This window comes from Zonotrichia leucophrys, chromosome 3, assembly GCF_028769735.1.
Source record: "Zonotrichia leucophrys gambelii isolate GWCS_2022_RI chromosome 3, RI_Zleu_2.0, whole genome shotgun sequence".
Classification (NCBI taxonomy): domain Eukaryota; kingdom Metazoa; phylum Chordata; class Aves; order Passeriformes; family Passerellidae; genus Zonotrichia; species Zonotrichia leucophrys.
The window spans coordinates 33,577,247-33,701,570 of record NC_088172.1 but is presented as its reverse complement, the minus strand read 5'-3'; the positions used below and the strand labels follow the sequence as shown (position 1 = coordinate 33,701,570).

The following is a 124,324-nucleotide window of genomic DNA, read 5'->3' as shown; positions in this document are numbered from 1 at the left end:
TTTCCATGCTCAGCAGGAAACCACAGCATTTCCCAGCAGTTTTAGCCCAACACAAGCATGAGCTGGGCTGGCATTTATGATGTATCTGCCCCCTTAACGTGTATCCTGGGGTTTTGATGGAACTACAAACACTGCCATTGATACAATCATGACAAAAAACTCCTGTTAAGGCTGGAAGCAAAGCCATGGCAGCCCCTCAGCCTCCAAGGTGCTCTGCTCCTTTTCCCTGGATGCAGCCCTTGGCACCTGCATTCCCAGGACTCCCAAGGGATGCCCCAGCCTCTCCTGTCCCCTCCCTGCCAGCAGCAGGGTGTGTGTGTGTGTGCTGCTCCATGGGGGTCAGCACAGGTGACTCTCCCCAAATACCACTTTAGTGCCTGCGGGATAAGGGCTTAAACTGCAAAAGGAGCTGCTGGTTTTGCAAGGGGAGTGTGATGGATAAATCGCTGCCCAGTGAAAGCTGTGCAGCCAAGGGCTGGGTTAAAATCCATGGGTTAAAACCCATGCAGCCAAGGGCTGGGTTAAAAACCAACACACTCAGGAGCCACTGGCACTCAAACTTGAGCAGAAGGTTCAAGGCTTGGGGTTTGCTTTTAACCAGAACTGGATTTTGCCCTTGCAGCCTTTTCCTCGGGTATGCCAACCATCAGCCAACTGGCAAAGAGGATGTGGCTCCATCTGCCAGTGCTGATCAGGAGTGAGGCCACTGGGATCAATGCAGCTGTGCCAGGATGAAGCTACATCAAGCCCTTTTCCATATGAATCCTCTTTGCCAGAGGATACTGATTTCCCTCCTATCATTGGATTTGAAGCATGATGTAAAAGAAAAAAAAGGGGGGCGACACATGGTTAGAAAAGCCTCCTATTTTAAGAGAATTAAAAATAAAATTTTCCTTAAAAAAAAAAAAATCTGTGATTCTTGGGAAGTATTTCTAGGCCAGAAGCACCCCTGGTGACCAGGGTTAAACAGGGCATAAAGCAATTTTGCTTCTGACTGTTCCTGAAGGCAATGGCTTGAGCACAAACTCAAAGAACCCCCAGATAAGGCACACACACCAGTCAGTCCCTGTCCCAACTGGGCAAGTTCCCCAGATCCCAGCCCCAGTGCTTCTAATTCAAATGAGATCACTCTGCAAGTTTCCCTACTGCTGTGCAATTACATTCCCATGTCAGAGAGGAGAGAGCCAGTTAAGCATGGATACACAGTCCTTTTCAAATGCTTAATATTTCTAGTTTCACTGTAATTATATGCTGCAGATAAAAATGGTGCTCAAGGTCAAACAAATCCTCCAGGAGAATATGCACTGCATGGAAACTGTTTGGGGTTTTTTTTTTAACTGGAAAGGTTGTATAAATACTGCAGATTGAGAACCTATAATTATCCATTAAAATCACTCTGAGACTGCTGAATTAATATTTGTCCATGTTCAACCTCTAGTCTCATAATTATAAAGTTTACATGTGTCCAAAAATCAGCTCAGGCAGGAGGCAACTGATCAGAAATACATTTTTCTGGGCCTTTCCTTTGGCATTAGAGTGTGATGTTCTTTGGAGAAGCAGCGCCAGGGATGGGGGCTGGGCCACCCCTATCCTGCAGCCAGTGCCCCATCAACCTCTCCAAAGGCAGGATTCACTGCTCCATGGCCTCTACTCACACATCCCTGTGTTGCCCCAACAGTGCAGGGCTGCAACAACTCAGCTGAGAGAGCCTGGGAAAGGCTTTCACACCCACCACTCCCATTCAGAATCATGCAATCATTAACGCTGGAGAAGACCATGTCCCTACCATCAACCCCACTTCATCAGCAAATTCACCATTAAACTGTCTCCTCAAGTGCCATATCCACACACTTTTTGAACACTTCCAGGGATGGTGACTACAATTCCCTGGGCAGAACTTTACAACTCTTTCTGTGACTTTTTTCCCTGAATATTTAACCTAAATCTCTACACACTTGAAATGGCTCTGATGGTTGCTGCCAAAGACTGATCCCACTGTTTGGTGCAACCTCCAAATGTGCCTGGGGATGGAGAGGCAGCCCTTGCAGTCATCATGCAGGGATTCATAAAGGGGACGGTGGTGGCTTTTGCTCCGGAAATTCTCCCCTGGGAGGAAGGAGCAATGTGAGAGCCAAGCCCTGCAGCTCGCTGGGGGGAGCAGCACAGTTCCCCACCCAAGCCCCCAGCTCCACTCTCCTCCAGCCCTGCCCTGCTCATTCCCATCCCTCTGGAGCAGCCCCAGGCAGGGAGCTGCCGCCCCTGGCTCCTTAGAGAAGCAGAAAGAGGAGCCAACTCCATCCTTTGCCCTCCCTTGTCCTCCAGAGGTTGTTTGCCCGGGAAGGAACAGGAGGCACTTGGCACACATGGCACAGGCCCAGCACCTCTGGGCTCCTCTCGGGGGATGAGCTTTGCTCCCCCATCAAACACTCCTGTCCAGGGGTGCCCCAGCCAGGAGAGCCAGGCTGGGTTCCCAATGGGTGAAACCATGGACAGCATCACTGCCAGCAGCAGCAACATCTGTGCTTCCCCCAGATCTTCCCCTCTCATTTATCCTTGTGCTCCAGGCCACGGAACTGCAGCAACTGAGTCACTGCTTTTGTCCCCAGCATCAGCAAAGCCATCACTGGGCTCAGGACAAAAGCCCCAGCAGTGGGCACAGCCCCAGAACTGGGGCTGGGGTGAAGAGCTGCAAGACCCACCCTGTCACCCTGCTCTCCATCAGCCACCTCCAGACCTGAGGTGGGTGACATCTGTCTGTTCCCTGCAACTCTGGATGAAAAATACCCACAAGAACTGGGAGCCACTGGCATTACCACCCCTGGGACACAGTGCCACAGCAGCAGGCCTGCACCTTTTTGGTGAAGGCTCACAAGAGCCAGCAGGGGCTGCCAGGAGCTACATATATCTTCCTTGGATGTGAACTGCCCATGAACCCTCACCACAAATATTTGGAGGAAGGGGAGGGGGTAAAGGAAACAAAAACATTTTAAAAAAATTGTCTCAGCAGTGAGAAAAACTATCAAACAACCAAAGGCAATTTAAAAATTAGGTACTTCCAAAGCTTGGTAACTTTATAACTGATGTGGAATCTGGCAGCTCGAGCACTGCTGTGCCAACCTCCTTCCCCAGCCAGCTGTGCTGAAGCCAAAGGGAGGAGGAAATCCACAAACCCTCGTGCTGACCCCTCCTCACCCACTCAGGGACCTCCCCAAATGCTGACAGGCAGAAAACGCACGGCATGGACCTGATCCTTCCTCTTCCTCCCCATCTCCATCTCTCAGCATGCCCCTGGGCCCCTGGAGGGAGGTACATCATTAGCGTATATTTACATGCATGCTGAGGTAGGGACATGGGTTTTCCTCTTGGATGCATGGATGTAAGGCCAGAGGAGCTCTGCAGGTGTCAAGGGGGTACATGAAACTTATGGGCCCCACACTTTCTCCCCTGAGCTGCCACCAGCCCCAGCCTGAGGATGCAGAGCAGGCTCTGTGGGCAGGGATGGAGGGAGGCTGGGGGTTATCCCAGTGGATCTGTCACTGTTTTCCATGGACACATTCACCTCCTACTGATGCACTTGGGGGGAAGGGGCTGTTGAACCTCACCAAGGCTTTTCTGATCTTTGAAATCAATTGGATCTCAGCAGAGTTCTTTGAGGTGACCCCCTCTCTGCCCTGGCCAGGCTCAGCCCTCCCAGCAGAACACCCCTGCCATGGAGGACAACTGGATTTATGTAGGAAAAGCCCCATGCTTCCAGCAGGGATTTACCTCCTCCAAAGGCAAACTCCCATCACTAATAAGCGCTGATGCTTACACACCAACACCCTGGCCACAAGAAAAAAACAAACCATCAAACACAAAATCTGTGCAAACACATCTCTGGTCTAAGCCAAGCCACAGTTTGGTACCAAAACCCACTGAGGTGCAGCAGAAAAGCCTCCCAGCATCCAAAGCACACCCTGGCATGGATGAAGAGGTTCTCTGGTTTAAAGGTCATTTATTAACTCAGCTCCTGAGTTACTGAAACCCTTTCAGCACATGTCAAAGCAGCCCACTTAGCATAGCAGTCCCTGAGGGTAGCACTCAGCCCTCGGCATGGGAAAGGTCTGCTCCTGGAGGATCCAGCTCCCTTAATGGAGCAGGGAGCAGCCAGCACTCCAGGGAGTGACACAGCTCCCTGGGAAATCGATGTCAAAGGAAGACAGGGTGGAGCTTAGTGCTTTTATAGAGATTATTTGGAAAGAGAAGAACCCGAGCAAAATGGCTCTTCCCTAGGGAACCTGGGACCTTAGTTTCTCTCCAGACAGGCTCAGGATGGCTGTGTAACTTGCAGGACTGATGCTGGGCTCCCAGGATGCCTTGGAAACACAGTTTTGTGCAAGAAAGGGAGGGGACTCACCCACCAGTACCTCCTGCAAGACACAGACAGCAAAGCCAGCGCTTCCGACCATGTGGAGTGGAGGCACCCCCAGCTAACGCCTCCCAGGGCCACTCCCATCTTTGTAAGAGCACAAGCTCTGCTTCACTCCTGACTCTTTTAGCCTCTGGTTCTCCCTCTTTCCTGTCTCTGCCAGCAGACTCACAAGCCTCTCCCCACTGCAAACAGGCCTGCACCAAGTGATTACAGCCCATGACAGCCACAGGTTCTCCACCCCCTGCCTTCCCCCAGGGATCTCTTATTTTTCCATCAGGAAACTCAGGGCAGCAATTTGAAGACTGCCAGAAAAACTCATTTGACTCAAAGCAAAGAGCATTCCTATCTCACCTCCATCCCACTGCCACAGCCAGAGGGTGATGCTGACCTGATCCCTCTGCTGCAGACACCACTCCACCTCCCCCCACCCCAGGTCATCATTCTGGCCAAGACAATTTTGGCTAGACATTTTCCAAAACATTTGGGAAAGAAGTTGTCAGCTCCACGTAGGCAGACCAAGTGTATCAGGCAGAGCTCAGAGGCGGGGAACCATTCCCAAGGCACAGAGATGGTGGCAGCCTCAGTCTCAGAGGGACACCCCCATCCCTCCTGGGGTCATGGCCAGGGTGGCCCAGGGAAGACAGGGGACACCTGCTCTGAGCTTGGCTTTTGGAAAGGCACACACCAAAATGTGTACGTGTGTATATATCTATATATATATATTTTATATATATATATTTATATTTATATATATATATAAAATGGGCAGGGCTGCTGAGCAAGGCCAGGAGGGATAGGGAGAGCTGCAGAAATTGCTACCTGCAGCCACACGTCTCCACGACCATGTCCTCGTACTGTTTGTAAACCACGTTGTTCCCAGAGTCAATGTAGAGGATGCTGATGGGGCTGAGCTTGGAGGGCACGCAGCAGCTCGGGGGGGTGGACTCGGGGTCCATGGAGTTCATCAGGGTCTGGATGATGGCGTGGTTGGTGGGCTCCAGGTGGGAGCGCAGCGGGAAGTCGCAGACCCCCTCGCAGTGGTAGGCCTCGTAATCCAGGGGGGCGATGATCCAGTCATCCCAGCCCAGCTCCTTGAAGTTCACGTGCAGGGGCTTCCTGCTGCAGCGCGTCTTGGCCTTCTTGCCGTGGCCTCTGCCCCCGGAGCGGGCCGCAATGGTGGTCCTCCTCTTCCTGCGCCTCAGGAACGCCTCCTGCCCGGGATCGGGGGGCTCCAGGAAGGGGGGGCTGCCCAGGGCCTTGATCTTATCCCGGATCTCCTTGAAGAGGTTCTCCTTCCTCTGCGTGCGGGAGAAGGCCACGAGCAGGGCCCGCTCGTGGGGCTGCGGCCGGGGCTTGCCGAAGCCCAGCTGCCGGGGGGGCAGCGCCTGCCCCGAGCCGTCCGACACCACCCGCAGCTGGAAGCACAGCAGCTGCCCCGAGGCCGAGCTCTCCCTCCGGGCCCGCAAGACCTCCCGGACATCAAACACCTCCCATCGGGAGGAGCCCGCGTCCAGAAGGTCCGCGGCGCGGGAGTCCAGCAGCCGGGGCTCCTCGCCGTCCCGGGCGGGGCAGGCGGTGAGCAGGAGGCGGTGGAAGGAGCCCTCGGCGGACAGCGCCAGGCTCCGGTTCTCGGGCACCGAGCGCAGGATTCGCAGCTCCGCGCCCGTCACCTCCTCTGCCTCAGGCAGGCTGGAGATGTCAAAGAGGTACCGCTGCTCCGAGGCCGACGGGGAGGCATCTGGAAGAGATAACACAGAGAGAAAAAAAAAAAAAAAAAAAAAAGGAAAAAAATATTTCAATATCAGCAAGCCAAAGCCAAGCTCTCATTAGGGAGGTGCAAGGGACGCAGAGGTAATGGGGGAGATGTCGCTGTGCAGCACGGCTTCCTGAGCATCCCAGCGGAACACAGGCTGTGTGTCCTGCATTCAGGAGCGTCACTCTGCCTGGGGGCACCGAAAACAAATGGGAAGGAGAAGGTGCAGAGGGAGAGAGGAATCAATTCAAACAATTGGCTTCTCATCAGCACTCTTCTCCACATCCTGAGGAGGCTTCTCTGCTTCCTCCCAGGTGTTCCAGTGACCCCAGATGCACCACTATTCTGTTTTGGCACGGAAGCCACACCTGAACCTGTGCAGCACATTACCACCCCCAATTGGCAGTTTGTCACCTATTTCTTCTGCCCCAAATGTCACTCACATACACATGCTGTTAGAAATTCCACTTTCCCCTCGCAGACAGGCACAGGCACACAGGTCTGACAGAGGCACCCACAGCGGCTGAAAGCGAGCCCAGCCTCAGTTCGGCGCTACTTTTAGTGCATTCAAAGACCTGACACAGACTTGTGCAGTTTCTAGCAATGAATAAACATACTCAATGTGAATTAAAAAATAAGCACCAAAGGAGGTGGTGCTGGGAAGAAGAGGTGAATTGAGTCCTGGGAGGGTTGGTTTTTTTGTTTTCTCCCTCGTTAACGAGAAACCTGACCTGGGCATGCTGCACACATCTCAGCTGTGACCGGAGCGCCCCGATCCGCTGCGGCAGGGCCTGCCCGATCCCCCGCCCCGCAGCGCCGCTGGGCACAGCCTGCACCGCCCGCCGGGGGAAAGAAACTGCTTCTCCCTGTCATTGGCTGCTGCTGCTGCTATTATTATCATTAACGGTACTATTATTATTGTTATTCATTATGGTTCTTAAAATTACTATTTGAAAAGCAGATCTAAAATTCCTATGAGAAGCAGATAAGAGCAGATAAGGAGATCCCTTTGAAGAGTTCATCTGGTTTCGTTTTGCGCTGAAACTTCCCAGGACCTGTGCTCAGCTTTCGCCCAGCACTCACAAGCCGAGCACTGCCCACCCTCCCACCGGAGCATCCTCCTCCCGGTCCCGCCTCGCTCCCCCGACGTTTCCCCATCAGCTTCCAGTAAACCTTCTCCCGCAAAGGATACGGCCCCTTCTGGGTGTGGGAATGGGGCTGGGGGGTGCGGGAATGGGACTGGAGGGGCTCTCCCGCCAGCGACAGGGACGGGGGGCGGCTGGCGCTGCTTTTCAGTTTGCCTTTTCATTTTATTCGATCAGGAATGTATTATTTTTTACCCCTCAGCCGTGCGCACTTGGCCGGCAGGGCGCGAAGTACATACATACATGTGTTTGTTAAAAGTTTATTATTAGGTGCGTATGTGCATTTGATTATTATTATTAGATTTGCGGGTATGAAGAGGGCAAAAGAGGGCGAAGAGAGGGAAGGGGACCGCGATGCCGAGCTCAGCCGGCGGCGTTAGCGGAGTCGCTCCCTGCAGAAATTGCTAACCCAGTCGCTCCGGAGCGCCGCGGCCGCTCGGGACCGAGCACCCCCCGGGACACTGCGGCTGCGCTCCCTCCCTGGCCCGGCCCGGCCCGTCGCGGTGCCCCGCGGAGTTTTTCGGGCTGCAAAGGCTCTGGCAGGACGGGGGATGCGGCGCGGAGAAGCTGCTCTCAAAGTGCGCCGCACGGCCCGGCCCCGCATCAGGTGGCGGCAGGTCCCGAGAGCCCCGCACCGCCGCTCGCCCCGTCCCGAACCGCATCCCCAGCACCAAGCGCCACCCTCGACACCGACTGCGTGTGCAACCCCATCGCCACCCCAGAGCCCCGCTCTGCGCCACGCTCATCTCCACCAATCCCTTCACCGGTGCCAGGCACAAACCTTTTGCTGTCCTCATCGTCAGCCCTCCTCATCGTATGCTCACGCACAATCCCACTCCCAGCCCTGTCCTCGCCCCCAGTGCCACGCTGAGATTCGCGCACGGCTTCGTTCCCGTTAAACAACCGGGATGCCCCTATCCCGTGAAGCTCCATCCCCTGCAACCACCCCGTGCGGAAACCAGCGCACAATCCCACACCATTCCCCAACCAACGCACAATCCTATCCCGGGAACAGCCCCGTGCTCGGACCAACATGCGAGCATCCTCTCCATGTGCCACCACGTCCCCAAACTCACGCTCAGAGTGATGCACAACCCCGTGTATCCATCCCCACAGGCACACAGGAGTACGATTCCCACACCCGTGCACCGTCTCCATCTCCGAGCAGCATCCCCATTCCCAAGCGCATTCCGAAGCCCAAGCATCGACTTCTCTCCCGCCCGACGGCGGAGTCCCGGAGGGGCGGTCGTTCCGCGTTCGCCGGCCCGGCCGCGGCTGCCCGGCACTCACCGCTGCGCGCCCGCTCCGCGAAGCCCGTCACGGTGTCGGCGCGGCGGCCGGGGGCGCGGCGGGCGGCCAGGCGCTGGTACAGGGCCACCATGTAATGATGCGGCACCACCGTGCCGTTACGGAGAGCCCCGTCCCTCCGCGGCGGGGAGGAGAAGGGGGAGGCGGCGGCGGCGGAGGAGGAGGAGGCGGAGGAAGGCGCGGCTGCCGAGGGTCGCTGGGGAGCGGCCGCCGACGGGCCGCGCACGGCGGCGGCCTCCAGCCCGCGGCGAAGGCGGCAGGCGCCCAGCAGGCAGAGGCAGAGGGCGGCGGCGGCGGCGCGGAGGCGCATGGCGGCGGCCCGGGGCTCGGCGCGGAGCTGCTGCCGCCGCCGCTCCCCGCCCGCTTTTGAACATCGTCTTCGCCGCCGCCGCCGCCGCCGCCGCCACCGCCGGGGCCGCGGCCGCCCGCCGCCCGGGGGCGCCCCCTGCCGGCCGCTCGCCCCTCCCCGTCCCAGCGCCGCCCGCGCCCGCCCCGCCCGCCCCGGCAGGTGAGAGACCCCCGGAACCCCTCTGGACCTCGCCCCGCCTCCTCCGCCAGGTGAGGAACCCCCGGACCCTCCATCGGATCCCGCCCCGTGTCCCCCGGCAGGTGAGAGATCCCTCTAGGCCCCGGGCCCGCCCCCGGTGGGGGCACCCGCACCCCTCGTTTGGCGGGGGGAGCCGCGTCCCACAGCCCCGTGCCAAGGCGTCACCCCAGCCTGGCTGTGGCGTGGAATGGGGCTGTGTTTGACTGTGGAAGGTGACCCCTGTTCGGATGGCGGGAGGTTGGGGGGCACCACCACTTCTGTTTGCAGGGGTCAAATTTCGAAACGGGGACTGACCGGGAGACCACCGAAGACTGGACCGGGAAATTTCTCCCCGTATTGGAGCGGGTCCCTCAGCGCCCCGTACTGAGGCGGGGGTCCCGGTCCTACACTGGAGATGGGGCTGTCCCGGCTCTGTTTCGAACGGAGGAACCGCACCCCATGTTTCGGGCAGACCCCTTTCCCCGACACTGGCCCGCGGGGGTGATGCCGGCGGCGGGGCCGGACAGCGGCCGGGGGAGCCGGAGCGACCCGCTGTGGGGCAGCCCCGTGGCCCGGGCTCCCCCCGCACCGCTCCGAGATGCCCCGGGCTGGCCCGAGCCTCCATCGGCCCCGGTAATTCCGCCTCGGGAGTCCGACACCGGAGCAAAACAAAGACCCAGCCGGGCTGCGGGCTGATGTTTTCCCTCGCGCTGAGGGTTTCCTTGGTAAAATTCAGATGTTTCCTTGGGTCTCGATTAAAATAACAAAGTGGGGTATTTGCTAGGATGTTATTTCAAGTCTCTTAAGTCCCTGGTTATGTCTGTTGCGATTTCTCCGCAAATACAAAAACAAGCGCTGCGATGATTTATTTGAAGGAATGTAGGTGTTTCGCCAAAACAAACACGGCTTTTTTTTCTTCTTCTCCCCCCCTGAAACAATCGCTTCTCACGAGCATTTGTCTCTGCAGCCTCTTGGATTTCTTTCTGCTGTAATTTTACAGGTGTCCTGTCACCGCATTGTGAGCAGGTTTCTAATGCCAACCAGCGGCTTTGCTCGGTATGTACACACACACTGTGCAGAGGCACGGACGGCACTCCCAGGACACCATCCCAAGAAAACCCCACCCCAACAAATTCTTGTCCCATGCACGCTGGATGGCCAGGCCTGAAGCCATTTGCACACCTTGCACAGCACTTGTGGAGTTTGCACAGCCTTTGCACAGGGCTTGCACAGCCTGCCCATGGGGTTGGCATGGCTTGCATGACATTTGCACACCTAGTGTGTTCACACGGGGCCTTGCACACACCACCCCCCTCCCCAGCAGCTAGTGACCCCCGGGAGCCTAACCCAGCTAGGGCAGGAGGCAGGGGAAGGGCTCGCAGAGGAAGCTTCATTAACTGTTATTCTTCTGTCAGCCTCTTTTTAAATCCAGCCTGATGTTGTTCAGATACTAAAGGTCATTTTTAAAAACCATCTGACAAGACCTCCCAGCCCTGAGGCTTCTCTCCCCCCTGGCCAGGGTGCTGAGGCTCCACTCAGGAGCCCTCCCAGAACGAGAACATGGCAGCAGGGCTCAAGGCATCTCTTCCCAAAGATGGGAATGCTGAAAAGCACTGTCTGGTCCTGTCCCACTTAATCCCACCTCAAAGAGCAGCCCCAGGCTCCAAATTGTGCTCCTGATTCTCCCACTACAGGGCAGGGCAGCACTGAGTGCTGCCCAAGGAAGGGACCAAAAGGGTCAGCAAAAGGGTGGAAGGATGGTGGGATAAGAAGGACTGTTCAATAGGCAGACAAGTCTATCCATAAAACCTCCAGGTTTCTTGCAATGGTTTCTGGAGCATCCTGCCTGGAACCATTTCACACAGTCAGTTTTATGGGAAATAGTGAAAGGGACAAAAATGGTGAGTGTGGGCCCCAGTCCTACAACGCTTCAGCCTCAAGCTCCAAAGTCTGCACATCCTCCTGCAGGTTGGGATGCATGTTCCCGCCCCACAACTGTGGAACCCCAAGCTCCACCAAAGTCCCTGGGACTGGAACTGTCACTGTCATTGCATTTTTGATCTGTATGTTTCAAAAATTAAAGTTACATTGATGCAACAGACAGCTGTGCCTCCTGATTGTTCTTCCCCCACAACTTTTTTTGCCCACAGACCAGTCCTTTTCTCAGCCCCCAGTGTGGGCACCAGAGCCAAATCCCTGCCTGCTGCGAGCTGGCAGAGCTGAGCAAGGGGTTCCTGTGCATCAATTTGCACCACACCATCCTTGTCCCTGTGTGCAGCTGTCCCCATGACAGAGCCTTGTGCTGCTGGGTGACAAGGGGCAGATCCCTGTGCTCATTGTCTGTATGGAGACCTAGACACAGGCACACAGACCCCCACACAACCCCAGTGACATGGACACGTGCCTGTGAGCACCAGAAGGCACATGAACACACACACACACACACACACACACATGCACACACACACACACAGGTACCCCAACCCAAGCAGCAAATCCTGCCCAGCTGAGCCAGAGGGAAGATGTGAAACCCCACGGCTCATCCTCCCAACCACACAGCGTCTATCGAGACGCACAGGCACTGACTTTCCCATCTGTTCTCCATTGCAGCCTCATTTAAACCCTTTTGGGCTTTCTTGAATTTCCATCAGCCCAGCCCAGACCAGCTGCAGGACCTTCCCAAGCCTCCTGAGCCCTGCACAGCAGCACAGCAGCTCCTGCCCCCAGTCCTTCCCTGTGCTGGGGATGGGCTCCCTTCTCTCCCACTGAAAAACTTTTGTGCATAATTTCACCCTGGCAAAAAGCCACTTTCTACCAGCCCCCTTCCAAACCCAAATTAGCACGCTGCTGCAGCAGCAGAAATTGGAGAGGAAAGGCTGCAGTTTTATTTTACAACTCAATTAGCAAGTTTATACAGAAAAAAACACCCACATAACTGAGGGAGATTTTCTGTCCGTTCAGCTTCACCAGTAAATAGGCTGGTTCCTCCTGAGGGCACTCCCCACTGCTGTGGGCACAGCAATGTGCTCCTGCCCGTGGGGCCCCTCAACCAACGTGCTGATCCTGGCTCCAGCCCTGCTCACTTGCTCCATCTCTCTTTGCTCTTACACTTAAAAATCCTCTGAGTATCTCCATCATGGGCTGAAAACACAGTTTTGAGACTGTCCTGACACCCTGTTCACAGAGTATTAAATCAGAAGTGTGCCAAAACCTAAGATGACGATAAAGGGCCACATTTGCCTCTATTTTTTCCCTAAGAACCAGTCCCAAGGAACATGAAGCCAATGGCTGTATGCCCAGGAGGGATCCTGACTCCTGAGACAGCTTGCACCAGGTCCCATTACAGTCTCTCCCTTCCTTGACCAATAGACCCTTTTGGTCAGGTTTCTGGAAGGCAGGGGACAGTCTTCTCACTAAGCCAGTTTTATTACTGGGAACATTTTTTGCATGGTGATTGCTTCAGGGTCAGGTAGGAATCATTCCTGCCTGGCTGACATTTGGGCTTTTCCCCTCTGTTGCAGTCTCCCTTCCTGAGCTCCCTATTTTCGTGCCCAGCACTGCCCTTGTCCTTCTGCATTGTCCATGGCAGCTGGGTACCTTTGTGTGTGAAGCACTGGATCATCTCCATGCTCAGGGGTTGAGTCCTGGTCATGGTGAATCACCCTGCCATGCTACCTCCTCTTGAACAGCTATGGGCAAGAGCCCAGCCTGGCAGAAGGGCTGCCCTACTGATGCTCTTCATCACAGGCGTGAATTTGATTTAACAAGAACCCTACCAGGCATGGAAGACCACTTCCCAAAGTAGGAAACTGAGGCAGAAGTGAAATCCTCAAGGAATAACCATGTGCCTCATGTCTCAGCTACATTCCCAGAGCTGTGCACCTTCCCTGTTAGCAGCCCTTTCTGATGGAATAGAAATAAGCTGCAGTGACAAACCCCCTCCATACCTCAAAAGTGGAGGTGTTTGCAGCTGTTAGCTGAGTTTGCAGCTGTTAGCTGAGCCAGTGGGGCTCCACCAGATTTTCAAGTTTTGAGCAAGTTCAGTGATCAAACCATTGATGCCAGTGGCTATTTGGAAGAGTGTGTTTTCATGTAGTGACCACACAAGAAGCCTCTTGGGGCTTCACTTAACAAATGTCTTCTAGCGAGATGGCTGCAAGTGACGGCAGGGCCAGCTCAGCAAGTAGCTAAGCAACAGCAGCATTTTCTTTCCAAATCTTCAAGCAACTCCTTCCAAAACTTACTTAAACTGAGGCCAAGCTGAATTCTTTCTGATTGTCTGCTCAGGGATAGCCAGGGAAGATAAGACAAATCAAGGTACAAACTCCATGCATGAAACATCAGATGGATTCAAGGACCCCGTAGGCTGCTCTGCTTCAGGCCCAGAGACCTGACGTCAGCTCAGTCTGGCTGCCTAAAGCTGAGCTTGTCTCGCTTCACTTTCTATTTGAGCAGTTTGAGCACTGAGCTCTAGCTAGGGGACAGGAAATGCTTTGTGGAGAGTTCAATCCTTCTGGAAACAAAAAAGCTTCTTGAAAAAGGCTTTCCAATATCCCCTCAGGGAAAATTGTCCTATTCAGCATCTGGTTGACAGAATCTGGCATAAGCCACCTGAAAATAGTGAGTCAAAACACAACTGAGCACTCAGTCAATTAAAACAAATTTTAAAAGCTGACTCTGCTTTTTGAAAAGTGCAGAGTCAGCAAGTAATTTGTCAATGCACTAGTCACAGATGCTGGATCATGGTGATGACTCACCACAAGTGTCCTCATGGTGGTAGTCTAGGCCAGCATCTGGTTGGAAGGGGTGGGATTCACTTCCCTTCATTTTGGGTTCCTTTTCAGTCTAACTAATCACCTTCTTCCCATTACTAGTTCCTGGAGGGAGACCAGTACCTCCAGAAAGCAGTTCCTGCAGCATGAACACAGAGCCCAGCTGAGACAGCTGCCACAGAGGTCAAGAAAGCTGTCAGCTGTCTCCTCCCAGCCCTGGATGAACATGCTGCAAGGGGAACATGCTACTGTCCTACAGCTGTCCTCAAGCTCTGCTCCATGATTCCTTATTCTTCTACAGCTGTCCTCAAGCTCTGCTCCATGATTCCTTATTCTTATGTATTAAATCCTTTGATCTCCACTCAGTCTTTTTTTCTCTCATCAGTTTCCCACATCACATCCTCCCCAGCTTCTTGTCCTCCAGCTCCCAGTCCCTTTGTCAAGGCTTCTGAGATCTGGGGGCATCAGGGAGGAGAAGGGGACACCTGGCTGGGAGAGTATTTGCCAGTAGATACCCAAGGGAACACCAGGAAAGGAACAGAGTACCTCACCCTGATCTTTCCAGCTCCCAACTCTTCCTAGGAGATTCCTTCTCTGCCCTCTCCCCATCCCTTCCAGCCAGTGCTGCTCATGACTGCTGTGTCAGGCTCACTTCTCTGCCACTTGAGACAGAATTCCTCCATACAAAACCAAGTCCTTTGCTTCCCATTGCAATGCAAAGTCTTACCACCAACTCCAGTTATGGGTCATAACTCCAATAATAACTCCAATTACCTCACTCATAACTTTCTGGGTGCAGCTGTTCACCACTATGAACATAGAAGGAAGGTGTCTGGGTTTTTTTTCCCCCCTTTAAGTTATCTTCTTATGCTTTGGTATTGTTGTTACCTTTTTTCTCTCATTCACTTCAGTGTTCTAATCCCATGCTTTTATTTTCTGCCACAGGCCTGACAAATGGAACTAAATTCTGGCAAATCTGGTTTCCTGGACAGTTACTGGGGACACCACCAAGCCCTGGGTGTTGGCTGAGGTGTGCAGATGGCCAGAGAAGACCTGCCACCCTCAGTCCAACCCCAGCACTCCTCTGTGCCTGCTGCTGCGCTGGGCTGTGAGGAGGAGGAGGAATGGAGGAAGGTGGGTGTGTGGGTGGGGGGGAAAGATGTGGTGAAAAGTTGTGTTCGATTGCAGCTTTGCATGGTCTGCATCACTCCCATCAAAGCTTGTCCCTGACCTCCCTGCCAGGGCAGCATGTCCTTCCATGACACACATGGGGTGTTTGGCCCCACAGGAGAGATGGATCTCACCCGAGAGGCCCCACAGACACCAGCACACACCATGGGGCAAACTGAGCAGCTCACAAACCAAATCTTACCACTGATACTTCCTGGTCTCCTACCCAGTTCTGCATTTTAACCCCACCATTTCTGCTTTCCTTTTCCATCTTGCCTTTTCCAACTTTTTCTAAACAAAAATTCATGCTGTGTGCCTCCTTCTCCTTCAGCTGCCGAGCAGCATGAGAAGCTCGGAAGAGAACGCATCCCACGGAGCCATGGCCCCGTCCCAGCTCAGCAGACGGGCCGGGGCCGCGCTGGGATCGAGCATCCTCTGGAAGCGTGCATTCCTGGGAAGGGCTCTCCCAGGGCAGGAGCACCATCTCCTGGAGAAGGGATTTATAGCAATTCGGCTCCGCGAAAGGCGTTTTCCAAGGCGCGGGTGGGATGTGGAAGGCACTCGCAGTTCGGAAGGCACCCACTCGTTTCTCTCCGCGCAGGCTGTGAAATACTCATAAAGCAACCCAGCACAAGTGTGTCCTGTGTAAAAAGGAGGGAGATGGAAAACTGGCTGCAAATGGGAACACATTTTGTGGGCACACCCCTTTTCCTCTCTGCTCTGCATTAGACAGACGAGTGTGAGTTGCAGGATCAGGTGTTAAAGTTTTTACCATAGGTGTGTCAGGTGAAGTTGCATTTTATTTCACATTTGAGACTGTCTCAAACAGTCACCAAGTTCATACAAAGAGAAAATCACATCTTGCTTAAGGAAGGATCCTTTGCAAAGTTTTGAGGTGTAACTTAGAACAAGCTTTCTGCCTATGTATCTTTCCATTGGTAAATGCAATAAAAGGAGATATATGCATTGTATTACATCCTGCAGCCCCTGCAGATTTATTTAGTTCTCTCACTAAAGTTAAAGGCATGCCTCTGGACAGGGACAGCTGCATGGATGGAGCCAGTGACACACATCAGTGTGGAATGTCAAGTGCCCTGTTGGGCATGACCTTGATTGTGTGTTCACAACTGCCTATCTCAGCTCTCTGCAGACAAGCTGGTGTAGGCTGACATCAGTATTTGGGTAGCATCTGTTTGTGCCTCAACAAGAAAGGCACAGACCTGTTATTTATAGTAGGACACAAAGATGATCCTAGGGGTGGAGCACCTCTCCTATGCAGGCTGGCTGAGAGAGCTGGGGCTGTCCAGGCTGGAGAAGGCTCTGGGGGGACCTCACTGCAGCCTTACAGTACCTACGGGGGGCTTACAGAAAAGAAACAGAGCCATTTTTTATACGTGCAGACAGGGCAAGGGGGAATAGTTTTAAACTAAAAGACAAGAGATTTAGATTTGATGATAGGAATAAATTCTTTACTGTGACGGTGGTGAGGCACAGCCACAGGTTGCCCAGAGAAGCTGTGGATGTCCTGTCCCTGGAAGTGTTCAAGGTCAGGTTGGATGGGACCCTGAGTAACCTGACCTGGTGGAAGGTGTCCCTGTCCATGACAGTAGCAGGAGAGAACAAGATCATATTTAAGGTCCCTTCCAATCCAGGCCTTTTTATGATTCTATGATTTATATTTAATGCAGGCAACACACTTGCTTTGCCTTGCCCACTTGTCTGTCCTTACCGACCAGAACACTTATGCACAGGTTCAGGCACCTGAGACAATAGCAGATTCTTTAATGTGAATATATGGTGCTACCTGAGACATCCAGACCTCCAGCTGCTGCCTCAGAAAAGTGGGGGGGCTTCTAACCTTCTGCCTCATTTACGATGTGTACAGATGTAGCACGATGTCTACAGACCTTTTCCAAACTAAATGATTCCGTGAGTCCTGAGCATCCTGCAGAGAAACCCCGGGTACTTATTTTAGCACCTGAGCACGTGACCTTTTGAAAAGATCATCAGAATTTAGTAGGAAAAAATAAAATAAAATGGACTTTCTGACACTGAAGAAATCCTTGAAGAGCAGAGCACTGTGTGTGGGTCACTTCAGCAGTGTACAGGGAGGTCTGCTTATTTCTGTGGTTCACACATTGATCTCAAGGTTAGTAAGTCAAAATATGCCATTCTGGGCTCCTTCATCTGTGTCCAGAAGAAAAGTACAGCTCAAAATACTTAATATGACTGAGTCCTGTATGAAATGAAATGAAATGAAATGAAATGAAATGAAATGAAATGAAATGAAATGAAATGAAATTATTGTTGGGATGGCAGCTGCTGATTTGCTAACCAGCACTTCACACTTGGAACAAGGAGATGTTAAATTCTGCCTCTGTCCTTTCTGTAGGGCCTCACCCCACCCTGCATGTGGATTCAGTCTTGGCTGACAGTTTTTATAAGAGTCAAAGGCACAAGGACAGTTAAAGGTTATTCTGGGCCTTGATGAATTACCAATGTGGAAACTGCAAATGAACCCAGATCTGAATCTTCTCTGCAGCTTTTTCCTCTCAATCTTCTCCACAGTTTTTCCTTCTGCACAGTACTGGCTTGTGGATGCAATATTTATAAGAGAGGTTATGAATATAAAAGCTCATGAGCTCTTCAGGCAGACATAATTGTGCAAGTAGAGGTAGCCACTTGGGCCACATCTATACATGTACACGAAATGTTGGTAGGAACACTCATTGGTACCAGGGTCACGTGCTGTGGATCAGCCTATGTCCACATGGATAAACTCCCATCATCTCCAAGGCTGATGGTGATGTACAAGCTGTCAGCTGAGAAAGGTCCCCAGCCTCTGTAAACAACTGAACTGCCCCAGGAACTCTTCATCAGGGTCTGAATCCAAAAACACACCAGAGACCCTCATAACTCTGTGACAATGCTGAGCTGGCTCCCTGGCATTATTTAATTTTATTGTATAAATGAAAGACTGGAGACCCTGGAGATCAGGGCGGGGTACCTGACAGGCTTGTGTATAGAAAACCTAGGTCATTGTCAGGATTGTCTGTGGCCCTGCCTTCATTCCTTCAAAAGCTTATTCCAGCATGGCTGGGCTGCACCTTAGCCAGCGAAGAAACAGTGGCTTTGCTTGTTGGAAGAAAGGTCTGGGTCCATGGTATTTGGTGGGGAGCTGAGAAGCTGGCAGCAAGAGCACTGAAGAACACAGCCTTGGGAAGGGCTGTGGAGATCCTGGGACAGCCACACTCCTTCCCACCTTCGTTTTTCTCTCTCTTCTGCAACAAGTCCCTGATTGCTCTTGTGGGCAGCTTGGGAAAAGAACTGAGGAAATACTAAAGTTGTATTTACAACCTTGCACAGGATTGGAATGGATGTTCCTGGTGGAGTGTCAGGAAGGAAGAGCACCTTCCATGCAAACAGCCTTTTTTTTTCAATTCCTGCATTTCCCAGTAAAAATACTTGCCAGTTCAGCACTGCCCAGACCACTTCCCCAGAGTGTGCAATGCTCAGGTAGCAATTACCATTCTGGTTTTGTAATTGTAGCTTTGAATGCCCCAGTGACTGATTCCAGCTTAGGCTCCATCGTATGAACAAGGAATAAAAACAACTGGTTGTAGGACCAGCTTGAACAATGTGCTCTCCCAAGGAGACTTCATTTCCATTCTCCTCAGGATGATTGTTTCTCTCACCAGGTGGTGGTTGCTTCTTGCACTAGAGAAAACTGAAAACTTGACTCATGAGAAAAATATCCAAAATGTTTGCTACACCACTGTACCCTAAAAGGCTACAGCTCTTTCTGGGGACATTTTACCCTCTGTCATTCTGAAGCACAATCACCCACTTCTCTAACATCTCCAACACCCATGGAGGGCCACTTTAGTGTTCACTGTTTTGGAGGAATGTGATAAAGTATTTAGGATAGATTCATTTCACTTGATCTACAACATGAGATTTGTTAGACACACATCAGCTGTGCCATTCCTTGGATCAGAAGTTTTCCTTTTGTCTATTGACTAAAAAACCAGTCTACCAGATCAGCACAGAGCAAGATGCTGTGCAGGTCAAAATCTAATTTAAAGCAAGAATAATCTCCCTGTGTAACACTAGATAAGCAAGTAGTTACTGATTCATAATACCTTTACAATTGCAGCCACAAATATCTTAATTAAAAACCCATGAATGTAAATACCATGTCCATATTACCCAGAATCTGTTCGCCACTTTCTAGGTAAGCATCAGAGCATCTGACTCAAAATGCTTGTTGTAAAGTATCTGTGGGCTAAACTCAGCTCCTGAAAGAAACAGCAATGCCCTGGAAAGATGCTCGCCTTCCTACTCCAGCTGTGTATGAATGGCTGGTTGATGAGATGGGTTGTATTGATGGTGCTTTGAGACAGAGGCATCTTGCAGATCTCCTTGGACAACTGGGCCACTCTATCCTGGCTTGCTGTCACCTAGAAAAGGTTGGGCCATTGAAATGGCCCTCATGGCATCTGCCAAATTAGTTATCTTGAAAAAAATGCAGCAGAAGCAATGTGACTCAGTTTACCAAAAAGCCTGCATTGTACTTGCATTTTATTTCCATCACATTGGAGGTATATGAGAAGTGGCTGGTGAGCCAAATCAAACAGGTATCTGCTGAGTTTATGCCTCAGTTTTTCCCTTAGAGGGACACAAATCCTGGCCTCTCACCTACTGAGCTGCCAGGTTTTTACAGTGGTTGGAGGAGCTGAAATTTGTCCAGCCATTCCCTCCTGTGTTGTGCTTGGTTAAAATGGTTCATTGAGTCACTGCAGTGTTTTTCAGTGGGGAGCAGCCACAGAGACTGGCAGATACAGGGAGCAACAGACAGAGTAATGGCACACACCTTTTTAGGAAGAGGTGCTGAAGAATAACATACTAACACCCCTTCACCTCCCAGCCCTTTTTGTTTTGCTTGCTAATTCCGAAAGTTGAAATTTTTCCTTTTGGGAGAATTTCAGTTAGGTCCAGAATCACTCATAAAAAATGGAGGAATTGTCTCAACAATGACCCTGAAATGTTTCCTAATTTTAGAACGAAATCCAGGAACAAAACCTGGCCAGCTCTGACCAGGATGGCTCACACTGTGCCCTGGTGGGCAGTTCAGCAGAGAAGCCTGGGTCTCCATCACTCTCAGTCAGCCTTTACACTTCCTTACACAGTCAGGAATCTGCATACAGGGAGTCACTTCCACACTTTCACACGGTAATGACCAACCAGGAGCCAACACCAAAACCAAGCAGGCCTTGGGCTCTTGCTCATTTCCAACTAAATAACTTAGCACAAACATAAACGCCTCCAGAGCTTATTTGGTGGGAGTGAGGGAAGTGATGGTAAAATCCTTGGGCTTCGGTCAGGTGTGTGGTGAAGACAGACTTGAAAATCTTGGCAACATATTTAGGTGGAAACTTGTGCAGTTATTGACGGTTCCTTCACTTTTCCTGGACTGGGGAAATACTTTCCATTGCTGCTATGTAAAGACTTAACTACCCAAAACCTATGGTTTCTTTGGGGGAAAAAAAATTAAAATCACTGTATTTCTCTACTGTAGATGTGGTTTTTGAATAATAGAGACAACTTTCTGCATTTTAGGGTTTGGTTTTATTAAACTGAGGGAAACCAGGAAATCTCATCTTTTCTTCCTCACTGGCTACCATGAAACTGATCCATGATTTACCTAGTACACCCAAATTCAAGAGAGGTGGAATTTTAATTCCAGGGCTGCGGCAGGTCAAGAGCCAGGCTTATCTTTCAGTAGGGATTACCTATGGTTTATACTAGATTATTCCTGACATGTGGCTCATCATATTACAGGTTAAATGTTTAAAGCAGGGAGGAAAGCATGAGACATAATGAATAACAGCTCTATAACTCCGCTCCTTTCTCTCCAGAATAAATCTATACTGAGTTTAGGAGGTGTGTAGATTAAAAGATTGTCATGACAGGCTATCAACAACCTTACCACATCATATAACAAGAGTGAACTTTAAATCTACCATTTTGGCTACCTTTGAAACTCACTGAGAAGCCCAGTCCTAATATAAAATCTCCTAGTTGTTCACATCTGGGTTTTGTAATTGTCATCTGAAAACAAATAGTGTTAGGAGTGATAAGTGAGTGATCATCTCACTGGACTCTTAGCACAGCCTTTTTCAGTAATGAAATTATATTGCATCTCTCCCAGATCAAGGCTGGAAAAAAATTCCATGTTCAGCTTTTAAATTGTGTTTCCACAGCTGATTTATTTTGTTTTTAAATATGTTCATTTGCCCTTGCTTTTTCCCCCACATTTTATTTACTATACCCTAAGCAGGGCTCTGATTTCCCCTCATCCTGCCATGATTACAGCTAGAGTCCTCTGCCAGGGATTCAAAACTTGGTGGACAATTTCCTCTGGGCTTATAAACCCACTGTTGTTCTCCTGCTGCTTTGAGGAGATGAAAAGCAAATCCATGAGCTGCCAAGAATCACAGCCAGGCAGGGATGCAGTGCTGCAGGAGCCGGTCCCTGCTCAGTGTACAGGAGACAGACATGACCCTGGGATGAGTTCATGGGGTCACACCTTGACCCTGATGGAGACCCTTCATCTCCCCGTGCCCCTGTGAAGAACAGAGAGGGATTAAACTGTAGGACTGCAGTCCGTTTGCATTGAACAGCATGAACAGACCCCAGCCACAAATCACTCAATATTCTAACAGGCTCTGAGAGGTTTTTCTTCCTTGCTTTAACCCTTTATGGGACCTCAGTGCCTGCTGGAGATGGCTGGTGAGCAGTCCTCGAGCACAGGTGGCAATTCTTCCCCTTTTTCATACCACTAGATCCCCCTGCTTCCATGCTGAGGAAAGCGGCTGAGACAACCCCTCTAGGCTGTGAGTCAGTGAAAGTTAACAATTGGGAGTAAATTGTGTATCAAAAGTAAGTACAGACATCAGTCCTAAGTGCAAACACATCACTGACTGACTTTAGTTCTGTAGAAAATCCCAGTGTAACTGGTTGTGAGCATGAGCTGAGGGTTACCCTGGAGCTGGGATTGTGTGTGAATGAATGGTGCCAAACAGGGGTGGGCAGTGGGCTCCCAAAGGGGGAGTGCCACGGTTTAGCAGATGCTATGAAGAAAATTAACTCTGCTGCATGCAAAAGCAGCCCGATGAGACACAGCTGGGGCCTGCAGTCAGCACCAGTGCCCATCCCGTGTCCATAGGTGGTATTTGAGTGCTCTCTAGTGGACAGAAAACAGATCAGAGGCGAACAAAACTGATGTGCTGCTGTCCCTGAGCCTAAACACTTTCAGCTGAGTGTCTGAGCATTATGTCTGTAATACCCACACACCATGGGCCTGTGCCAAGCGTCTGGGAGCAGGATTTGGGAGGGGGCCCAAAGCCAGATCTCCCTGATCTGTGACACTTCAGGGCAGAGGTTTGATGAGAGAGCAGTGCAGGGTGGCAGGGGATGCCCACCTCACCTGGAAAGAGCTTCACAAGAACCACCTCTCCCCCTTTACACTCTTTTTCAGTGCTTTTCCTTGTGTTGAAGGAAACACCTGCAGTTCCTGCTCTTGTGTGTAGTCAGAGGTTAGAAGAGCAGAGGTACTGTGGAAGGAGAGTAGAAATATTGGTCATGGAAGGGAAGAGAGAAGTGGGGGAAAATTATATAAACTCATTTCCCAGTTGCTGCTGAGCCTCAGGAGCCCTTTGCTCTGAGAGCCCTACCAGTGCTGGACATTGTAGCTCTGAGGGAAAATATTCTTGTTTCATAGCCCAAAGTGATAAGCAACTGGGTAAAGTGGAGACCTAGACTATGTCAGTGTGAAAAACCAAGATTATCAAGAAGTCAGATCAGGACACAAGGCATAAAATAGTTATGTAGTAGGGATTCCCAGACCAGCAGAACCATACTGCTGAACCCAAATGTTCAAAAGGTGTCCCAAAATCATTACATTTATAAGGATATTGTAGTGCAGTTGGGATTTACTTGTAGTAGGTATCTGAGTTTTTAGTTCTAAGAATAACTAATTTTCCTTTTGATTCTGTGAAATGACAGCTAAAAGATTTTTTATGGTGGTGGTAGTAAAACCAGAAACAGACACTTGACTCATGAAACAGCAACACCTCTAGTTAAAGAGGTTACGTGCATCTTCCCATAAACGCTTTGTTTAAAACCTGGCTTCTCCATCACCTCTGTGTTGGCAGAGATATCTTAGCCTTCCTGGACAATACCATTTTCAGCATGAGTTCCTCTTACATGGACACTTCCCAATGCTCAGACATCTTGAAGACAACCAAAACTTCCTTCAACCTCCTATTGAGCTTAATTATTTATCTCCCACTCATTCTTTTCCTTCACTTTCTAGAAGCTTTTGACAGAAATCAGACTTACCTTTTCCTGGAGTATCTTCTCTCACTTGGAGCAGTCATCTTTGGCCTTGCCTCATTTATGCAGAAACCACAGAGGGTCTAGTACAGTACCACACATACCTGCAGTAAAAGAACGTGCATTTCTATTTAGGCAGTCATTCTATGCAAATTAATTAATAGTTTTGCTACAGAGGCTATGCATAAATTAGGCTAGTAAACACAGACTGCATGAATATGCTGATTGAGTTTGTTGAGGGTATGGAAAGAAAGGGAAAATGAAACAGAAAAAGAATGGATAAAAATAAGACAAGCAACATACCATACCCGTCAGTACTGCAGAGTCAAGAGGCAGGGAAAAAAAGCCACAAATCTCAAAGAAAATAGTCCTGAAAATTCAGAGAGTTTCTTTGTCTTTCCTTTGCTCACAAAGAATTTAACTGAGGCAGAAGGGACCACGAAAGAGAGAAATAGCTGAGGGTAACCCAAGTAGTAGGTAAGAAAATGTAAGTTTACAAGTGATGATTATTATTGGCATTGGTCCTCAGATTCTTTGGACATACTTGTAGGGGGATAGAATATAGTAAATAAAGTATAGAATGTAATCTTACCCCCTAAAGACTTGCAGCTGAGCCAATTACTAAGGATTAGGAGCAGGCCTGATGTTAACAGGCCGCAGCTGCAGCCAATCAGCAGAGTGTTATAAAAGAGTGGATTGGTTGGCTGAGGGAATTGGAGTCAGGTGGCTGCTGTGAGGGCAAGGAAGAGGCGGTGCCTGGAGGAGCTGCCTATGAGAAACATCAAGGAGGTATGAAACTCTGGCAATGTGGAATCCTTGCCATGTAATAGCAATAGAACTCTTGCAATATAATGACAACAAATGGTGACCCTGGCATGATTTGGGAAAAAGGGCTCAACTACTAAACTATATAACCCTGTGGATTTGGGCAGAAGGACTTGAATACTAAACTATTGGTAAAATATATCAATTACAGCTATTAACATTCATTAAATATGAGTATAAAAGGTTTTGAAGATAAGTACTTAGCAAACTGAGAAAAGCTGCAAAACTGATCTAATGTTTTGAAATAGATGTATTTGTACTATAATATGTTGTTTGAACATTTGTGTAACTCTTAGTTCTAAATGAAATATATGAATGTGTGATAATGGTAATTTATTTGAGTACGTCCTTCTAGAAATGCTGCAACTCTGTAATTAAAAGAAAAAGGGGAAATTGTCAGAGGATAGAATATAAGTAAATAAAGGAAGTATAGAATGTAATTTTACCCCCTAAAGAGTTGCAGCCGGGTTAATTACTGAGGATTAGGAGCAGGCCTGATGTTAACAGGCCGCAGCTGCAGCCAATCAGCAGAGTGTTATAAAAGAGTGGGTTGGTTGGCTGAGGGAACTGGAGTCAGTTGGCTGCTGTGAGGACAAGGAAGAGTCAGGGCCTGCAGGAGCTGCCTGCAAGAAACATCAAGGAGGTATGAAACTCTGGCAATATGGAGCCTTTGTAATGTAATGATAATAGAACCCTTGTAATATAATGACAACACATTCTCCCATAGGCTTTCCCCTGCGGGTTTCCAGTGGCTAATTGAGTAAAAAAATTGGTTAAGTGGAAAAAATTTTCTGTGTAGCATCCAAAGCAACATGGGAATCAAACTTCAAGTATTCTGGGAGCTTGCCTTTCAAAGAGGAAAATTGATGCCTAGCTCCTGCAGGTAGCTCTATTGGCATGTTAGTTTTCTACTGACAGGTTTGATCTGTGTCCACCTTTGATGCAGAGGTTCACTCTTCACAGTCACCATCTGAACAGACCTTGCCCTAACCTATATGGGAAAATCAGCTGATTATTTCCACAACTTCAGAGGTTAGCACCACTGGGGGACTTGTTTTTTATTCATATGTTATGATGGTATGGGCTGTGGAGTTATAAAAAATGCCCTGTATGACAAGACTTGTTAGGAAATCAGGTAAATAGGCAGTGCTCAGACTTCTCCGTGAGTGCACAGACACAGCATACACAGAGTGGCAGCTCACTAGGGCCAAGCAGACATTTCTGTTTGGGGAGAAAACCCCCAGCTTTTGCAGCCCCTTCACTGGCACGGAAGGACACTGCTCAGTGGGCATGACAAGCTTCAGTGGGAGCTCATGGGCTCAGGTCCTGCTCTATTTTTGTTGTCTCAGATAGCAAACTGCCAGCTGCTTCCTCCTTGTTACTATCTGAATAAATTGCATTATCCAGGAAGTCAAATGGGAATAAAAATGCCATTAGAGAAGCAATTTGTTTAGCCATAAAACTATTCATTATAAGCTTTCAGGAACTCAACCCCAGGGTTTTTTAACCCTTCAGAGGCCACATGAGAACAATTAATGTTCCAAAAGCACTTTCTGGTGGCTTGCAGCATTTCTGGAAACCGCAACTCCTGTACCAGAAAGGCTGCAGCTGGGTGGTGGTGTTTACGCTCTGCTTAGCAAAAGGTTTGTAGTGGCAGAGAGAGAAAACAATGGGGATTTAGAAAGGAACACCACCTATGAAGTCTCCCTTTTGTTTTGACTCGTAGGTTTCATGTTCCAGATTTCTTGTTTCACCACAAGCATCAAAAGATTTTTCTGTGTCTGCCACTTTGGATCGCTCTTGATTTTGACATTTCCAACACTCCCAAACTCCTCCAGGGTGAAAAATCTCAATCTACTCACTAGGTCCTCTTTCAAGGGCTGCTCCTCTCTGGGGACACTGCTGCACACCCAGTTGAGGTGCTGAGCCTGTTTGGAGGCCAGCTGCACTGATGCAGTATCAGCATCTGTTTTTTATCACTTTTATAATATTCCCTGGCTGTGGTTTCTGTCTCTGCAGAGAAGGACAGCAGAGCTGGTGAGAAGGGTCTGGAGCACAAATGTGTTGAGGAGCAGCTGAGGGAGCTGGTGGCGTTTAACCTGGAGAAAAGGAGGCTCGGGGGAACCTCATCACTCTCTACAACCACCTGAAAGGAGGATGCAGCCAGGCGGGGGTCTCTTCTCCCAAGTAACAAGTGATAGATGAAGACAGAGCCTCGTGTTGCACCTAAAGAGATTTAAATTGGATATTAGGAGAAAAAATTCTACACTGAAAGGGTGATCAGGCATTGGGACAGGCTGTTCAGGGAAGTTGTGGAGTTGCTGTCTGAGTGTCTCAAATAAATATGTGGCTGTAGCACTTAGGGTTATGGTTTAGTGGTGAACATAGTGGATGGGTAAACGATTGGATCCCATGATTTTAGGTCTTTTGCAACCACAGCGACTTTGTAATTCCGTGATTCCACGAAGCTGTGCCCAGTGCAAAGCTTTTTTTTTTTTTTTCCACAAGCTTTTCTCCCTGCAGGAGCCGTGCCCGGCAGCGCAGAGAGGCCGCGGGATAACCAAGGGCCCAGGTACGCCCAGCAGCCCGCAAACAAACCAGGGCAGCCCAGGCGAGCCGCGGGTGCCCCAGGGGCAGCACAAGGACCGGCTGCTTCCCTCTTCTTTCCCAAAATGAACTTCGGAACACGCAGCCGCTCCGAGGCGTGTGGCGGGGCTGCGGGGATGGTCGTGCCTCGGGAAGCAGCGCCGTGCCCATTGTGTCAGCGGGAGTGCGTGCGAGCTGTTTCCCGTGAGGAGGAAGAGCGCCCGGGCATTCACCGAGGCTTGGGGGAAGTTGAAGGCAGTTTGGGTCCGGAAGGAAGAGGAATTGTGGAGTGAGTTAGTCGGGCTCACGCGGCGGCACTCCCGCCCGTCGGTGTAGTCGTGGCCGAGTGGTTAAGGCGATGGACTAGAAATCCATTGGGGTCTCCCCGCGCAGGTTCGAATCCTGCCGACTACGAGCCGAGCTTCTCTTTTCTTCCCCGTGCCGGACGTTTTCTTCTCCCCTCTCGTTTTGCACCGGAGCCGGCGACGCCTGACATCCGGCAGGACGGCGAGTCCGGCCCCGGGAAGAGAGGCGGGACCTCCTCCCGCGGCCATGGAGCAGCGCGGCCCGGCTCCCGCCGTGCTGGCCACCACCAGGTACCGTGAGCCGGGCCGGGCAGCGCCCCGCGCCCTCATCGGCTGCGGCCTCGGCGGGGCAGCCCGAGGGGAGCGGGCAAGGAGAAAGGGAAGGGGAAGCAAAGGAAGGAGCGGCGGAGGCAGAGGGGAAGCCGGGTGGTGCTCTGTGGGCTTGCCCCGGGGCGCTTGTTCACCAGTTTTCCTGCATTCCACAGCCGGGGGGATCCCTGGCCCGTCCTGTGTGGCCTCCCTCTCCTCTTGTGACCGCTCCGCCTCCTTTGCCGTCCGCTCCGGCGCAGCTTTGGGTGCTGTCGCCCACCGGACACATCCATGTCGGTGTTCAGGGATGGGTGGGCAGGAATTTGGGTTTATCCTGCACATCCTGCGGTGTGCGGCGGTGTCACAGTGCTTTGGCTGGTTCCCTGTATCCCTGCGTCTCCTCCTTGTGTCCCCGCTGGCCGGCAGCCCAGGGATGGGCAGAAAAAGAGTTTATTCTCCTTTCCCACCTCCTGGAAGCTGTCCCCTGCGTGGTGCAGGGGCGCTCTTCTCCTTTGCGTTAAATGTTAAACCCTGTTTCTTCCTAGGTGTGGTAAAGGAATCCTGATGAGAAATACCTCAAGAAGAAAATGCTTATGGCAATCTTTTACAGGGAAATTGATAGATCTTTCTCTTTTTTTTTTTTAATCTCTATGAGGTATTTGAGATCACATGAAAGCAGTTTCCTATCAGATGAGACATGAGAAGCAGAAGTGTTGATTCAGCAAGGTCCTTACCTCCTAGGACATAAATAATGAATATTTCAGTCGATTTAACTTCAAAGTCATTATTTTAATCCTTAAATATTTGGCTGTATCAGCGATGGACTTTCCTTGAAGCAGTGGCCTTGAACCTTCAAATGTATCTAATGTGACTAACAGATGTTTTGTAGGACTGACGTTATATTAAGTTTAGCCTTGGAAGTGGAAATTGGAACACCTGGATTAATTTTACATTTAGTCATTCGACTGAAAAAGACCCGCTTGCAAATTATCCCACTGAAATTGGAATGCTTTCAGTGATAAAATTGGGTATATATGCATGTGTGGGATTGAGACTTTAGCAAGTGCACATACTTGCTAGCTTCTGAGGTGAAATAGCTGTAGAGCTGTGATCTTTTCCACTCTTTTTTCCACATACTTGTTTTAGGAATAGGATTCCTAGATGCTGTGGTAATATAAATCCTGGAATCACAGACTATGCTGAGTTGGATCATGGAGTCCAACTCCTGGCTCAGCTCAGGACATCCCAAGGATCACCCCATGTGCCTGAGAGCATTGTCCAAACAGTTCTTGAACCTGTCAGGCGTGGTGCTGTGACCACTTCTCTGGGGAGCCTATAAAATCTGTGTACTTGTAATTAGACCAGACAGAGAAATAAACTATTTGGTGAGTACTTTCCCTTTACTTAATAAATAAAACTAGTTGTACATTTTTTTTCTCCTTCTGTGATGACCAGGGATGTCACAATTTGGTCCCCTCTGGAGAGAGGTTTTTGGAGCTGAGTGCTGCTGGCAGGGCTGAGTTTATCAAGGCAAGGAAGCACAGACTCTGCTCTCCTGGCCATACAGATGCTGGAATAAATGTTTCTCTGGTCCACAGCACTTGCATCTCCTGTTTTACTTTCTTTCTGGAGGTGCCTATTAGCTACCCCCCATGCTGGCCTTTCAGCACAGAAAGCAGATTAATTAAAATACAATTAAATGATTATATGCAAATCAAAAATCCAGGAGTGAACGCTCAGCTCTTCCATGAACTGTGGAAGCTGCTCAGTTCAGCTGACCTTTATAGTCTGCACTTCCTCTGTTCTGGGCCAGTCCTGCATGGTCTGATTGTGCAATGCTCTGATTCACAGCAGTGCTGCTGGTATGAATGGTCTCCTTGTATTTGGGTGAAGTGATTCCTGTTAGGAAGGTTATCCATGTGCCCAGGTCTCTGGTGAATTGCCTGTTTTGTAGACAGAAGTGTAAACTGGAGATAAGCTAGATTCAAATAAAGAGTAGAAGCAATAAACCTGTGTGTCCAGATTAAACAACCAGTTTTCTCCGTTTGCTCCTTTTTTTTAAGATACAAGTTTTAAAATAGTTGGTTTTATGTGAAAGATGCAGTGAAACTGTATTCTGTCTTGGGGTTTGCAAGTGCTGATTCTGTTTGAATAACAATAACAGTATTTAATTAGTTAAAACATTAAGGCTGCTTATTTTGAAGGCATTACAAGAACTAAGGAGCACTTTGGATAGTATGCTCTGTTTGTCTCAGCCTCCCTGCTGGTTTCTGTTTGTTTAGAATCAGTTTTATATTTACCAAGAAATCCCATTGCTATAGAAGATAATAGGGTTGGGTTTCCTGTAGGGATGATAATAAAAATGATCATAAGGCCTAAAGCAAACAAAAATTTAGCTATTCCCCCTCCCTCTAATAATTTTACATGACATTTTAGCACAAACTTCTAACAACTTTAAAAGAAAAACCCTGGGTATAGATAAAGTACTTACTAACTTCATTGCAGTTTCAGAACTCTCTAATGCAGCAGCTCTTGCAGTGAAGTTGTCATTGTGTCATCTCAGAACATCTGTACGTGGTTGCTAAATGCCATTGAAGATGGTTCAGTGGTCATTACTCCTTTTATTTCTATTAGAGGTGAAAAGCAGGTTAATTAGTCATTTATACTCTGTGTTAACAGAAGTAGAATTACAGACCCATTTGAGACGGAAAAGATCTTTAAGATCATCAACTCCAAGCATTAACCCAGCACTGCCAGGTCCACACTTAACCCTGTTCCCAGGTGCCACATCCACACATCCTTTCAAGGACTGATAATGACACACTTCCCTTGGTTTGTGGGTCATTTTTAGTATGAGTGACAGACCTTTTGGCTGCCATAGCTGCAGTCACAACCTCTGAGTAACTGCACATCTGTAGAGGTGTTAAGATCTGATTATTGTGATTATTAGAGAGAGATACTTCTACCCAAATTAACATGCAAATGAGATCATGTGCTAAAAATCAGTAATGCAGATTTTATTAAGTGAAATGTGTGGGAGACAAAGACACAGGGTGGGGGGAAAGGCAGAGAGAGAACAACTAAGTAGAAAGATAATCACTAGCCTTGTGGATCCAGCATTGTTCTGTTGGTCCTTCTTCACCCTTTTTGGTGGTAAGGGTCCCACAAAACATAAAGTTTATTGGGCTGATATGCATTCAGGTATATATGGGTATGCCCAGGCACGTCCCCTTCAGGGTGGAGTTTTGCACTGTCTTTTGCTACACTGTGAATCATGTACAACCCTCTGATGGAAAGACCCAGAAATAACTCTACGGCTGCTTTGGGTGACTTTGCTGGTTTATGGCACCTTTTAAGACATGGCAACTGCCTCTCAAGCCTGTGTAGTTGAGCCTGTTATGCCCCATCAGAAGAGATAAAAAACCCTCAGGCCTACATGGGAGTGTGAATGCCCTGTGCTCCGTGTGTCTCTTCTTTGGCATCATTGGACTATGGTCTCCTGCAGTCAAGAGCTGACCTTCAGCACAGTTCTAGGCTGGCCTTCTCCATGGACTCCTTGCAGTGTTACACTCTTCTCCCCCCACTCTTGTTTACCTCTCCTTAGGCTTGAGATAACTTGGACAATAGTACTCCCTTTATCTTATCTCAAGTCCCCATCATGTAGCTTAATTTTCTGTTCATATTTCCAGGAGCTCAGAGGAGCAGATTTGGAGTGGAGGCATTGGTGGTTGCACATGAGGAGTTGTTTCTTTGTTCAGTCTGCCAGAGTGGGCAAAGTTCTTTGGTGACCTTAATAGTGTTTAGGGCTACTGTGAGCTGCAAGTCTCTTCTAAGAGCATATCTTCTGCTGCAGGTATATTCTAAAAAAGTGCAGATCCAGCTGATGTTACTGGCAGGTGCCCTGAGAGTCAGCATTTTGGCTGCTACTGAAAGAGGCAGAGTTCCAGCTGGTGGTTGTTACTCCCAGGTCCCACAGGCTGCTGTGTGAAAGCCAGGCATCTGTGCATTCACACATGGGCATTACTGGTCCTGTGCTTTAGAGCCAGCCACCTGTAACTGAGAACAGAATTTGTCTGGATGTGTAAAGTGAAGTCCTTGACTGGCAGAGCATGGGAACAGAATCAGAGCAGACAGAATAGCTTAATCAAAACACTGGAGATGGTAGAGCTGTTATTAAAGCCCTAATTCCTTACATATGGCTTGCAAAGAGGATTGGGTACAAAACAGAGTCTGTGTCCTTTTTTATTGTTATCCTATTTATCAGGAGCTCTCAAGATATTCTCTTTAAAAGGCTTTTTATTCAAGCTTTGGATGAGAGATTCAGAGATTGTCTTCTTGGGGAAGCTCAAGTTTCATAAGAACTGATCAAGTTTTGACATGATGAGAGGAATCTCTTGAAAGATTGTTTGAACCTAGATTGTTTAAACCTCTTGAAAGTGTATATTAAGTTCTGTGCACTGTGTATCCTTAGGTGAAAGGGCACTTGTGTTAATGATTCTAAACTTCCTGAAGGAAGAGGTTAAGAATTCCACAAGAGTTCTGCAGCCTGCAGGAAATGCAGGGAAGATGGGACTTGATAATCCTTGTGGTTAAAGTTTAAAAAGGCAGAAAAAATGTTTAATAATCCTAGTTTAGTTTTCTTTTAAGTGGTCCCTTAGATTTCTCTAAAAAACATTCACTCACACATAGATGTGTTCAGAGGATATTCAGTGCTGCAGACAGTGAACTTCTGATTCTGGCAGAATACCCAGCGACAGCGAGTGGTCTGTGGCTTGGCATGGGGTAACTGTGGGGAAGGAATCTTTGATCAGTTTTGGTTTTCAGGCTGTTGAACCAGACTGTTTATTTTGTTAAATGTACCGATCAATGCTCCAACAGCAACTGCTTGGTCTTACTCTTGATGTGTGAGCACTCTAATATGACCTGGCATTCCTGTTGAAAAAAATATTATAAATATTTTCAGGTGGCATCACAGTTCTGTGGATCTGAAGCGGTCAGGAGGAAAAAAAAAATGGATTGAGTAAACTGTAGCAGCAACTCTCCTGTTGCATTTTCCTCCAGGAGGAGCCGTGGGTGGTTATGACTGCTGGCAGCTCTCAGAAGTTAATGCTGTTTCACTGGATGTGAAAGGGCAGATAGTTCTGTTTCCAGTAGGATCTTCTGTGGCAAAGACAATATGTTTTGGCTACTGTGCCTGTTAGGCTGTTTGGCAGCAAGACTGTGTATCAGATAGTTAAAATCAGAAGGCAGCTCTGAGGGATCATGTCCTCCTTTAACTTGCTCAGTCCTGATGTTTGTCTAATTTTCCTCGTGGATCTTCACAAGTGGAAACTGCGATTGGCCCATCAGTCTTGTCCAGCAGCTTCCTTTATATTTTGGCTTTAATCCATTTCCCTGGTTGGCTCTTCACAAACCTCAAGTTGTTCTGTGCTCCTGGGAGCTCCTTCTTTCTTTCATGGCACTTTTCAGTTATTGTCTCTGTCATTTCTGGGAATGTCTTTAGATAAAGGAGAGGTGGGTAGGGCTCAGCATGAGTCACTATGAACAGACCTTTGTCTCAAAATAAACCTGACGAGAGATCTTTGGATCTTCTCACCTGCCATACTGGGCTGGGAGCACTTTGAGCTCCTGCAAGTAAAGTCCCATTCTGAATGAATCCACATCTCTTCACAGAAATGTTGTGTTCCTGGTCTGCTGCCTGCAGTGGCTCCTGGCAGGTGCTTTGGGATGGAATATAGGAAACAGGCCATGTCCCAGTTAGTCTTGTTACAGAGTAGGAGGTCTTGGGAGCAGGGTCTGTGTGATGTCCTGTTCCAGTGAGAGCTTTTGCATTGATTTTCTTGGGCTTGTAACTGGGAGAGGGACAGCTGAAAGTCTTTGTGCCAATGCCTGAACTGTGTGTATTTTCTCCCCCAGGCCAATTCAGAATACACACACGGGGTTGGATTTGTCCGTGCCGGAATACCAGGAAATCCGTGGGAAGATGATGTCTGGCCATGTCGAATATCACATTGTCGTTGTTACCCGACTGGCTGCCTTCAAATCAGCAAAGCACAAGCCTGAAGATGTGGTTCAATTTATGGTAAATATTTCATCAGACCTGTGTTAGTGATCACTTTCTTAACCAGCTTTGGTTATTTCTGCCATGATGCCACAGATGCTTCATCATCAATCCCAGCCTCTCCAGGTCAAGGTCCTTGGTGGGACAACACTGTCTGTACCATTTCTGCAATTCCTATCCCATTATGCATATTACATTATCCACACAGTAATTGAACTTTTTATTCCAGGCGCTAAAAGTGATGATGGCTGTTGTTGCCTTTAAGGCATTTTTCATTATGGATCAACAAATAGAAACCAATTAAACTTTTTGTAAGTTCTGCTACAAATTAGTTTCTCTAATATATGTATCAGTACAAGACTTTTTAGACAAATATGAAATAAATATATAGTAGCTCATTTGAATGGGTCTATTACCTGGACACAGATTTTAAAATCCTTTGTAAGAGAGGTTTACAAGGTAGCGTCCATATAAAACATTATTTAGCTGGATTGTCTTTTTCACTGTACCTGCAGAGTAAAGGTTTGAAAGCACAGCACGTGACTTAAACCAGATGAAATTAATCTCATCTGTGGCATGTGCACATCCACTTAAGCTGTTGCCCCTGTGACTGTCTGTCACGCTGATGGGAAAAGGTGCATTTAGGGTTTTCTTCTGATGGGAAAAGGTGCATTTAGTGTGTTCTGTTTGATCTTCTTTAGCTGCTTGCTGAAGCACTCCCAAGAAGTGCATTTCTCTGTCCATTGACCATAAGGGGACACACCTTGTTGCATGCTTGATGTGTTAGATGTGTAACATCTCTTTTCAGATGTTTTGGTAATAACTGTAATGTCAGAGTGATGTGAGTGTGTGGTTACCTTGTAGACCATGACCCTTTAGTGTAACTCACACTTCATGGAAGATAGCTGATAAAAGCCTGTTTAAACAGTCTGATTTGCAGATAAATATCTGGCAGTGTTGTAAAGAAATGCTTTACAACAAATGAGATCTCCTGCATTTATTCCACACCTTGTGCTATATATAACCATGGTAAAAGCAGCAATGCTGGCATAGGAGTCTGTTCTGTTCACCCTGCTCATCCCTGACTGCTTGTTCTCACTCCTGCAGTGTTTCCTTTTGTGTGCCAGTGTTATGTGGCTATTCCATAACGTCAGCTGAGGAGCTGCTCCTGGCTAAAAATGGATATTTTGGGGCTTGTTATTCAGTACTGATTTACGCCTGTTCCTTGAGCCTGTGACTTGGACAATATCATTATAGTTTCTTTTAGGGCAGGGAAGGGCCAGACAGGGGCAGATAAGAGACAGGGATATGCAGTTGCTTTTTTTCATGCAGCAGTGCCTGCTTATATTATGTAATTTTTCCACAAAGCTCTGTGGAAGAAAGAATCTGGCTACACCTGAGGTGTTAAACTGGACTGTCGTCATCTAACTTCATTTTGTATCATTTCAGAACAAGTTGATAATATCAACTTGTCTATAAAGAGGAGAAACAGACTTTGTACTGCACTCCCTCTGCTTGCTGAGGTTGTCTGTTCCCATGTCTCTCTGGGAGGATTTTCAGCACTCAGTTGCTCTTCTCAAGTGAAATGAACCTTCCTGATTTCTCCTCTGGTGAGGTCTCCTGACATTTCATTCTTCATGAAGAAGATAACTGGTGGAGCCTGACGAGAATAACATTTATCTCATCAGTTACATTTTTTTCAGCTGACTAAATATGATATACTATATAGTTTGTTGTGTGAGAGTAATTTAAAACTGTGAGCTGGGAGGTTGAGGATGGATGCTTTCCATCGATTCATTCCGATGAGTCTTGTCTGTGTGTATTAGTGGAGGGAACAGAGGCATTCACCTGTCGTAACTTATCTCTCTGGAAGGTGGATATTTTAATCTGAGTCTGTCCCTGCTTATATGGTCAGTGGGGAGGAGGGGAGTGATGTGACTCATCCTCTGGAAATGTCTCTCTTCTTTGACCATAAAGGGAAAGTATCTACATTGTAGACAGCTGCAGTGGGGGGCTTCAACTCCAGGCTGAAATGTGTGAGGGTCAGGAGAGTTGCACACAAATCACTGTGCACTTGGGGTTGCCCTGGCATTTTCTACCTGGCCTTCAGAAATTGTGGGTTTCCTATAGATCTTGTGTGGTATTAGCCTGCTACACACAATCCCTTTGGATACCCCAAAGCATCTCAGACAGCATGAGATGCCCTTTTCTGGGCAGAACAGTCTGCAGATGTCTGTCTTTGGTTTTCTAAACTCCCATCCCCATCACTGCAGTGCTGTTGAAAAGGATGTAGCTGAGCATCTGTGGGGTGGGGGAACCCACTTTGCATAACAAAAATGTCTTGCCCCATTTGAGAAACCCTGAATTACTGTAGGTGTGTGCTCAGGGCTGGCAGGAGTGACAGAGGACATAAAGGCATTGGCACTGCCCTGAAACAGCCAGGAGAATACATGAAGCATCCAAGGTGCCATTGGCTGCCTGTGTTCAGGCAAGTTGAGCTTCAGTCACTTTCACCAAAATGTCATTTTACAATGACTGTCATGGGAGCTGAGATACCTCATGCATGTAGGCAGATGGCTTAACCTGGAGAGGAGTGCCAGTCCTGTGGCTGCTGGGGAAGGTGGGTTGCACCCAGAGTGTCTGTGCAGTGCCCTGTTGTGCTGGATGCTGGAGCAGCACGAACAAGAGCTGTGACCCTTCCCCAGAGTTTGCAGTGAAGTGTAAGAGAGGTACCTGAGGAACAGCAGAGAACGAGGCTGCAATGGGCAGCAGATCTAACACATCAAATTTGTACACAAAGCAGAGTGAGATGAGACATCTGAAGGAGGAAGAAGAAACTACTATGTGCCTGTTCTGGAGCAGAATGGGAGAGGGGGCATATTTTTTTGCTTTTTTTGAAACTACCAAATTGGAGGAAGGAGTCAGAGTCACGGCGCTGAGGTGACACGTAGTTTAGAGAAGGCAGGCAGGTGTGGCAGGATTTTCCTTGTCTCTGGATGCTGATTTTTGGATTGTGTCTGTTTTGGCCAGCTGTGGAGCCAGGTCTGTGTTTTGTGGCTCCTCCTTGCCCTCTTGCTGTCCCTGAGGCCTCAGAGGAGCGGCTGCTCCCGCCCTGCCCTCGGGGCCTGCACCACGATCGGATCAGTGAGCGCTGGTTAGTGGGACCAGTGGCTCCAGCAGCTTCTCTTTTCCCTGGGAAAGGCTGGTGAGCAAGGCAGAAGCATCCTCTAAGCTGGCTGTGGTCTCCAGGATTGAATCATAGGATCATTTGGGTGAGAAACAGCCTTTAAGATCCTTGACCCAGCTTTTGATGGATCACCACCTTGTCAACTATGCTGGAGCAGCAAGTGCAATGTCCAGATGTTTCTTGAACACCTCCAGGAATAGTAACTCCAGCACTTTGCTGGGTAGTCTATTCCAATGTTTAATGACCATTTCCATGAAGAAATTATTTCTGATGTCCAACCTGAACCTCCCCTGGCACAGCTTGAGGCTCTGTCCTCTCATCCTGTCAAGATCAAGAGATGTGTTAAGGGGATGACAAAAACCAGATGAACATCAAGAAGAGACTTCAGATCTGACCTGTGAAGCCTTTACTGTGGGTCTAAACAATCCAGAGTGCCCTGTTCCCCAGCCTTAACAGGACTATGCAAAATCAGCATCACAACATCTCTAATTAAAATATTTGTGAAGAATTAACAGAGTAAGAAATTCACTTCTCTGATGACATTCTAAATTATTAGAAAGTGGAGGGATTTTTTAATTTAAAAAAATGCTAATTGTAAAACAGGGAAAATGGGTTTTAGAGCTGCATAACCTTAAGGTTATATTTGGTAATTAAAGGAAAAGTCAGTTGCATTTCTTTCAAAGGTCAGAATACTCTTGTACTATTGAAAGAGGGAAATTGGTTTTCTCTTTGGTAATGCTACCGAGGTGATATTTAATTATTGCCTGTAGATTTGCCGTTTTCTGTGATAAAAATAAAAGGCTTTGCTTTTCTTAAAGGCATTTCTTCTAGCCACACCTTAGCTCTTTTAGCAATTAACTTCTCCCTTCCCAGCCTTATTAAAAATCCACCCAGCCTTTAGTGCCTTCTCTTTGTTTCTGCATCCAGTTTGATTCTTCTGTACAAGTTATTTGTTAGTCAAGGTTTTTTCAAAGCTGAACAAATAACTACTGGTGTTTGACAGGCCTAGCACAATTTAGGGAGGCATTTACGATAGAACTGTCTTCCTCTCCTAAAATGAGGGAGTGTATGAATACGTGGGTGTGTATTCATTTATGTTTTCATCATTGCCTTTTTGCATATGTTGGCTTTTTTTTTTTTTTTGGGCCTCAAAATCTGTGCATTGGAGTTGCATTTTCCTGACTCTGCAGGTATGTTGTGAAGATAAATTCCTTCACCTTACGGCTTCTGTGATGTGAAAGGACGGGAAAAAATTCATGCTCAGTTTAGCAATAGGTTCAGGAGCCACTAAGGATTCATGCTGATTAAAAAGAAATATTAGAGTTCTTGCTCTTCTGCTGGGCAAAACAGATGAGGAGAACAGCATGTGGTCATGTAATTAAAATCTACCATAATGCACACCCACGGGGTCATCAAGCAACATTAATTCTGGTATGGCTTGAATTGGGAGTTTCCAAGCAAAAGCTTGGGTTGTGCTGCCTGGGAGAAGGGGTTTTGATTCCTGTACCCAAATGTAGTGGTTGTTTAAAAGGACAGAGATGCTGGATCTCCCTTTTTTGACAGTGTTAAGTGGACCTTAAAAGAAGAAAGTCACTGTAGCCCTGGTTTTCATGAAATACTGTAAAATCAAGCGTGCTCTTTGTTGGTGTGCTCTGGCTGGCAGAGGGCTCCAGTTAGCTCTGAGATCTCCATTTTGTTGAAATCCTTGCAGTAGATATAAAGCATATGAAGACAAGTTTGAGGTCACAAATGGGGCAGTGAAAGGAGCTTTGAAGGGGAAGGAGGCATTAAATAGCATTAATACTGAGGGGAATCAAATTGTGCGCACAACTGTGAGTGCCAGGCTCGTATCCCGCAGCCATTCCGGTGTGTACTTTCCTGTGTGAGGCCCTTGGGAAGAGGGGGGCAAGGCACATGCATGAGATTTGAAGGATTAGTAGCAAACTTCAGACTTTCACTTTGAACTTCATGGTGGTTTTCTTAACCTTCTAGCTATACTTGATCACATTCAACTTATTTATTTGTTCCCAGTGGGGGGGAAAAAAAAAAAAACGTTCAACCTATCCCTGTCTGTCTTTTAAGTTCTGTGTTGGATGTTAATTGTTACAGGCAAATAAGGTCTTGACCTGGCAAATGTGCACATGCTTTGCTGTATTTGCATGATTAACTCTTTTGAAGTGAAGCAGATTGAGCCTTTGATATTGTGACTTGACAGAGCTCCTTGAAGTGTGTGCACTCAGGCTGACTTACAGGTGGTGGGGTTTAGCTCCACAGTGTTCACAGAGTTCAGTTAGAGGCATGGAGGGGGAGAGGATAACTGCAGGATCAACACCTGGAGGAATTACAGGCAGCAGGAGAAAAATATGTGAATATTAATCAAATCAAACTTTGTTTACTTAATAGGATTGGTAAAATGGGGTTTAGAGCAGTGCTTATTTTCTATCCTGGCATTTTGGGCCATAGGATCCATCAAGGATATTCAAAGCACTGTAAGTGATAACCATGAAAGGCAAGATTTAATTTTGTTACATGCTGATACACCTTTCTCCTGGAAGATTAACAGAGGATGTCAAATTGAAAGGGTCCAGAATTGAGGCAGCAGTAGTTCTTTCTAACTAGAAAGATGTGAGAATGCTCTGCATCATGTCTGGGATTTGCTTGAAAAAATACACTGTGTGGAACCTGTCTGGCACTTGTGTAAGGCCTCTGTGCTGCTGCATCCAGCTCTGGGGTCCCAGGTACAGGGAAGACATGGACCTGTTGGAGCAGATCCAGAGGAAGGGTACAAAAGTGGTCATAGAGCTGGGACAGTGAAGGATACAGGGAGGGGAGAGCCTGTTCAGCCTGGAGAAGGCTCCAGGGTGGCACTGGATTCCTTCCAGTACACGCAGGGGCTGTAAGAAAGCAGGAGAGGGACTGGTTACAGGGGCCTGGAAGGGGGACAAGGGGGAATGGCCTTAAGCTGAAGAAGGGAAGGTTTAGATTAGATGTAAGGAAAAATTCTTTACTCTGAGGGTGCTGAGCCACTGGCATAGGTTGCCCAGAGAAGCTGTGGCTGCCCCATCCCTGGAACTGTTCTAGGCCAGGGTGGATGGGGCTCTGAGCAGCCTGGTCCAGGGGAAGGTGTCCCTCCCATATTGAACAGGATGATCTTTAGGGTCCCTTCTAACCCAAACTGTTTGGTGATTCTCAGCACACCAGTCTGAGGCTGCTGGGCTCAGCCAGCCTTACCCCACTCCATTTCCAGCACCAAACCCCAGGTAAACCTGGCAGCAGGGCTGAGTGAGGGGCTGGAGGCACAGGGACAGTGGATGTGGAGCCTGGCTGGCAGGGGCCAGCACTGGGCTTGGGTAAGTGGGGAATGGGTTTGACTGGAGGGCTGACACCTCTCTGGTACGGCTGGGTGTTCTGCAGGGCTGACACCTCTCTGGTACAGCTGGGTGTTCCAGCAGAGGGCTGACACCTCTGTTCTGGAGGGCTGTCACCTTGCTGGTAGAACAGCGTGTTCTGGAGGGCTGACACCTCGCTGTACAGCTGGGTGTTCCAGCAGAGGGCTGACACTTCTCTGGTACAGCACAGTGTTCTGGAGAGCTGACACTCTCTGGTACAGCAGGGTGTTCCAGCAGAGGGCTGACACCTCTCTGGTAGAACAGGGTGTTCTGATACCTGACACCTCGCTGGTCAGCAGGGTTTTCTAGAGGGTTGACACCTCTCTGGTACAGCTGGGTGTTCTGCAGGGCTGACACTCTCTGGTACAGCCGACTGTTCCAGCAGAGGGCATCCCGGCACCGCAGGATATCCATGGGCCGGCACGCTGTGCTGCAGGCTCTGGGAAGCACATTAGTATGCTTTGGGGACAGCGCTGTCACACTTGGTATTCCGTGTCGCCTGCGCGTTCCCGGCGTTGTTGTTCAAAGCTCACGCAGATCCACAAAGGCGCAATTAACGATGGGATGCGAGGGTGTGCGTTTGCTTTAGGTTCAGTGGTGTAATTAGACATAAATTGAGATTTATGAATAATTTACAGACTTTGATAGAGGAGGAATGAAAATTAAGCGGGGAAAGAAATAAGTTTGTGTATCTCAGTTCAGTGTTGGAGTATTTTTAAAAAACTGTTTTGGCATAATCTTGATTGGCTGCTGTCTTGTAATGCTTTCAGAAATTAATTTGGTAGTTATTATTGAAATTAATTAGATGTTAAATGATTTTTGCAAATCAGGCTTAATTTTTTTTCCTGGATGGAGGGTAATGATGTTTATTTTTTTGAAAGAGCCCCAGTGAATTCCTTACTGCCCTTACATTTGTGCTTACATAGTATGTTTGGGAGGGACTCAGGCATCCTACCCTGCTCAGAGTGCTACTGGGACCTAGCAAATTAAAAATGTACAGCAGTTCAGAAGCTCTGGAATTGCTTTCCCCTCTCTCTTTGGGGGCTCTTTCAGAGAGAAGATTGTGATGTTCTGGAACATCTCTATTGCCCTCACTTTAGTGCCTGGTTGCTGAATGGCATTTCAGACCCAGCATGTGGAGCGCAGTGTTACTCACACTTTACCTTTGTTACTTTCACAAGACAAGCCTAAAATTCTTGGTTTTTATTCCCCTGTCGACTCAGGTTGGGTGTTGTGTTTCAGATCTTTGTTACAATGCTGCTTGCCTTTTGTGCCTGGGCACTGAACCCACAGTGAACATTGTACAGCTGAAATGCAAATGCTTTTCCAAATCATCTGGCTAGGTTGATAATTACTGTGAAAGGCAGGGAAGCGTGAAGCTGAGGTGGTTATTGCTCTTTGTGCCCACATCTGAATCAGTGAACTGGCTGAGGTGTGCCTGTTACTGCCAGGGCCTGTTCCCTGGCCTGGAGGGCAGCTCACACAGTCTGGCTGCATGCACAGCATTAAACTTCCTTACCATCTGCAGTGGGCATCAGTGCCCAAACTGGCTGCTCTGGGGTCTCTCCACTGGGCCAGATTTTGGGCTGAAGAGTTATCTGGGAGCATGATAGCTACCCAGATTGTAGAAACTGTGCCAGACACTGTCAGGTTCCAGCAGACACGGTAAATGAGGTTTCTAGTAGGTGCTCTCAGGTTCCAGTGGCTGGGAATATGCCTGATGCTGTTTAGTTTGCCTGTATAGATGCAGTGTAGGGATTCTGCATTGATCTATAACTCATTTCCCTTCTGTGTTTTTTGCTAGGTTGACTTTCTTTATCACTGTGTTGATGGGAGAACTCTGCATTACTCCACTCCAAGATGTGGTGCTTGAGTCTCTCTTTCTTCTTTATCCATCTCAGTGTGTGCCGTACTGCACATGCTGCAGTGTTAATTATGATTCACTCCTCTAGAGTTCAGCAACACAAGTTACAGGAGGATGAGAGCTGGACCCTAAAAGAGTATCTGTGCCCTATGCACTCCACTAGCACTGGCTTTGGAGTAGATTTTTATCTCTGTATTAATTGAAACAGTTTGGTAGATTATGGATCCATGGAGGGCCTTGACAAATATATTATCTGTATAACATCTGTCAGGATCCGTCCTAGTGGACAGATGACCTGATGGTTTGTAGGAATGATCTCAGAGTGCAAAAACTAACACAGTACAAGGGGGTTTGCAGTGATAATCAAATCAAATGCAATTTTATTGAAATAACCACAGCAAAAATGCGATAGAGGGATTAAGGGAGTGAAAAAGATAAGAGAGAGAGAGAGGGGGGATATAGCTACCAACGCAGAGATGAAGTCCTTTGGTGCAGTCCAGTCGAGGGTCCGCCTGCTATGCTGGGGAGATCTCAAAGGCTCTAGCTAACTCAGAGGTTTTTATTACAGAAAATTGTGAGGGGGGGCGGAAACAGATACAATAGGGAACAGATGTAACAGGTAGTCTTATGTTCTCAGCAGTAAATGAGAGCCATGGTTTTCTCGGTCCAGTGGTCACAACCTGCAGGCAAACATCTCGCTTCGGTCAGTTTGCCTCCCCACACACCTCCCCCGGGCTGGGGGTTCCAGTCCCAGTCCTTGGAAGGAGCAGAGGGGCCTGTTAGGAGTTTCATGTCTCAGTCCTTGATGGAGAGGCTTCTCACATCTCTGTCTGTCTGTCACGGTGGTTATAAAACACATGAGGGTCTTCTGTGGGAGACCACCTGGAACTCAGGAGAAGTCCAGCCAGGCCGAGAGGTGGGACAGCTTCCAGAGCTGCTATTGTTGCAAACGGGGCATGGTGCCCCTTTTTAGCATACAGCAAACACACTTGTGTAAACAATAGCTTAACACTGAGCTTTCAGGTCTCAGGGCCTGTGGCGTGTGACTTTGCTCCTTCAGAGCCAGATATCCTAGACAGGGGGGGTCTTCTCTTCAGTGGTCTCCCAAGGACGATCCTGAGGCAGATGAGGGAAAATTCTGACAGACTCTCACAACACCACAGAGCAGGGAAGTCACCCTCATTGCATCTGTAACATCACTTAGAGATAGTGTTTTGTTTGTGTGTGGGTTTTGTGTGTTGGTTTAAGGTACTGAATTCAATACCTAATGTGGCATAAAAGTCACACCTTTTCTAACCAACATTCCCATAGCTATTGCTTTCCTTGTAATATCTTGAGGCTTATTTCTTCTCAGGCTTCCTGTCTTTGTCCACAGGAGGAATGACTCCATTCACTGCTGGCATCTTCTCCCTGTATGGGAACCTTTTAGGCCATGGCCAAGTTGTTGATTTTTATTTTCTCATGGATGAACTGAATAGTCAGGGGTCAGCTGAGGTCTTTGCCCTTTGGTTTTTCTGTCATGTGCTCTTCAGGGCAGAAAATGTGACAGTGTTTTAGGCCTAAGCAGCCAAAGGGCACTGAAGCCACCAGGAGTGAGGAGTGGGACAGTGGTGCACAGACATGGGCAGCTTTCTCCACCATGTACCTACCAGGCAGGGCTTTTCTTCCCTCCTCTCTCAGGACTGGGCATCACTTTTAGTGGACAAGGATTCCTGCTGTCAGAAAAGTATCTGCAGCAGTGACCTTCCCAGTATTTCATTAGCTGATGAGTCAGATAAATGGATTCTGGCAATGAACTTTAATTCCATTAAGCAGTGGATTTTTAATAACAGAATTAGAAGACTAGCAACAATGCTTAAGGATTCACTGGGTACATGCAGGCTTTTGCTAGGTCATGTGTAAAGCTCCTTGCTAATACATGGTTTTCCATTTCCACAGTTAATGTTTCACAGCATTCACTGCTGCTTTGCTGCTCCTGTCTCACCTGTAAAGAAATTAACCCAGGCAACACATTTTCATTGCAGGTTTCCAAGAAGTACAGCGAGATCGAGGAGCTCTACCAGAGACTGACGGCACGGTATCCACAGGTGTCTCTGCCACTCCTGCCTAGAAAAGTTCTCTTTGTGGGGGAATCTGACATCTCTGAGCGAAGAGCTATGTTCAATGACATCATGAAATTCATCGCCAAAGATGAGGATCTAGCAACGAGTCCCGAGTTACTGGAATTTTTAGGTAACTAAAAGATGTGAGTGTCCCCTCTCCCAGGAATTTATGGAGGTGTTAAGTTCTTGACTTGGGCAGCCAGAAACTAAAGAATGCCAGAATAAAGGCTGTCCCTGAAAATGTCCTCATGTGCATTTACAGAGCTGCACAGTTGTGTTTGCTGGTGTTTCTTCCTCCTCTTAGTGGACACCTGCCTCATTTAGAGATGTTGGTAGGTACCTTGAAAGCAAACATTGTGCTAGCCTATCCCTGATTTCCTGCTGTACTTCAGAACATGTAAATTTAGAAGGCTTAATAGTCATATATTGTCAGTGAGGAGGTGGGCCCTAAAGGGGCAATGCAGGGTCTCCCTTAGTGAGCAACTCTTTCACGTTTTGTCTGATTTTCCTGCAAATTATTTACCCTGAGAAAGATTTAAATGGAAGACAGATTCTTTGTTCGTTAAACACATTCTATGGCTAGCTTTTTTTCCTTTTTAGTTTGTTTTAATTCTTTGTCTTAGTTTTCCTTAGCTTTATGTCCAGCTCTTGTTGTCTTGTCTAGTGATTCTTACAGTTCTTTTCTGCTGTCTCTTGGGCAAAGCAGGGAGTTACTGAATGAGTGGAACAAATGAGTTCTCTGCTTTTAACTCACCTGAGGGCTGCTGAGCAGGGAGTACTCCAGCCTGGTGCTGTGCAGGATTCTTAGTGGAGGGTTACTTTTAAGTGAAGTTGCAAGAAGCTAACAAGTGTAGACAGCCCATTTTGCAGAAGTGTCAGGTGTGTGCCAGATAAATTCTGTGAAATTGGGAGCTCCCTAAAGTCAAAGGGGGCAAAGCTGCTTAAATGCATGGCAAAATCCAGATAGTTAGGCTTTTGTTTGGGCTTTTTTTCCCTGGGCAGTATTCTCTTGGAAGCAGATCCCTAGCACAGAGAATTCATAATTCATGTTGATTGATCTTTGCTTGCTGGTTAACCTAACCATGGTGCACATCTGTAGCTAAACTAGGCTTGACTCCATTCTGTGGGCAGATTGGGTGCAAGTAATGTGAAACCAGAATTTGCATTAGAATAATGTCAGCCTTACCCTGATTTGGCAGATGCAGGCATGAAAAGCTAGGTAAGATGAGTCTCCCATGCCATGTTACTTCAATAGTCAAAATGATGTAGCCATGAATTTCATTCATCACAGTTTTCAGCAGCCTTTTTTTAGCTGATCTCATGATTTTAAATTGCTTCCCTGGACATTCAGAAACTCACCCACAAGGAACCATTTTCTCCTCATTCTGCTGCCCTTTGCAAGAACAAGTGTGGTGAGAAGACTTAGTTTTATTATTTAGTTGGCTGAATTTGCTGAGCTGGATGCATCTTGCATACTGAAGGGTGTTAGAACTTCAGGCTTCGTTTTTCAGTGTAAACTGAAGAGCTGCTGTAGAAACATGCTGTCCAATGCTCTAATTTTAATAAGTTAATTAAACTGTATCAAAAAGAGGATTTTATCTCTACTAGCTATGTGAAAGTTAGCTACCTACATTTGTGCAGAGTATTTAGTGTCTCTGTAGCCAGCAGAAGAGAAATAGGCACTTCAAAGAGAAACTCACATGACTTTATTTGGATGGGATGAATCACCACGTGGAAATTCTATTGTTTCTGTTGATGTGTAGAAGGAACATAAATAAGCAGATTTGACATGTGCTGCTGTGTCTCAGATAAAGTTCATTTCCTTTATCTTTCTCTACTGAACTACTTTGAATCAGTAAACAGATCAGACTCATCATGACACATAGTGAATAAAGGGAACAGTGGGAGTGTTTTGAAAGAGTTTCACAAAAGCTGATCATGTCCTTTGTTCCTCAAACAAAACTCTCAGCAACAAGTGCAAGGTATAAAACACCTGTAGTTTTTATCTTGTACACTCAGTTTTGCCTCCTTTACTATGTTTTGCAGGAACAAAATCTTCCAGTGCTGTTGACTTCAAGGGTAAGAACTTACCTGATGACAGGGAGAAAGAAGATGAAGAAAATGAGGCATTGGATTTTTTCAAAGAGGAGAAGACACCTGACTTAATCTCACAGCTTTTATCAGCGGAAGATGCCAAAAAAGGGGAGAAAAAAGAAGGGGGAGATGAGGAAGAAGAGGAAGAAATTTTAGACCCTCTTGGTATAATCAGGTATGGCTAAAATCCTGTAAATTAGGTGTTTAGACTTCAGCCTTCCTGAATAAGGCTGTTGTATGTCTCTGTCCCCACATTGCTAAATTTCACAGAGGAGGAGGGGCCTTTGCAGTTCATGAGTGAGGTGCTTTGATAGAGGGAAGAGACTTGGTGGTGCCTTTTCAATGCATTCTCAGGACATTGAAGCGACAGGGACACGATGAGTGCCTTGGTAGCAGTCCCACCTACAGAAGGTATTTGCTGGGCACTGCAGGGTTCCACCCCAGAGCATCAGCCCTCCAGCATCCAGTGGATGTGCCTTCTGGAGTACACAGGGCACTCTGATTACAGTGTCTGGAGCTGCTTTTGAGCTCACTTGTGCCTTTTCTTTCCTTGTTCCTTTGTCTGAAGGTGTCAGATACTAAATGCCACTAAGACATATGCAGTAACAGCTTGAGAAACAGTAATTGGGTCAAAGCTTCCTGATACTGGTATCTGTGTGTCCAGTAATTTTCAGCCAGTTACTTTCTTCCCTTCAAGATGGAATTTCTCACTGAATTTCAAACTGATTTCTACTAAACTCTGGAAGCAAATTAAGCTTTTCTGTGCTGGGATCATGAGTATCAACTACTTTTTAGGGTGTCTCAGGCTTTAGATGTCCAAGTGAAGAAGGTGTAGCTGTTCTTGATCTTCAGTAAGCACTGACTGACCCAGCTGGATGATCTCAGCCACTACTGAGTGTTGTCTTGGATCTAGACTGTGCTTTCAAAATGCTTCTGCATAGCAATAGGCAGTAACTGAGAGTAACAAGCCAGACTCCTCTCTTGGTGTTTCCCATTAAATCATTTCTGGGGGATCATTCACTCTAGATCTAAGCTGGAGTCTCCTACACTAAGTTTGGTCAAGTAAGATGAAAAATACTGGAAGTGCTATTTGGACTTTCCTCCTGCTATTATAATCATGTAATTGTGGATGCCCAGATATTTTCCTTTTTACTTGAAGTATTTAATCCTTCAAATCAGAAAAGATTCACCAGAAAAACATTAACTATTACTCTCTTGATAAAATGTGCTGAATTACTCAGCATCAAAATTATTCTTTTGTTTAAGGAGAATTTAAAAATTTAAATAACTATTTACAACAAGAAGTTAGATAAAGCAATACTTCCCACAAAATGGTTCTTAGTTTGTATTTTTACAAAAGCAGCTGTCCTTTTTTGGATAGGAAAATGATCTATTGGGTTAGCAAATGCAATGTTATATTTTCCAACTTCTAACAAACAGAAGCTGTAAAAAGCTTGCTATGCCAAAACAAGCAAGAAGTTTGCTTTTCTCCTCTGCACAGCTTGACATAGCATTTGAAAATCTTGATTATTTTGGTCTTCTAATGCACTGAAGGATGACAAGACCTGGTATTTAATCCTCATTTAGTTTATTGCTTCCATTCCTTCCAAGTACAGAATTCTTACTGAATCAAAATAGCTTCATTTATATAAGAGGTATGGTCTTCACTGGGACAGAGCTGCAGCTCTGCAGCAGCAGCAGTTATGCAGTCAGATATTTTTCACTCTAAAGCAGTGGCTGGCTATCTATAAAAGACATCTCCATATCTGTTTATTGCTGTTTCTGTGATTCTCACATGTGCAGTGTTGGGGCAGAAACATGAAAGTGGAAACAAGAATTCTGAGGTGGATTTTTCATTGTCTCTGTTCTCCTGTAACTCATCCTGCTTCCATGGAAGTTGTTTTCAGCTCACATCAATGGAGATCAGATTGTACATCAGCACTGTATCCCAGCTCTGTGCCTTCTAGGTGTCTAGGAGAGAGGCCAAAGGCAGGAGCTTAGTGGTCAGTGGATAGGCAGTTCTCAGAGGACATTTTAGGGTGTCTTCTATGCCTGTTAAAATGTTTGGTGCTTGCATGCTTTGAAGAGGGAGCTGAAGGCCCACAGCTTTAGTGCTTCACATGTGCTTGAAGTTACTTTGGCATGGGAATGAATAAACAGGAGGTGAAGCAGATAGATAAATGTGTTTAGTAGTAAATTGTCCCCTAGTGCCTAGTAAATTCAGGTTTGAAAGGAAAAAAAAATCCACGCTCCTTTCCTCTCTGAAAAACCTTTGGAAAGCAGTAGAGTCAGCACTGAAACAAGCCAGTCCATTTTGTGAAGTAGTGGTGTCCAGAGTGCTTTGAGCAGCAGAGCTCCAGCCTAAATTGAATCATGTGTTTGGCATAATCTTACAGGTTTTTTGCTTTCTGGATGAGGATGAAACTGCTCCAGTAGCACAGGCCTCCATATGCTGTCAGCATGCTTCATTTGGTAACAACTTCTCCTGGGCCAGAAGGCTGTGAATTGGATTTGGCCCAGCACTGCTGCTGTGCTGCTGAACCACCCAGTATCCAGTTAAATATCAGGCCTTGGGGGTAAAATACTAAGCTAGGGCCTCTTTTTTCCTGTTTTTGTATTGCTGGTGTCCATCCAGGTGGAAGCTCATAATGGGCTGGTTCCTTTTGCCTGGAAGAGACATTCCCGTGGTGCTGATTGTCTGCTTCGCTTTCAGGGCTGTGTCTGAGCTGCTCTTTGATGTCAGGGGGGCAAACTCGCTTGCCAGTTCAACTCCTCATCTTTTGTGGGTGTTAATGATGATCTACAAACATTATGTTTCTTGTTGTATGGTTCTTGTGCCTCAAAGCTTTCTCTCTGTGTTAGTAGGGTGATTCTAGGATTCTTACTCTTAACAGGATTCTCACTCTTAACAGGATTTTGCTCCTCTTAACAAGAGGAGGACTTGGGGTTTTGCTCTTTTTCCAAACCAGGAACATGTCAGAAACAATAAATATTTCTGATTAGGTTTTCATCTTTTAACATGCCTCCTCCTTTATATTTTTTTACCCCAGAAGCCAGGTTCTTCCTAGAATAAAAGGTGCTCAGTATTAACTTATATTTGTGGGATGCAGTGTTGAAATTCATTGAAACGTGTTCTCTTCACCCTCTGCCTTTCTTGATAGTTTGGAGTACTGGTATTCCAGTGTATTGTCACCAATTACTCTGCAAGTTTTCCTGGACATTTGTAGAAATCTTTTCAGCTTTGGACAGAATATACAGGTCCTGTAGGAAAAATCACTCCTAATACAGAGTAAGGCTATCCTCTGATATCAGCTGTGCATATGGGAATGAATTATAGTATACTCACTTTTGTAGCAGTGGCACACTTACAGCTCTATTTCACTCTTCTTTGCACTTTAGGTATACAGTGACTTGTAAGTCATTGTAAAGCTCTCATAGCATTTTTTAAAGGTGTATCTCTTGGGTTTGGGGTTTTTTTTTAATTTTTTTTTCTCTTGAGCCAAAATCACTATAATATTCCTTTGTTAAAATGTTTTATTTCCCTGATAAGTAGGAAATCAGATACATAATTAACTTCCCATTGTAGGGACAATATTAGGTATATTGACTTAGCTTTGTCACCACTCTGTCACTCTTCTTTAAATCCATAGAGCTCACTATTTGCAGATACATATTTTTAAATCCTTAGTAGGCTACCATGGTGCTTTGGTATTGGAGTTTTTAAAGGTGCAGTATTTTTAAAAAATGTTTTAAAGGATTTTCCTCATAAATTGCAAAATAATATCATGTGGCTAGTCTCAGTTGCAGGGAGTTCTCCAACTGGCATGCCTTCAGGAATGAAAGAAACAAGAGCAATGAATCTGAAAGAGGCTAATACCTCTGAAGGACAAGGCCTGGAAGAGAAGCACAAGTTGAATGAACTATTCACCTGAACTTGATGGTTCTGTTGAAAATTCTGCAATGGAAAAAGGTGTGATTTGCCAGTGGTTTGAGGGGAGGTTGGCAGGGAGTGAGGGGAGCTGTGTGCAGCAAGATCCAGAGCAGCAGCAGTGCTCAGCCAGGGCTGAGTGGGCAGTGTCTGGCTGTGGCTGTACCATGACATTCTCTGTCCTCTCTGTGAGGTTGGCTGGGTCCAGAATGCTGGGGCCTACTGGCCTGGGCTGCCTCCTGGGCTGTGATTGGGATGCTTTGGGAGAAGGCAGGTTGTCCCAAGCCAGGGTGTACCAGGGGCTGTTCTAACAGCTTGAATTGTTGAACTGAGCTCTTGTGCTCAGGCCCAGGCTGTGAAGAAATTATTCAAAAATCCAGTATGGCCCCTGTTCTTCCACCCACAGAGCTTTCTGCCTGCTGCCATCTTTGCTCCACTCTGCCCTCAAGCTACCCTAGGGCTTGACTTTCTATTGACAGGTCAGGCATCCAGTTAGGATGCTTAATCCAAGCAAGATCAAGTTCACATTTCCAGGTATTCTTCTTAAAGCTAGTTAAAAACACAGAGTAACTGAATTGGGTTTTGTCTTCTTCCTCTGTGGGTGAAATACAGAGTTCCACTGTTTATATTTTGAAGCCAAGAGCTTTAGCATCCCTCTCCTCCCACTTTGTAGTCAAAACAACTGAATTTAGTACTTGTATTCAGTTCATTCCAAAAAACCTCAGAAGCAGCTGATTAAAATGATTGTGAACCAGCCCCTCTGAACAAAGCAGCAGCAATTCTGCAAAAGGAGTGTGGCTGCCTTGTGGGTTAAAACATGCAGCAGACCTTTCAGTGCATGCATTTCTTCAGCTGCAATTACCTCCTGAGGTAATATTTGTTCACCACTTTGGGAGAACCCACCTTTTCCTGAGCTTTTTTTTCCTGTCTTCATCAGCTCTCTGCAGCCCTTGTAGGAGCCTCTCCTCCACACAGGGTTCCTCCCTTCCGTCCTTTTTCCTCTGCCTCCCTAAATCTTTCAGTGACAGCCTGCATTTCCCCAGGCATAGGTTTTTCCTGGCAAACTGCACAGAGGTGAGTATTCCCTAGGCAAGAGTTCTTCTGTCTCATCATGGCTCCTGGAGAGTTTCTGTCTTGACTCTGCCTTTACTATTGTTTCAGAGGATTTCCTTATGGCTTCTCCTCATCCAAATTTGTGCCTCTCCTGAGGAATACAGATATGTGGGTAGGTGGGAGCTTTGCATCTGTTGTGTTTAAACAAAGATACAGCTGAGTCCTGACAATAGTTAGGAAGGGATGGGGCTGGTGAGGGCTGACCTTTTGGGTGTCTTCTGCCAGGGGTTTTCTAAGTCTTTGTAGCTGGTTGTTGCTGGGGTCAAGCCCAAGCACCTCCAGTGCTAGAGGTTTGCTGTTGCTGGGTTAGTTGGTAAGGAGATTATTAAGGCACTCGGTGCTTTTGCTGGCTGCAGATGAAGCAGGTGATGGTTTGGAGCAGCAGATTGGCAGGGAATGAGCAGCCAGGAGCCAGCCCTGGCCTTGCCAGAGCCTGCAGAGCCAGGCAGGCTGCAGGAGGAGGGTGGGTTGGCACACAAGCCAGCAGTTGTTTCTGGGTTGCATCCTACACCTTTGTGTTTCCCAGCCCCTTAGTGGCAGTCAGGCTAGAGCTTGACTGCTGAGTTGTTGATCCCAGTGCTCCCTTTCCTCTCCTCTTCCCTGTTGTGGCAGAAGAGCTGAGAATAACCTCAGCCTGCTGTCTTTGGGGAAGAAATGAGTGGCAACATTTGATCTTGCGTCCTCTGCCAGAAGCCTTGGGCAGCTGAGAGTGGCTGATGGAGAGGCAGAAATCAGCTTAAGGGGAATCCTGCATTCAGCATCTTTCCAAGTGGTTTTATTGATGGAGTGCCCAGACCTGTAATAGGTGAGGGCAATGTACTTGCTCATGGATTTTCCCCTCCAAGAAGAAAATTTCTGCAGGCTGGAGTGGTGTTGCAGCACAGCTGCTGTCTGCTGGACAGATGGTCTGGAGCAAACTTGTCAAAATGTGCGTGCAGCTGCTGTGCCTTCTGGTCCTTGGCTGGCAGGGTTGTATTGCTGCCACTCCTCAGGCATCCTGCTCCTCAGCCACTCACAAATTCACAGCTGCCCTTTGGGCCAGCCAGGTACGTGTTTGCTTCCCCTCTGAATCCAGTAGGATTTATACACAGCATAAAAACAACTTGTCTGTCCTGGTCAGCTAAAAGAGAGTGAAGGTGTCCAAACATCAAAGAGTGAAGATACAGGTTATTTTTTTCTTTAACAAAATTCAGATAGTCAAAACAATGAATGGGAAAATAGAGCTTTGTTTTCCTAGCAGTGTCTGTATCTGTGCTCACAGCTGTGAGGCCCTCAGAGATTTAAACAGGCAGATCTCTATTTTCTGTCAGTTGTTGAGTCACAAGCTTAGGTTGCAAGGCATGCTTGACCATCACTTTGCCAAGTGACACAAGTATTTGTCACAATTCCAATCCAGCTGCTGTCAGACTGGCAACTCACCACATCCCAGTAAACAACCCTGTTGGTCTTCTACTGACAGATGAAATTTTTCTGAAAACCAAAGATAATAGTCTGGTATAGTGTTCTTCTCCATTAAAGAGAGAAGGAGAAAAGGGAGCAAAAATTCTGTATTACCTACCCAGTTGGAGGAAAGGCCTGCCTCACTTTTCATAAATTGTCTGGTCTCAACCTTTTTTAGGGGCAACCTTGTAGCCTCTCCTTGGATTGTTTCGGCTGAGTGTCTTGGGATTAAAGCAGGTTGGCAGGAATGCTCTCCTTGCAGGAATTCTGTCCCTCCAGTTTATCTCCTGAATATTTTTGGGTTTTTAGGTGCTTTGAGAGTGGTGTTTCCTATGCAGAGGGCTTTCCTTTCTTTTCTGCCACCAATCCCATCTCCTGAGAACAGCTTCCAATGTGTTTCCTTACTGAAAATCTTACTGTGCCCCCACAAATTGGAGGTTGAGGGAGATTGAAAGAAAACATTGGGAAATGGAACCATGTTTAGCTGTTGGATCTCACAGAATCATCTATATTCATTCTGTTTAAAGTCTTCTGAGTGGCAGAAACCTGTTCTCTTGAGATAACTCTACCAAGGCTTCTTTGGCTCCAAGTGGTGGAACTGAGACCCTTTCCTAACTGTACTTCCCAGCCAGGGAAATCAAGTTGGATGTGTGAAGAACTTTACCCTCTTCTCTCGTGGCTTTTCTTTGGGAGGGCAGACTGAATGGAATTATGCTCAGGAAAACTGAGATTTTTGGGTACTCCTGGACTTGTAGTTGGCATATATTCTATCCATAAGCACTCCTTCAGGAGAGTGTATTGCACAGGTGGTTGCTGCTCTGTCTGCACCTGGCAATCAGAAAGAACTGTACCTTGGGATCAGAGCTGGGGCACTCACACTGCCAGAGAGGTTGGGAGTGCATACACAAGCCACAGCTCTAAAGTTGGCTGCTCTTTGTTTTCTTTTCTTTTGGAAATAGTCATTTCCCTGACCTAAGGAAAAGTTGTGTGAGTCCTCCCTGTGCCAGCATTGTCCTTATCTGCATTCATGTTTCCCTGTCTAGTGTTGGATTTTTGGTCCCATGAGATTATGCAGTCATTATTTCCCCAGGTTTTTAAGCAATTGCCTGGCTTAAAGTTCAGTGATGAGTTTCTGTCATGACTGGCTTGAGTGATTCCAGTACATCCACAGCTGGAACATGAGAATCCTCTGGGAAGGAGTTTAAGTAATTATTTTAATGTGCTTCATTTTCTTTCTGATTAGAACACTGAATATACTTTAATGGGTTTTATAAATAGTTAATTTGTGTTTATGCCATCATCCTAAGCCCAGTGGGCTGAAAATAGCTCTCTAGTCTGTGTAGTGTTACAGCTGTGTACCATCCAGTGGTGTTTCCAAGCAGAACACAAATGTGACTTCACCTGGGGTAAAATGCAGCAAGGACTTAATTGCTTCATGCAACACTGCATTGCAGTACCATAAATGAAGAACACTTAATTCAACTGGAAATGCAGAGAGAATTGCACCCATGTAAATGCAAATACCCAGCTTGGAATTTGACCAGATTGCTAAAGTATATTGTCTCCTTTTAATAAAGATTTCACAGGATTTTTAACAGACCTGGTTCATTGTTTACAATGTACTAAAGGAATAAAACTTAATGTGCACTTTTCTGTATACAGAACTGTAGAGTGGAATGAAATGCCATTGCCACTGGCTGGTACCAGCCTTCAAATAACTCCCATGGTCCTCTAAGTGAACTCCTGGATTTTGGTTCCCCCCTCCTGTTTGGCAGGACGTGCAGGCATTTGTAGCAGAGCTAGGCAGCACTGAAGGTGTGCAGGAGCTGCTGTGAGCATATCCAGCAAGTCCTCACTTAACTGAGAAAGAGAGGAGCAGGAGGCAGGAGATCCTTTAGAGAGGCTACAGTATAAATTTGTGACTGCACAGAATCAAAAGTGTCTTTTTTTTTTTTTTTTTTTACTTCTCCTTTGGAAGAGGGTTGAACATGATGTAATTGGGCAGATTTAAACATGTTTTGTTTCATGGACTTTACAATAATAGGATGACTCAAGTCCTTAATTAGAATAAAAAAGCATTACCTCATCGATGAGCCTGCTCCTTTCACTAAGGCAGGGGAAATCTTTAATCAACAGATGCAGGGAACTGCTCATAGATGAGACAGACTGCTAATGAGGGATGGATTCAGAGCTGCCCTACTGCTTTGCTGTGCACTGAAGAAGCTGTCTGTGGGGTGAATGTGGGCTCAGTTTAAGTCGAGGTGGGAGACTTGTTTTTCCTTTCATCTGATGCTGTCAGGTTCCTAATTCAGCAGACTTAATAAAACTATTGTTCATTTTCCCCATGGACCTGCTGCAGACATTTCTGTCTTCATTTCAAAGGATCAAAGAATAAGCTTTTGCAAAACCATTTTTGAAGGCAATCTGTAAAACTTTGCCAAAAATGCATGATTTAGCTATATAACTATAGGTTGGTACTAATTAACACACCTGGGGATCACATCTTTTACTGCTGCCCCTTGCAGCATTTGGCCAGGTCTGGAATCATCAGAAGTGTCAATTAAAAAGGAATGGCCCTAAGGACAGATGCATCTGGGACTCGGCAGCTCTTCATTCTGCACTAGAATTTCTTGGGTCATATCACAGTACTTAAAAGTTAGATTTCTCCATTATCTCTTTAGTAAAAAGAATAAAACTGATTTTATAGATCTGCCTGGGGAAAACTTTCCCTTTGCACAGAAATATGGCATTCAGATAGTTGTTAATGACATTGTTGTTGGAGCAAAAGAAATGCTTTCCATTACTTTCTGTACATTTTGGGTAAGAGTCAAACCCTTCCTTTCTATATTGCCTGATATGCCCAGTCATGTCCGGATCATGGAGGAAGTAAAATTCGTTATGAAAGTGAAATACACAGCTGTGGTGGGTGGTTTGACTGTGGCTAAACTAGTAAATAAAAGCAGACAGGAACTGTAGTGTTGCTTTTGCCAGCTAGAATAAAGTAGCTTCTGTCCAACAGTTGAATCCTTCTGCTCCTCAGAGCAAGCTGGCCATGTCCAAAACAGGAAAGGCCCTAAGCTTGTGCTGATCCCTAAACTTTGTGCAGCCATCATTTGGGAAAGCAGTAATTGGCCTCAGCCAAATTCATGCTGGAGAGCATGCTAAAAACTCACAAGGCAGTTACTGTGCACCATTATCCCAGCCCATGCACTCACCACATTTATTTGCTGTTGTTGGCCTTTTGTTGCCCTCAGGGCAGCCTGAGGAGTGTGCATGTTTAGGAATGAGGATTGGAGCTGTTGGGGCCCTGTAAGGAGGTGCAGGCAGTACTGAGTGTATGCCTGGCACCTGAGGATGCTCCCTGCCATAACCCCCAGCAGGGATGGGTCTGGCTGCTGGCTCCTCTCAGCTGGCACTCTCTTGGGTGGTGGCACAGCTCTGGAGCTGGCCTGGAGCTGGATAGGTGCAGCCTGCCTCTTTGGGGGTGTAACAGTTCAGCCCTCTGGGTGTGAGCTGTGGTGTATCACATGGCTTGGAAAAGGTCTTGATTGTGATTTTCACTAGCATAGGTGATTTTCTGAGGTCTGCTCTCTGAACCACAATTTTCTGTAATAACTGCTCTTTATTTGTCACGATACACAAATAAGAGTGACTTGAATGGAAGACTTCTAAGCGTCTCTGTTCTTTGCTTTATTGATTTTTGTCTGTAATAGCATCTGAGGCATACTTGATGGCATCATTAAACACAAAATACAGTGTCATGCCCTCAAAACCATCTTATAGAATCACTGGGTTGGAAGAGACAGTCAAGATCATGCCCTACACCTCAACTAAGCCATGGCACTGAGTGCCACATCCAGTCTTTTTTGTAACACGTCCAGGGATGGTGACTCCACCAACTCCCTGGGCAGACCATTCCAGTACTTTATCACTCTTTCAGTAAAATTTTTTTTCCTAATATCCAACCTGTATTTCCCTTGACACAGCTTAAAACTGTGTCCTTTGGTTCTGTCAGTTACTGTCTGGAGAAAGAGACCAACCCCACCTGGCTACAACCACCTTTCAGGAAGCTGTAGAGAGTGGTAAGGTCACCCCTGAGTCTCCTTTTCCCCAGGCTGAGCACCCCCAACTCCCTCAGTCATTCCTCACAGGGTTTGTGTTCCCAGCCCCTCTCCAGCCTCGTTGCCTCCTCTGGACACACTCAAGTGTCTCAATGTCCTTCCCGAACTGAGGGCACAGAACTGGACACAGCACTCAAGGTGTGGCCTCACCAGTGCTGGGTACAGGGGAAGGATGAGCTCCCTGCTCCTGCTGGCCACACTGTTCCTGACACAGGCCAGGAGCCATTGGCCTTCTTGGCTTAGGGCACACTGCTGGCTCATGTTCAGCCGGCTGTCACCAGCACCCCCAGGTCCCTTTCCACCTGAGCACTGTCCAGCCACACCATCCCCAGCCTATAACATTGCAGGGGGTTATTGGACCAAAATACATAACTCAGCACTTGGATTTATTAAACTTGATCCTACTGGCTGCAGCTTTTCCAGGAGTTTGCTGTGGGTGACAGTGTCAAAGGCCTTGCTAAAGTCCAGGCACACAACACCAACAGCCCTTCCCATATCCACCAGGCAGGTCTCATGGTCATAAAAGGAGACCAGGTTGGTCAAACACAACCTGTCCCTCCTAAACCCCTGCTGGCTGGGTCTGGTACCCTGCCCATCCTGTAAGTGCTGCGTGATGACACTCAGTATAAAGTGTTCCATCACCTTACCAGGCACTGAGGTCAGGCTAGCTGGCCTATAATTGCCTGGATCCTCTTTCCCACCCTTTCTGTGAACAGGCATCACATTGGGCCGTTTCCAGTTATCTGGAACCTCACCAGTGAGCCAGGACTGCTGGTAAATGATGGAGAGTGGCTTCACAAGCTCATCTGCCAGCTCCCTCATCACCCTGGGCTGGATCCCATCTGGTCCCATAGATTTATGAATATCCAAGCATCTCAGTTCTCTGACTGCCTCCTCCTGGATAACATTCTGCTTCCTGACACCATCTACCAACCCAGGAGGACAGCTGTCCTGAGGACAAGCCCCCTTCCCACTAAAAACTGAGGCAAAGAAGGTGTTAAGCACTTCCACCTTCTTTTCATCTGCAGTTACTAAGTTCCCTCCCACATCCAGTAGAGAACAAAGGTTGGTCTCACCCTTCCTTTTGCCATTAATACATTTGTAAAAACATCTTCTATTATCCTTTACAAAAGTTGCTAAATTAAGTTCAAACTGAGCTTTGACCTCCCTATTTTTTTTTCTACATGCTCTAGCAACTCCCTTAAATACTTGCTGAGAGCCCTGATCCTCCTTCCAAAGATGATACACCTTTTTTGTTCCTAAGTTCCTCCAAAACCTCATTGCCCATCCAGACTGGACATTTGCCTTGTTGACTCATCTTTCGGCACACAGGGTCAGCCTGTTCCAGTGCTCTCAGGGTCTCTGTTTTGAAGCTCGTCCACTTTTCCTGAACTCCTTTGTTTTTAAGGGCTGCTTCCCAAGGAACTCTCTGAATAAATCTCCTAAATAGGCTAAAGTCAGCCCTCCAGAAGTCCAGTGTAAAAGTCTTATTGATGTTCCTCCTGATTTCACCAAATATCAAGAACTCTTTAATTTCATGATCACTCTGCCCCAAGCGGCCCCCAACCACCACATCTCCCACCACCCTATCTCTGTTTGCAAAGAACAGATCTAACATAGTCCCTCCCCTGGTGGGTTCACCCACCAGCTGTGACAAAAAGTTGTCCTCCACACACTCTAAGATCTTCCTGGACTGCCTCTTTTCTGCTGTATTAAGTTCCCAGCAGATGTCTGGTAGGTTGAAGTCACCTACAAGAGCAAGGGCTGATGATTCTGAAACCTTCTTCAGCTGTTTGTAGAATAAGTTGTCCACTTCTTCCTGGTTGGGTGGGTGCTAACAGACTGCCAGTAGGATGTCAGCCTTGTTGGCCTCCCTCATATAAAGGGCCACCCCTCCACCTCTTCTCACTTTCCTGTCTCTCCTGAAGAGCTTGTAGCCATCCAGTGCAGCACTCCAGCCATGTGAGTCACCCCACAATGTTTCTCTGATGGCAATTACATCATTACTCTGCTGCTGCACCATGGCCTCCAGCTCTTCTCGTTTGTTGCCCATGCTACACACATTGGTATACATGCATGTCAGCTGGGTACTGATTTCACCCCTATCTCAGGCTTACCACCCTTGGGTCTGCTTCCATACAGCCCAGCTGCATCCCCCTCTCCCTTCAAACCTAGTTTAAAGCCCTCTCAATGAGTTCCACCCGTTCATGAGCTAAAATCCTTCTGCCCTTAGAGAGAAGGGGCCCATCCAGTTCCAGCAGACCAGGGGCTGTAGAAGTGGCCCCATGATCAAAGAACCCAAAATTCTGCTGATGACACCAACCCTTGGGCCACTTGCTGAGAATGTGGCCTCTCCTATTCCTTTCATAGTTTTTCTCTGCCACCGAAGGGACTAAGCAAAACACTGTCTATGCTCCTGCCCTATCAACCACTTGACCCAGTGCCCAAAAGTCAATTTTAATTGCCCTGGCACTCCTCTTTTCAATCTCATCACTGCCAGCCTGGAGTATCAGCAGTGGGTAATAATCAGAGGGCTGAATCAGCCCAGGGACCCTCTCAGTGATATCCTGTACCCGGGCCCCAGGGTGGCTGCAGACCTCTCTGTGGGATGGGTCATGGGGCCCTCTGTTCCCCTCAGAAGGGAGTCACCCACCATGATTACCCTTCTTTTCTTTTTAATGTTAGAGGAGGTGATCTGTCTGACTAATGAAGCGTAATTGGGAGGCTCACCGGGCAGATCATTTTCTACATCATCTGGCTGACCCTCTAGATCCAGGCCCCCGTACTTATTCTGAAGTGGCACCTCAATAGGTGATGGGGGTTGGGAGGAATTTTTATTACCTCCCTGAATAGGGACCCATTTCCACTCCCCTGGTGGAGACCAGGTGTCCTCCTATTGCCTGACAGTGGGAGGCATGGGAATCCTCTGACTCCTGGTGGGCCTCCCTCAAGGATGGAAGGGCAGAACCCCACCAGTCTATTTCCTTTCACTTTCCCTGATACTCCTTAGTCTTTCACCTTCCTCCCTAAACTTGGCCACCATCAAAAAGAGATTGTTCACCCATTCACACTGCAGTCAGGCTTCTGCAATGCCCCTTGGTACCACTGATGGCTCAAACACTCTGCACTGGAAGGGGTCTGGACAGATGTATCCTTTTTGGAGGGTTCTGTTTGGCTACAAAAACTTTCACTAACTGCAGTTTTTGATCTTGTAAAAGCCATTACTAACAAAAAACCTCAAAACCAACGAAAACACAACAAACAAACTGCAAACCCCACTAGCAGGAGGAAACCTGCAGCCCTGCCTGTGCAGGGCCCTCTTTCAGTCACCATGCTGCCAGCCAGAGGAAAGCAGTGCCCTGTGCCTGCGTGGGTAATGAGAACTCACTACATTATCCAGACCTGTTTGCAGCAGACATCTCGTTTTTCATCTGTGTGATGGGTTATCTGCCAGCATAGACTGTCGTTGTATGTTAACAGTCTTGTCCTGGAAACTCATTCCTGAATCATCCTTCTTTCTCCTCCTGGCTATGAGTGACAGAGCTGTGGCCTCAAGTATAATGTGGAAAAAAGCAGATGTGTTCTCAAGAGACTCCTGAGGGTTAACCCACACTTCGTTCCTCAGGGGCTGTTACACCAAACCCTGACCTCACTGGAGTTGTTTTTGTTTCTTCGGTGATGCTGCCAAGAGACAAGGGCACTGCCACACAATGCAGGACGCTGGAACAGGAAGGAGAAGCACATGGTCTAGAACCGTGCACCAAAGTCTCAGGAGAATTAGTTTCAATTTTTCATTTCAAAGCCATCCTGTTTAGGCTGCAGATAGCTCACTTCTGGTTTTCAGGACCAGATTTCATTCCTGATCTGTAAAGGAACAATGCTGGCATGTCCTGACATGCAGGAGTGCAACAACACTGAATTCTGAAAGGCTGTGAGGTGTTTTGGGGCTATCCAAACATGGTGGTTTGTTGTCAGTAAACATTGCTTTAGTTGCCCTTGGGAGGTGGTGCTGGAGATGTGACCCAGCCTATTGTATCCCTTGGAGGAGCTTCCTTGGTCTGCCAGTCCTTTTCCAGCTGTTGGCAGCCCAGCATCATTGCTCACAGGGGGATGCTGCCATGGTGCTGTTCTGTGCTGCCGGTGGATATTATGAAAGATACTGAGGTGCCCTTAAGCCCTACAGCCAAATGGACAACATGGCAAAGGACAGCACTCTCCTTTCTGCTCTCTGCTTATCAGTTCTTCCTTGAAGGGACTGGTACCCAGGGCCCCTCACAAAGACCCTTTCAGGTTGTTGTCATTATAGCGTGAGAGTTCTATTACATTACATTGCAAGGGTTCCACATTGCCAGAGTTTCATACCTCCTTGATGTTTCTTGTAGGCAGCTCCTCCAGGCACTGAATCCTCCTTGTCCTTGCAGCAGCCAACTGACTCCAATTCCCCTCAGCCAACCAATCCACTCTTTTATAACACTCTGCTGATTGGCTGCAGCTGCGGCCTGTTAACATCAGGCCTGTGCCTAATCCTTAGTAATTGGCTCAGCTGCAACTCCTTAGGGGGTAAGATTACTTTCTATACTACCTCTATTTACCCGTACTGTATCCCCCTACAGAAGGTTACAGGGACATCAAGCTCCCCTCCATATACAGTCCTGTTGCAGTATCGCATCAGCCTTTGCTGCTTCAAACACCCCCATGTGCCTTTGTTCTGTGCCCAAAGCATGTCATTAGCACCAGTGCAGGCTGTGACTTTGCAGAGCTCTAGCACAACCCTCATGTCATTTCAAGCACTTTGAACTTAAAAACAGTTGCAGAATAAACAGTGATTCCAGAATGCCACAGAGAGCAAGGGAAAACCAAAGCCAAGTGTTTTGAAGTATGTATACAGTCCAGCACCAGCCCTCTTGTTCAGCAGGGTAGGTGTGTGTGCTGCCTCCTGTGCTCATGGCACCTCTGCTGTGGAATTCAGTATCAAAATCTTTCCAAAGCCACTCCATCACTGCTCCCCTCAGCTGTGCGTGGAAGAGAAATGATGATGACAGAACTCATGGGGTGAGGTAAGGACAGGGTGAGATTATTCACCAGTGACTGTCACAGGCAAAACAGGCTCTGCCTGGGGAAATGAACTGAATTTATTACCAGACAAATCAGAGCAGGACAATGAGAAATAAAATTGAATTATAAAATTACTTCCCTTCACCCCTCCCATCCTGAACTCAGCTTCGCTCCTGCTTTTCTCTGCCTCCCTACCAGCAGTGCAGGGGATGGGGAATGGGGGCTGGGATCACTTCATCACACATCTCTGCTGTTCCTTCTCCTCAGGGGGAGGACTCCTCACATCCTTCTCCCTTGGGGTCACAAGTCCTGCCAGCAAACCTGCTCCAGCCTCGGCTCCTCTGTCCATGGGCCACAGGTCCTGCCAGGAGCCTGCTCCAGTGGGGTCTCCACAAGATCACAGCCTCCTTCAGGCATCCCTCCGATCTGGGTTGGGATCCTCCACAGGCTACAGGTGGATCTCTGCTCCCCCATGGGCTGCAGGGGCACAGCTGCCTCACCAGGGGCTGCAGGGGAACCTCTGCTCTGGCACTGGAGCCTCTTCTCTGCCTTCTTCACTGCCCTGGGCATCTGCAGGACAGTTTCTCTCACATTCTCATTCTCTCCTGGCTGCAGTTGCAGAATAGCTTTTCACCTTTATCTATGCCATCACAGAGTCACTACCACCATGGCTGATGGCCTTGGCCACTGAGGCATCCCTGTAGGAGCTGGCTGGCATTGGCTCTGTCAGACATGGGGAAGCTTCCAGCAGTTTCTCACAGAAGCCACCCCTGTAGCCCCTGCCTGCTACCAAAACCTCGCCATGCAAACCCAGCATAGGTACCAATGTCCCTTCTTGGAAGAGCAAAGGAAGATGAAGAGAGACAGGAATGAGGCCAGGAGCTGGGTGGGCAGCATGAAGGGGTTGGCTGCAGGAAGAAGTCAGCCCTGTGAATCAGCATTTTGACCGTATCTGATGTACTGTATGTTAACAACCACACTGACCCTGTGGTGTTCTCTGTCCTTGCTGTGTGGCATGTGAAAGGTCTGCTGTAGCACTTCTGCTTATGGATCCAAATCCTGAAGTGCCCTGGGTCTGTGTTTTCTGTCTGTAATGATCATTCTTCCTCCAACACTGCGATAGCCACTGTAACACGAGGGAGTAAAAGCTCAGAACATTGTGCAGTTATTTGTAATTGCTACTCCCCTGCTCTCATCAGCATCATTTCAGCACTTTTCCAGTCATCCCTCTTACTGACAGAGATCAGTGATACAATTTGTGTTCCCACTCTGTATTCAACCAAAGACCCTCCTTTACCAAACCTCAGGTAGTTTCTCACATCTCCAACTTAATAGATGGTACAAGATTCTTCACAGTGTAGAGCTTTAATGTTCTTTGCATGAATTGAGGATTTGTGAGTCAGCAAACTGACCCAAAGGATCAAGTTAGCTCACAGGTGAGTGATCAGTAGCTAAACCTGGCTCACACTTTGAGTGACCAGTAGCTAAGCCTGGAAAGAGCTCTCCTTGGCTGTTGGAGCTCTATGTTTGCTGTTTTTTGTCCCCACACAACCATGAGATCTCATGTCATCTGGGGTATGAGAGCCTGCGATGTTTATCAGCATTTCTACCCACAGTAGATGTTTATCTCATTTCTACCCACATTTCACAGCGGGTAGAAATGTTCCCTGATCCATTTTTCCTGCTGCACCCTTCAGCACAAGGATCTTCAGGGTTTAATACAGCCATCTCAAGGGGCAGGAGCAGATCATCAGCAGCTGAGCAGGAGCAAGGAGTGGGGTCTGCAAGGAGTCACTTGTGTGGATCTACAGGCTCGTGTTGTTTGTGTCAAGTGATAATCCTCTGGGGATGTGAGATGCTAGCTGGAGGCCTGAGATCATCTATCTGCCAGCTCTGAAGAGTGCTGTGGGAATACCAAGTGTCCTCTGGCTGGGCTGAGCTCAGAGATTTTTTTTGCCAGTAGGAGGGGAGTGAATTTTGTTAAGATTTTGGAACATTGTCGTGGCTGCCAAATAACACCAGCACTGAGTTGGATCACATGCATGAGCAGAGCACTTGTGAAGACTGCTCATTTCTTCTTTCAGTCATGTGCTGTGGCTGCTGGCACTAAGCAGGTTCCAGTGATTCAGTGCCTGGCCCCACTGTGCTCTCCAAGGAGTTTGTGGTGCTTCCCCATTGGAGCCCCCTCCGGCCTGACAGCCAGCCGCTGGCAAACTGAGCTCAGTGCCAGCCCCTGGAATTACTGCCCTTGCAAAAACTTCTCTGCTGAGGAATCAAGCTAGTTAGCAATAAAATCATAAATAGGAATCCAATTTTAAAAATGTAAGAATTTAGTCAGCTGTTTTTTTACTTACAGGAGAAAGCAGCTCCTGGGCTGCTGCCACTGCAGAGCCTCAGAATCTGGCTTAGGAGGGAGGGATTGTGTCTGGGGTGCTCTCTGGTGTGACTGTTCCTGCAGTCTGACCTCTAGCAGTGTCTGCAACATCAAAGTGGAATTGCTTCATGCAATAGGTATATCCATGGCCTAGGCAATATTTCACCCAGAGCAATTTTACCTTACCTCTGATTTAAAAAAAAAAAATCATCACAAGAAACCTGTAGGCAGGAAAGCAGTGTTCTCTTTTCACGGAAGCTGTTTTGGTGTCATGATCAGCAGGAGAGGCAGCAGCCAGAGCAACAGCAGTGCCACTGAGCTCTGACAATGTCTCACTGTGTCCTTCTCCCTTGTAGCTCCTCTGGAGCCATCTCTGAGTTGTGGTGAGAGGTCTGCTTTTCCCATGGCACAGCCAGGAGGAAAAAGTGACCTCTGTGAACAGCAAGATGTGGGGGAGGGAAGGCAGTGGGGAACCAGGCTCAGCCTCATCATCCCTCCTGGAGTTGATGCAAATCCTGCTTGGCCTTGCTGGAATCTGCTCACTGCCTTGGTAACTGGAGCTTCTCCTGAGCTCTTTAGATGTGCTGTGGCAGGTATGTCAGGCAAAATGCTATACTCGAGGTTTTCTGTAGGCTGGGGGCTGGTCTGTGCAGGTACCAAGCAAGGAAAGGGAAAGGCACCCTTCAGACTGAGTTTTATATGGAGTGTCTGGGATTAGAGAGGCCAGAAGTTTTTTATGCAAACATCCGCTATCCTATTTGAAGCTTTTCTGTTCACAGACAGAAAAAATTAGAGGTGAGTCTGCAGTCTGGGCTCTTGTGCCCCTTCTGCTGTAGGATGTGGTGAGGAGGGAATTCAGGTGAGGCAGCAGCAAAGTGGAAACTGTCTCCTCCTGAGGAGCACAGTGTGAGTCCAGGGGGCTGGACTGCATTCTGTTGTGAGGAGATAAAGATTAAACAGCCCAAAATTAAAACTTTATTAAGTAGAGGTAGCAGTTGCAAACAGGCTGCCTGTCCTTTGAAGCAAACAGTTGCTGATGAGACTTTGCCAAGGCCGGTAGTGAGATGACACTTTATAAAACTTCAGGTGTTAAGCCGAAAAAGGGTAAGTTTAGGTGAGATATAAGCACAATAAAGGTGGTGAGACACTGGCCCAGAGAAGCTATGAATGCCCCACCTCTGGAAGTATGCAAGGCCAGGTTGGATGGGGCTCTGAGCAGCCTGATGGCATGTATCCATGTACACAGCAGGGGAGTTGGAGTAGGTGATGTTAATGTCCCTTCCAACCCAAACCATTTTGTGACTCAGCTGTTCCATGAGGTGTGAATGCCCAACACATCTGAAAATGGGGTATCAGCTATTCACATGTTCAGTGCTTTTTCAGAAAACAGATCTAACAAGAAGCTACAGTAGTGTGTTCATGTCAGGAGGGGAGCAGGTTTCAGCACTTCAGTGTTGAAGAAACATCACTTCTCCAAAACGGTTGCTATTTGCATTTGTCACTTACAGCTGCTACTTGTAAGAATTCTCAACGTGGCATTGCATACTTTTAGTACCTTTAACTTCTTTTTTTGTGAGACCTTCTTTTTAAGTGTTTGCTCCCAAATCTGTTGAGAGTGAGGCAGAAAACATGCTTACTAACAAGTTTTTTTCACACATTGTTTCAGCTTGGGTGACTTCGATTGTGAAGCTTCTCAGGATGTTTGTGAAGAATGTCTCATAAAGGGATGATGTTGGGAGGTTGATTTCATTACAGTGGTCAAATTTAAATTCTTGTGGCAGATTTTATTGCTGAGGTATACTGCCTATAGACATCACTTTACAGGCAACACAGTACTTACTCAAGAATCTGTTAGTTTTGGAGCTACAGACCTGCAGCAATCATTAATTAATGTACGAGAATGGATTTTTTTTTTCTAAGAGTGCAATTTTTATAGAGTTGAAAAAAAGTTTCCTGAGAAGTAACTCCTGAAATGTAACTGTTCCTGAAAGTAACTCCTTTAGCTTTAATTTTACCTTAAAGGAAATAAACCCAGGGATAATGTCTTGCAGAATTTTTAAGCGCAAACTGTTCTCCCTCATTTTATTTCCTGATAAAGCTTTGTTTCTTCAGAAGGATTTTGCATTTATTTAAGATTTGACATGAATTTTGCCTTTTATTGAAAATTGACTAGTAAATGTTATTTATTTTTAGGAACTAGCAGTTACAGCTAGTTATCATGTGTGATCAGCTTCAGCCTCTCCCCCTTTCTCTTGTTTTGCCTGCTGTTACCTCCTCTGCTTAGTTCTATCCTTTTTTTTTCTCCTTACATTTTCTCATCTGCATTTTCCCACTTTCCAAGTTTCCTGTTTCTCCTTCAGTTACTGCCTGGGGTCTTTTTCAGAAGCGTAATTTGACCAATGATAATAATTTAGGGTTAAAGTAGAAAAAGAAGAGTCCAGAACAGAGGTCTGGAGAGTAAGAAGGGAGTTCAAGATGACAAGGAAGCCTTTTTGTCAGTCTGGAGGGTAAGGCAGCACTGCAGATTCTGGAGGTGGAGCAGGAAAATGTCTGATACTGGCCAGAAACATTGGGAAAATGAGGAGGAGGGATGAAAAGGGGGAAAAGGATGGAATTGGGCAGAAAATGTAAAGGCTGGACATAAGGAAAAAAAAGGTGCACCAGAAGAGGGAAGCAGAGCAAAAATCAACCCTTCTCTCCTTTTATCAATTTAAAATCAAGTTCTGCCAGACATACAGATAGAGAATCAAGGGCATGATAAAAGCTGATGTGCACCAAGCCCTGATGCTATCATCATCATTTTTGCCTTGTAGCTCTTTTACTCATTCATAGACAGACATAATATTCTTGTGTCCTTGTCTTGCCAAAGAGTGTTGTGGTTTTATCCCCTCTTCCTTGTGGCATCTGAGTGTCCAAGTTAATGCAGAGATGGCTCAGGATCTCCACAGAGAAGCAGATTCCTGCAGTGGTGCAGTGCGATCACTGTCTGCAGGATCCAGAGGAGAGAAACTTCCCTTGTCCTGCTCCTGCTTTAGAAAGAATTGTGGGAACTTTCAGGATTGCTATGTCACACTTGGGGTAAGATACCATTATTAATCAAGGCTGTAGGTTGATGAAAAGAGGATAACATGACTCTGGACAGATTTTAGTAATGAATGCTCTTTTAATTACCAACTGGTTATATCTGATAATCTGCCTTTCTATAATTTTACTGAGCATCAAGGCAATGCTTACTGGCCCATGCTTATGTTTGGCTTTTTAAACTTTTCTGATTTCTAAAATAGCTTTATTTTTAGCCCTGTGTAACTTCCCTGGAGTTCTAAACTGTGCTGAGTAGCTAGATCCAGGGTGCAGAAAATGCCTGGCCAATTTTTTCCAAAACATCTTAGTTCATGTTATCTGGTATTGCATATCTGAAAATGTTCATCATTAGCATGAGTATTAGGATAATAAAAATTTCACTGCTGTCAGAAACCCTGGAAGTACCATTTTGCTGCTTTGCAGATGAAACCCAAAATACTAATGAGTATTTTTGGCTTTTTCACATCATTATTGACAACTTTATTATGCTTCTCTTGTTCTGGACCACTGTGTTTTAATTTAGTCATGACTGTGTTTTGAAACTTGTCTTTTGTTGTTCTTTAACTTGTTTCAGCAAGTCTTACACTCTTTAGTCTAGAAAATCAGAGGAAAATTATAAAGAAATTTCCTTTATGTTAATTTTCCTTCTTTGCAATCTAGTCTCTAACCCTAGTTCCCTTGCCAGGCTTATGAGTGCTTGAGTGTTTTATTAGTTATTTAGTTGAAAACATTTTAGGAAATGTTTCTCTATTATGATTATTGCTAATGAGCTGTGTTCTAAACAAAAGTTGTCCATCTGTGGTCTTCTCATCTGCTTTCAAATTACATTGGAAAAGGATATAATCAGAAAACTTGAGGACAGATTATAAACACAGCTTGCCTTTGTTTAGGAATAACAGGTACTCTTGAGTTCTGAGCTGTTCAGAAAAATCTTTCCACAAAAGCAGGTCCCTGGATGGGAGCTGAACTATTGAAAACCTGTTCCTTCAGGATTTCTTTCCATCTGTTGCTCTGCTGGAACAATAATCCAAGGCTGACCTAATCTCAGAGCAGCAGCAGACAAACTTTGCAACTGGATACTCTTGTTCCAAATGATTTCTAATTGCAGATTTATTCCATCAATTACACATTATCTTACTTTGGGACATGCCCAAGCCATTTAAAATCCTGTAAATTAGCATGATGTCCACAAGAAAAGGTGTGTGAGGTACAGTATCCCTGCAGCCAGCACTTGTGGTGGCAGCTTACTGCTTAGGAGTGAGGCTGTGTGAGCTGATGGGCTTTGAGTTTCTATTGGGCATCCCTTGGCCAGAGCAATTGAGAATGACCCCTTTTGTCCTGTCTGTTATTACCAGGCAGCTCTGGAAAACGAGCACTGTTGAGTGAAAAGAAAGCAGCAGATGACATTTTGTTTTCTGCACAAACTAGTGTATAGGATCTTTGTTTTTCAGACGTGGTTTTCAAGAAGATGTGCAAATATTGCTGCTATTCTGGCTGTAGCTCTTTTGTTCAAGCCTGAACATAGATCTGTGGGAGTGGGGATGTCCATTTACATTAGTGAGCTCTTCCCTTGTAAAATTCCATGGATGCCTAATGTAGAAGTATTTATATTCTGAATAAGCCTTTTTTTTTTTTAATATTACTGTAGCACTCCTTTTCTGAAGCATAATTTTACTTCTGTAAAAAAGACATGATGATATTTTCAGAATAATTACACCTGCAGACTTTTGCCTGTGTGCTGAGATTACTCGTGCTCTTGAAAACTCTCACTGTTTTAACCCAGCAGTGAGCACGGGGCAGGGACTCCTCTGTATAGAGCACAGTGGACACACTGTGATTTAAACCAGTGTCACCCAGCATTGGATCTGCAGTTCCAGTGTTTCACAAACAGCAGCTGTCACACACAGGTCTGGAAATCTTCTGACTTTGACGTGTCTTAGTCATCCTCATTGCTGTTTTCCACTGCTGACCAGAAAGCTTTTGTGCATTGCTGCTGTGCCAGGGAGACCTGGAGGCTGCCAGATGAGTGACCTACATTGTGTCAGTAAACAGTAGCAGAACTGTGCTCACAAAGTGAGTGGGGTTTGAAAGTGTCTGCATACAGGGTTTTGTTGACATTTTCGTGGGTGATTTGAGGATCGCATGAGAGGCAGGATTCTCAGCTGGACTTCCAAGTATTCCAACAGCCTGCCTAGGTGGATTCATGTACTCTAATTTCTGATCATCCAGTTTTGGTCCATGTCAGTTAGAAGCTCATTCTTTATGTACAGTCACTTAGGCTTCTTTTTAGTTAGAGCAGGAGACAGGAGTATTATTTGAGTTATTCTCAAAGTGTTTCAGTGCTTCCTGTGTAGACATCAGTAGGCTCAACTGCATAAATAGTTTCTGCTGAACAAAGGGTCACGTCATCTTTAGGGCTGGTTTGGTTTTTGTTAAGGTTTTAAAAGTCACTGGAGTGATGCTACAAAAGTTCACTAGGGTCATAAATGAATAAATAGCAGTAACACAGGTCATCTTCTGCCAGCTGGATGCTGGTAGTTTCAGAATGTCAGATGCCAAGGTTGTGAGCGTGATGTATGAAGAAGGTGCTAATGAAGCGCAGGGTTTGAATACAGTAATACTTTGGAAGACCTAATGTTTCTTCATTTCTGTCTTCTCTAAAGACTCTACCTTCCTGCACAAGTTTACTGCACCCTGGTACATCATGATCATGGAATTAGCTGTCCTTGCAGCTTCTCCTCTGCATGCCCGCCAGTTTGGGGCTTCACAATCAGCTTGGCTCCAGCACAGTCCCTGGGCCCTGCTTATGGGGAGGTAGCACCAATATACAGAGAGGGCATGGGTGGGCAGGCAGATGCAGCCTCAGGCCAGCTGCAGAACCTCAGACAGTCTCTTAAACTTCCCACACCCCCTTCTCATCTGTTAACCTCTGCTTAGCACTGCAGTCTGGACTGGCACAGCTAAATACAGAACCGTGGGAATCCTGTTTTCCACTTAGGGACTGACCTCAACAGTGGCCCTGTATGGATATGCTGGAATTACTTGGCAGTCCAACAGTGGCTTCCTTAGAAGGGCAGTGAGGGGAAACAACTTGAAGGCAGAAAAACAATTTCCCCCTGTTCCTACCGGTACCAGTCAAGCCCAGTGGGTCTGGCCCTGTGCCTGTAGCTGCCAGTGGAGTCCCCTGGCCAAACAGAAAGTGAGCCCCTGTCAGCGGCCTGGTTTGGTGGCCAGACCACACAAAAGGTCATTACCAGGACAGTTCAGTTCCATTATTTCTGTTTTACATGCTGTTCTGTATGATGCTCTTTATGATTCTCTTCCCTTTGGTGCTTCCCACTGTTCTGGTATTGTTTACTGCAAAAACTTGAGCTAACTAATAATAAATTCCTTGCTAACTTCACTGGGGTGGAGACCTGTTGCTTGGCAAAGTACTGGCTCCTGTATATAATTACCTGTGCCATGATGGTCTTTTAGGCATCAGGAAAGCTGTTGTAACTCTAAATGGACAACAGGTCTTGTCAAAGACTTCTGGCATTCTGTAGGTTGGCAAGTCCTCACCTACATTGTCTTTCACCTCTAAAGAATACTTTGGGAGGTATGAATTATGCAAATAAAAGATGCTTCTTCCATAGCAGATCGGATTTATTTGTGTTTGCTAAATCTTTTTTTAATGGGTTTTTCAGCTCTGAATGACTCTGTCCTACTGTTCTTCCAGTTTTGTTGTTGTTTGCTTTACTTTTGCCTGTAATACTTAGGGTCATTTGAGTGATAGATCCCTTACTACAGTTAGTAAAGCAATGAATTTGAGTTTGTGTAGGTATCCTGAGTGAAAGCTGCCTGTACATATTATAACTTTAGATTTTGACAGGTTTTGGAAGAAGGGTCTTCTGCTTCAGTTTGAAGCAGTTCCTTGGAGCTGTGCTTTCAAAAGTTACTCAAGGCATATCCCTAACAAATATGAATACAAAAAAAATCATTAAAACTTTCATTTTAAAATTAAAGTTTTTGTTATCAGTAGTAGTTGTTGACACCTGCAGATACCTTTAGAGTATCAAATAGGGTATATTTCCAAATAAAGCCATATTTAGGTTCTGCATGGTGCTTGGTCTTAGGCTGCATTTGCCACAAAGTGGTGGCAGCAAGGTAATACCATCTGTGAGTTCCAGTTTGTTGATAATAAACTTGTGAAAATATGTGGAAGTAACTGGACTCTGCTTTTGTGTGCAGCTGTAATTGGAAGAGGATTTTACAAGACTCTTTAATGTAGTTGGAATGTGTGTGTAATCTTTTGACCTTGTTCTTAGTTTTTGATGAGTATGGCATGTTAAGTGCTGATAATTTGGTTTGCTCTAGGCTGAAACCTGACCTGCTCTCTGCAGAGAAGATCAGATCTTCTACTGGAAGGGGCACTCAAAGGGGCTACCTTAGAAATTGCAGTGCCAGTGAAGATCTCTGAAATGTGGCAATTACTTTGGAAGGGCATGTTGTCCTAGGGACTGCTTCTCTTTCAGCCTAGTTTGAATTGGACTTTTCACCCAAAGGTTATTGTCCTTTAAATTTTCTTTTCTGTGCCATCTGGTTTGCCTCATGACTCAAGCTCAATTATTGTGAGAGCTGCTTTGTAGCCTCAGCTGGTGGAATGTGAGTCCTGGGTATGAGAGCAAGAGGCAGGTGCTTTTCCCTTTGCTCTTGGAAGGGGAGTCAACTCTCTTTGTTTAAGCCATGTGCAAATGAGTGTCTAATACCTTTGTGAAAGGAGCATGCAGCAATCATAAACAGCAGCAGGAGCTGGCCAGGAAATGGAGCCAAAGGGATTTCCTAAAACTTCTCCATAGGGATCGGTGCAGTGGACCAATCTGCACTTTGTATTTCAAGCCATCCTTTTCTGTCTGTCTCAAACAGTGTTGATGGAACTGATCTTTCTTATTTTAAGCCTTCTGTGTGGGAGGAGTAAAACTGCTTAAGTGTTTCTGAGTAGTAGTTTGCACAGTGCAGCATTGTGAGCTCTGCCTTTCCCATTCCCATTGGACTCCTTGACATATATTAAGAATACACAACATGGGTCCAGCTAGAAAATGCCTGTCCCGCCAGGTCAGTATCCCATTCCTGCCAGCAATTAACAGATGCCTCTGCACCTTTGTCTAAACCTTTCCTAGCCTCCCACCATCTATTTTCAGCTTATGAGACTTTCTAGCCATAAATCTTGCTTGTTAAAGGAAGGGTTGAAGCTAACTTTCTTTTCTCTTGTGTTTTAGAACTAAAAAAGCAAAGAAGACAGCTGCTCCTCCAGCCAAGGAAGAGAAGCCCAAATTAACCATTTTTGAAGAGGAGGTGGATCCAAATGAAGGACTCTTCGGCCCAGAAAAAGATTTCTCATCAATCGGTCCCAGAAGAAAGATTAAAGAGAGTAAATCTGTTCTATATTTGTCTAAACACAGATTATTTTATCTAAAGCATGTGTATAACTGAGCCTTTAAATTACAGTGATGCATAGTATACAGGCTAAATAATGTCTTGGAAATGTTAAAGCAAATATTCAGCTGAACAGAATAATCTAGAATCATTCAGAAAGAACAAATGAAACCTGTAGCTCTCATAGCTGTTTTTTGTAAACATTTTGAACTGGGATATTAAGGTCTGTGGGAGCTGGCTGTCCCACAGTCATTCATGCCACACTAACAGGAGTAATGTGACCTACTTTTGAGTGCAAGGAAAAAGCAGATTTACCAAGTCCTTAGAGTGCAGAGTATTGCTGCACTTTATGGACTGTAAGTCTTTGGAAAAAAAGAATTATCTACATGATCTGTTTTTTCAACCCACCTAGCCAGATTTACTAGTTAGTGTTAGTGCAGGCCTTGTGTTACATAGCATGATTTAAATACAGCAACTTCTGATTCCCCTTTCTAGATCTGAAGTTATTTGAAGACCCAGACCTCGGCGGGGTGGTGAGACTGGGTGACTCACTCCTGCTGCCAGCTGCCTGTGAGCACAGCGAGGATGTGCTGAGCAGGGAGCCTGAGGAGGACACTGAGGAGCTGCTGAGGTACTCATCTCAAATCTGGCATGTGGGATGAAGGTGGTCTGATCTATTCTCATCTATTTAGATCTTGAAAGAGATGAATCTGGGGACAAAGCTTAAATACTCAGAATGCAAACTGTGAATCAATACTTGTATCAACAAGTAAAATGTGTCATGGAGCTTGGACATCAAACACATTACAAAGGAAATTAGGAAGACCCTTTGAGAGAAGTGTGGTGCAAGGAGTTGTTATGTGACTCCAGAGGAAGAGCCTTGAAGGCCCAAGGTGTGCTATCTGGTTCTTGTTTTCTGCTTTCTGCATGACACTTCTGCTTTCTGCAAATGATCCACAGAGAACCTGACCTCCACTGTGAAAAGTGGGCAGCAAAGCCCAGAGATAAAGAGCAGTTCAGCTTCAGGGCTCTGGAATCAGGGGCTCTTGCCACAGGAGGAATGATTTTCATGCTGATGGCTCACAGACTTCCGTGCATGTTTCCAGGAGGGATCCTGTGCATACCTGCACAGCTGTAAAGGACTCTTTATCACCCTGTGTTTCATTTTTAATCTAGTGGGAAGGAGGGCTGGAGCTCACAGTTGCAGGAGGGTATAATATATTGCTTCTCCCTTTGTAGTGCAGCACTGGAACACATCAGCACACCATGCATTTATCCCTGACACCTCCCTCACAGGGTGGGTTCACCTGTGCTGATAATCCTCCAGAGATGGAGCAGGGAACCAGGGCTTGGAGAGACACAGGGAATCTGTGCTGCAGTAATGAGTCAAATTCCTTCCTTCTGGGTCTCCAGCTGGCATCTGAATGATGAGGCCTGCTTCCAGTGCTAATTTGTGTCAACCAGCTCCTGTTAGGATGTATGATTTCCACAGCAGGTACTAAACCCAGGAGAGAGACTCTGTGTGTGGTTTCAAAGCTTTCCTGAAGCAGGTAATTCTGCAGCTGTTGCCTTCCACCCATGGAAAAGTGCTGGCTATCTCAGCAGTAATACCTGACTGACTTTAAACAAAGGTTAAATTGGGCTGGGTGCCATCTTGCATTAGACCCTGACAGCCTACCTGATGTTTATAGAAGCTGATGGGGCAGGACATGACCTGATTTCATGCTGTGGTATACTGAGAGCAAACACATGTGTGCTTGCAATATTTTCTTGTCTGCTAGTGATGTCAGCATACAGCACTTCATCCAGAGTGTTCATATGACTACAGGAGAAGGGCCCGTTCCACTGCAGTACTTGCATTTTTATCCACTAGAGAGAACTTCTCCATCTGTTGTGTTAGTATCTTTTGGATTATATATGTTCAGAGAGAGGTCTCTGAAGTCTGCTCTGAGACCAATAGACCATGCATTCAGATCAGTTTGGGATCATCAGCAACAGCAGCACACCCAGATGGTTATGGGAACCCATGGGAAAAGATGTAATTTCTTTTAAATTCCAGTAGTTTTTGTTTATTCCGGATTTGTCTCAGTGCTTCCAATAGTTGATAAGTCATCAAGGTCCAGCTGGAATTGAATACATGCAATGAAGCAGAAAACCATGCAAGTGGTCCAATGGGAAAGTTGCTATGAGAATCCAGAGGGAGCTCCTGGCTGTGCAAGAGGTTTTAGCAGATAGGTCAGGATCTGTTGACCTGTTCAAGTGCCCAACACCCTCTGAAATTCCCCTGGTAAACCCAGTTCATGATGTTACCTGCACATCATAGAGGGCTGGTGAACCCAGTGCAGGGCAGTTGAGGGCAAAGGAGAAGCTGCTGTCCAAGAGGAGGGGAGGAGTGGCAGTGCTGTTTTAACCTAGTGCAACAGTTCTCCTCCCCCTGTGCAAATTCACTTGCAGTCACCTGAAATCCAGTGGTAGGGCAAAATGCACTTTGTTTTCTGTTCAGCTGGAAGCCTCAGCAGAACAGTCAGGTCTCAGAAATGTAGAGGCAGCATTTGAATCCTCTCCCACCTTCCCTTCCCACCAAATTTGTGCTGAATGTTTTTGCAGGGCAGTGCCACAGGCTCTTTTCCAGGCAGTGACCCTTTGTAGTGACAAAATGTTTAGTATAAGCTGCACTCTGCAATCTCCCTGCATGGGAGCTTGAGCTTATTTTGAGGACTAGGAATAAGTCTTGCCTTTGCCATGTATGTGTTGACAATTACTCTCCTTTCCCAAAAAGGACTGAAGAAATCTCTGCAGCCCTCAGGTCAGAGTAGGAGCTGTGACAACCCAATCCTTTAGCAGGCTAGAGCTGGATATGCCACTAGAAATGGAAATGGAAACCTCTTGGTCTCTTGGACATAGTCAGTTCTATCATACCAAAAGTTTATGTGGACACACTTTGTTGAGATCTAGGACTGTCTAGCAGGTCTGTGTTAGGTCCAGAAAGCTGGACATGTTCACTGCACTCCAGTGGAGTAGCTGAATAATGCAGATGTGGGAGCTCTCCACTGGTGCAGTGAACATTCACGTGTACCTCAGGGTCTGCTCTCAAGTGTGTGGTAGATCTGAGAAGTGTCTGACTCACTCTGACTCATGGGCAGAGTTAGATGAGAGCTGCCTAAGGCAGAGGAGGGCAGAACCTTCTTCCAGAGGGGGACGGCAAGAAGATAATATCCAGAGCAGAACACAGGAGCAACAAAATCCTTTGTGATCTTTATGGTACCTGAGTGGTTTGAGCAGCAGTAGCCCAGAGCAGTGTCAGCACAGCAGTGAATCCTCAGCAGTGGCTGTAACTCATGAGGCAGAGGCTGTTAAGGAGACAAATGATCTGCAAAATGTGCGTGGGCTGGGCTTGTCACAACATGAGGGAGAAGAGAATCTGATAAACGTTCTCACTGCAAACTGAAGACTGTGCTCTCTGTGGATACTTGCTCATATGCAATGAGAATTACTGTTTTAAATAGAATCACCAACTTGACATTAACAAGTGCTGAGCATTGAGAAGAACCAATTTTGCATTCTAAGTGCAGTGGGAGATTTCATGGGCTTTATCCCATGGGACTCTACAAAGCAGATCCCTGAAGAGGCCACAATTTGCTCTCCTGAAATCCAGGATTTGCTGAGCATCCACTTCACTGCCATGAGAGATTCAAACTCCACCATTTCATGGTCTCTGCAGCCCAGCTGCCCTGGAGCTTTACATTCCCCACCAGCCCCTCCTCATTGGTGAGAATGAGGTCCAGCCTAGCACCTCTCCTTGTTGGCTCCTTTGGTACTTGGAGAAGGAAATTGGCCTCAATTCATTTGAGGGACCTCCTGAAATGCTTAAGCCCTGCTGGCTGTCCTTCCAACAGATAATGGGGTGGTTGAAGTCCTCCATGAGGACCAGGGTTTGTGAATGTGAAGCTGCTCCTGTCTGTAGAGTACCTTATGCCCTCACTCTTCCTGGTCTGGTGGCCTGTAGCAAACCCCCACAATAATGTCACCTGTCCCTGCCTTCCCTTTGGTCCTGACCCCTGAGTTCTTGGGTGGCTCCTCAGCTGAGGCTCATGGCTGAGCTCTGTGCACTCCGCGGTCATTGGCATAGAGGGTGACAGTCCCTCCTCATGTCCCCTGCCTGTCCTTCCTGAAGAGTCTGTATCCTTCCATTCCAACACTCCGGCCCCAGGACCTGTCCCACCAGGTCTCCATGATGCCAGTGAGGTCACAGCCCTGCAGGCATGAACTCTTCTGCCTCATTAATCTCAATCATGCCTGCCTGCTGTGATGGATCAGGTTTTTGTGGAAAACCAGTGCTGGAATTGATCCTATGAATGTTGCAGCAGCTCTGTGTGCCTGCAGAATTACATAAATTATCACACATCCTAGCCTGAAATAATTATCACAGCTGTCTGAGCAGCCTTTCAGGAGAGATTTAATTAGTTTCACCTTTGATAATGAATAGGAAGCTGAGATGGAAGGAAGCAGCTGTGAGCACATTTGTCTGTTTCCAGTGTTGAAAAAAAGTGTCAGCAGCAGGATCCCAGTTCTCCTGCCCTGTGATGGCAGATCTGGTGTGTTCCTTCTTAGGATTACACTGATGATCACCCTTTCAGGAGCATTACACTTTTTAAGGCTGAGGCTGTTTGTGACACTGCACCCCAGACATCCTTCCAGACATTGAGGTTCTTGAGCAGGTTCATCAGCTTCAGGTTTGCCAAGGAGCTGTTGCCACCCTTGAAGCAGAAAATGTTTGTGTGTTCTTTCAGCAGGCATTAGCAGATGCTGAATTCAGAGAGTAACACATCTTCAACCCATCCAGGAGTCGTGTGGAGCAGCACTTCCAACACCAATGCTCTCTGTCCTGAGAGTACGAGAACAACACTGTAGCTGGGAAAAAAGCTTTGAGAAACTCCATAGGGTTTATATGTAGATCCTTTGGGGACAGGATTATTTGGGCAATGTACAGGTGGAAGAGAAGGTTGCAATAACTGAGTCAGAAATTTCCTGGCCACTCCAGGGCAGTTTATCTTAACCACTCTAGGGCAATTTCTCTTGCTTGCTATTATGGAACTGTGAGGAAAGGTCCTTGATTTGGCTGCAGTAGGTTACAGAAAACCAAATTTTTCTGTAATGTTTTTCAAGAATTTATTTCATTCCTGTGATGTATCAGGATGCTACTTACAACCATTAGAAAAGCTATAAAGTAAACTTGCCAACAAAACAAACAGTTTTTTGCTAGACCAGAAACATTAATCCTTGCTCCACCCCTTGGAACATGTATGGGTTGAGACCCACCAGATTTCCACCGTCTTGCCCCAGGTTGCTTGCATTTTGTCAGACATCATCAGCTCAAGGGGCAAAAGTTGCCTGCTGTCCCCTGCCCCAGCTGTGCCTTTGGCTGGTGATTGGGGAACTTTCTAGAGAGGCAGGAGAGAAAGGTTTTTAACTTTTTCAGACTGGAAAAATTGAGTTTTCTCATTTCCAAGGTGAGTGATGTAACCAGCAGGCTGATTTCCTCAGAGGGCTTCTTGTGGGACTTACCTGTACTAATGAGCCTGTTCTCTGGCACCCAGCCAGGCAGCACCCCCAGGCTGCCTGCATCCATCCTCATCCTCTTGGACTCTGCAGCTGCAGGACAAGGGCACTGTGTGCAGCTGCTCCAGGGAATGGTCACTGTCCCACTCCAGCTTCAGTTGTGCCAGAGAGGTTTTTGGAGGAGGGCTGATCTCTCCCAGCCCAAGCCATGCCAGTGGTTCTTGTAGCATTTAAACAATACAGACTGTCACATTCCAGTGTCCAGACATATTTCCTGGCTCTGGTTAAAATATCATTGTGAATTTACCTGTAATGGATTGCAGGGGAAAGCTGAGACAGGAGGAGAGAGATCTTCACAGCAGATGTGATGTTACAGCACTCCCCAAGGCTTCACCAAGGTATCTCTTGTACTTGGAATTAATACCACACAAAATAGAGAACATAAGATAGCAAAAGATGAAAGTCTGTTCTGCAAGAACTGCAGTTAGTTACACAACTGAGCTTCAAGCATGAGCCTTTTGGATTCTTAGCAAATTATGGGGGTCTTTGTCTCTTGCTTTCATTACAGATTCTCCTCATTAAAGCATTCCCAGCAAGCAGAGGTCACTGTCCCCATCTGCATGTTGTACATGCAGACAGTCATTCCTGTCCCAAAGATCTGGTCCAGAGAGAAGGAACAAAGTCCAGAGAAATGGCATCTAAAATGTTGATGTTCTTGTGACAGCTGCATCTGTCTCCAAGTCAGAACTCATTTACTCTCTGAAAGTCCACATGCCAGCAGTCATGAAGGCTTAGTGACAGCCTTTCTTCAGTAAGGGCTTTGATTGCTTTCTTTTGGAATTCTGATAGAATTTCCACCAGTACATTCAGTGAATCAGCACAACAATATGGCAAGAATTTTAAATAATGTGGTGCTGCTTTTCTTTTACAGAAATAGAAAGAGACTAATTAAAGAAAGATTAATTACATGGACTCTCTGTCTGATTGTCTATAAAAAGATGGGGTGGGAAGGTTCTTCCTTTAATCTTGTTTCAGAATAATTGCTTGATTTTTTTCTTCCTCCTCCTGGCCTGGAGTTAAATATGGTGGTAGTTATACACTGTAACAATTCATTTGCTTTCAAGAAATAGAAGTCCTTGTTTCTATCTCTGCCTGAGGCATTTTGCATTTTACCTCTTTAGTTTTGCAAAGACAGTTGTGTCTCACATGATCAAACAGCAGTGGATCAAACAGCTTGCCTAGCACTGCAGCACTGAAAAGCAGGTTTTGAGACAAAGACCACATATTATCTGCTGTGTTCTCTCTAAGAGACTTCTGTCTAACCAAGGTCTTGAAAAAATCCAGGACAGAAAAAGGAAATTACATCATCAGCTTCCAGACTTTCTTCTGCAGAATCTTTGGCTTAAAAGCAGAACACCAAACCCCCACCCCCTAAAGACCCCCACAACCTACTGGACTGTATCTTTTGGGGGTATTTTTTGGCTGTGCTGAGTGGTTTTGTTGCTGTGATTAGCACAGAAATTGAATTTGTATCATCATGCCAGGTTAGTGAGCTGGATTTACTGCTGCCCTTTCTGGGTAGTGCACCTGGTTCAAAATACTGCTTCCTCCATATGGTCTCTTATGTATTGTGCATTGTTCCTCTGCTTATTATGTTTTCTTTTATTTAAGAACAAAACTTTATGACATGGACACTGATTCATTCACTGTTTGTTTATGCCAAGAAGGGAGGCTTCAGAAATATCAGCCTTAACAAGTTTTGTTTATTACACAGCGAAGAGAACAAGAACATGTCTTGGCAATGTGATCACAGGTGTGATACCTCTTGGATATCAGTTTGCAACAAACACAAAGGCCTGGGCTTAAATGAAATTAATTTCTTTGTAGATGAGGAATTCAGAAATACACTGAGTGTGTTTTGTAAGTTAAGTAGAATATATCACCTACAAAGAATGATGGAAAATAAAAGACATCAAAAGTCCTATCTAAATAAAAGAGAATATAATCTTCAGAGTTACTTAGAGGATGAAGTTTGAGGTGCTGCTTGCTGTAATACCAGAGGTAGAGTTCAAGGTGCAGAACTCTGGGGCAGTGAATGGCTCTGTCCATCAGCAGATCTGTTCACGTGCTCCCTACTTTTAGATAGCAGTGTTCATGCTATTGATTTTACAAGAGCAGCCTTGGTTAAAAGTGATTCTTTTAAGTTTCCCTTTGGGAGTCACACGAAGATTTGTCTGACTTGAGGAATGGTTTTACCTTAAAGAGTTCTGACTGTCTCTACACCAGAAAATTTAGGCTAATCCTGATTAACCTCATGGCTGGTTCATGGTGGGTGTAGTTTGTCTCAGCCTGGGCAGTAGTGTTGTAAGTTCCTCTCAGGTTTTAATGAGGGTGAACAGGAAGAAGAAACCCTTGAAATCATGCAGTTTATCGTAGTAATAGTGGGAGCCTTAGCTTGAGGGGGGTGTAGCTCTTGCAAACCTATGGTTAACATTCAAACAGTTTCACTGGGGATGGAGGAGTAAAGTATCTCAGAGATGTTGGTTCTTTGATCATGTTCCTGGTCATCCCAGACAGTTGCCTCATCAGTTGCTTCCCAAATTATGGAAAAGCTGAGCTTTACTTTTAACTGTCTGCAGAAAGCCCCACCAGTTGTACTGCTGTGTGTTCAGGCATTTACAGCACCTCTCCTGAGGCAACTGGTGAACAAAGAGAGAAAGGGAGGAATCACTGTCCCATTAAGAAAACAGAAATTATCCCAGGGGTTCCACAGGCATCTGGGTAACCCCCCAAGATGCCTCATTGCCTGGATGTGAGGAAGTTATACACTGGATATTAGGACAGGTTTTTTACCCAGAGGGTGGCAGGGCACTGGAGCAGCTCCCCAGGGCAGTGGTCACAGCACCAGCCTGACAGAGCTCAAGGAGCATTTGGACAACTCTCTCAGGCACATGGTGTGACCCTTGGGATGTCCTGTGCAGGTCCAGGAGCTGGACTTGATGATCCTGATGTGTCCCTTCCAGATCAGGATATTCAGTGGTCCCGTGATTCTAACTACAAAAGGCAAATGAGAGGAAGAACCAAAAAATACATGACTTAAAATTATTTTATTCATGCTCCAGGGACTGCCTACCTATGGGTAATGGAGAAGAAGAAACTAAAAAAGCATCTTCCTTAGACTCTAGTACCATATCCTGTTCCAGTGAGTGGAGCTGCTGAAGTGAATCCTTCTTTTTCTTTACTCCATATTTTGACTTTCCAAAGGCACACAGTTCTTGGAGTCACCAGATAATCTATGATAAGGGCTCTCTTAAAATCTTTTAGCAGCTCATGTGGGAACAGAGTTGAGCATGCACAGTCTGCTGCATATCTGATAAGGTCAAACAATGCAGGTAGAAAATACCCTGAACTGTTTGAGGTGTTCTGGGTTATTTCAATAGGAATCAGCAGCAAATTATCATCAGAAAGAGTTGTTGTAAGTGGTCATAGATTGCAAAACTTCTTCAGTGTCCCAGAACTAAATATGAACATGGAATTTTAAAATCCATTAGGGTTTACAGTTTCTCATGATTGAGCATGGGGATGCTCAATCTCAGTTTTGGGTGATGGGGATGAAGAGGAAAGAGAGTTGAATGTGGATAATTTTACTTTCCCATGAAAATTTATGGGGAAGCAAAGCATCCTGTCACAAAAGCATTTTCTTCCCAAACTAAAATAAAGTTTGGTGGTTTTAGTAATCACTAATTGCCTTTAATTTAGACATTTGAAAACATGCTGTAAAATTAACTTGTATAAATTAACTTGTATAGCTACATTATAAAAAAGATGGTTCTTATGGAAACTTCTATGGAGAAAGAAATTTATCAGAGTATATCCTTTCCTGCAGAAAGTTTTGTTTTGAAAGATTGAATTTTCTTACAGAACAAAAAGCAGTTCAGAAATTCCCAGGATGTTACTCATGTTTTCTTTTCATTCCAGAGTGGAAGATGATTTTGAGAAACTCTTGGAGGTTACCTCCAAACCAAAACCGAAGGTCCCACCAAAGCCACCTCTGCCTCAGAAGCCTGCAGTTGCCCCCAGGAACACTAATTCACCTTCACTGGCAAAGCAAAAGGAAAACAGGATTCAGACAATGAATGAAGTGGACATTCTCCAGTATATCCAGGAAAATGAATCCATCAACAACCAGGATACCAGTCTTTTTTGAACATAGGTATTTTAAAATGTCCTGATGGCTTCTTGGCCCCACCTCCCAGTGTGCTGCAGTGACAGCAGCAAGAGCTGCCCAGGTGTTTCTGCTGTCACAGGGCTCATTTGTGTACCAGGATACAGAGAGCAGCAGGTCTGAGTAGCAGAACCTCCCTGTGAGGTTTGCAGAACACTGCAGCTGTGATCTAATGTTGCCTTAGATTTTCAGGGTTTCACAGGGAATGTGAACAAGGATGCAGCACTACAGATTGTCTACTGCTATTTTAGTATCAACATTGTACAGTTTTGGCCAGTTGATTGAAAATGGTGAGGATGTTGTACACATGGCAACTGTGAGTAATGTCCAACAAATGGTCTGAGGCATGATAGGATGCTGTTCCTGTCATTTTTAGATAGTGTTTTTCAGCTCAGTGGAAAGGCCATTTCCCTTTTATCCAGTGTGTTTTTGTAGAAGCCTCTTCCTCCCTGTCTGGTATTTTGGTAATTTTTAACAGGAACTGCTAAATGTAGTTCCTCTGTCTTCCCATGGAACATTGAAATCCCAGCTAACCCTGACAATCTGCTGCCTTAATTGCTGCACAAATGCCAGCTTGTAAGAGAACTTTAGGCCTGCAAAGACCATGCTATGCATCTCTTGATTCCCAGGGAGAATAGCAGATGACTGGGGGTGGCTAAGAACACTCTCCAGACACAGATGGAGGCTGCAGTGCCCAGGAGGTTTGGGTGCTGTAGGACTCCTGTGAACTCCAGATTCACAAGGGCTGATTTTTTCCAGCCAAGTCTTCCGGGGTTTCCACTGTAGTTAGTGGAAAGAGAGAGGGGCTTCTCCAGGAGGTCATTCAGTGCAGATGTGTTAATGGAGGAAATGTGAATTGCTCTCTGGAGTCACTCTTTCTCTCCTATTCCTTCACTTCGCCCAGAATTTTTAAGAACCAGGCATGGTGATTAATTCCACTAAGCTAAAATGAGTTTGTGTGATAAGATGGTGGTCTGTTCTTTACCATGTGATGTTTAAGACAAGGGAAGACAAATTTGGCATTATCTAGAGGAAAAAAAATAGGAAGAAAATATACTGGAGAAATTTTAATAGGCAAGAGAAGAAAAACATTGTAGAGTAGGTATCCAAGACTTTCCCCCTTCTTGTCAAACTCAGGCACTCTGGTTGAAGATACTAAATTTACACCCAATGTGGGCTTATACCTGCTGTCATGCAGTTTCCTGAACTCATTCCATGTGTGGTCTAGCTAGAGATGAAGACAAGCTCCCCAGAGGGAAAATATTAATATATTTAAGCCATATCATCATCTCAATATTTGTCTTTCTAATATAGAACAAAATAAATAGAAAACATTATCTATTTTTAATAATGAAATTATTTCTATCAGCATTTCCTTTTTAAGCCAGTGGGAAATATTATAAAGGTATTTTGGTTTGATGGGACAGATAAAATATAGCCATTGGTTCTCCTCTGTGTATGGTATGTTTTACTATAATAAAACATTTTGCTAACCTGCAGGTGTTACTGTTGTTGCTGTTGTTCTCTGGGTTGTACAGTAGCAGCAAAGAATCGATTCCATTTAGCTCAGGAGTGCTGTGTGGTGTTAAAGTGTAAATAACTATGAAACTGAAAATATAGCTGTGCTCATGTTTCCTTTGAGAGCAGCTAAAGGCAGAACCAAAGGTATTACCTGGTCCTGTCTGTCCCCCCAGTGTCCTGGTGCAATTAGGAATAAAGAAGGTGAATAAAAGCAGCCAGGAGAAAATAAATGCCTTGCCTAAGAAGAGGCAGGGAATAGCAGGTATGAAAAATTAATTCAGGGCAGCCTTGGTGTTGCACTCCCTGCTGTCATGAACAACCACTATATTTAACTGAGGGCTCAGGGAGCATTATCTCCATTTTACTCAGCCCTGTTTGGGAACTCTGCCTGCATTTCTGTATTTTTGGGCCACAGCCCACCCATCTTATAGCCTGGACACTGCTAAAACTTCTCAACTGCAGGCCATGAATTTTATGATCAATACAGTGAGTGCAGTTCTTCACCCTCCTTTAATGGCCAAGGAATATTTTGCCCCCCAGTTCTCCCTAAAATTGTCAAATAACTTAAGCACAGGGAAGGAAGAGCTGTTAATTGTTTCCTGTGCTAGATTTTTGAGCTTATTTTGAGGTCAGTATTTTACTTCAGAAAAAAAAACAATCTAGCATTCCTGTCAAGAAACTAATATAAAAGGATCCTTCATAAACCCTGGTGTTATGCTTTTGTTTTACAATGCAAATGCCTAGCTGCAGTCATATTTTTGGGCACTAAGAGGTGAGTTACAGTCATCGAATACATTATATATAATGAATCATTATTATACAAGAGAAGAATGTCAGACAAAGGTAGCTGTGAAAAATTGAACATACTATTAGAAATGACATAGGGAAACTATACAACATACTTTGCATCCTGCCAGAAGAGAACTTTAATTTTTTTCTTTAATATTTTACTTCTAGTAGCAGCTATTTGATTAGCCTGCTCTTGACAACTCTTGAAATTCAATTATGGACTCTAATGTAGTTCTTGGCTGACAGTCATCAGCTTCCAACATCAGTAATAGAGTTCATCAAAAGATTTGACAAGAGTTATATTTAAATCCTTAAAAAAGATGGGGAGGTTAGTTAGAACTCATAATAGATACCTCTATTGCCTTATAAGCAGCTTCTTGTTTTGCATAACATTCTGCTTGCTCTGTGGTACAGCACTAATTGACAAGTAACACTGTATACTTCATTATTTGGGTCACAGTTAAACAAATTATTTCTCCAAGCTGAGTATTTCACAGATGAGTTGTGGGTCATCTGCTCAGGTCTGTTCAGTTGCTGAATTTTTAGGAAAGCTAATTCCCATGTAGCACTTAAGGCCTAGTTCTGTCAGTGACAATTTGGGTTGAGTTGTAAAACAAAATATTAATTGAAAGTGATATTTCTGCTAATTTTTGCCCAGATGTTAGCTTCTGCAAAGAAACTGAGCTGGGTACAGCAGAATACACAAGTCAACCTCTGATTTAAGGCCATGAAAATCCAGCATGCTCAAGGGCATTACCTACTGTAAATGAGCAATCCCTGAGGCTGTTAGATTTAATACTGAGTACCAGAAAGCACTGATGTTTCACTTAAAAATGTGACTGTCACTAATTCACCAAGGAGTCTTGAATCTTTGTGTGAGCATGCATCAACCACATTTCATCTCAATTGAAGTGATCACACATTTGTGACAGTTTAAATGTCTGTGGGTCAAGAAGATAGAAGGCTTTTACTATGAAGTTTTATCTTTACTTTTTATCTGCATTCTTACTTTTCATCTCAACATCAAAAACTAGAGTAAATTAAGTCACTTGCTTTCTGTATTGTGCCCATTTCTTCCTTTATTTATCTTTAAACCCTCCTGATCCAATTGTTTTCAGCCCTCACCATATCACTGATCTTTCTTTAAAGCCTCCTGCATTTTCTTATTTCATGTCATGCATTGAACCTAATGAAGAATTCAAGTGATGGGAAAATCTTGTGCACTGCTTTCAGTAAAGATACTAGCACTGGAAGGTGGTAAATTAAATTAATTTTCAAATTAAGTGCTGCTGTGAGAGTTCAGAAGTCAATAAAGCTGCTTAAAGGATTGATTAGTTCTAGATATTTAGGGACTAAGTTTTATTCACACCAAGATGTTATGGATGCCTAAAATTTAAATGGGGTCAAGAAGACACCAGTTACTCGTGGAAGAGAAATCAATTGATGGTTATGCCACTCAGAGCTTGGAAAGTCCTTCAGCTACGAGTTACTGCAAACAAGGAAAATACTCAACAGCCAAATACTGTCACATTTCCCTAGAGTGATTTGCTCTTGGCTGTTTAAGGAATACTGTTCTGGGCTAACCCAAAACTCCCATGGAATGAGTCACTCAGGGAGGATTTGATGACTGAGGGAACAGAACATATTCAGTGCTTTATCACCCTGCTTTCCAGCACCCTCCCAAAGATCCCTCCATTGGCCTTACAACAACAAAGCAGGTTTTCCCATTTACTCAGGAGAAAGTCCTGGAGCCAGTGGAAATTCTGATTTCCAATCTATGCTTTTTCAAAAGCCGTTTTTGACCTTTAGTGAGCAGTAAAAGTTCAGATGGTATCAGAGGAAGATTCCAACAATTCTTGAATGCCGTTCCAGATCCTCTGCTCTAGTGAGGATTCTTCATCTGGAATACGACAACAGTTCTGGTGCCCCTAATAGAAGAAAGGGGCTGAAGAATGGAGCTGTTGGAGTAAGTCCAGAGGATGCCCTGAAGTTGGTGAGGGCACTGGAGCACCTCCCCTGTGAAGAGAGGCTGAGAGAGCTGGGGCTGTTCAGCCCAGAGAAGAGAAGGTTGTGTCCAGGCCTCCTAGCAGCCTCCCAGTGTCTGAAGGGGGATACAGGGAAGATGGAGAGGGGAATCTTTTCAGGAACCGTAGTGATAGGACAGGGGAAGGCGCTTCAAAGTAGAGGCAGGGTTAGATTAGATATTAGACAGGTATTATTTACTGTAGTCATGCCCAGACACTGGAACAGGTTCTCCAGAGAAGCTGTGGATGTCCCTGGAAGTGTTCAAGTTGGATGCAGCTCTGAGCAACCTGGTCTACTGGAAGGTGTCCCTGCCCATGATAGGAGGCTTGGAACTGGATGATCTTTAAGGTCCCTTCCACCCAAACTGTTCTGAGACTCTGATTCCAGCCTGGATGGGAAGGTTAGGATATGCTACAGTTTGCTTAGGATGCCACACCCAAGAGGTTTAGCAGAGTAACCTGGCAATAAATGGGCATCATCACAACATCATCAAATGGCAGTGGAATACCCCCCAAACACAGCAGCTGATGTTATTTATGATTTTTTTCAGCAAGGTACTCAGGAACCTCAGAGTCTGAAGTCATCAGCAAATACAAAAAGATGTGTCCTGGACTGAAAAGGAAGTGAGTTTTTGGGGAGTTTGGTGGTCACAGCCCACTGCCCCTGCTGCATTAACAGCTACCATGATTTGTTACCCTCAGATATATTGTCTTTATTATCAAGTACCAAGGAATCACAGTATTAAATTAGAGATGCGGAGCTGTTAAAGCCATGGGGAAGCATTATGGTCACCGTGACATCCGACTTGTGGTCCTTCAGTCACCAGAAAATCCTAACAATGTATGAAAACCTATCATTTTGTTGGGTTTTGGTAAAAGAAATGCAAGCCAGTCTCTCCTTGAACTCATTAAATACTCCCAGAATGCAGTTCAGCTATTTTCTACCAAAGGCAATGTTTCTGATGTCATCAAAATGTTGCTTCCTGTGACTGCTGTGAGGGTCATGCTCTCAATCTAAGCTGTCAAAACCTGGTGCAGATCAGAGGAAGCCTGGTCGTGCTGATGCTGGAGAGAGGAGGTAAAGGAATGGGATGTGACACCACTGACAGGCTTGGAGGGCACCACTGAGAAACAGGAGAGACAGGGCAAAATGAAAGGAGGCATCTGCCTGATTTATACACACAGCTCCAGAGCCATTCAATTCCCCTGAAATATCACAGCTGTAGGACTGGAATCAGCAATTAGCTCAGTGATTCTGTGGTGAGAGGAGCTCCATGGTTTTTCAAATGAACATAAAAGAAAACAAAATTATAAAATTCCTGGGGTATTTACAGAGCACTTTTCTTATTTCTCTGGTAATCTGTCTGCCTTTTAAGTCCTCCCAGAGATTTTGTCTAACACTCATAAACTTCTGATTTTTCTTTGGCAATAATGGTTTAATGATACTGATTGTACTCCAGAAGAGCTTAATGAAACACTCAATTTGGTAATGTCTGGCTCTGTTAACAAGTTCTTACTGTGAAAAAACCAATCATTTATTTACATTGGATGCTGAGAACAAAACCACCTAATGCTTCCCTCCTGTCTTAAGCAATCAAATCTGCAGGCTACTATGATTTGCTTTCCTCTTTATGTCTACCCCATCTTTACTTTTTATAGCTTACTTATTTAATCTTGTGTACAGTCCCCAAAAGGATTTTTTTATGTCCAGAACTACATTCTAATTTTAGCTGCAATGCTTACCTAAAAAAACCAAAAAAACCACCAACCCAAAAACCCAAAACAAACAAACAAACCTAATTTACGTGGAATTGTGTGGAAAATTCATCTTTTTCATGAGGAATGAGAAAAGAAATCTGAGCCTGTCTTCATCAGTGGTTTAGTTTAGCTCAAGGGAGCATTTTCATAGCACATGTGGCTGGCTCACCTAACCCTACTGTGGTTCCCATCACAGAGCTGCCATGGCAGCAAACCAGACACGTGGGTCCAGAGACTCACCCAGAGGTGGAAATAACCTCCCCCAGGTGTGGGCACTGGGGACTCACCACCAGCTCTTCCACTCTGCACCTGGTGGTAAACTGAGCCCCAAACCCCCTGAACTCAGCCAGTTCCCTTCCAGCTCTGCAGGGAGGGATTGTAGGGAGGGAGCAAAGGGAGGAAAGGCAAAATCTTAGGAATGTTCAGGTGTTCCATGGTCTGCAGGGGCTGGAGTGGTTTTCACAATAGCCAGCCAGGTCCCCTCCTGTAACAGCTTGGTCTCTGATCTTCTGTCTCTGCTGCCCAGGCTGTTTGTGAGTTTTGCATTAAGCAAACATTGGCCCAACTAAAGGAAAAAATTGTATTGTGTGGGGATGTCAGGAGAGAAAACAAACTCCTGCTCTCAAGTAGATATCCTACTTGCTGTAAAATCCCTCCTAGGTTTCTTCTTCTAGGAATCCTGTTTCTTTCCAGTTTTTCAGCTAGGGAGATAATGCATGATTTTGGCACTGCCTTGATTCTTTGCTGGAGAAATGGAAATCAAAGTCCCCGTGGCTCAGAAGGGCAAAGGCCTGCATGTCTGCCCTCCCGGGTAAGCAGGCAGTGCACCAGGGAAAGCCAGAAGAAATAAAAATTTCCTTTTTATTTAAAAAGAGAGAAGACTCAGTCCCAGGCCTGGTTTAAAAACCTGTCACTGGGGGTCACTATGAGATGCTGTTGCTTTCTCCCATTTCCAAGCTGGCACCACACAGGCTGGATGGGCTCTGGGTGCCAGCTCCGTGCCACCCTGAGGCGTGCCTTCAGCCAAGGCTGACAAGCAAAGGCTTTCTGAATAGTGCTGCATTTCCTCATGTACCAGCTCCAGTTTGCCCATATTTCCACATGTGTGCATGATGACTGGGTTTTGTAGGGTAGCCATGAGCTGACCCATCTCCATTTAATGCAGTAATTAGCAGACTGACTGCCTTCCCCTCCCAGATACCGACCCGCAGTGGCTCCTCCCCTAAATCACTGCAGGTGAAATCTGTAATGTCTTCATTTACCACAGTATGTTTTTTCCTCCCACTTCCGTTGCTGTTTCTTTATTTTCCTTTTTTTTCCCCCCTTCTTTTTCCCTCTTGACCTGCAGATTTTCCAGCTTTGTTAAAAAAAATCATGGCGTTTCTTTTGTTCAGCCAGAGGATAAGAAGAAAAAAATGGGGAGTTTAGTGGAAAAAAAGAGAAGCTTCCCTAGAGCCGTGTTTGAGTAATGAATTCCGTGTAATTCCAGCAGAGATGCACACAGGGCAGCATTAGGATCCAGTAAGAGATCCCAGGTGCCACTGCTGCCTCCCCTGGCTGGGAGCACTCTGCTCCTTGCTAGTGACAGTCCAAAAGGTGCTGGGGAAGGTGACAGCGCTGTGCCCTGCTCTAGGGCTGGAGCATTCACCCCTGTGACTGCCAGAGACCTGCTGCCCCCTTTCCTTTTCCTGTGGCTATTTTAACAACATGAAAACAGCTCAGTTATTTTCAACACTTCAGCAGAGACTGGGATTTAAGGCTTGGGAGTCATTTACAGACCCTGTGTTCCTCTCTGTCTGACAATATGTAAATATATAGTACATATGAGAACATGGAAAATCAGAGAGGCTCTTTAACCTTCCCACAGTTAAAGAGGGACTCTGTAGCAGAGCCAGCAAAAGATTTGTCTGGTTTCATATCTTGACCATGAACCTCAAGGCTAAACTAAAAATATAAGCCAAATAATCCTGTGGGTTAAGGGATTTTCTGATTTGTTTTCACATTTTTTGTGATGTGCATAAGAACGACCTGAAATATTCACCCTCTGAAAAAAAGTTTGCCCCTTTTCTGTGTTTTCTTATAAATTTGGGGTATGTTTTGTCTGCTAGACAGACAGTGAACTGGTCCCATTGTGACAGAAGAAAGGAGGGAAAACTATCTATTTTGGTACTACAGTTTTTCATTTCTTTTCCAGTTGATTTTCTATTGAATTTTAAAATATGTAACAATATTTGTGAGAAAAACAATGCTTGTTAGGATTGCTAAAGAATTTTCCCAACACTAAGGGTGTGAGAATCTGGGTTTCCTCCTATTTTTCCCAATCAAATATAAAAAGGAAATGACTGACCTTTAAAAATAAAAGAGTAAAGCTTAAGTGTTTTCTTTATTATGTCAGAAAAACTGGTCCAAACTCTAAATTACTTTAAAAATCATCTTTCCCCCATCAGTCTTAAGTCCTTGAACCAGTCATCATTCAGTCACCACAGCCTTCCCAGAATCAGGACAAATAAAACTTCTACTGGACTGGTGTCAGAACACTGTAAGACAAGACTTCTTTGTTGTCATTACAGTGCAAGAGTTCTATTATCATTACATTGCAAGGGTTCTACATTGCCAGAGTTTCATACCTCCTTGATGTTTCTCATAGGCAGCTCCTCCAGGCACCACCTCTTCCTTGCCCTCACAGCAGCCACCTGACTCCAGTTCCCTCAGCCAACCAATCCACTCTTTTATAACACTCTGCTGATTGGCTGCAGCTGCGGCCTGTTAACATCAGGCCTGCTCCTAATCCTCAGTAATTGGCTCAGCTGCAACTCTTTAGGGAGTAAGATTACTTTCTATACTACCTTTATTACCTACATTCTATTCCCCTACACTTCTTAGTGAAACCCAGAGATGCCTGGAGAGGCACAGACACAAGAAAGCTGCTGGTGTGGCTTTTCCCAGGATGAAGTACTGCAGACCTTGTGGTTTGTTAAAAGAACAGGTCTCGGGGCTTTAGCTGGTCACTATGACCCCGAGATGCGTTAGAAAGTCTGTTTTCCCAGCCTGGTGCTCGAAGAAGGAGTCAGAACTCTTCATTTCTCATTCTCAAGTTCGTTTATTGTTTCTTATCTATAAAATTCTTTCTCCTGACCTGCCAGGTCCCCTCAGCAGGACAGACAGAGGCACTCTGCCTGCCCCCAGTGCAGTGTTATCTTTTTATATTAAACACTACGTGTACAATATTTACAGTTACTTCCCAATACCTATCACCTATGTTAGACAGTGAGCTTCTACTCTAAACCAATCTAAAAGTGCCAACATCACAGCAGAAGATGGAGGCTAAGAAGAAGAAGGAGAAAGGCTGGACACGCCCAGATTCCTCCATCTTGCGTCCTGAACCCTGATTCTAAAAATCCCCAAAAAATCTATTTTTCCACCCTGTGACAAACAAATTATTATTCTACTTATACTTTCGTGGCTCGCAGATCCTCATATAAAGTTGGTAACTTGCTCCATGTGTCATAATCAATGTCATAGGCGTCTTGGGCTCTGTGCCAGGGTCTCTGAGCCCCATGGCAGGGGACCTGGCAATCCAGGACAGACAGAGGGATGTCCTGGGTTCCGACAAACAGGTACTGCCTATAGATAGGGGATAGGCCCCTTTCCCTGCGGTTTTGCAGCGTTGCAGGAGTGGCTGCCCGAGAAAAGGAGAGGAGAGGAGAGGGGAGGAGAGGACACGGCACTCTTCCTGCTATTATTTCCCAGCTGATTACATGTCACAAATGAGACAATAATCCCATTTGGCACCTGGCTAAACCAATATGAACATGATCCTTATTAGAATTAAGTGGCAAATTATTCCTGATGCAGATAAATACATCTAGCCATTTCCTTGATGTTTTTCTTTCCTGTTTTCAGTTCCTTAAACTTTGCCAGGTTTTAATTGTTCAGGATAACATTTCACGTGCCCCATTATTTGGCTCCACTTGAGATAGTAAGAATGCTTCAACTCAAACAGCTCATGAGTCTTCATATGAAGTAGTTGTAGGAAGTTCTAGTTATATTTTTTTCTTAAAACTGTGGGTGAGAAGGCTTTATGGTCTCAAAGCTTGAGAGAATGGTTTGGGAATCAGCATAGAAATCACTTGGATGTCAGGGTTGTTCCTTTTGGTTTATTAATCAGAAGCAGACAAACACCACATCTTCTGAAATTTGTGTGTATGATAAGAGAAAGAAAAAAGGAAACAAGAAAAAAAAGGAAAAAGCCTGATGTATAAACTGCCAATACTGAAATATTGTGGGCAATTCTGCATTTTGCCATGAACGTGGTCTCCCCCGTCAGTGTCCATCTGCAGCTGGTCACTGGGCACAGCATCTCTCCTCCAATAGCTCAGTGCAGGAGGATGCTGAGCAAGACCTACACAACTCTTGGCCACCAGTGTCCTGCTATGGAGGGGCTGTGGCACCTGGTGATCTGGGGACAAGACAGACCTGGGGGCCAGCAGCTGCAGGCCAAGCAGATATTAGACATCTGCGCTTAAGCAAAGGAACCTCAAGGATGGTGCATCTCATCCCAGAGCTGGCAGCTGACACCCCTTTTATAGCCTGTGAAACAACTGGTGTTTCCAGGTTGCTTCATCTGACCTCCATGTAACCCAGGGTGAGGTGACAGAACCTCTGGAAATGCCTGATCTCCTCTCCAAGGGACCGTGGCCAGCTTGCTCAGCTGCAGGCTGGGAGCATCTAAAGTTAGGTGAAAGGGATCCTGCCTGAGGAGCCTTTCTCCAAGAGTCAGGCTGGGTGTCCCTGGGCTGTAAGCAGAGGAGGCAGCTGGCTCTCAGGAGGCTGTTCCAGACTGGGACCCATCAGCTGGAATCGTGCCATGAGTGTTATTTTGGCCCTGTTCTGCACATGTGCTTGGGGTTGTTTGTTAACACGCGAGCCAGCCTAAGCATGCACTGGCACTGGTTACACGAGGGGAAATGGAGAGACAGTGGCTTGTCCCAGGAGGGACTTGGCTCCTCTCAAGCCATGAAGGTTAATCTCCTGGGGAACAGAGGTCTGTCCCTCTCTGAGAGGTGCTGGCCTTGTGGCAAAAGTACATTTTCACAGGCAGTTTTAAAAAATTGCTTCATGAATGTTAACCCTGGGAGGGCTACAGAAGTGTTGGGGTGGACACCTAGAGCATCTACCCATTGAGAGGGAGGCACAGCTCTCTCTCCCCTAAGGGAGGCACAATGTGCACATTTCCCCAGCAGCTGACCTGAAACACAAAGCACAGCCCTGGGCACATTCTCCCCAGACATGTGTTTAGCACAGTTTGTTCCACTGACCTGCAATAAGCAGCTGCTCGTGTGGCCATGTGGGGCTGGGCTGGGCTGTGGGCAGCAGGAACTCCTTGCCCTCTCTAGTTCAGCACACATGAGCTGCCACACTGATACTTGACTACTGCCTTTCTGACACCCCAGTGAAATAAATTCACCTGAACCTGAAACCTGTGCCTGGTTTAAAATAAATTTCCACGGATATTTTGATCTTAAAGGGATTACTACCCGGGGGCTTTTGTACCTCAAGTGAATATTTGACATTGCCTTCATGTAGTATAGGAAGGATTGGCATTTAATTGGAGTCTTTGGGAGTGTTGAGATATTTCTCATTACAGAAGCTGGGGGAACACCAGAGTCCAGGTGCTGGGTTTCATGTGGACAGACACAATACTTGTGTGATCTGCACTGTTGTGCAGTAAAAATGGCAGGGAGTGACTTGCTGGGTATTACTATTGTTCATTTGCTCCTACAGCCACCTTCCATTTTCCCAGAGGAATAGCTAACAGTAGAGAGTCTAATAGGTTTCCAAATGTTTCCCTGCTCTTCAGGGTAAAACTGCTGGGTTTAGAGTTAGGTTAAAAGACTCCAAAAATTGCTTCAATAAGCTGAAATTTCTGTTGATAATGAAACCTTGCAGAAACCTTTGCTTCAATCGGCCAATTAAGTTCCTAATCTGAGTAACTCCTCTGCCACTGGGATTTAAAAGACAAAAAGTCAGGCTGAGATGAATGTGCTAACAAAACCCTGATGCTATCAAAACCCTCAGCTCCATGGCTGGCCTGGGCCCACACATCAGCGCAGAGCTGGGGAGCACTGAACAGCCAGGGTGCATCAGCACATCCCTGGGATAGCAAATGCCACTGCTGCCATGTCCTGGGGACCATGGCAACGGGTGTCCCAGCAGAGATGCTGGCACAGAGGGTGGCACCACCTAATCACCACCTAACGAATGTGTTCTCCTTCAACATCCCTGCTGTGACTCCTGCTTCCTGCCCCCTTTTCATGGCCACATTCTTCAGCAGGTCTGGTTGCCCTCTCCTGGGGAACATCATTCCAATACTACATTCTCTAGAACTCCCACCTGGGATGGTGAAATCTAAGCCTCGGTCTAGGAAAGCCTGACAGTGCTGTAAGGCTCAGACACGGTGTGGGAGGAACCTCCTGCCATGAGAGGAATGATCCTCTTGGCTCCCAGCAGTACTGCCCAATCTCGTCTTACCACAGCCTACTCACATAATTTCTGCTGGCCCAGGACATGCTCACGTGTTTATTAAAAAGCACTGACAACCCAATCACTGGTAGGTGATTCCCTGCAGGACCTCCAGCACTGAGACCAGTGGCACAGGGGGATGACACTGCTGTAGGAGTGGTCCATGGTGTGAGCTGGCCCCCAGACTAGGGACCACCAACCACCTCGGTGTCTGTGAGAGACTACTGAAATGTTAAGGGTTAATGACTCAAACAGTCGGCCATTTGTAAAAGCAGCAGGGTGTGCTTTGCTGAGCCCAGGTTTGCACCCCCAGCTGAAGGGGAGAAGGAGACCTGTTGGATGTGTGGTGCTGAAACCTCTGATGTGCACAAGCACAGCCCAGGTGCACACCCACCACTGGAGGATGACCATGACAAACCAACCTTTGTTTAGCAACTCCCTGATTTTTGAGCCAAATAAGAGAAAAAGCTGATAAGAAGCAGATCCACTCTCGATGGATCAAGACTGCAGCCATCACTTTGCAATAATCAAGTCTCATTGCTAGATCCTCGGGTTATGGTACTCTTGTATTTTCAGAGCCCCCCGACAATGGAAGAAATGATGCATCTGACTCCATGTTCTTAGAAGGCTAATTTATTACTTTATGATACTATATTATATACTATACTAAACTATACTAAAGAATACAGAAAGGATACAGACAGAAGGCTAGAAAGGTACTAATGAATCTCGTGACTCTTTCTAGAGCCTTGACACAGCTTGGCCATAATTGGCCAATGAGTGAAAACACTCACACCAGGAGCCAATGAAACAACCACTTGTTGGATAAACAATCTCCAACCGCATTCCAAAGCAACAAAACACATGAGGAGGAAGCACATGAGATAATATTGTTTGCCTTTTACTCTGAGGCTTCTCAGTGTCCCAGGAGAGAAATCCTGGGCAAAGGGATTTTTCCAGAAAATATGACTGCTGCATGGTACCTTTCGTCTCTACTGTCTACTCTTTTCCTTTTTTTCTCTGTCTTATTTTTCCTTATATATTGTCTTAAGTAATGATTTTATACTTTTGTATTGTTATATTTGTAGAGAGAATAACAAAAATGGCTATGCACCTCCTTTTCAATGCAACCAGATTGTTCTAAAATAACCCTTAAAAAAATAGATATGTATATACCAGTCATTCAGTGTCATTTCAATCTAATCCACCCCAAGGGATCTACCAAAAAGGTCCATTATAGCATCACTGAAAAAGTCCTTCTGGTGCCTGGCACCCCAGGCCAGTGCAGGTTGACTTTTCTTAAAGGTCCGAGCCAAGCTTGGGGACTGCAGCTTTGCTGGAAGTCACAACGTGAGGGAAGAGCATGGCAGTTCTCAGAACTCCCTCTTTTCTTGCTATGCAGCATGAGTTTTTTACACATACTCAGTCTCAAGGAGGATGCTTTTGAAATAAATTAATTCCCAAAGTAACCTTAACTTCCCAAAGGATGTTAATAAAATCAATACATTCTCAACATAACAAAAGATGACTGGCAAGGACATGCAGAAGAAAGTAAACTCTTTAGCAGCATACGAGCTCAGTAGGAAAGAGCTGTTTCACATTACACAGACCATTTCCCATAAATGTTAACTTGAAGCAGTTACTTCAATAGTGCCAGCCAGACATTTGTTGTTCTCTGTTCAGTTTTGAGTAAATCATGACTAATAGGCCCAGCCTCACTGATAAGTGCACAGAAGGCTCACTGCCCATGTTTTCCACCAGTGTAATTAACTTTTATGGAGTTGCTCCCAATTTGCACCCATTAAGATGCTCTGACACATGACTGCAGATTGGCCGGTTATCACACAGCTCCTCAGCAGCAGCAAGTGCCCAAGTGTGATGTGAGGCCCTGGCAGCAGAGGCTGGGTATGACATCATGTAGCTCATAGGGAAAGAGGATACAGCTGCACCAGATTGCCTCATATCTCCTGAAGGCTGAAATGTTGGTCCAGACAGCCATGACAACTCCCACTGCACGTGGGAGGAAACGTGTCTGACTGTCTTCCATGCAGAATATGCTTTCCATGATTGCCCCAGGCTATTTTAGGGAGTTGTCTCCACTTACAAACAGCAGTGCTGGATCCAGTCAAGCTGCGTGTCCTGCCATGGATACAGCAGGTGCTGGAGCCAGAGAGCACCAAGGTCTCCTGGCATTCAGCTGTGTCAGTAACTGCACACCTGCTGAGGATGCTGGCCTGCAGCCACCCGAGCTGTCTGACACGTGTGGTGGCAGGTGGCATTGCTGTGCTCCTGCTGGACGTGCACCGTGTGGTGGCACTGCCTCCCCAGAGATCTCCACCACCAAAATCCTCACTCAGCTCGAGCTGCAAGTAAGGACAGGATGTTCCTGCTAAAACCCAGCTGCCCTGCAGCAGCAAATGACAACTGTCAGAAATGAGAAAAAGCCACAGAGGAGCAGAAGAAGGGAAGAGTTTCCACCCCTGCTTGAAGTCAGTCAGAAATCAGCTGCTATGGACTTAGCCCACCACTTCCACTCTGCAAAACCTGCTTCCCAGTATGCTGACCCAGCCCCAAACGACCTCCACCCTGAGCTTCACCTTACATGTTGGATACCAAAAAACTGCACTGTCTGTGTGCTGGCCTGCCAGAGACCTTCCATGTTAGGCAAACACCTTTTCCAAGTTTTAAAAAGAGCCCTTTTTTGTTGAGCTGTAACCCAGAGCCAAGGTATATTTAGTGCTTTTTTTTTTTCCCACATAGATCAAGCAGTGATTGGTACAAGCTTGGACGCAAAGAGGAAACAAGAGAAGCAGCAGGGGTGGTGAGGAGGGAGCTGGTTAAGCTCCTAGCAAGCAAGGGAATGGTTGATAGAGAAACATTGAAGTTTGGAATGTTACTGGTAATTAATAGTTCAAAACCTTCAGCAAAATAAAATGTTTAAGAACACTGTATGTTTCATGATGGCTTTGTACATGGCATTTTTTTCCAGTGGTCCCAAGTGTTTAATAAATCGTATTTATCTCCCCTTTAATCTGCCTTTTTGTTCATGAACTAGCTAAGTGAGGTCAGAGTGAAAGAGTGAAAGAGCACTTTTGGCAAAGGGAAGCTTTAAATATGTCACATTTAATAGAAGTAATAAATGCACAAAATCCCAGGATTTATAAAGGGCTTTGTGCAGGGAGGTTAATTTGCATCTCTATTGGATATCTTTCCCTAATTATCTTTTTGTTGTTGATGTCCTTAATTCCTTTACCATATGGATGAGTATTAGGGCATTTCCTCTGCCATTTAGGGAATGGTTGACACAGTTCACTGCAGAGATCACTGGGACTCTTGAGCACAGATCAGTCATGGAGAGTGCTACAAGCTCCATGTCATGCCAGGAGTGAATCATTATGGAGAGATGCCCACAGGGACTTGAACTTCTTTTTCCCTGTCTTTGCACTCACAAATTTGTTATAGCCCCCAAGATCACCCAAGCAGAGGCATGCCTGAGGTCATTTGTGAATCCATGGTTGGACTTGAAACACAGGTTAGCATCAAAAATAATCCTCTGGTTTCCAAGGCACCCTTTATCTCTGAAGTATTTGCCAGCACAGCCAGACCAGGAAAAGTCTCTCTCACATGCAGTCTTTTCAGTGATTATGCTGTTTTACCACATCTTTTAAGAACTGACATATTTTCCCATAAAATAAGAGGCGTAAGCACCCAAAGCCTGGAGGAAACAAATACTGCTCCTATCTGCAGAAAGGACAAGAAGGATAACCCAAAGAACTACAAACTGATGAGCCTCAACTTCATCCTTGGAAACCATTTCCAGGTACATAAATGACAGGAAAGCCACTAGGAGCAGTCAGCACAGTTTCACTAAGGGGAAGCCATGCTTGACCAATTTTACAAACTTCTATGAAGAAATGACTGGCCTGGACATAGAGGAAGAGGAGTGGATAGTTCCTGCCTGGATGGCTCTGAGGACTTCAATGCTGTCTCACATTAGATGCCCATAGACAAGCTCTTGGTGTGTGGGTGAGTTGAGCAAATTGAAAATTGGCTGAATGGCTGAGTCCAGAAGGTGGTGACACAGTTTAGGTGGAAGCCAATGACTGGGAGTTTGGGGTTACACTGGGTCCAGTCCTGTTTGACATCTTCAGTGGTGGTCTGGATGAGGGGTAAGTGTGCACCCTCAGCAAGTCTGCAGATGATACAAAACTGTGAGGAGAGCCTGATACTACAGGGCTACACTGACATCCAGAGACCTCAACAGGTGGGAGAGATGGACCAACAGGAACCTCATGAAGTACAACAAGGGCAAATGTGAAATCCTGCATCTGAGGAGGGACAGCCCCATGCACCAGAATATGCTGGTGACACCCCATTGGAAAGCACCTTGTCAGAAAAGGATCTGGGGGTCCTGCTGGACACCAAGTAGAACACGAACCAGGAGTGTGCCTTTGTGAGAAAGAAGGCAAGTGGTACCATGGGCTACATTAGACAAAGAATTGCCGGCAGGTCAAGCTCCTTCCAATGTACTCAGCACTTGTGAGGTCACAGCTGGAGTGCTGGGTCCAGGTGCGGGCTTCCCAGTACAAGAGAGACATAGACATACCAGAAATACTCTGGAAAAAGCTCATGAAAAAGATTGAGGGTTGAAGAATCTCTCCTGTGAGGAAGGACTGGGACTTTTCAGTGTGGAGAGAAGGCTCAAAGGGAATTTTATCAATGCACATAAATACCTGAAGGAGGGCTGCCATGAAGTTAGAGCCAGGCTCTTTTTGGTGGTTTCCAGGGACAGGACAAGAGGCAATGGGGGCAAACTGAAACACAGAAGGCTCCCTCTGATTATTAGGAAACACTTTTTTACTGTGAGGTTGACTGAGCATTGGCACAGGTTGCCCAGGGAAGTTGTGGCGTCTGCACTCTTAGCCCACGGTGGGGGAAGAGTCATATATTGAGGTGTTGTGATGGCCTCTGTTGAAGGCAATCTCTTATCAAGAGAGATTATCTCTTATCTTCCAGCTTCCCAAAGAGCTGGAAGAGGAGCAGTGAATTCCCACATTACTTGGTGCCCACCAGTACTGGAGTATTTCTGTGGAAGCCAAGAGAACTGAGTGCAGGATGGAACCTGGGGTTTTACACATCATTTTGGCCATCATTGTGGCTCGCCAGTGTCACCCAGATTTTTGTCCTGCATGCAAAGGCTGTTTGTCATCACAGGTCTCTCCACCTTTCACCCAAGCCACCATGGCCTGTCAGCTTGCATTCAAATCCCATGCTGTATATCAGTGTGCTTATTTCTGTGGAGAAAGGTGAGCAATTTAATTAATGCTGAATTTGAGCTCATAAGAAAGCAGGAACCCTCACCATCAGATAAAGATTAATGCAAATCCTGTCCCTTTCTCAAAACTCTCTTCTTGGCTGGTCTGACTTGCATGGATGCAGCCTGCATGTTTGAACAAGGAGCAGCTGTTTTCCAGGCATCTTTGTCTCCTGCTGTGCTGAGGTCTCCATTGTTCTCTGCAGCACTGTGGTGAGTGATAGATCTTGCGCCCATGCCAATGCCTGAAGCTCACAAGCTGAGGATGCAGGGCAGGCTGGAGCTGGTGAGCTGCAGGGACACCAATGAGCTGTTCTTTAGCACCCTTCAGTCATCAAAATTAGGAAAAGGAAGAAGCACAACAATAAACTCTTTCTGAAATACTGAGACCAACAGTTTAAATGCTAGCTGCTCCTCAACAGCAGAATCCCCACTGCAATTTGAACAAATGCACAACCATCCTCTGGCTCCTCATACCGTGCCCACACTGCAGCCCAGCGTCAGCTGTGAGCCAGAAGTGATATTTGGTGTTGAGTGAATGGAAAACCCTGAGCCCAGACCACCCAAAAAACCCATCTTGATACCCACCTGCAACCAGTTTGAGGGACTGTGCTGCTCTCACCACAGCACCACTGCTGAGCCATGAGGTGCAGAGAGGATTCCCCTGCCTTCTTAACTCCTCCTCAGAGAGGAGCATGGGGTCAACTGGAGCCAATCTCAGCCTCTCGCGTTGTCAATAGTTAAGTAACTTCCCCCTCTCCCACTCCAACTGAAAGATGTCCAATCAGATACGTTTACATAAAATGAATTATTTATTATGAAAAATAATTAGAAAAAATATCTTAACTGGGATTATTTATTACACAGTATAAAAGCTAAAAATACTAGTAGTGTATAGTATAATAGATGGACCATATTATAGCAATTATATTAATGCTGACAATGAGAAACTACTTTTAAGTAGAGATTGATGTAACTCACCAATATCAACACTTGTGGGCAGGCCTCTTTCTCTTAACCTTGAGGAGAATCCTTGTTGGGTATCCCCAAAACCAAAGTATTGTTAAATATGTTGAGATTCATCAGTCTCCTAGGTTTTACTATTTTATCAATAGATAGTTTGAAATAGCGTCAGCTATATTATAATCATACCTTATACTTTTACACACAAAATTATTATAAAAATCAGTTAGAATTTAGTTAATAATATTAAGTGGAACATACTATAGAATTAGCTATTGATTCTGGCAAGAAACACTGTTATTATTTTAATTGATGTACTTCTGGAATCATTAGTATCCTCATTTATTGGATTAAATACCACGCTCTTACATATAAAATATGTAAAAAATGATTACTTATAGAAACCAGATTCTGATTAATAATAATATTATAATAACAGGGTGTAACAATAAATTCAGAATGCCCATCATGGTTGGGGATCATCCAAACAAGTCATCATACAGTGACATTCTCTATCCCTTTTCACACTCTCTAGGACAACAGTGCATTTTTCCATGTCATTACGGACAGCAATTAATGATTTTCAATTATCCTTTTCAATTGTACCAGTTGGTGTAGATCAGGATGTTTCAACAGTTTTTAACCAGGGTAATGTTCATTCCCAGAGGTGCTGCTGCATGACAACACCACCTCCAAGCTGTAGAGGGATCTTTGTAGGCAGGTACCAGCTGGCCCTTGAGATCTATTGTGTTTGCAAGTCCACACTTCAGCAGCCTCCAGGCTGTTTGAAGGATATTTTCCCCTGGAGTGTTCCGGAACTTGCCGTCAGGATGATGACCAGGAGCAGCCATTGGTGTGTAAAATAAAACAATATATATCCTGGAAGCTGTGCTGGATAGGATAGGTTAATTTCCTTAGTTCAGAATGTGGGAATTATCCATGAACTGATTCTGTGTTGGCGGCCATTAGAGTCTGTAGCCACCCAGGCTAATGGTCCTCAAGTGTCCATTAGTCATTGGTACAATCCCAGCTGGGAGAGTTTGACCTTGACAGGTTGGAACACCTTCAGGTTGTCCTGGAAGGCTTGACCTTTGGCATGAGCTTTGATCCATTCTATATGGATTGGTTGGGTTTGAGCCTGTAAAAACATCACTTCCAATCTTACTTCTGCCACACCTCTTTTCCATTCACCTGCCACACTATTGTTTTCCATTTGACACAACGACTGGCACCAGCCCAGACTGCATAAGAGTCAGCATATATTGTCTTTGCTTTCTCTCTTACTGCCAGCAATACAGCTTTTAACACTCCCACCTGTGCACTTCTGTAGGGGAATAGAATATAAGAAAATAAAGATAGTGTAGAAAGTAATCTTACCCCTAAAGAGTTGAAGTTGGGCCAATTATCAAAGATTAGGAACAGGCCTGACTTTAACAGGCCATAGCTGTAACCAATGGGAGGAAGAGTGCTATAAAAGAGTGGGGTGGGTAGTTGAGAAAGAAGGGAACTGAAGTTGGTTGGCTTCTTTGTGAAGAAGAAAGAGTCAGTGCTCTGAGGAGTTGCCCATGAGAAACACCAAGAAGGTATGAAACTTTTGTGATAAGGAGACAACGTTATGGAACCCCTGCAATAAGATGACAACACACTTCCCATTCTTTCTTCTATAGCTTCTATTCCTGTCTGAATGTTAAAAGCAACTGGTCTGTACTTCCATTTACCATCAATGTGTTTGGCTGACATACCAACAAGCTAGGCATCTTTAATTCAGATCTGACGTAAATGCAGTAGCATCAAGTACAGGACTAGGTTTATATGGCTGTTGCAAAGCTAGCATATCTGGGGTCACAGCTATGTAATTTTGCAGGTTTTGTTGTCCCTTCAGTTATATCCATCTGATCCTTCAGACATGGAACCCGTTTGTGTACTGTTGGTCTTTGTGCAATTCCATCTGGTGAAGCATTGCCCTTCTTAATACTGACTGACGGGTTAAAAGGTCCTTGGACTTGCACAGGTTGATGCTGTTGAATTTTGTTTAAGAGCTCAGGTCAGAGGTAATACTCCCTTTTCTCAATCAATGTATCTCTTATCAGTATCCTTCAATCCTGTGGAACTCAACCTTAATGGCTGCTTGTGTCCATGTGGACTTTTCTGGAACATATTACAATAAGTCACATATTCAGAAAAAAACATTTAACTACTATAGGATCACTGGGATGAACTGGACCTAGTGCTTGATGTGGTTTTAACTCTTCTATCAGTGTCTGCAAAGCCTGTTTGTGACTATCAGGCCACTACCAGGTCTGTTTTTTTCCTCATTAATGTGTGCAATGGTCTGTCTATTAGAAAAAATCCAGAAACATTTCTCCAGTACCCTAAAGTACCTATGATCTTTTTAAGTTCCTTTTTAGTAGTAGGAGTGGCTATAGCATCCAATTTTGCAATTGTTCCATCTGGGATTGCAGCCTGACCAGCAACCCACCAGGTTCCTGGGAATTTTACCTCTTTAGAAGGGCGTTGTCATTTAGTAGGTACATTTCTATCCCCTTGTAGTTTAATTTATTCCATCTACCCTGTGCTGTTGTTCTTGCTGCATCTCCCTCTTCACCTTCTGTCAACACATCATCGGTGTATTGATAGATTTGTACTCCTTCCAGGATTTTCATTTGTTGAAGGAGTTCAACTAAAGTATTGTGTGCTGTGGTAGGTGAATAGTTGTACCCTTGGGGCAGGCAATTAAAGGTGTAATTTGTTCCCTCACAAATGAATGCAAATCTGGGTTTGTCTTCTTCCTGAGGCAGAACCATGAAGAACATGTCCTTAATATTCAAAACTGCTATCCATGTATGTGCAGCTGCTTGCAGGGCAGCAGTGAGATTTGCAACATTTGGGACAGCTGCAGTGAGTGGTTCTGTGTTAGCATTAAGTTGTTGATGATCACTTGTTAAGTGCCAGCTCCAATCTGGTTCTCTTAGCAGCCAAACAGGATTATTTTATGGGGAATGTGTCCTAAATATATTCCCCTTTGTTCTAAATTCTTAATTAATTTACCCTTTCTTTGGCTGCAGGAGGAATAGAGTACTGCTTGATATTAGTCACAGCAGAAGCAGGTAAAAGTGGATAAATTTTTAATAGATTAATTTTTCCATTTTTTTCCAGAAAATTTACTATATGGAGTTTTTGTGGGCCCAAATGACCAGACATTCCCATTGGGCAATTGCCAAACTTTTCCATTAAGGATATCATATCCTGAAATGTTTTCTTCATGATCTGCAATAGCAAATGTTTGTGAGGTCATTCATTTTTCCTCAGATAACCATAAACAGACTTTGGCAATGTAACACATAGTAATTTGTCCATTGAACCCTCTTCCTCATAGACAGATTCTTTCTTTTAAAACTGAAGTTTAATTTTTTAGCATCTCTGGGGATAATCAGAGATAGCTGAGCTCCTGTGTCACACAGCCCTTTTTGAAACACAACATCCTGCAACGCTGAGGCATCAGCTCTCTGAAGGCAATGTGCAGCAGACATGCAGCAGACACATGCATCTGCAGTCACCCTTATGCCTGGTAGCCCTGAGCAGCTCAGAAAAGCTGCAATATTCCCTCTTTTCTGCTCCATCCCTTCTGCTTCTCCTCAGGAATACAGCCAAGTCCCATTCCTACCTGAAAGCAAATAAGAACTTATTTTGTAACTCAAAAAGCAGTGAGAGGATTAACTCTTCTCTAATCCTTATTTTCTAGGAGGGGCTGAATCAGGCAGACTGCAGTTTGACTGCCTTCACCTTGACTAACCCTCTACTTCAACATGCTTTATCCTCTGTTTTGTTTCCCTTTTGCCTCCTGTAAGTTTCTGCTGTTTTCATGACTTTTTAAATATGCTACCTGCCTTCAAATGGGCTTCATTTCTTCTTCTTTAACTGTTTGAACTTTCAATATGGACTTATTAAGCCAAGTCTTATTAACATCACACAGCACAGAACTAAGGGACAGCCTTGATCTCAGTGCATCACCATCAGACAGTGGATTCAAGAGAGTGAGGAGCAATTGCCACTCCTGCTCAGAAAGCAGTAGTGACACACTGGGTGCTAAAAGGTGTACAGCCATAGCTAGTCACCTGAGTACTGCCAAGCTCCCTGTAGAGGGAGAGACCAGAACTCCCAGAGGATGATTCAACCTTCTTAAGATATGTATTGTTTTCTGTTTGTCTTCATTTTCTCTGTCTTATCTGCCTTCCTAAAAATTTCTGCAGAATTGTAATTTTGTTCAAGGTGGCATTTAAGGTAAAATATCCATGCAAATTAGATTAGTTCTGGATCGTTTGATCCCTTTCCAATTTCCAAGCAAACACTGCCAACCATTTCCAGAAGTGCCAACACCTGATGAAAAAACCACTGTTATCCTTGCTGCTGCAGACTTCTTGTCTCCTGAGATGTAAGCACACAGCCAGCATTGTTTTACACCAGTTAAATAACCTCATTTCACAGGTAATTTACACCAAGGGAAAGCATATCAACAGGTGTTTTGATATCTGGAAATATAATTTCCAGTTTGGAAAAGTGAGATCTTTTGGAAGTGGTGTAAGAAAAATGTCATTAATGCAACTGAAGTGCAGTTTACATTGAGTTTTGGGCTAAAATTCATAGAATAAGCAGTTGTGGGACCCAGACTACTTTTGGAGGTGACACATAATACCAGGCTGCTGAGACTGCTCCATGTCCCCCTGCATCCAAGGCCTCAGCAGCAGCCACACGTTCATGCCTGGCACAAGCGTGTAGCTGTCAGCATTGCTCATCATGGTGCCGTGTCTGTGCTCAGGAACTGACAAACCAAGCTGAAATTCATCCTCTGCAGGAGAGTAGTCAGAGCTTTTGCTTGGGGAAAAATCCTATTTTCTCTACTTCCTTTGTCCCCTACTTCACCAAAAAAACCTTGCACCCACAGCTTCTGCATGCAGGAATGCTCTAACCCTCAACAGTATGAGGTTATTTCAGGTGAAAAACCTCCCCATGACTCCCATGGGGCTATAAGGCTGGGAGACAAGGCTCGAGGCTTGTCAGTGATGGATGTCTTCAACCTGCTGAGGTTGGAGGGAGGAAAATGAGAAAACACTGGCCTTGTCAGGGCTGGGGGGTGAGAGCCTTTCCCTGTCACCTTAGTAGGAGATTGTGCTGTCCCCCTGTGATCCATGGGAACAAAGATGGAGAGGCCAAAAACAGGGATCTCTTCCCTGGTAAGGCAATTTGCAATTTATGTTTAGTTATCTCAGGCAAAAATAAAATGTGTCCCAAGAGGGCACAGCCTTGCCTGCCCATTTAATTACTGCACAGGGATGTGCTTCAGGCAGCTCTGTGTCTCTCACAACAGGTGGCTTTGTACAGCATCAAAGTGAAATCAGTGACCAAACTCCAACTGTCAGAGCTCTCCAAGAGCCAGCTGCCACCTCTGGATGCAGAGTCATTGCACTATTGCCCTTCCATGTCCCAGGGGACACAGAAATATTGGCCACAGATAGAAGATCTCAGGACAAAAGGTCACATAAATCTGGGCTGCACAAAAAACCCATCAACCGAGCCAGGCTGCTGCAGCAGGCCTACAGTTCCCAGCATTTACTGTGCTGGGACAAAGGAGCCATAAATGCTCCATTTAAATTCTGGCCTTGAAAGACTCTTATTTACATCCAGACAGATGCTGCTGAAACCAACACAAGTGGCACAAAGGCTTGCCACGGGTGCCTGGCATTTTCCCATGTGACGCTCCAGTTCCCCCCTCGGAATATGGGAAACCCAGTGTCCCATTTACCAGAAATGGTCTGGCAGGGCTGAATTGGCTGTGACTATTTATAGAAAGATCCTCACAACTCAAAGCATCCTCCCAAAAAGCAGCACACAGAAACCTGCTTGTGCCTAGAATGGGGTGCACTGACCATAGTGCTAATGAATGCAGATGGCAGAGCTGCCTCTCACCCTGCTAAATTGCCCGTGAAGATGAATGAATATTTTACTTTCTGGGCTCAGGGAGGCCCAGAAGGAAGGTGTGACACTTTTCATGCCAAGAAGAAGCTCTGTGCTCCCCTTGCTCACAGACAGCATGCCAGGAGTGGGACTTGTGGTGGTGGGACCGGGCTGGATCCCATAACAGCACCACAGCTCCTGCCCTGAGATTTGCAGAACAATAGTTCTTCCAGTTAGTGATTAAACCAGTATCTCTGCAAACTCTTATTGGTTTTGGTTTGCAATTAGCATGGATAGTGGTTTGTTGCCCTTTTTCTTCTAAATTGGTCTTAAAGTGTTCTCTTTGAGAATCTCTTACTGAGCTCTTTTTAATGAAATACTTTGTTCTTATCGAACTGATGGCCCAGCCTGTCTGAGAACAGTTTGATTTCTATTCACTTATTAATATGCCTAAGTATTGCAAACATAGGGAAGATGGGTGAAGTCACTTCCAAATTGATGAATTGATTGTGGACCTCTTCTGCCTTCAATCTTCAGCTGTTGCAGCACAAAAATTAAGCTTCCCTGGGAAATTGAAACATAAGAGTCTATGTTGTTTATGAGAATATTATCCTCTAAAATGAGGAGGTGATGACTGAAGTTGAAGGAAGGACAGGCTCTCCCTCATATCAACAGGACAGAACTCAGATATGAGGAGGTAAGGATCGCCACTGAATTTCAAAGCCTAAAAAAACCTAAGTCAGAGAAAGGCCTGTAGATCCTTTGGCCCTTAAACAGGTCAAGCCTTGTAGTAAGAGAGAACAAAAGGGCAGTAGGAACTGGACAAATCTTGCCCAATGGTTGGAGCAGAGATGCAGGGGTGTTGCTGCTGCCAGTGCTGGGAGCAGTTGTGATTTTCAGCCTCCCCAAGAGGGAGGGACTTGCAGGGACGGGGACACAGGGGATGGCTGGGCCAGGACGAGCACTGGGCTCTCACCTGCCTTTGCACTGCAACCCTGGGCAGGAGCAAGTCCCAGTCATGGCCCAGAGGCTGATATTAGAGAGTGCCACATGCCTGCTTATTTGCAGTTGTACCTCCTACCTGGGCAGCCAGATGACTTTTTAAAATACTGTGGAAGGGACTAGAGACAGAGGTGCTCTCTGGTTTTCACTCTGGTCCTTCAGCTGGAGGCTCAGGAGAGGCTGCTTCACCTTGAACTTGGTCTTCTTACCAGTGAAAGTGTTCATTTATCAAGACTAGATCCAAGGCTTTGTGCTGTGACATTAATCAAATGGAGGTAAAACCATTGCTGAAAATCAAAAAATGAGCTTGAAGTAGGCTCTTTTTATTTAATGAAAATGGACTTTTCATGAGATGATCAATCCCTGTGGCAGGCTGGGGTGGCAAGTGCCCTGCCAGATGGGAAAAGCCTGGCCCTGGCACCAAAGCTCACTGACACCTCTGGTCTGTGAGCAATGCCTGGAGCCCCTCAGCAAATGTCCCAGTGCCTGTGTGTCCCAAACCTGCACCCACTGCTTCCCAGAATCTCCTTCTGAACATACCTAATGTCCTTGGCCAGGAAGGCAGCTGGGTAAGAAGTTATGTGTTTGAGCAGCCAGAGTGGGAGGTGTCCTGTTCCCCAAGATGCTGGCACAGAGCACTGTCCCTAATGATTCCCTGTGGGAAGGAGCAGAACATGCTGACCCAGAGCAGGCAGCAGCCAGGACAGCAGTGTCCCTGGAGAAGATTATTTTAGTGTTTTCAAAGCCATTGAGCTTTGACTGAACTCAGCCAGTACCAAAATTTGATGGGACAAGAAGTGCATCTTGCTGGGAATACAAATTAAGCTATTAATGGATTTTCTGCACCCTGAAAAGTGCAAAATAATGTATGAACACAAGATCTTCTTATTAAAACCAATCTCGTCTATTTCTTCCATATAGCAAACATTTCTCCCCAAAAAATATTTAATTTCCAATTACCACAAGACAGGAAAGTTTAGCAGTGGTTAGAATAAACTTCCTTGATTAATTTTTAACTATCCTGGCTGAAGCCTCCTTGCACAGAAAACATGATCTAAATTAGCAAGAAGACATAAGCATGAGGGTTTTTTTCTGAAAGCCTGTGTGCATTCCAAGCAACTTTTAAGAGAATTTCCAATGCTAGCTTTTAAGAGAGACTTTATCACACTGAGATTAGACGATTGGAGTTTAAAAAGAATTCCTAGACAAGCCTGAAAATTTATTTTAAAAAAGAGAAGAAACATAGAAGAAGAAGATCCATTGTGAATGTGGCAGCATTTATTTCTAACAATTGTAGAAGAGAGTGATATTCAATCTGATAAACAATCTGATAAAATGCTTCTTCCTTTATCCATTATGATTTGAGAAAGAGAAACCATTCAAAATTAATTTCATGTTCTGGATTAAATGGGCTGGGCAGGAAGTTCTATTTCTGTTGCTTAACATCAGGGACTACCCAGTGTGCATGTTCCCAGCAGAGCCCTTGGCGTAAGCCTCGATTTCCTTTCAGCAGGAAAGCCTGCTCTGCCCAGGGGGCACAGTGCAGTGTAAAAATGCATCAGAATAAACAATTTCAGCATTGTAGTACAGGATTCTTGATAGTAGTTTTTTAATGGGATCAGATTAGAGGCTTAGAGCCTGCCTAGGTGAAGGAGGTGTTTTTTGCTAATGGAACTCCAGGTAAATCCTGCAAGTGCCTTGGGAGGCCTTCAGGCAAATTTGACTCTGTTCCTGATGCTACTCTTCTTCTGGGCTCTGTTCAGCAAAGTAAGCAGGTACATGAACATAAGCCCAAAGCAGGGAGGTAATGACAACTCTGTACATTAAAAGGATCTTTTTTGAGGTGTATATATATATGTATATATAAAAGGGTCTTTCTGAGGTATGAGTCTGGCTGGTGCCCAGGACAGACAGTGTCCTGTGGGTGTAGGAATGGAGCTGTGAGAGGCACAGATGCTCTTTGATAGTGTAGTCAGGGAGTTTGCATCAAGAGGATTTCATAGGGCAGGACTGTGAACCTGGGATTTAAAACATGCTCCTGGTACTTCTCCTGCTTCCAGATCTCTTCTGCTGACATCTGAGTGTTGGAAAAGAAAGCTTCCATTGGGCATAAAGAAAACTTTCAAACAGAAGGGGAGAACATCATCCAGCTGCATCTTCCCATGGTGACCTCCCATGCAGGCACCATCCAATACAAGTGACAGCACTTAACCTCTTAACCAGTTTCAAGGCAGGAACAAACGTATTTAGACCCTGCCTGTTGAAGACTTGCCTAACCTGGTCTGTATGATCCTCAGTGCAAGAGGTTCAGGAACTCTCCAGGACTCTCAATCCACAGCTTCAACACTCTATAGTTAGAAATATTTTCCTAATATCGCATAAAAATATTGTTTGTGGCAGTTCCATCAAATACATTTTGCCTAGTGCTACCAACCAGACAGAAAAAGTCCCTTGCTGTCCTCCATCCCACGTTCAGAGACTGCTGCATGCTCCTGTCCCCTCACTCCTCTCTTTTCCCTGCCACTCCTCCTGACTCATTGTTCTAAAACCTCTGTCACAGCTGCCCATCCTGGACAGCAGCCAGCCTTTCTTAAACTGAATTTAGTGCATAGACCCAAGACTCATCAACAAAGAGCAGGACAAAACCACAGCTTGTGATACCAATACAACCCAGAATGCATTTCCCCTTTTATTTAGTGCATTTACCCTTATATTTCAGATTTCATCTTCTATCTAATAAAAACTTGTGCTTGGGGATGTTTGGAGTGGGATTCATTTTTTATTTGTTTGTTTGATTGGTTGGTTTTTTGGAGGGCGTGTTTTTTGCTGCCTCCTTGGTATTTGCAGATTTGAACTTCCCTTCCCAAATTCAACATTTTATTTCATTCACCTTCACTGGTTGTGCTTCTCCCGTCTTGCAGATTGCTCTGAGCCCTGCGGCATACCTCAAGTAGATTTGAAAAGTTGCCTTGAGAGGCTTCATCCCTCAGCAAATGAAAGTGCATTCTTTACTCCACCATGAACTCAAAGTGAAAAAAATTGACTAAAAACACTGCAATTTTTTTAGAGAGCAAACTATTCACAGCTTGCCCTTCAGTGCCACATGCCAAGCAGTTCAGTTCCCACTTTGCTATGATTTAATCTCTTTCACATCCTGTTAGATAGTAAGTAAGAACGTCATCTAGCCAGGCCAAAAGCATTTCTGAAGTCATGATGCAGCATAGCAGCTACTTTTTCCCTGTTCTTGGGACCTGTTATCCTGCCAAAGAAAGGAATCAGGCTGGACTCATGTGGCTTGTTGCTGAAAAATCTGCTTCTGTTGTATTTGCATTTTATCCTGCCGGTGCTTATAAAGTTGTAAATAATTCACAGAATCCTGATAGGTACCAAAGCCAGTCTGACTGGTCTGGCTTCTCTCCGTCCACAACCTTCTCCTTTTCCTTCTGTTGTTTGCTCTTGGGATCTCCCCTTCCACCCTCATTTTGCACTCAAAGATGATTGTTAATGTTTCAAGGAGCACTTCAGCTGATCCCTCACTTACCCTTGGGTGATTGTCATCTGCCTCTCATGGCTTATCTAATTTCTCTAATTTATGCCTTACATTTAAAACCTTTAACTGATTTAAACATTTCAGCACTGAGGAAATTTCCAGGGAAGTACCAAATAATAGTTATTATGCATTGATTTATCAGTCTGCTGACTCAGGAGACATATTGTGTATTTTAAGCCCCATACTTTCAAAAATACTTTCAAATGCAGATAAACATGAGATTTATTTGGTCTATTGATAGCAATTTATAACCCTATTTGGAAGATAACATTTTTGTTGCAAAGAGATAATGAAAGATCAAGTTTCAATTTCTTCTTTATATAAATGTGACTCCTTCAGATGCTACTCTTTATCATTTATAAAGCCAAAATCTGCTGTATTTTGGTTTTAAAATTTTAGGGTTTTATCCCAATAGTAATGGAAGTTCATAATTTTGTTTCATAAATCACTCAAACTGTTACCATGGAAATAATTCTATATGGAGATGGGTCAAGAGAAAATAATTTCTCAGAGAAGATTGCTACTTGTAAAGCACATAAATTATAATAATTTAATCAAAAGCATAAAGTAGTCAATCCGAAAACCTATGGAAATATAATAATTCAGTTGAACTGCCTGATCTTTCTCTCCTGTGTGTATCTTCTCCACTATTGTTGAAAATCCATTACTAATTAATCTCTAATATGGTTTTCCAGGACACAGCCCAGTTGGCCACTGAAAGTATTATGCAAAGGAGATCAGAAGGGGTTGATGCTGGATAAAATAAAGAGCATTGTTCTCACTCCTGCTTGTCACTGCAAGATAAATGTGATTTCTCCTGGATATAGAATCCTTTATCTTTATGCCCTACTGTAGTGCTGTGGGAAGGCTTGTAATGCTTAATCCCTTTCTCAGATGTGGCTGCACATCCACTGTGAGTATTTCATCTCCAGGAGCCTCATCTCAAGCTCAGTGAAAAAGCCTCAAAAAACAACAAGGTCCTTTGTAAAGAAGGCATTGCTTTTTGAAGTCCAGCGTGGATGCAGATACCAGCTGAATTGTCTGCTAATTATTTGGTATTGAAACTGGGTTTTGTGTTAAAGTAAGGAAATCCCATATTAATGTCACCAAGGAAAGACCTGATGATTTTGGTGTAGAACAAATACATTGCAGAAGTTTCATTTTACTTTGCTTTTGTTCTTCATATTATTTCCTCTGTGAACACTTGTGGTACACCTGCCACACTGGCGTCCATGAGCTGCACTAGCAGAGAATTTCCTATCTCACTGTCTTTTCTCTGCACAGTGTTTTACCTGAGCCCAGCCACGTTTTTATCTGAGACCTCTCCAGTGCCCTTCAACCGCAATTGACCAAGGTGTTATGTTTGAAATGAGCTGCAATAAGAGACTGGCAAAATTCTTCCCTTTTCAAAGACAGCTGAAACCAGATGGATTTATTGAGTGATTTGCTCCTGGCTATTGATCCCACTCTGCCAGAACTGGGTTAAAATCCAAAGCACCCAAATCCACAATTATCCTTCAATTCAACTTCTAATGCCTTGTCATTTCAGTTTCCAGGGTGATCCATGAATGTGTGATACCTATTCTCACCTAAAAACTTTGGAGCAAGGTGAAAGAGGAATAAAACTTCAACAAAGTTACAAGATACAGAAGAAGAAAAATGACAAAAACAAGACCCAGTGTCTCTGGACAGCAGGATTTACCAAAAATAAACGAAAACTTATGATTAATGTCACTAGGAGAGGAGAAGTGATTTTTCCTTGCAGAAATGATATAGGGGAAAATATAAACTGAAAAAAATGTAATAACAGAGTTATTGGGCTATTGTTTTCAAAGCTCAGAAGGACAGACTTTTACCTAAAATGGTGATAAGATATTTAGAGAGAGAAATGCAGGAAAATCAGGAAGTCTGTAAGATAAATCTTAAAATAGCTTGTGAAGGCTTCGAGCCTGTTGGTATTGACAAGGCATTAAGTGCAGACAACATCCGTCCAAGGGTGCAAAGGGAAGTGGGGGTGGGATGGAGACAAGTCCAGCAGATTTTGTTTCCAAGGTCACACGTCCCCCACACTGAGGGCAGACCAAGTAAACACAGATGAGTCAAAGGCGCCAGCAGCTGCCAAGACTGTTCAATAGCAGCAGTGGAGAAAATCCCGAAGTTTGCAGAATGTTGGGAAGGGCTGGAGAAGGGAGGCTGGTTGCTACACGAAGGCAGATCCAGGCTTTCTGCACCCTTGCTCAGCAGCTCCCAGCTCTCCCCATTAAAGGTGTAAGGAACACCAGTAAATCACTTCCAGCAGAGATGTCCAAATGTTGGCAGTGTGAATGTGCTTTGGTCAGCGTGAGTCAGAGCTCACAAACATACACTTCAGCTTGGGAAATTTCCAAATTTAGGAAAAACCTCAGGCATTTCTTTCAATCTCACTGAAGTCAAAGAAGAAGACATATGAAGACGAGTTTTATATGAATTCCCATATTGAATCCAGATTAATTTAGTTGTTGACTTTTTAATCAAACAAAGCATTTCTGACCTAATCAACAGACATTTATTACTAATGTGAATTTACCACAGAGTTTCATTTTTTTTCCAGATGATTACTTATCCTGACATGACAAGTCCGAATACAGATGGTCAGTTTTAATAACAGGTTACCTTAAGAATGCCTTAGTGTTCCTATTTGCCAAATAATAATAATAATAACAATAATAACAATAAATTAATAATAATAATAAAAACCACCCAATGGTAAAAGAAATGCTATAAGAAAGCATTAATTAATGATCTTGTCCTAAAATTCTAAAATACTAAACCACCTCTGAATAATTAATCGTTGCCAACAACCAAATTAATAACTCTAAAGAACAGGTGATGTGGTGGTGACATATCCTCAAATCATTCATATGTCTAACTGAACTTTGTCACATAAAATTCATCATTTCAGGTAAGAAGGCAGCCTTGTCCACAGAGGCTTTGCATTTTCCTTCCTTATTGACCTACCATTGCAAAGTAGTATCACTGTAAAGAGCACTATTGATTTTCAGAAGGTCTTTAGAAAAGCAGTCTCTTGGCTTCATTAAAAATTGAGCAACTTATTATAGTGATATGTCTGGAAGAGAGCTAAGATGGTCTGCATTAACCTCTGACTGACTAGAGAAATAGGGGAAAACCATGATTACATGTGTACAAGTCCAGACTTGGAGTTTCAGACCTAGTCTAGCTTTGACCTCCAGCTCTGCAGATATCTCCAGAACTGCTTCCTGTCTGTGGAGGTTCCTCCATTGCATGGACGACTCAGGATTTTACCAGGAATTTTGTGAAAAACCAGAACTTCTTCCTGTAGTGCCTGGATGTGTCAGTTTAGGTGGGTTCAGTCCACCTTACAGCCAAACCTGCTCGTGTGATCCTGCCCTCCCTGGCTATCTCAGGGTGCTGGGAGCTGCTGCTGTAGATGACATTTGCCTCATGATCTCATTCCTATCTTTGATACCTAAAAGACAATTCCTGGAAATGTCTCATTTAGGTGTCTCTTGGGGCATTTCAAGCCCCAATTTAAGGCTCAGCTCTCACATGTATGTGTAAGCTCCCTAAATCTCTTCCAGAACTCAAAGTCGGATGTTGCAGCATGTGCCAGCAGTGATGAACAAGCCAGCAGTGATGAACATGTTGTTGGATGCTCAGTTTGGTCATTCCTACTGGGTTTTAGAACCTTAGAGCCTAAGGGATAAGTTCTCCATGGCTTTCCAGAGCTCTCTGGTGTTTAAACTGCTCTGGTGCAGCATCTGGTACTTATAAGAGATCAGCTGAGCTTGAGTTGGCAATTTGGTCCCTGTGGGACCTGGAGTTTCTTGATGTTTATTGTCCTGTCTGATGTATAAGGCCATAGAAATGCTACATAAACCTCAGAGGTAAAGAACAAAGTAAAAGTCTCAGATGGGATTTTTGAAAGTTTTAAAACTTTTTCCATCAGGCCATTCCCAGCAGGCAGAAAAATCCTGGCTGAAGAGTAAAGGCTCCTGAAATGAATAACATAAAAAGACATATTTTATTATCTTGCTTCAAAGTACAGATCATGACCATTAAGTTATTTGGGGCTACAAGTTCCAGACCTCCTTCTCCCCTCCCCTTTCATCTAACCATCAGAGGAAAAGGCTGCAACACAGCCTTTAGCACAGCATTTAGCACAAGGTAATGCCTCTCTCTCTAGAACTAATGAGAACCCCTCCAACCCCCCCAGCACAACCCCAGGCAGATTATTTCAGCATCTGTGTGATGTGCACAGTGACAGGCTGAAGACGGAGGTATTTGTCAGCTGTCTACTTGCTGACCTTTAGATAAGAGCAGTCTTCCCTGCTTCAGGCCACCAGAAAGGAAAAGGTCTGCACTCGAGACATGCCCAAACTGGGAGCAAGCTGCAGCTTCCAGCTTCCCTTTCCCTGTGTGCTGGGCTTCTTCAGCAGCAGTGATGTGGAGGGTGGGATCCAGCCTCCACCCTGTCTGGACAAAGTCACACTGATGTTATTCCGTGGGTGTCTGATGTATAAAGCTAAAAAATGCAAGTGTCTGCTGTCCCTGGTCACTCTGGGAGGCTCAGCTGGGGTGTCCAGGCTCCTGGAAACCTTCTTATCTGCCAGGAGTGGGGGGAAACACATCTCATCACCCAAAAGCAGCATCTCGGTGTCTCTCTGCCATCCCCACAGGCACCTGGGACAATCCTTGTGGATGTCCCTCCAGGGACCAGACCCTGGAGTGATGACACATACCCTACTGGACACAGTATGGCTGTAGGACCCTGCTGGATGCCAGGGGGCAAACATACACACCTACTGTGGGTGTCTGTGCCCCAGACCCCAGCCTGCCTTCTGGTGTGCCTGCAACCTGAAACACCCATTGGTTCTCCCTCTCCAGAGGGTTGCTCTCTCTGTCTCTCTCCTGCAGCTTTGCAGTCATGGAATTTGTTGGAAGTTAGCACCTTCAGTGCTTCTGCATCAAATTTGGCTGAAGCTTCTGGGCAAACGTCTCAGAAAAGGTGGGTCCTGGTCAGGAAGGAAGAAAGGAAGGAAGAGGAAAAAAAAATAATAATAATAATGCCCAGGAAAAAAATATCCTGACCTGTATGGCACACAGTAATGTGCCTGGGGCAAAGCAGCAAGTTGCGGAGCCAGAAGAGGTCGTGTCAATGCTGGAACCTGGGACACATAAGTGTCCTTCTCCCTTTCCTCTACCTCTCTTCACCCCACTTTGGGGTACATTGGAATTCTCAGCACCCTCATCCAGAAAAGCAAATGAGAGCTTTCAATGACATTAGCACTCCAAAATGGCTCAGGTAGACTGTGGTGAAAGCTGGAGTGTGACTCTAGTGGAGCAGATGATGCTGAGTTATTGAGGCAGAGCAGAGGGCAGGCCCAGAGAATTGGCAATTAAAGGGTTAGAGAGCACCACAGTGACTGTGAAAAGCAGGAGGGTACCCAAAGTGGCAGCAGTTCTCTCCTGGATGTACACACAAGCATCCCCACTGGTCCCAAAGCCAGTGCTGCTTGCCAAGAAGAACCAAAAAAGTGTTAGACTTTTGGCAGAGCCAACTGTCCCCTTTAAATGAGTTTAATCAATTCCTTGCTTCAGGTAAGTACAGTCTGCTGGGCTCAATAGCAAGAGGGAGGTTACTTATGGAAATACAGAGGAGCATAGATGAAATATAAATTACCCAATCTAATATATTAGCATATTTTTGAGTGATGACTGATCATTGCCTTGCAAACAGCTTGCTGCTACCTTCCTCGGCAGCAAACATAAAACACGAGCTGTTTGCTAACATCATGTTCAGGTTTTTTTGAGCCTCCTGCACTCATGATCAGAAGCAGGCCATGGATCACCTCCACACCTGCATGAGGCTGAGTTGAACTTGTGTAGGGGGATACAGTATGGGTAAATGAGGGTGGTATAGAAAGTAATCTTATCCCCTAAAGAGTTGCAGCTGAACCAATTACTGAAGATTAGAAGCAATCCCGATGTTAACAGGCCACAGCTGTAGCCAATCAGAAGAGTGTTATAAAAGAGTGCATTGGTGGGAACTGGAGTTAGTTGGCTGCTGTGAGGACAGGGAAGAGTCAGTGCCTGGAGGAGGTATGAACTCTGGCAATATGGAGTCTTTGCAATGTAATGACAATAGAGCTCTTCCACTATAATGACAACAGACTTGTGGTCATGTGAGGTGACAGCCATCCTCTGAATGCCTCCAGTTGTCCTGCAAGTGAGCAGAGAGGATTCTGCATGCCCTGGATGTGTCAGTGCAGGACATAACCAGCACAGGCTGGTTGCCAGCTGGTGCTGCCTGCCTTGGCAGGGCACAGAGGGCCATGAGGCAGCTCTCGACTCCCTGCCTGCTGTCTCCAGCCTTGGCTGGGCTGGGGCTCGGGCAGGTGAGGCTGATCCAGTAGCACAGCCAAGTCCCTACCACCCCTGGGGCTCAGGGAGAGCAGGTGGAGCTGGGAGCACACAGAGTGCCCGAGGGTCCCGCTGGCAGCGGTGACTGCTGAGCACCAGCTGCTGTGCCACTCTCCAGCTACTTGTCATCAGGAAGTGACAGGGACAGCAACACCAGACAGATGGCCTTGTGCTGGGCCTGGTGGCTCTGCAGCCTCTGTGGCACTTTTAAGGAAACTAATTGGTGATAAATGTGCCTGTGTGTGCCAGCAGTGACACCACAACCCGAAAGCCACCAATGGCTGCTGACATGAGCCTCCCTGGATGGAGGAGTGCTCAAAGGGACAGCACCTCCTGGCCCTGCCACTGCCAGAAACACTGTAGGGCAGGATGGAGCAGGGAGATTCCCCAAGCTTTCTTTAATAAATGTGTGGGATTGCTTGAGGCACATGCTGGGTGAGATCAGGGCCACAGGGCCCACATATCCCATGGCTGTGCCCCCACACTGCACAGCCAGGCCTATGGTATGCAGCCTGGGCATCTTTGTAGTCCAGGATTCTGGAGGGAGGAATGCTGCCAGTGTCTAGAAGGAGAAAGAAAAGGATGGTTACTGGTTTAGGCTTCTGCACTTCCCTTTGCCTTGGGCCTTCAGAACTGGTGTGTTTGGGATCACTCTGGCCAGAGCAATTGCCAAAGCAGAGGGGGCTTTAGTGACCTCTGAGCTGCCACAGCCTACGGGCTGAAACAGTGTCTGATTTTGCCAGGGTCATCCCCCAAAATGTAAAGTTAGAAATAGGAGAAAAGATAAAGTGTCATGGGGGGGGTTAAGTGTGGGAGTGGAGCTTTATGTGGGGATGTGGAAGTGCAGCTCCTTTGTGGCTGTGCTGGTGCTTCCCAAAAGATCTTCAGGTAAACTTCTAAATGTGAGCCGTGTAGAGGCCATTTTTCCCCAAAGCTTTCCCAAACAGGCCTCTGGTAAGCCCCACGGCTGGTGATGGCCACAAGTGCAGGCAGTGATTTGCTGTGGCTGCACCCTTGTCTTTACAACACAAAGGAGGGGAACAGCCCTTGCAGGAAAAGAGCACAGCATTTCCATTGAAAGGTGGGACCAAAGGACAGGAGACAATTTGTGTGTGGCCACAGGCAGCACATTTGAGACAAAAAAGGAAAGCTCTATCAGTGCAACTTTCCCAGACAGACAAGCCATAAATCAGAGCGCCCTTTCCCGTCTCCTGCATCGAGCTTCTCTTTAGCTGCTGCAGACTCTGCTCATCCATTTCCTCCCCTCCCTCTCCACTGCTTCTTTCATTACCCACTACAAGACCTATTCATGGACATCCCCTGAAACGTCCCATTTGTCGAGGGAATTGCAGTGCTTGCTTTCACTTCCAGCTACTGGACATTCTGAGCCAGGGGCCCAGTTTTTGGTAATAAACATTCCCTTTGTCAAAAAAAAAAAAAAAAAAAAAGCAGAATTAAAGTGCCAGCAAGCAGTGTCTGCTAGACAGGGGGCTGGTCTGGCCTTAGCCAGCTATTGAGATGTCTTTGTGCCACGTTGCCATAGCTACCCTCCAGCTAAACAGGGAAAAAGCTCCTTTGTCCCAGATTAAGACCAGCAGACTTTTGGATCAGAGCCTGATGGAGACTGGGGAAGGAGCTTGTCTGCAGCTGCTGGGGCTCTCCTGCATTATTGCTGTGCGTGCATTAGACTGGGCAAAAAAAAAGAGGGAATTGTTGGAAATACATTGATTTCATATGCATAGATAGATATACACATATGTTCATTTACTTTATTTATATATATATATTTGTATACACAAAGGAGGCTGTGGAAAGGTACTAGACTGAGGGACAGGTTTGCCAGGAAAGAGGTGTAACATGAGTAAAAAACACTTGAATTAAATACACCAGGAGCACTTGCAGCACTTGTCACAGTCACCAGGGATAGCAACCAAATCCCTTAAAAGGGGACCACAAGTCCTGACCAAACTGTATTCTGAGATGAAAATTCACATCAAACTATCTGGGCCTTGAGCTAAGCAGTGTCAGTGCTGGCCCTGCAGGTCTTTGTACATCTGTCTTTGCAAACTCAGATGTGAGTGGATTGGGGCAGAGAAGCATTGATAGACTGGTCAGCAGGGTGGGCACAGAGCTGCAAAACCCCCATGGAGAAACAAGGACCGTTGGCCTAAATGTTAATTATGAAGGGGCTTAGTATGCAAGTGATTTTTTTCTGCCACAACTGGATATTTAGCTTGGCACAAGTGAGGCTGGGTGTTCCCACACTGCACTGAGGTAGCTCTAGCTCTGAGTTTTCTCTCTGTCCATCTTAAAATAGCCCCATTTCTTGAAGGTGCTCAGACAGCAGGGAGAATTTCAGACCTCCTGAGGCTGTGATATCTAAGTGACACAGACTACTTAGGGACATAATTTACATGAATGCAGACAAAAAGGGCTGAACCCCCTCAAAAGGGTTGTTTGGATGTTTGGATACAATGCAAACAAATTTTGAAGGAACACCTAAAGGCATGGTAGTAAAAGACAAAATATGTTAAAAATAAATCCAGGATTTATCAAGGTCACTTGAGTCAGACTGACTTGATAAGAAAAGAAAAAAAAAACAAACAAGCAAACAAAGTTCTCCATGGGCTTTTTTAGACAAGGGAAATGCTTTAGATCTAATCTGTCTGGACTTCGGCAACACTTCTGATAAAAGAGCCACATGGGAAATCATTGTTTGTGTTGGAAGAAGCAGGGACTGGTATTTGAGCTGAAGGTCTGTCAGGAAACAGCCGGGAACAAACACAACAGGTTCTTCTGAAAGGAAAATGATAGGACCAGGGAGACATAATGGGTGAAATTACTTGGAGCCAGTTTTAGGTAGTTCTCTTCTGGAACAAAAACTAAGAAAGAGCTAATGATATTTGCAGACAATACACGGTTGGGAGGCATCGGTGAATCAGGAATAGCAGAAAGGAAAAATATTGTGTTGGAGAGCTGGATCAGCAGACCTGGAGTGAAGAGTTCAAAGTGCCTGGCATGCACTGAGGCTCCCTCTACACTAATTAATTAAAGTGAGCCAGGGCAGGTTTATTAACTGCCCCATGATCACCAGTGAGGATAAATGTTTATGTGCTTCCTGGCACTGTTTGACGGGGCTGAGCAATTCCCTTCTAGACAATGCCCAGGCATGGTTTGGGGATTAGCAGAGGCCAGGGACAGCTTCCAAGGGGCTGTAGGGATGAGGTCACTCTGGTTTGGAGATTAAGAGAGTCATGGATCTGAGCCATGCCTCACCATCAGGCCCTGGCTCACTGTACTGGCTTGCCATAAATGTGGCCTAAGAAATAGCAGTGTTTCTGATCAAACACGAAATGTGCGCAAATACAGCAAATACAGTCACAGCTTGCATCATTAGAGAGGCTTCTGAAAGCATCCTTTTGCTCCTTTACAATGTTTTCTGGGAAAAAAAAAGTGTTTAATCATGGCCTCCTCTAGTCCAGAATCATCCCAAATGGATGGCAAGAAAGAAATATTGGGGGGAACGGCAAACATGTCCAGTGAGAAGAAATTGAGTGAATTTGGCCAGTTTAGTCTGACAAAACAAAAGCTAAGAAGCAATTAACTTGTGCTGTCTACTAATACATCAAGCAGATACATACCAGAGGATGAAAAAACCCATGTAAGCTAAAGCCACTGTTGGCACCAGTACAAATTATATCAGCCAGCCACAGAAAACTTTGAGCTTGAAATTAAAGTCATTCTAATCACTGAAGGAGAGTGCTTCAGATACAACAGGAGAAGCAGGAAGAGCACTGGAAGCAGGAGTGAATCTTGGTTTCATCACCTCTTAGGAGATGATGGCTGCACATCTGGGGATATGTGTGACAGGGTGGCTTGTGACAGCAGAGGCTGGTGCCTTCTGAGAGACTGCCCTCACTGACCCACAAGGACCTCCTGTCCAGCTTCTTCTCTTCCTAAATAATTCACAGGAAAGTGTGGCAATAATGACCACCAGAAGTGATGCTGAGCCTAATAATTCCTACCTTCCACTGAGCTCTTTTATTGACCACACTGACCACAGCCCTGTGCACATCAGATGAGGCACAGCTGCTCAGGGAAACAAGTGCCAATTGCTGTGCTTTCCCCTAGATTGCTGTGTAAGCATGTGGCTTCCTGAGAGACTTGGCCTCATACACATTGTTAGAAATTAAAACATGGGGGAAAAAATGTATATTAAAATAAGGGGTTCCATAGTATGTGTTATGAACTGCAGCCTGAGGATGGTTTAGAAGGCAAGAAATTATAGTAATTGCTCTGGCTAATAACTATGCAGAGCCAATTTACTTCTTTCTGCCTTTTCCATGCTTGTGTGTCTCAACTATTAGTAATGTTTTGTTAATTAAACCAGTGCTTTTCAGCTGTGGTCTGCAGGTCCTGGAAGGTTTCTTGGCTACTTGGAAGCAGTGGTGCAAAAAATTAAGAAAAGGAAATCTGTGGTGGGAGACCTAAAATTCCTAGACAGAAAGTTGCTGTTGCAGAGCAGTCAAAATCCCTAACCCCCAAAGATCAGCTGTCCCCAAACCTTGTCTGAACATTTACACTTTGTCCAGCACAATCAGACTGTCACTCACCCAGCCTCTGTGGATACATCCATGGGTATATCCTCTCTAAGGTAGCCCAGAGTTGTAGGGTCCATCCCAAAATAACAACTCCCTGCTCGTTGCAGAGGGGTTAAAAGGTTCCTTTCAACCCAAACTATTCTCTGATTCTATGATTCCATTTATATGCAGCACACAAAGCCTGCAGATGGATACAAAATACATATCCATGTGAGAGAACTTGGAGAAGGGCCTTTGCATGTCAAAAGGCAGAAAAACTGAATTATTGTGTCTCGCAGTACCTCCTGTGCTCTCACAGCTTTTCATGGATTTGGGGAGCAGTTGAGAAGCTCCAACTGTTGCAGAGGAGCAAGAGGAGGAGGAGGTGAATGAGGAGGAGGAGGGGGAGGAGGAAAGGCAGCAGCACAGCAGCTGCTCTGTTTCAGTGCTCCTTTGGACACTTGCCTTTCGGCCAAGACATTCAGCCCCCACATGCAATAGTCATAACTTTGCATAGTTTAGTTTTTGTCTGTTACTTAGTCATGACCTGATGACAAAATCAGCAGCACAATTCAAATCCTCCACTAAGAGTATCAGTAGCTCTGAGATGTCTCCTGAGACATAATTTACAAATCCTTCCCACTTCTTAGGCATCAGCTGCAAAGTTTGCATACAGATCCAGGGTTATTTAGATCCAAGAGCTTGAATCCATTTCTAATATTTGCAGTTTGAAGCCCTGTGCATGTGCCAACTTCCCTTTCTCTAAAGCTGCCAATTTGTAGAGTGCTACTGGAATGGAGGAACTGAGGGAAGACAAACTGAGGTCCCAGTTCTGGGGCTCAGGGGAAGCAAGTTGCTGTCCTTGTCACTGATGTGTCTCTGACAGGGACAAAAAGTTTAATCCTTCTTTCTATATCCTAGGACAGTATAAGGAGAAATGTTTTTAAGAACACAGGACATTTAGGCTACAGTGATTGGAGCCTTACAAATCGCACCCACAACTCTCAAGGTCTTTTAGGCATGATGGATTTCAAAAGCATAAAGACTCCAAAATACTTTGATAGCTTTGGAGGTCAGAACTTGCATACGTGTTGATATATGTTCAGATTTCTTCAGCAGTGTATTTACACTGCAAAAGTTGCTCCCTTCACTGGAGGACAGCAGAAAGGCAGCACATTGTCCTGGCCACAGTGCTGGAATGGATTGCAGAGGCCATGAAGCTTGCATTACAGCCGTGGCCTCATGCTTTGCCACCACAATTGGATGCCATGAGAAGTTGTGGAGCCTCAGCCTTAGGAGACATTCTAAACCTCACAGGAGATGGCCCTGAATCACCTGCTGTAGATGGCCTTGATTTGAGCAGGGGTTTGTACCAGATCATCTCCAGACATCC

The 124,324-nt window shown here is 45.6% G+C and overlaps 2 protein-coding genes, 1 long non-coding RNA gene and 1 other non-coding gene across 6 annotated transcripts; 2 read left to right on the top strand and 2 right to left on the bottom strand.

Annotated features, from left to right (window-relative positions):
- Positions 1 to 5,185: 5,185 nt before the first annotated feature.
- Positions 5,186 to 8,927, bottom strand: GDF7 (growth differentiation factor 7). The gene is made up of 2 exons (XM_064706870.1): positions 8,600 to 8,927; positions 5,186 to 6,149 (listed from the first exon to the last, which is right to left on the bottom strand). Exons 1-2 carry the CDS (start codon positions 8,925 to 8,927, stop codon positions 5,227 to 5,229), a joined length of 1,251 nt encoding a protein of 416 aa, XP_064562940.1. The 3' UTR covers positions 5,186 to 5,226.
- Positions 8,928 to 20,694: 11,767 nt separating this feature from the next.
- On the bottom strand, positions 20,695 to 24,052 carry LOC135444805 (uncharacterized). 2 transcript variants are annotated; one of them, XR_010439278.1, is made up of 4 exons: positions 23,786 to 24,028; positions 23,489 to 23,586; positions 22,575 to 22,701; positions 20,695 to 21,711 (listed from the first exon to the last, which is right to left on the bottom strand). It is a non-coding gene; the product is annotated as an uncharacterized LOC135444805 (long non-coding RNA). The 2 variants fall into 2 exon arrangements; XR_010439277.1 differs by having other exon boundaries at positions 21,336 to 21,711; positions 23,791 to 24,052.
- A 162-nt stretch (positions 24,053 to 24,214) lies between these two features.
- Positions 24,215 to 84,016, top strand: HS1BP3 (HCLS1 binding protein 3). Of its 2 annotated transcripts, none has more exons than XM_064707782.1 (7): positions 24,215 to 24,271; positions 33,424 to 33,589; positions 44,033 to 44,240; positions 46,157 to 46,379; positions 72,575 to 72,726; positions 73,227 to 73,362; positions 82,269 to 84,013. In XM_064707782.1, exons 2-7 carry the CDS (start codon positions 33,491 to 33,493, stop codon positions 82,495 to 82,497), a joined length of 1,047 nt encoding a protein of 348 aa, XP_064563852.1. In that variant the 5' UTR covers positions 24,215 to 24,271; positions 33,424 to 33,490; the 3' UTR covers positions 82,498 to 84,013. The 2 variants fall into 2 exon arrangements, with proteins under 2 accessions (XP_064563852.1, XP_064563851.1); XM_064707781.1 differs by lacking the exon at positions 24,215 to 24,271 and adding an exon at positions 27,201 to 27,489 and having other exon boundaries at positions 82,269 to 84,016.
- On the top strand, positions 27,226 to 27,307 carry TRNAS-AGA (transfer RNA serine (anticodon AGA)). Its single transcript has one exon. It is a non-coding gene; the product is annotated as a tRNA-Ser (tRNA).
- Positions 84,017 to 124,324: the final 40,308 nt, after the last annotated feature.

Excerpts from the sequence above, each read along its gene's own strand:
- HS1BP3 (XM_064707781.1), top strand. The coding sequence starts at position 27,446 with ATGGAGCAGCGCGGCCCGGCTCCCGCCGTGCTGGCCACCACCAG. Across the intron at positions 44,241-46,156 it reads CGAGTTACTGGAATTTTTAG|GAACAAAATCTTCCAGTGCT; the intron begins GTAACTAAAAGA and ends TATGTTTTGCAG. Across the intron at positions 46,380-72,574 it reads GACCCTCTTGGTATAATCAG|AACTAAAAAAGCAAAGAAGA; the intron begins GTATGGCTAAAA and ends CTTGTGTTTTAG.
- GDF7 (XM_064706870.1), bottom strand. The coding sequence starts at position 8,927 with ATGCGCCTCCGCGCCGCCGCCGCCGCCCTCTGCCTCTGCCTGCTGGGC. Across the intron at positions 6,150-8,599 it reads CGCGGAGCGGGCGCGCAGCG|ATGCCTCCCCGTCGGCCTCG; the intron begins GTGAGTGCCGGG and ends TATCTCTTCCAG.